The following is a 144,179-nucleotide window of genomic DNA, read 5'->3' on the forward strand; positions in this document are numbered from 1 at the left end:
ACAACTCTCTGTGTACTGAACATAGGATAACAACACTACAACACAACTCTCTCAGTGTACTGAACATAGGATAACAACACTACAACACAACCGTCTCAGTGTACTGAACATAGAACAACAACACTACAACACAACTCTCTCAGTGTACTGAACATAGGATAACAACACTACAACACAACTCTCTCAGTGTACTGAACATAGAATAACAACACTACAACACAACTGTCTCAGTGTACTGAACATAGAATAACAACACTACAACACAACTCTCTCAGTGTACTGAACACAGAATAACAACACTACAACACAATTCTCTCAGTGTACTGAACACAGTATAACAACACTACAACACAACTCTCAGTGTACTGAACACAGAATAACAACACTACAACACAACTCCCTCAGTGTACTTAACACAGAATAACAACACTACAACACAACTCCCTCAGTGTACTGAACATAGAATAACAACACTACAACACAACTCTCTCAGTGTACTGAACATAGAATAACAACAATACAACACAACTCTCTCAGTGTACTGAACACAGAATAACAACACTACAACACAACTCTCAGTGTACTGAACACAGAATAACAACACTACAACACAACTCCCTCAGTGTACTGAACACAGAATAACAACACTACAACACAACTTTCTCAGTGTACTGAACATAGAATAACAACACTACAACACAACTCTCTCGGTGTACTGAACATAGAATAACAACACTACAACACAACTCTCGGTGTACTGAACATAGAATAACAACACTACAACACAACTCCCTCAGTGTACTGAACACAGAATAACAACACTACAACACAACTCTCTGTGTACTGAACATAGAATAACAACACTACAACACAACTCTCTCAGTGTACTGAACATAGACTAACAACACTACAACACAACTCTCTCAGTGTACTGAACACAGAATAACAACACTACAACACAACTCTCTCGGTGTACTGAGCAGAATAACAACACTACAACACAACTCTCTCAGTGTACTGAACATAGAATAACAACACTACAACACAACTCCCGCGGTGTACTGAACATAGAATAACAACACTACAACACAACTATCTCAGTGTACTGAACATAGAATAACAACACTACAACACAACTCTCTCAGTGTACTGAACACAGGATAACAACACTACAACACAACAATCTTCACATATATAGACAAGGACAGACTTATACAGGTGATGAGGTGCAGTGGTACAGAGAATATATCAGAGATGCACAACTGCACAACTCTCTCAGTGTACTGAACATAGAACAACAACACTACAACACAACTCTCTCAGTGTACTGAACATAGAATAACAACACTACAACACAACTCCCTCAGTGTACTGAACACAGAATAACAACACTACAACACAACTCTCTCAGTGTACTGAACATAGAATAACAACACTACAACACAACTCTCTCAGTGTACTGAACATAGAATAACAACACTACAACACAACTCCCTCAGTGTACTGAACACAGAATAACAACACTACAACACAACTCTCTCAGTGTACTGAACATAGAATAACAACACTACAACACAACTCCCTCAGTGTACTGAACATAGAATAACAACACTACAACACAACTCTCTCAGTGTACTGAACATAGAATAACAACACTACAACACAACTCTCTCAGTGTACTGAACATAGACTAACAACACTACAACACAACTCTCTCAGTGTACTGAACACAGAATAACAACACTACAACACAACTCTCTCGGTGTACTGAGCAGAATAACAACACTACAACACAACTCTCTCAGTGTACTGAACATAGAATAACAACACTACAACACAACTCCCTCGGTGTACTGAACATAGAATAACAACACTACAACACAACTATCTCAGTGTACTGAACATAGAATAACAACACTACAACACAACTCTCTCAGTGTACTGAACACAGGATAACAACACTACAACACAACAATCTTCACATATATAGACAAGAACAGACTTATACAGGTGATGAGGTGCAGTGGTACAGAGAATATATCAGAGATGCACAACTGCACAACTCTCTCAGTGTACTGAACATAGAACAACAACACTACAACACAACTCTCTCGGTGTACTTAACATAGAATAACAACACTACAACACAACTCTCTCAGTGTACTGAACATAGAATAACAACACTACAACACAACTCTCTCAGTGTACTGAACATAGAACAACAACACTACAACACAACTCTCTCAGTGTACTGAACATAGAATAACAACACTACAACACAACTCTCTCAGTGTACTGAACATAGAATAACAACACTACACCACAACTCTCTGTGTACTGAACATAGGATAACAACACTACAACACAACTCTCTCAGTGTACTGAACATAGGATAACAACACTACAACACAACCGTCTCAGTGTACTGAACATAGAACAACAACACTACAACACAACTCTCTCAGTGTACTGAACATAGGATAACAACACTACAACACAACTCTCTCAGTGTACTGAACATAGAATAACAACACTACAACACAACTGTCTCAGTGTACTGAACATAGAATAACAACACTACAACACAACTCTCTCAGTGTACTGAACACAGAATAACAACACTACAACACAATTCTCTCAGTGTACTGAACACAGTATAACAACACTACAACACAACTCTCAGTGTACTGAACACAGAATAACAACACTACAACACAACTCCCTCAGTGTACTTAACACAGAATAACAACACTACAACACAACTCCCTCAGTGTACTGAACATAGAATAACAACACTACAACACAACTCTCTCAGTGTACTGAACATAGAATAACAACAATACAACACAACTCTCTCAGTGTACTGAACACAGAATAACAACACTACAACACAACTCTCAGTGTACTGAACACAGAATAACAACACTACAACACAACTCCCTCAGTGTACTGAACACAGAATAACAACACTACAACACAACTTTCTCAGTGTACTGAACATAGAATAACAACACTACAACACAACTCTCTCGGTGTACTGAACATAGAATAACAACACTACAACACAACTCTCGGTGTACTGAACATAGAATAACAACACTACAACACAACTCCCTCAGTGTACTGAACATAGAATAACAACACTACAACACAACTCTCTCAGTGTACTGAACACAGAATAACAACACTACAAAACAACTCTCTCGGTGTACTGAACATAGAATAACAACACTACAACACAACTCTCTCGGTGTACTGAACATAGAATAACAACACTACAACATAACTCTCTCGGTGTACTGAACATAGAATAACAACATTACAACAGAACTCCCATAGTGTACTGAACATAGAATAACAACACTACAACACAACTCTCTCAGTGTACTGAACACAGAATAACAACACCACAAAACAACTCTCTCGGTGTACTGAACATAGAATAACAACACTACAACACAACTCTCTCGGTGTACTGAACATAGAATAACAACACTACAACACAACTCCCTCAGTGTACTGAACATAGAATAACAACACTACAACACAACTCCCTCGGTGTACTGAACATAGAATAACAACACTACAACACAACTCTCTCGGTGTACTGAACATAGAATAACAACACTACAACACAACTCCCTCAGTGTACTTAACATAGAATAACAACACTACAACACAACTGTCTCAGTGTACTGAACATAGAATAACAACACTACAACACAACTCTCTCAGTGTACTGAACATAGACTAACAACACTACAACACAACTCTCTCAGTGTACTGAACATAGAACAACAACACTACAACACAACTCTCTCGGTGTACTGAACATAAAATAACAACACTACAACACAACTCTCTCAGTGTACCTAACATAGAATAACAACACTACAACACAACTCTCTCAGTGTACTGAACATAGAATAACAACACTACAACACAACTCTCTCAGTGTACTGAACATAGGATAACAACACTACAACACAACTGTGTCAGTGTACTGAACATAGAACAACAACACTACAACACAACTCTCTCAGTTTACTGAACATAGGATAACAACACTACAACACAAATCCCTCAGTGTACTGAACACAGAATAGCAACACTACAACACAACTCTCTCAGTGTACTGAACATAGAACAACAACACTACAACACAACTCTCTCAGTGTACTTAACACAGGATAACAACACTACAACACAACAATCTTCACATATATAGACAAGGACAGACTTATACAGGTGATGAGGTGCAGTGGTACAGAGACTATATCAGAGATGCACAACTGCACAACTCTCTCAGTGTACTGAACATAGAACAACAACACTACAACACAACTCTCTCAGTGTACTGAACATAGGATAACAACACTACAACACAACCGTCTCAGTGTACTGAACATAGAACAACAACACTACAACACAACTCTCTCAGTGTACTGAACATAGGATAACAACACTACAACACAACTCTCTCAGTGTACTGAACATAGAATAACAACACTACAACACAACTGTCTCAGTGTACTGAACATAGAATAACAACACTACAACACAACTCTCTCAGTGTACTGAACACAGAATAACAACACTACAACACAATTCTCTCAGTGTACTGAACACAGTATAACAACACTACAACACAACTCTCAGTGTACTGAACACAGAATAACAACACTACAACACAACTCCCTCAGTGTACTTAACACAGAATAACAACACTACAACACAACTCCCTCAGTGTACTGAACATAGAATAACAACACTACAACACAACTCTCTCAGTGTACTGAACATAGAATAACAACAATACAACACAACTCTCTCAGTGTACTGAACACAGAATAACAACACTACAACACAACTCTCAGTGTACTGAACACAGAATAACAACACTACAACACAACTCCCTCAGTGTACTGAACACAGAATAACAACACTACAACACAACTTTCTCAGTGTACTGAACATAGAATAACAACACTACAACACAACTCTCTCGGTGTACTGAACATAGAATAACAACACTACAACACAACTCTCGGTGTACTGAACATAGAATAACAACACTACAACACAACTCCCTCAGTGTACTGAACACAGAATAACAACACTACAACACAACTCTCTGTGTACTGAACATAGAATAACAACACTACAACACAACTCTCTCAGTGTACTGAACATAGACTAACAACACTACAACACAACTCTCTCAGTGTACTGAACACAGAATAACAACACTACAACACAACTCTCTCGGTGTACTGAGCAGAATAACAACACTACAACACAACTCTCTCAGTGTACTGAACATAGAATAACAACACTACAACACAACTCCCGCGGTGTACTGAACATAGAATAACAACACTACAACACAACTATCTCAGTGTACTGAACATAGAATAACAACACTACAACACAACTCTCTCAGTGTACTGAACACAGGATAACAACACTACAACACAACAATCTTCACATATATAGACAAGGACAGACTTATACAGGTGATGAGGTGCAGTGGTACAGAGAATATATCAGAGATGCACAACTGCACAACTCTCTCAGTGTACTGAACATAGAACAACAACACTACAACACAACTCTCTCAGTGTACTGAACATAGAATAACAACACTACAACACAACTCCCTCAGTGTACTGAACACAGAATAACAACACTACAACACAACTCTCTCAGTGTACTGAACATAGAATAACAACACTACAACACAACTCTCTCAGTGTACTGAACATAGAATAACAACACTACAACACAACTCCCTCAGTGTACTGAACACAGAATAACAACACTACAACACAACTCTCTCAGTGTACTGAACATAGAATAACAACACTACAACACAACTCCCTCAGTGTACTGAACATAGAATAACAACACTACAACACAACTCTCTCAGTGTACTGAACATAGAATAACAACACTACAACACAACTCTCTCAGTGTACTGAACATAGACTAACAACACTACAACACAACTCTCTCAGTGTACTGAACACAGAATAACAACACTACAACACAACTCTCTCGGTGTACTGAGCAGAATAACAACACTACAACACAACTCTCTCAGTGTACTGAACATAGAATAACAACACTACAACACAACTCCCTCGGTGTACTGAACATAGAATAACAACACTACAACACAACTATCTCAGTGTACTGAACATAGAATAACAACACTACAACACAACTCTCTCAGTGTACTGAACACAGGATAACAACACTACAACACAACAATCTTCACATATATAGACAAGAACAGACTTATACAGGTGATGAGGTGCAGTGGTACAGAGAATATATCAGAGATGCACAACTGCACAACTCTCTCAGTGTACTGAACATAGAACAACAACACTACAACACAACTCTCTCGGTGTACTTAACATAGAATAACAACACTACAACACAACTCTCTCAGTGTACTGAACATAGAATAACAACACTACAACACAACTCTCTCAGTGTACTGAACATAGAACAACAACACTACAACACAACTCTCTCAGTGTACTGAACATAGAATAACAACACTACAACACAACTCTCTCAGTGTACTGAACATAGAATAACAACACTACACCACAACTCTCTGTGTACTGAACATAGGATAACAACACTACAACACAACTCTCTCAGTGTACTGAACATAGGATAACAACACTACAACACAACCGTCTCAGTGTACTGAACATAGAACAACAACACTACAACACAACTCTCTCAGTGTACTGAACATAGGATAACAACACTACAACACAACTCTCTCAGTGTACTGAACATAGAATAACAACACTACAACACAACTGTCTCAGTGTACTGAACATAGAATAACAACACTACAACACAACTCTCTCAGTGTACTGAACACAGAATAACAACACTACAACACAATTCTCTCAGTGTACTGAACACAGTATAACAACACTACAACACAACTCTCAGTGTACTGAACACAGAATAACAACACTACAACACAACTCCCTCAGTGTACTTAACACAGAATAACAACACTACAACACAACTCCCTCAGTGTACTGAACATAGAATAACAACACTACAACACAACTCTCTCAGTGTACTGAACATAGAATAACAACAATACAACACAACTCTCTCAGTGTACTGAACACAGAATAACAACACTACAACACAACTCTCAGTGTACTGAACACAGAATAACAACACTACAACACAACTCCCTCAGTGTACTGAACACAGAATAACAACACTACAACACAACTTTCTCAGTGTACTGAACATAGAATAACAACACTACAACACAACTCTCTCGGTGTACTGAACATAGAATAACAACACTACAACACAACTCTCGGTGTACTGAACATAGAATAACAACACTACAACACAACTCCCTCAGTGTACTGAACATAGAATAACAACACTACAACACAACTCTCTCAGTGTACTGAACACAGAATAACAACACTACAAAACAACTCTCTCGGTGTACTGAACATAGAATAACAACACTACAACACAACTCTCTCGGTGTACTGAACATAGAATAACAACACTACAACATAACTCTCTCGGTGTACTGAACATAGAATAACAACATTACAACAGAACTCCCATAGTGTACTGAACATAGAATAACAACACTACAACACAACTCTCTCAGTGTACTGAACACAGAATAACAACACCACAAAACAACTCTCTCGGTGTACTGAACATAGAATAACAACACTACAACACAACTCTCTCGGTGTACTGAACATAGAATAACAACACTACAACACAACTCCCTCAGTGTACTGAACATAGAATAACAACACTACAACACAACTCCCTCGGTGTACTGAACATAGAATAACAACACTACAACACAACTCTCTCGGTGTACTGAACATAGAATAACAACACTACAACACAACTCCCTCAGTGTACTTAACATAGAATAACAACACTACAACACAACTGTCTCAGTGTACTGAACATAGAATAACAACACTACAACACAACTCTCTCAGTGTACTGAACATAGACTAACAACACTACAACACAACTCTCTCAGTGTACTGAACATAGAACAACAACACTACAACACAACTCTCTCGGTGTACTGAACATAAAATAACAACACTACAACACAACTCTCTCAGTGTACCTAACATAGAATAACAACACTACAACACAACTCTCTCAGTGTACTGAACATAGAATAACAACACTACAACACAACTCTCTCAGTGTACTGAACATAGGATAACAACACTACAACACAACTGTGTCAGTGTACTGAACATAGAACAACAACACTACAACACAACTCTCTCAGTTTACTGAACATAGGATAACAACACTACAACACAAATCCCTCAGTGTACTGAACACAGAATAGCAACACTACAACACAACTCTCTCAGTGTACTGAACATAGAACAACAACACTACAACACAACTCTCTCAGTGTACTTAACACAGGATAACAACACTACAACACAACAATCTTCACATATATAGACAAGGACAGACTTATACAGGTGATGAGGTGCAGTGGTACAGAGACTATATCAGAGATGCACAACTGCACAACTCTCTCAGTGTACTGAACATAGAACAACAACACTACAACACAACTCTCTCGGTGTACTGAACATAGAATAACAACACTACAACTTAACTCTCTCAGTGTACTGAACATAGAATAACAACACTACAACACAACTCTCTCAGTGTACTGAACATAGGATAACAACACTACAACACAACTCTCTCAGTGTACTGAACATAGAATAACAACACTACAACACAACTGTCTCAGTGTACTGAACATAGAACAACAACACTACAACACAACTCTCTCAGTGTACTGAACATAGGATAACAACACTACAACACAACTCTCTCAGTGTACTGACCATAGAATAACAACACTACAACACAACTCTCTCAGTGTACTGAACATAGGATAACAACACTACAACACAACTCTCTCAGTGTACTGAACATAGAATAACAACACTACAACACAACTGTCTCAGTGTACTGAACATAGGATAACAACACTACAACACAACTCTCTCAGTGTACTGAACATAGGATAACAACACTACAACACAACTCTCTCAGTGTACTGAACATAGAATAACAACACTACAACACAACTCTCTCAGTGTACTGAACACAGGATAACAACACTACAGCACAACAATCTTCACATATATAGACAAGGACAGACTTATACAGGTGATGAGGTGCAGTGGTACAGAGAATATATCAGAGATGCTGAAATACATGTTAGCTGCTTACTGACATACACGCCTGAGGTAGATTTACATGACAGTGTGTACCAGTATATGTACAATGTACAGTACAGTATATACACAATGGACAGTACAGTATGTACAACATGGACAGTACAGTATATACACAATGGACAGTACAGTATGTACAATATGGACAGTACAGTATGTACAACATGGACAGTACAGTATATACACAATGGGCAGTACAGTATGTACAACATGGACAGTACAGTATATACACAATGGACAGTACAGTATGTACAACATGGACAGTACAGTATGTACAACATGGACAGTACAGTATATACACAATGGGCAGTACAGTATGTACAACATGGACAGTACAGTATACACAACAGCTACAGTACAGTATATACAACACCTACAGTACAGTATACACAACACCTACAGTACAGTATACACAACACCTACAGTACAGTATATACAAAATGGTTGATATATTGACAGTGTTAAGTGTTAATTTGAATGACAGCACGCAGTGGTTGTTTTGGGGTACAGTGCTCTGTAGCGCCTACCAGAGGGGAGGAGTTGGAACAGGTTGTGACCAGGGTGTGATGGGTCTGCCGTGATGCTGCCTGCCTGTTTCCTGAGTCTGGAGGTGTATTAAGTCCTGAATGGGGGGCAGGTTGGCGCCAATGATTTTCTATGTAAACCTAACTGTCTGTTGTAGTCTGTCCCTGTTCTGTTTGGTGGCTGATCCAGACCAGACAGTGATGGAGGTGCAGAAGACAGACTGGATTATTGCAGTGTAGACCTGAAGCAGCAGTTCCTGAGGCAGGTTGAACTTCCTGAGCTGGTGGAGAAAGTCCATCCTCTGCTGGGCCTTTCTGATGATGGTGTCTATGTTGGATGCCCACCTTAGCTCCTGGGAGATTATGGAACCCAGAAATCTGTAGGTTTTCACCGTAGACACTGTGCTGTTGAGCATGGTGGGGGGGGGCAGTGCTGGGGGACTCCTCCTGAAGTCCACTGTCCTCTCCACTGTTTGGAGCGTGTTCATCTCCAGCTTGTTATGGCCGCACCAGAGGGCCAGCTGATCAACCTCCCATCCAGATGCAGACTCGTCACCATCCCGGATAAGGCCAGTGATGGTTGTGTCGTCCACAAACTTCAGGAGTTTAACAGACGGGTCACCTGAGGTGCAGTTGTATGTGTAGAGGGAGAAGAGTAGAGGGGAGAGCACACATCCCTGGGGGGCGCCAGTGCTGGTTGTCTGGGTGCTGGATGAGGTTTTCCCAGCCTCACCTGCTGCCTCCTGTCTGTCAGGAAGTGTTTAATCCACTGGCAGATGGGGGCTGGTAGAGGGAGCTGGGTGAGTTTGGAGTGGAGGATATCTGGGACGATGGTGTCGAACGCTGAGCTGAAGTCCACAAACAGGACCCTTGTGTATGTCCCTGGGGAGTTGAGGTGAGGGAAGATGTAGTGCAACACCATGTTGACTGCATCCTCCACTGACCTGATTACTCAGTAGGCGTTATTATGCCGGCCTCCCAAGGTGCAGACAGTCAGAATATTAACAAAAAAAATGCAAAAAACATGAAAAACAGGAGAACAAAATACTCTATACGCAGGTTTGCAAAATATTAGAAAAGGAGTTCCTCAGTAACTCAGATATGTTACAAAACGCTTTACAACAGTAGTACAAGCGTTGTACTAAAGAAAATGAGCTGTTACCTCCTCTGTAACCAAACTAACTGACTCCAGCAGGGCCAAAGGCAGCCATGTGAAACTGGTAGCCCCTCCCAGCAGGCCGGGTAATGCCATTAAAAATACACAGTTTAAAACGAGGACTATCCATCGCTTCATAAACATCCTGCTGAAGCCAAAACAAGTAATCTGCAGCAAAACGAACACTACAATCCAGAAACGCAATTATGCAGGTCATGTGACCAGGAAAGCGTGTGAGAACATCCTGTTTAGCAGAGGAACATGTTACGCCCCTCTTTTGCCAACCGAACTCATTGATGAGACTCGGCGTTGTGATCATGCAACGCACCACAACGAACGGCAGGCCAATAAAACGTTGGTGTGAATGTCGTATGCCTACATGAAAAGAGAAGCACCAAGTGTGCTCTCCCTTGGGTGCTGTACTGAAACAGAGAAGGAAAGAAGACGATGGCGAAGGGGGTGGGGGATGTGTGGTGTGTGTATAGGGGCTGCCCGCTGTCACACCCTCCTCCTCCTCCTCCTCCCGGAGGTTGGCAACATGCGGCAACCTGTCATGGTAATCTGCCACCACACTGGCCTTGCCTGATGGGTGTGGCGTGGTGAAGCTGAAGGGCTGGAGTGAGAGGTACCACTGGGTAAGGCGGCTGTTGTGGTCCTTCATGGAGTTGATTCAGGTGAGAGCTTGGTGGTACGTTTCTAGAATACTCCCATCCAAGCAAGCAGTACTGCAGGCTCCCCAGTGCCCACTTAATAGCCAGGCCTTCTTTTCCCACAGTGCAGTACCTTGCCTCATGTGGCTGCAGCTTCCGGCTTAGGTACAGGATCAAATGGTCTTCTCAAGGGTCTCCTTGGGCCAGGCCTGGACAGGTTCCTCTGCTCTTTGCTGCTCAGTGCTGTGAGCGGGGTTGCAATGGTTGCAAAATGAGGCACAAACCATCTGTACCAGCCATCCAATCACAGGGAGGAGGAGCCTACCTCCTCCTTGGTGCCAGGTCGAGGGCAGTTTTGGATAGCGTCCACCTTATCCACAGGAGCCGTGTGTCATGCTGTGCCCACTCACACTTGGAGAGGCTGAGTATCAACCCATTCTTCTGCGTCCTTCCCAGGACCAGTAATGGCTGGTGGACATGCTGCTGCCATGTGCTGCTGAAGGTTACCACGTCCACGTCCTCGAGGTAAGCTGTGTAGCAGTCGCCACAACCCTGCAGGACTCCGTCCATCGGTCCCTGGAAGGTAGCTGCTGTTCCATGCAGTCCACATGGTATCACGGGCACATGGAGCAATTCAGGGAAAATGTTTTTAATATACTTTTTGATAACAAACATGTTAAAGTAAAACATAGCCTAATGGTGCACTAAACGAACAATTCGATATTTGAAAGGATATGGAATCATTCATTAGTCTTCCAATGCACCGGTGTTCCACAGTGAGCGAGGACTGGATTGATTGATTGATTGAGTGATTGGCACACGTGACGTAGTCTATCATGCCCCTCCCCCCTCGTTGGCTTGCCCCCGAGCACAGCATTGCAGCGGTAGTGTGTGCGTGCGTGTGTGCGTGTGCGTGTGCGTGTAGCGCAGGTGTGTGTGCGTGAGACTGGGAGTCAAGCAGCAGCAGTAGCTAAATAAAGAGGTAAGTGTTGATCCGTGTGAAAATGAGCGGGAACTCGGGTCTGGGATTTTATCAGGAAGTTTGTGAAGGGGCACCGGACCCCCCCCCCCCCCACACGGAAGGTGGCTGACCTCTGCTTAACACAGTTCTGAGCACATCACCTTCCTATTTCCATCAATGGGTCTTGTGCGGAAATTGTGGACAGCTTTAGATTTCTCGGTTTACACATCACAGACACCCTCACACGGTCTCTCAACACCAACTGCCTCCTGAAGAGGGCGCAGCGGGACCGTGTCTCGTGAGGCGTCCCAAGAGTTGTGGTGCGAGTCCCAAGACTCTTCTGGCCTTGTATGGCAGTACTGTGCAGAGTGTGTTGACAGGCTGTATCCCAGTGTGGTGCGGCAGCCTGGCTGCTCAGGGCTGCAGCAGGAACCCCTGCGGTAGAACCACCGCAGCCCCACCCTGAGAACCACAGCCCCCCGCTGCGGGACCCCCCCCCCGCACCCCATGAAGGCCACCGCCGCTGCAGTCCAGACATGCATGGCTGCGTTCATTACAGGCAGGGGACAGGGAACTGGGTTCATGGAGTAGTAAAGGAAAAGCATTCAAATCCGTTTTAACGTTGCACCCCCCTGCTCATGTCCCTGCTCGAGTCCTGTTCTCGCTCCGTTTCCGGAGCATCAAATCACACACCAGCCTCTCAGCAGCGGCTTCCGGCCACCGGCAGTCAGGCTGCTGACAGCTGGCGCAGCCACGTGCGCCTTACGCCCAATTTACCGTGTGCTGTGTACTGCAGAATGCACGGATTCACTGTGTGCATAGCGGGTTTTGGGGGACGGGGTGTCCTTGTGTTTGTGTTTTGGGGGACGGTGGGGGACGGGGTGTCCTTGTGTTTGTGTTTTGGGGGACGGTGGGGGACGGTGGGGGACGGGGTGTCCTTGTGTTTGTGTTTTGGGGGACGGTGGGGCACGGTGGGGGACGGGGTGTCCTTGTGTTTGTGTTTTGGGGGACGGTGGGGGCCGGGGTGTCCTTGTGTTTGTGTTTTGGGGGACGGTGGGGGACGGGGTGTCCTTGTGTTTGTGTTTTGGGGGACGGTGGGGGACGGGGGTGTCCTTGTGTTTGTGTTTTGGGGGACGGTGGGGGACGGGGTGTCCTTGTGTTTGTGTTTTGGGGGACGGTGGGGGACGGGGTGTCCTTGTGTTTGTGTTTTGGGGGACGGTGGGGGACACTGTTGTAAGTGCATGCCAGTAAAGCTGAACTCGAATAAACGCTGTGAGGTAACAGAATGTCCCCCTGTCAAAGCCGACCCTCCCTCCCTCCCTCCCTCCCTCCCTCCCGGCCGTCCCTCCGTCCCTCCGGCCGTCCCTCCGTCCGTGCGTCCGTCAACAGACGGCGCTCATCGTCCGTGTGCTCAGCGCAGAGCCTCCTGGGTGAGAGCGGGGGGGGGGAGCGGGGAGCGGGGGGGGTTGTGTTGCTTTTTAACTTTTCCCCCAAACTTCTCCGCCTTATCGCCTCGTGCGGCTCAGACGAGTTATTTTAAGGCGTGACGCGGCGGTAGTCTCGCGGCAGCGGGTGTAGCGGCTCTTCTACGCCCCGCCCACAAACTCCCCGCTGAACGTTCCGCCTCGAGCTGCGCACAACGCTCAGCGGCGCGCCGAGACGAGACCCGGTCCCTGGACATACACACTTATACCATACGGACAGACACCGTATCGAGAGAGACACCTACAGAGAGACACAGAGACACGATATCGAGAGAGACACCTACAGAAAGTCACCTATCGAGAGAGACACCTACAGAGAGACACCTACAGAGAGACACCTATCGAGAGAGACACCTACAGAGAGAGACAGGGTACCGAGAGAGAGAGAGAGAGAGAGAGAAGAGGAGAGAGAGAGCGAGAGAGAGAGAGAGAGAGAGAGAGAGAGAGAGAGAGAGAGAGAGAGAGAGAGAGACAGGGTACCGAGAAGAGAGAGACAGGGTACCGAGAGAGAGAGAGAGCGAGAGAGACAGGGTACCGAGAGAGAAAGAGAGAGAGAGAGAGACAGGGTACTGAGAGAGAGAGACAGGGGTACCGAGAGAGAGAGAGAGAGAGACAGGGTACCGAGAGAGAGAGACAGGGTACCGAGAGAGAGAGAGAGCGAGAGAGACAGGGTACCGAGAGAGAAAGAGAGAGAGAGAGAGACAGGGTACTGAGAGAGAGAGAGAGAGAGAGAGAGAGAGAGAGAGAGAGAGACAGGGTACTGAGAGAGACAGAGAGAGAGACAGGGTACCGAGAGAGAAAGAGAGAGAGAGAGAGACAGGGTACTGAGAGAGAGAGAGAGAGAGAGAGAGAGAGACAGGGTACTGAGAGAGACAGAGAAGAGGACAGGGTACCGAGAGAGAAAGAGAGAGAGAGAGAGACAGGGTACTGAGAGAGACAGAGAGAGAGACAGGGTACCGAGAGAGAGAGAGAGAGAGAGAGAGAGAGAGAGAGAGAGAGAAGACAGAGAGAGAGAGAGAGAGAGAGAGAGAGAGAGAGAGAGAAGAGACAGGGTACCGAGAGAGACAGAGAGAGAGAGAGACAGGTACCGAGAGAGAGAGAGAGAGAGAGAGAAGAAGAGAGAGAGAGAGAGAGAGAGAGAGAGAGAGAGAGAGAGAGAGAGAGAGACGCGGTATCGGAGGGCTGAGTTCCGTCTTTGCCGTTCTTCCGTCGCCCTGCTTTAAGTCCTCTGTTGTCCGGGTCAGGATGAGCGTGGTCGTCGCCGCAGTGGAGAGTTGTTTTCTGTCCGCCTTACAGCCGAACTCGTCCTGCACCGCCTACGTTGTTCCGTCCCGACGTCCAGATTGGGACGAAGGCGGCGCGGGTCCGGCAGCCAGGTCCGTCTGCGTCTCGCCGAGAAGTCCCTCTCCCTTCCGCGGCTCAACTGCGCCGACCTCGGCTCGACAGGTGAGCGCCTGCTTGTGTCAGCAGTAACGGAGGTTTTAACGAGGGTTTGGCGTGAAGGAAGACAGACAGACGAGGACAGGCAGACAGACAGAGAGAGAGAGACACGCAGACGGGGAAGACATACACGCAGACAGAGACATACACGCAGACAGAGAGAGAGAGACAGGCAGACAGAGAGACAGACAGGCAGACAGACAGAGACAGACATGCAGACAAGAGAGACAGACAGAGAGAGACAGACATGCAGACAGAGAGACAGACAGGCAGACAGACAGAGAGAGACAGAGACACGCAGAGACAGAGACATACACGCAGACGAGAGAGAGAGACAGGCAGACAGAGAGAGAGAGACAGGCAGACAGACAGAGAGACAGACATGCAGACAGAGAGACAGACAGACATGCAGACAGAGAGACAGACTGCAGACAGACAGAGAGAGACAGACATGCAGACAGAGACATACACGCAGACAGAGAGAGAGAGACAGGCAGACAGAGAGAGACAGACAGGCAGACAGACAGAGAGACAGACATGCAGACAGACAGACAGAGAGACAGACAGACATGCAGACAGACAGACAGAGAGACAGACAGACATGCAGACAGAGAGACAGACATGCAGACAGAGAGACAGACAGCAGACAGACAGACAGAGAGAGACAGACATGCAGACAGAGAGACAGACATGCAGACAGAGAGACAGACAGAGAGAGACAGACATGCAGAGAGAGGCAGACAGACAGACAGACAGACAGAGAGAGTCAGACAGAGACAGACAGACATGCAGAGAGGCAGACAGACAGACAGAGAGAGACAGACATGCAGAGAGGCAGACAGACAGACAGAGAGAGACAGACATGCAGAGAGAGGCAGACAGACAGACAGGCAGGGCCAGCACGTCCGAGTCTTAGTGCTGTTTTCCTGTGTTAAAGGACACCAAGTCAAAGCCCCGTTCAGAAAGGAGTTTAAACACAGTGAGGTTGGACTTGTCTGTCCTCAGACACAAATGAAGCGAGTACAGGTCAGCTTCTGGTCAATTCTGCCATTTTGTCAGCCTGGTCCATTTTACTCTGCCTCGCTTCTCTCTAGTGGTTGGGACTTGGAATGCACCGTTTCGGTTTTCCATGTGGGATGCATCCTGTCAGGTTTATTCTCCACATCCTTTTGTTTCTTCTCCAAACCTGTCGGTGCTCAAGAGGCCGGTTTGTGTCAGTCCTCAGAGGACTGACACAAACCGGACGGAGGAGGAACAACTTGTAGCACATAACCTCACCCTCTTTTTCTGCTGCCTAACCGACCGCGGTCATTCCTGTCGTCCAGCAGCTCCTATCATTCCAGAACCCCTGTTGTCAGGACCGAACCAGTCAGTAAAGACTGGCTGTTTCCGTGGCCTGCAGTGGCAGGATTCAGCGGGGTTTATAAAGTCTAATGATCTTAAAGCTAAACATTTAAAAGTCAACAGAAACTCAAATCTTTCAGAATTCTACAAAATAAATGTCATCTGGTTCACCAGATGACAGACGTTATGACAAGACATTTCCCTGTGTTATAACAAGATATGTCCCTGTGTTATAACAAGACATATCCCTGTGTTATAAACAAGACATTTCCCTGTGTTATAACAAGAAATTTCCCTGTGTTTATAACAAGACATTACCCTGTGTTATAACAAGAAATTTCCCTGTGTTTATAACAAGACATATCCCTGTGTTATAACAAGATATTTCCCTGTGTTATAACACGACATATCCTGTGTTATAACAAGACATTTCCCTGTGTTATAACAAGACATTTCCCTGTGTTTATAACAAGACATCACCCTGTGTTATAACAAGACATATCCCTGTGTTATAACAAGACATTTCCTTGTGTTATAACAAGAAATTCCCCTGTGTTTATAACAAGATATTTCCCTGTGTTATAGCAAGACATATCCCTGTGTTATAACAAGATATTTCCCTGTGTTATAACAAGATATTTCCCTGTGTTATAACAAGATATCCCTGTGTTATAACAAGATATTTCCCTGTGTTATAACAAGACATTTCCCTGTGTTTATAACAAGACATCACCCTGTGTTATAACAAGAAATTTCCCTGTGTTTATAACAAGACATTTCCCTGTGTTATAACAAGATATTTCCCTGTGTTATAACAAGACATTTCCCTGTATTTATAACAAGACATTTCCCTGTGTTATAACAAGACATATCCCTGTGTTATAACAAGACATATCCCTGTGTTATAACAAGATATTTCCCTGTGTTATAACAAGATATTTCCCTGTGTTATAACAAGACATTTCCCTGTGTTTATAACAAGACATTTCCCTGTGTTTATAACAAGACATCACCCTGTGTTATAACAAGACATATCCCTGTGTTATAACAAGACATTTCCCTGTGTTATAACAAGAAATTCCCTGTGTTTATAACAAGATATTTCCCTGTGTTATAGCAAGACATATCCCTGTGTTATAACGAGATATTTCCCTGTGTTATAACAAGATATTTCCCTGTGTTATAACAAGATATCCCTGTGTTATAACAAGATATTTCCCTGTGTTATAACAAGACATTTCCCTGTGTTTATAACAAGACATCACCCTGTGTTATAACAAGAAATTTCCCTGTGTTTATAACAAGACATTTCCCTGTGTTATAACAAGATATTTCCCTGTGTTATAACAAGACATTTCCCTGTATTTATAACAAGACATTTCCCTGTGTTATAACAAGACATATCCCTGTGTTATAACAAGACATATCCCTGTGTTATAACAAGATATTTCCCTGTGTTATAACAAGATATTTCCCTGTGTTATAACAAGACATTTCCCTGTGTTTATAACAAGACATTTCCCTGTGTTATAACAAGACATTTCATAAAGCTGCTTCAAAACTCCAGCTGGGGAAACATGGATGTGGAAGCTGCTTGATATGGATTTGGAAACTACTTAATGTAGATTTGGAAATTGCTTGATGTGGATTTGGAAGCTGATTGACGTGGATTTGGAAGCTGCTTGACATGGATGTGGAAGCTGCTTGACATGGATGTGGAAGCTGCTTGACATGGATGTGGAAACTGATTGATGTGGATTTGGAAGCTGCTTATGTGGATTTGGAAGCTGCTTGACGTGGATGTGGAAGCTGCTTGACGTGGATGTGGAAGCTGCTTGACATGGATGTGGAAGCTGATTGATGTGGATTTGGAAGCTGCTTATGTGGATTTGGAAGTTGCTTGATGTGGATTTGGAAGCTGCTTGACGTGGATGTGGAAGCTGCTTGATGTGGAAACAGCTTGACGTGGATTTGGAAGCTGCTTGATGTGGATGTGGAAGCTGCTTGACGTGGATGTGGAAGCTGTTTGATGTGGATGTGGAAGCTGCTTGACGTGGATGTGGAAGCTGCTTGACGTGGATGTGGAACCTGTTTGATGTGGATGTGGAAGCTGCTTGACGTGGATGTGGAAGTTGTTTGATGTGGATGTGGAAGCTGCTTGACGTGGATGTGGAAGCTGCTTGACGTGGATTTGGAAGCTGTTTGACGTGGATGTGGAAGCTACTTGACATGGATGTGGAAGCTGCTTGACGTGGATGTGGAAGCTGCTTGACGTGGATTTGGAACCTGCTTGACGTGGATTTGGAAGCTGCTTGATGTGGATGTGGAAGCTGCTGGACATGGCTGTGGAAGCTGCTTGACGTGGATTTGGAAGCTGCTTGACGTGGATTTGGAAGCTGCTTGACGTGGATGTGGAAGCTGCTTGACGTGGATGTGGAAGCTACTTGACATGGATGTGGAAGCTGTTTGACGTGGATGTAGAAGCTACTTGACATGGATGTGGAAGCTACTTGACATGGATTTGGAAGCTACTTGATGTGGATGTAGAAGCTGCTTGACGTGGATGTGGAAGCTACTTGACATGGATTTGGAAGCTGCTTGACGTGGATTTGGAAGCTGCTTGACATGGATGTTTGGAAGCTGCTTGACGTGGATGTGGAAGCTACTTGACATGGATGTGGAAGCTACTTGACATGGATGTTTGGAAGCTGCTTGACGTGGATGTGGAAGCTACTTGATGTGGATGTAGAAGCTGCTTGACGTGGATGTGGAAGCTGCTTGACGTGGATGTGGAAGCTACTTGACATGGATTTGGAAGCTGCTTGACGTGGATTTGGAAGCTACTTGACATGGATGTTTGGAAGCTATTTGACATGGATGTGGAAGCTGCTTGACGTGGATGTGGAAGCTGCTTGACATGGATGTGGAAGCTACTTGACGTGGATGTGGAAGCTGCTTGACGTGGATGTGGAAGCTGCTTGACGTGGATTTGGAAGCTACTTGATGTGGATGTAGAAGCTGCTTGACGTGGATGTGGAAGCTACTTGACATGGATGTTTGGAAGCTGCTTGACGTGGATGTGGAAGCTGCTTGACGTGGATGTGGAAGCTACTTGACATGGATTTGGAAGCTGCTTGACGTGGATTTGGAAGCTGCTTGACGTGGATTTGGAAGCTGCTTGACATGGATGTTTGGAAGCTGCTTGACGTGGATGTGGAAGCTACTTGACATGGATGTGGAAGCTACTTGACATGGATGTTTGGAAGCTGCTTGACGTGGATGTGGAAGCTACTTGATGTGGATGTAGAAGCTGCTTGACGTGGATGTGGAAGCTGCTTGACGTGGATGTGGAAGCTACTTGACATGGATTTGGAAGCTGCTTGACGTGGATTTGGAAGCTACTTGACATGGATGTTTGGAAGCTACTTGACATGGATGTGGAAGCTGCTTGACGTGGATGTGGAAGCTGCTTGACATGGATGTGGAAGCTACTTGACGTGGATGTGGAAGCTGCTTGACGTGGATGTGGAAGCTGCTTGACGTGGATTTGGAAGCTACTTGATGTGGATGTAGAAGCTGCTTGACGTGGATGTGGAAGCTACTTGACATGGATGTTTGGAAGCTGCTTGACGTGGATGTGGAAGCTGCTTGACGTGGATGTGGAAGCTACTTGACATGGATTTGGAAGCTGCTTGACGTGGATTTGGAAGCTGCTTGACGTGGATTTGGAAGCTGCTTGACATGGATGTTTGGAAGCTGCTTGACGTGGATGTGGAAGCTACTTGACATGGATGTGGAAGCTACTTGACATGGATGTGGAAGCTGCTTGACGTGGATGTAGAAGCTGCTTGATGGATTGACAGGTTCAGTTCTGAAAAGTGCAAGTTTGAGTTTTTTATGAACTCCCAATGTTTCCTCTTTCTGCTTCACGCCAAACATGCGGAGCTGTTAAACCGCCATTTCTCTCTGTTTTTTATGAGTCAGATGAGTTTAGGAGTTTAGATGAGTTTAGGAGGTGTTCCTTATCCGATGTGAGGGTGTAAGGACAGGATGTTGTGTTGCTGTAAAGCCCTCTGAGGCACTTTTGTAATTTGTGATATTGGGCTATACAAATAAAACTGACTTGACTTGGCTTGACTTGACTTTAGTCAGTCTTATCTCTTCTTGGCTGTTCTGTGGCCCGTCTTTCTCCTGAAAACAGGAAAAGGCCTGTCCTCCTTAAACCTCCTCTTCATTCTGACGATAGACAGAAACAGCTGGATCTCACACACATCGATGGAGGAGGTGTGGAAGCTATGTGAACATTTGACAGATGCCACTGGAGGGAGTTCCTCCTCCACATGTGCATCTTAAGGAACCATCTGGCTGACTGTACGTTGAAGACTTAACAGAGACAACATCAACTTAGTCCACAGCCAGTCAGTACAAGGAGCCAACGTCACTTTTACTTTCTGGACTGCAGTGAGCTGTTCAGCCAGCGCCCAGGGCTCACCACCCCGGCTTTCTCGTCCCTTAGTCGGACCTGATGTAACGAAAGCAAAGTGTCTGCTTCCATAGCTAATGTGCACTCGGCCCGGGCGAGGCCCAGGCGGCCGGCCGCTGACGGTGGGTGGACAGATGTGTAAGCTAGCATCACCTCTGCTAACACGTCCGCCCACACGGACGGGTTCCTCTTCTTTACATATCTATTGTTATTAAATATTGAAGTAAAATCTACATACGTTTAGATAGGTAGATTCTCCGGTCTCCTTGAGTAAATTTGTTGCTACAGCCAACACAGGGATCGCCGGTTCGAATCCCTGCGTTATCTCTGGCTTGGTCGGGCATCCCTACAGACACATTTGGCCGTGTCTGCGGGTGGGAAGCCAGATGTGGGTATGTGTCCTGGTCGCTGCACTAGCGCCTCCTCTGGTCAGTCAGGGCGCCTGTTCGGGGGGGAGGGGGAACTGGGGGGAATAGCGTGATCCTCCCATGCGTTACGTCCCCCTGGTGAAACTCCTCACTGTCAGGTGAGGAGTTTCATCTCTATTTTCATATATATATATATATATATATATATATATATATATATATATATATGTATATATGCTCTATATGTATGCTCCATATGCTCACACATGCTACTGACACACTTGCATGTCCTTCAGTGGGACATGGAGGACATGGAGGACATGGCACACAGTAAGAAAAACAACTTTCAGGGGGTATTTTATGTAGTTTCTATGACGGAGGAGATGAAGCTTTTCTGCAGGTGATGGACCTGAGCCTCCGTCCAGACGGGCGTAAAGTGGACAGAGGTGAGGAGAGGGCTGTTTTCAGTGTGATGGGTGTGGTTTGGATGTCTGCCAGGTTGCAGACGGGAAGGCTGATGATTTTGGAGGAAGGGTGTGTGTGATGTGTTGGATATTGAGTTGATGCAATAGAGACACAGATGGAGCAGTACAGCAGCCTCGGTTGAATTATTCTTTTGTGCAGAAGCAACAGAAAGTATTTTGAGTTTACCGATGACACAGTTTTCTGGCAGTTTTCCTGGATGCTTTATTGTCCAAGGTGGGACTTGCGCCATAGTCTCCACAGTCTGCTTGTTGACTGAAGCTGGGTCAGGGCTGTGCAGACTGAACTGCTGTTCAACACTTAGTCTGTGGGACACTGAGCTGCAGGTGCTTGTCTGTGCAGCGTTGTGTGAACCGGAGCGCTGGTCGGCCTGTAATGGAGGTGTTGTCATTAAGGAGGTATTTGGTGGTGGGTGATGCAGTCGTTGGTGTAGAAGATGGATAGGAAAGGAACTGGTGTTGTTGTGGTTGGTGGGGACGGTACGGTGCCCCCTAGGACAGGTTTGTAAAGTGTACTGTGGAGCGTGGTGAGGGGCCAGTCTTACAGAATTCAGCCTGAAGGGTTGGCAGGGGCTGATGCTATTGGGCCAGAAGCTGAAGATATGACATGGATGGACTGGGTTCTTGGATGAAGTTGCCATTATGAAGCCAAAACGTGGTGCTGGGAGGAGCTGGGCCTGATTTGATCCGGTTGTGGCTCAGCGAGAAGATGCTTAGCTCTGAGGTGATACATAAATCAGAGGCTTCTCGTTTTGCAATCAGAAGCCAGAGAAACCCAACCAAGTGTTGGAATGAGACACTGAATTATAGTCATAAATTCTCATGGATGGGTGTATTTGATTAAATATTGATTTCTTTCAGATGGCATCACTTATACTCCTATTCTGAATTTCTTATGGTGTGTGTGTGTGTGTGTGTGTGTGTGTGTGTGTGTGTGTGTGTGTGTGTGTGTGTGTGTGTGTGTGTGTGTGTGTGTGTGTGTGTGTGTGTGTCTTATGATCGATGTCTGCAGAATGAAGGCATGAGATCTACAGGAGCTGTGTGGTGGACAGCTCCAGACAAATCTAGGGGATAGCTCCATAGACACCATCATAAAAATGTCCTAAAGTTCAGAATTACGGACAGGCTTAAGCTGATATGAATAAATATGGACTTCATAGTAACTTGTGCAAATAAAAGGTGTTTCATATCAGGATTCCTTTTCTGCGTTCTACACAGTCTGGTTGCAGCGTTCTGAACAAGCTGAAGATGGACAGATGTGCGATTAGAGATGACAGATGTGTGATTAGAGATGACAGATATGTGATTACAACTGAGTTGAGTTACCGTAAACAAGGAAGCATGAATGCGTCTCAGGTCAGGGAAGGACACTGATGGGTCTGGTGGTGCCCCGTGTTTATCCACTTCTAAATGACGGTCTTCATTGTGTTTCTGGGGTATACTCAAGTTCATTTAAGTCTATTTATACATGTCTTTATCTGACTTTTCAACTGCAGTGTTTCACAGACTGACTGTGCCACATGTATGTCCAGGACCCTCTGAGGGTCCTCTAGTCCTTTCATCCTGTATGTAATTAATTACATTTAATTATTCGTACCATCACTTCAGATGGCTGCAGGTGAAGGCAGACATGCCTGGTGCATTCTTTTGGGTGTCACAAGACATAATTAGCACTGGGGTGTGTACATCCATGCAACCAGAGCGTTCATTTTCTATTTGAATACATTAACAGAAATACACATTTAGTTTTTCTCTTGATGTTGTTGGTTGCTACATAAAGTTAAGGTGGAAATACCCTGACTTACTGACTTTCACTTTCAAACATGTAGACAACCAAAGCCAGACTGTTTGAAAGGTTTATAAAGTTGATGGGAGAAACACACGGTGTGCTGCATGTCAGCGACTCTGCAGAAACACCGCTGTGCAGAAACACTGCTGTGCAGAACACCACTCTGCAGCAACAATACTGTGCGGAAACACCACTCAACAGAAACACTACTCTGCAGAAACACTGCTGTGAAGAAACACCGCTCTGCAGAAACACTGCTGTGCAGAAACACTGCTGTGCAGAACACCGCTCTGCAGCAACACTGCTGAGCGGAAACATCACTTAACAGAAACACTACTCTGCAGAAACTGTGCTGTGCAGAAACACCGCTCAACAGAAACAGCACTCAACAGAAACACCGCTCAACAGAAACACCGCTCAACAGAAACACCGCTCTGCAGAAACACCGCTGTGCAGAAACACTGCTGTGCAGAACACCGTTCTGCAGCAACACTGCTGAGCGGAAACACCACTTAACAGAAACACTACTCTGCAGAAACTGTGCTGTGCAGAAACACCGCTCTGCAGAAACACCGCTCTGCAGAAACAGCACTCAACAGAAACACCGCTCAACAGAAACACCGCTCTGCAGAAACACCGCTGTGCAGAAACACTGCTGTGCAGAACACCACTCTGCAGCAACAATGCTGAGCGGAAACACCACTTAACAGAAACACTACTCTGCAGAAACTGTGCTGTGCAGAAACACCGCTCTGCAGAAACAGCACTCAACAGAAACACCGCTCAACAGAAACACCGCTCTGCAGAAACACCGCTGTGCAGAAACACTGCTGTGCAGAACACCACTCTGCAGCAACAATGCTGTGCGGAAACACCACTCAACAGAAACACTACTCTGCTGAAACACCGCTGTGCAGAAACACCGCTGTGCAGAAATAGCACTCAACAGACACACCGCTCAACAGAAACACCGCTCAACAGAAACACCGCTCTGCAGAAACACCGCTGTGCAGAAACACCGCTGTGCAGAAACACCACTCAACAGAAACACTACTCTGCAGAAACTCTGCTGTGCGGAAACACCGCTCTGCAGAAACTCTGCTGTGCGGAAACACCGCTCTGCAGAAACACTGCTCTGCAGAAACACCGCTCTGCAGAAACACTACTGTGCAGAAACAACGCTCAACAGAAACACCGCCCTGCAGAAGCACTGCTGTGCAGAACACCACTCTGCAGCAACACTGCTGAGCAGAAACACCACTCAACAGAAACACTACTCTGCAGAAACTCTGCTGTGCGGAAACACCGCTCTGCAGAAACACTACTCTGCAGAAACACCGCTCTGCAGAAACACTGCTGTGCAGAAACACTGCTGTTCAGAAACGCCCCTATGCAGAAACACCGCTCTGCAGAAACACCGCTCTGCGGAAACACCGATGTGCAGAAACACTGCTGTGCAGAAACACCGCTGTTCAGAAACGCCGCTCTGCAGAAACACCGCTCTGCAGAAACACTACTCTGCAGAAACACCGCTCTGCAGAAACACTGCTGTGCAGAAACACTGCTGTTCAGAAACGCCGCTCTGCAGAAACACCGCTCTGCGGAAACACCGATGTGCAGAAACACTGCATTGCAGAAACACCGCTGTTCAGAAACGCCGCTCTGCAGAAACACCACTCTGCAGAAACACCGCTCTGCAGAAACACCGATGTGCAGATACACTGCTGTGCAGAAACACCGCTCAACAGAAACACTGCTGTGCAGAAACACCGCTCAACAGAAACTCTGCGGTGCAGAAACACTGCTGTGCAGAAACACCGCTCAACAGAAACACCGCTCTGCAGAAACACTGCTGTGCAGACACAACGCTGTGCCAAAAAACTGCTGTTCGGAAACATCGCTCAACAGAAACACTGCTCTGCAGAAACACTGCTGTGCAGAAACACCGCTGTGCAGAAACACCGCTGTGCAGAAACACTGCTGTGTTGGAACTCATGCGGTGCTGCTGAACAGTTGATGTAGTCGTTTAGAAACAACTTACACATTTAATGAAGAGATCCTATGGTATCCTTAAATCATATATGGATATCTGCATTGGTTGTTTGCAGCCTTTGAAGCGTTTCCTCTCTGGCTCTTTAAAACACATTAATACCAATGAAAAGGAATGATGTAAGCAAATATTCTTATTCTGAATTTCGTGTGTGCGCATGCATGTGCGTGAGAAGAGCAGCTCTCCTCCTCATCCTGCTGCCCGCAGAGCAGATAAGGTGTTGTGATAACGATAATGAACCAAGTCCTCCATACAAACAGTCCTGCCATTAGCCTGCATGGAAGCCACACATAGCTCGAGTCACACACTAAAACACACGCGCGCACACACACACACACACACACATATATATATATATATATACACTACCGTTCAAAAGTTTGGGATCACCCAAACAATTTTGTGTTTTCCATGAAAAGTCACACTTATTCACCACCATATGTTGTGAAATGAATAGAAAATAGTCAAGACATTGACAAGGTTATAAATAATGATTTGTATTTGAAATAAGATTTTTTTTACATCAAACTTTGCTTTCGTCAAAGAATCCTCCATTTGCAGCAATTACAGCATTGCAGACCTTTGGCATTCTAGCTGTTAATTTGTTGAGGTAATCTGGAGAAATTGCACCCCACGCTTCCAGAAGCAGCTCCCACAAGTTGGATTGGTTGGATGGGCACTTCTTGCGTACCATACGGTCAAGCTGCTCCCACAACAGCTCAATGGGGTTCAGATCTGGTGACTGCGCTGGCCACTCCATTACCGATAGAATACCAGCTGCCTGCTTCTGCTCTAAATAGTTCTTGCACAATTTGGAGGTGTGTTTTGGGTCATTGTCCTGTTGTAGGATGAAATTGGCTCCAATCAAGCGCTGTCCACTGGGTATGGCATGGCGTTGCAAAATGGAGTGATAGCCTTCCTTATTCAGAATCCCTTTTACCCTGTACAAATCTCCCACCTTACCAGCACCAAAGCAACCCCAGACCATCACATTACCTCCACCATGCTTAACAGATGGCGTCAGGCATTCTTCCAGCATCTTTTCATTTGTTCTGCGTCTCACAAACGTTCTTCTTTGTGATCCAAACACCTCAAACTTGGATTCATCCATCCACAACACTTTTTTCCAGTCTTCCTCTGTCCAATGTCTGTGTTCTTTTGCCCATCTTAATCTTTTTCTTTTATTGGTCAGTCTCAGATATGGCTTTTTCTTTGCCACTCTGCCCTGAAGCCCAGAATCCCGCAGCCGCCTCTTCACTGTAGATGTTGACACTGGTGTTTTGCGGGTACTATTTAATGAAGATGCCAGTTGGGGACCTGTGAGGCGCCTGTTTCTCAAACTAGAGACTCTAATGTACTTATCTTCTTGCTCAGTTGTGCAACGCGGCCTCCCACTTCTTTTTCTACTCTGGTTAGAGCCTGTTTGTGCTGTCCTCTGAAGGGAGTAGTACACACCGGTGTAGGAAATCTTCAATTTCTTAGCAATTTCTCGCATGGAATAGCCTTCATTTCTAAGAACAAGAATAGACTGTCGAGTTTCAGATGAAAGTTCTCTTTTTCTGGCCATTTTGAGCATTTAATTGACCCCACAAATGTGATGCTCCAGAAACTCAATCTGCTCAAAGGAAGGTTAGTTTTGTAGCTTCTGTAACGAGCTAAACTGTTTTCAGATGTGTGAACATGATTGCACAAGGGTTTTCTAATCATCAATTAGCCTTCTGAGCCAATGAGCAAACACATTGTACCATTAGAACACTGGAGTGATAGTTGCTTGAAATGGGCCTCTATACACCTATGTAGATATTGCACCAAAAACCAGACATTTGCAGCTAGAATAGTCATTTACCACATTAGCAATGTATAGAGTGTATTTCTTTAAAGTTAAGACTAGTTTAAAGTTATCTTCATTGAACAGTACAGTGCTTTTCCTTCAAAAATATGGACATTTCAATGTGATCCCAAACTTTTGAACGGTAGTGTATATGACGTTGTTAAAAGAAACACTCAACGGTAGGGAAAGTTCTCAACAAATAAGGAGCAAAATATTGACAGCTGATGATTGCTTATGGCATGAAATGGGCTTGTACTGTCTCAAAGAATTTACTTGACTCACTGGATTATATATATATATATATATATATATATATATATATATATATATATATATATATATATATATATAGTCTTCATGTTACATGAATGTGTACACACATGCACAGATATTTTCTTTCTTGCTCTCTATCTCGTGTTTTCTCTCTTAGCCACAGATGAAGATGTGTGAACTTAGCCAGCTAATTATTCAGAAATCCCCCGAGTATTCTGGGTCACCACGTCTTGCATCAGTAATAGTAACCATGTGTTTGCTGGTTTGGAAATAAACCAAGGTAACATGATTGAATAGCACTATTTTGAATAACTGGTTCATTTTGCGTTGACAAAGTAAATTGTTTAGAGCACATTCTTCTTGCTTGGCCCAGACTCAAATCCTCCATCTTAAGTAATCAAATGTTTGAGCTCATTAATTACTCTCAACTTAGTGCATCTTGTTTACTTTGCTTATCTCATTTACACTGTGTGTCCTTTGTGTTTTTATGTGGTTGTGTGTTGTGTTGTAGCTGCTGCTCTACACAGTGTTGTTCTGTGTTTTTAAAATGGTTTAGACCTTCTCCTGATCCCCGTGACCGACAATTGTTCTGTTCAGTGTCAGCGCTCAGGCATGCAGCCCAACTTCCCCTCCCTCCCTCTCTTTCCCTCTGCTGCGCCCATTCTCCCTCCTTCCTCCCATTCTGCTGGGCTGCATGATGTATGCAGTCTCTTCCCTCTTTAATCAAACACTTACCTTCCCCCTTCCTGAACTGATACCCCCTAATGCATCATCTGTTCCCAGATACTGTGAAGCACACATCCACATTGTGCACAACATACGTATATGTTCGATCTTACGCCACATCCCAGTCGGGTGTAAGAATATATTCGTACACTTCATTATCACGATTTTCTGTCATTAGCTTTCACGATGTTGTACTGATGTTAAGAAACACTGCATTGACTCTTCAGATGACAGACGTCAGCATCTCCACTTCTCTGTGCAGTTTCCTCTTTGACCACTAGGTGGCAGGTGCCATATTGTGAGAGGACTGAACCACAACACCAGCAGGCGCCAGTGTCGCACTAGCTATGACTCTGATCTGATGCAGATTGACGTGTTCTTGGGGTGCAGGCATGAACCCTGTTGTTTTTGTGCTGGTTTAGTATGATATATTAACATCATATATTTCTTCAGAAATGTTTGCGCAAGTTCCCGTGGGGTGGTAAATGGTAGAAACATGAGATTTTGCCCACTGATTGGAAGTTTTGTGCAAGTGCTGCCCAAGAAATACGTATGACCCCATGGGCCTGATGGGAGTGCTAAAGGTCAAACTTTTGAACTTTGAGAAGTAATAACTCCTACGCCATAAGTGTGATGGACTTGAAACTACAGACGTCCATCTGTCCTCACCTCACAAATGTGCCTCAAAAACCACTAAAGTCCATCTGACTGGATTTTCCGCCATTTTGAATTTTTTTAAAAACAAACGTTAGACATCTCCTAAACTGCAGGTCCGATTGCTACCAAATTCCCTGTGAATCATTACTGAACCAAGCTTATCAAGAGTTGTATAAAGCTTGTTGATATCTTATCTACTTTTCAAGATATGGACCAAGCTTATCAAGAGTTGTATAAAGCTTGTTGATAGCTTATCTACTTTTCAAGATATGGGCCAAGCCTATCAAGAGTTGTATAAAGCTTGTTGATATCTTATCTACTTTTCAAGATATGGACCAAGCCTATCAAGAGTTGTATAAAGCTTGTTGATATCTTATCTACTTTTCAAGATATGGACCAAGCCTATCAAGAGTTGTATAAAGCTTGTTGATATCTTATCTACTTTTCAAGATATGGACCAAGCCTATCAAGAGTTGTATAAAGCTTGTTGACATCTTATCTACTTTTCAAGATATGGACCACGCCTATCAAGAGTTGTATAAAGCTTGTTGACATCTTGTCTACTTTTCAAGATATGGACCAATGATTGTCAAAAGGGTGTGGCTCAGCACATAAAAAGACCAAAGTCAACAACCGTTGGGCCAATCATGAATCATTACAAAAGTTACAGGATATGTCCGCATAAGTACCTGAAACATACCCTAAAAATTCCATCTCGACCACTAGGGGGCTTTACAAATGCAGAAAGGGCGTAGCATATCACAAATCACACTATAAATCAGAAAGTTTGTCCAGTCATGTCAAAACTCGCAGGATTGTTTCATAACAAGTTTGAGGTGGTGCTCCCTCAATAGGGGGCACCACCAGTTCCAAACACATGCATGGCACAAATTTGGCCATAAATCAATGACAGATTCTCCAAACATGGTGGATATCTTTAATTAAGCTTTCAACTTTTGACGGTCTGCATTGGCTTGAACTCGGAACCGGCACTTGGTGCTATATTCTTCATGATATTTTTCTAATATTTCGACAAAGTATTGCAATATATCAAAGTGTTTGTATTTTCATAATATATCACAAGAAGTTGAATCGTGATACTTGTGTCATGATATGAATCGTACCGCCACATTCTTTCTAGTACACAGTCACGATCCTCACTGGAGAACACTCGTCTGCCAAGATACCAGCTGGAGAACACTTGTCTGTCTAGATCCTAGCTGAAGAACAGTCGTCTGCCCAGTTACTAGCTGGAGAACACTCGTCTGCCTAGATCCTAGCTGGAGAACACTCATCTGCCTAGATCCTAGCTGGAGAACACTCATCTGCCTAGATCCTAGCTGGAGAACACTCGTCTGCCTAGATCCTAGCTGGAGAACACTCATCTGCCTAGATCCTAGCTGGAGAACACTCGTCTGCCTAGATCCTAGCTGGAGAACACTCGTCTGCCTAGATCCTAGCTGGAGAACACTCGTCTGCCTAGATCCTAGCTGGAGAACACTCATCTGCCTAGATCCTAGCTGGAGAACACGCGTCTGCCTAGATCCTAGCTGGAGAACACGCGTCTGCCTAGATCCTAGCTGGAGAACACTCGTCTGGAGCTCCACCATTGGCTGTGTGATCAGAAAAATATATACTGAAATGTTTCGGTTTCATGGCTGGCCAACTTGAGTGATTCATAAACCTCTTTGTGCTGTAAATTGTCTTATATATTTCCAATTTTCACTTTTTATGCTATTGTTCAGTTTAAGATATATGGATTACTTGAATGACAGCAACAAAAAAAAGCAATTTATACTGTCATGAAAGAGTGTTGAAAGTGAAGCAGATGTATTAGTTAGTACTTGTTCTGGTTCATTACAAAACACGACACTTTAAAATTCATTGAGAACAGCCTTGTAATTGTCAATCTCAAAAAGAAATAGTCTGCAGACATTTCAAGAGAGAATAGAAGGAAAAGGAGTGAGGCCATGTGGAGGGATAACAGGGTTTGTGCAGGGAGGGGAGACCCAAGCGATCCATGGTGGTGTGGAGGGATAACAGGGTTTGTGCAGGGAGGGAAGACCTAAGCGATCCATGGTGGTGTGGAGGGATAACAGGGTTTGTGCAGGGGGGGGGGGGGACCCAAGCGATCCATGGTGGTGTGGAGGGATAAAGGGTTTGTGCAGGGAGGGAAGACCCAAGCGATCCACGGTGGTGTGGAGGGATAAAGGGTTTGTGCAGGGAGGGGAGACCCAAGCGATCCACGGTGGTGTGGAGGGATAAAGGGTTTGTGCAGGGAGGGGAGAACTAAGCGATCCATGGTGGTGTGGAGGGATAAAGGGTTTGTGCAGGGAGGGGAGACCTAAGCGATCCATGGTGGTGTGGAGGGATAAAGGGTTTGTGCAGGGAGGGGAGAACTGAGCGATCCATGGTGGTGTGGAGGGATAAAGGGTTTGTGCAGGGAGGGGAGAACTGAGCGATCCATGGTGGTGTGGAGGGATAAAGGGTTTGTGCAGGGAGGGGAGACCCAAGCGATCCATGGTGGTGTGGAGGGATAAAGGGTTTGTGCAGGGAGGGGAGAACTAAGCGATCCATGGTGGTGTGGAGGGATAACAGGGTTTGTGCAGGGAGGGGAGAACTAAGTGATCCATGGTGGTGTGGAGGGATAAAGGGTTTGTGCAGGGAGGGGAGAACTAAGCGATCCATGGTGGTGTGGAGGGATAACAGGGTTTGTGCAGGGAGGGGAGAACTAAGCGATCCATGGTGGTGAAACAGAAGTTTTCTGTGAGTTCTGTTCATTCACATTGGGAGTTCAGATTCTTTTAGTTCAGCACAGAGGTTTGACTTGATGGGCAGATGCTGTCTGTGGGTGGAGGGAGGTGAAGGGCAAGGTGTCAGAGGAGAATAAGGGAGGTGGAAGACTGGCTGGCTGTAGGTTTCTGGATGAGTTATCAGGGGAGAGGTTCAGTAGACTGATCAGTGGTTTGTAGAAGTCAAACCAGGAGCACATAAGCCCCAAGGTTCATGTGAGGCTGGACAAATAGAACCTGAGATATTGAACAGGAGAGATGTGAACCCTCATCAATTGAATGTCTTAGTTTAATGTTTTACCACACGGAACAAATGAACAGTTCACGTGGCTGGTAGTTCATGCTCTGAACCTGAGCCAAACCCACAATGTCAAATCCAAAGTTGTCCCAGGTCATCTTTCTATGCTGTCTGGTGTGCCGTGGATCAAGTCTTTATCCAAGATGGGAGGTGTGTTTTCTGTTTTTGCTTTCTGTGTGAGTGTTGGGGTGAGTTTTGGTGTCAGAAGAATCATTATTGGTCTATAAATAAGATAGCACCCGTTTGTTTCCATGTGCTGTTCTAACATTGTACTCCTGCATTTCTGTCTGTCTGTCTCACTTCCTGTCTGTCTGTCTGCCTGTCTGTCTGTCTGTATGTCTGTCTGTCTCACTTCCTGTCTGTCTGTCTCACTTCCTGTCTGTCTGTCTGTCCATCTGTCTCTTTTCTTCAATTAGACTTTGATGCTCCTGTGGGAAAGAACTTTGCCTCCAGCCATGGCTTCAGTTCCAGATCCATGATACACACGCCGAGCCGCGTCATGGCTGTGAGTACAAACTACTCTCATTTTAACCAAGTAAACCATCAAAACTGGTAATTATTCATCAGTATAAACATTTAAGCACCTATTATCATGGGGGGTGCAGCAATTAAGGACCCACATGCAGATGTGGTAATACTATTACTACTACTACTACCACTACTTTCGGCTGCTCCCGTTAGGGGGCGCCACAGCGGATCATCGTTTCCATCTCTTCCTGTCTTCTGCATCTTCCTCTGTCACACCAGCCACCTGCATGTCGTCCCTCACCACATCCATAAACCTCCTCTTTGGCCTTCCTCTTCTCCTCTTCCCTGGCAGCTCCATATTCAGCATCCTTCTCCCAGTATACCCAGCATCTCTCCTCCACACATGTCCAAACCATCTCCATCTTGTCTCTCTTGCTTTGTCTCCAAACCGTCCAACCTGAGCTGTCTCTCTAACATACTCCTTCTTCTTCTAAAATACTGTCCATCTTCGTCACTCCCAATGAAACTCGTAGCATGTTCAACTCTGCCACCTCCAGCTCCACCTCCTGCTCTGCCTCCTGTCTCTTTGTCAGTGCCACCGTCTACAAACCATACAACATACAAACGCAGGCGTGGTAACAGGTGAAATAAAAGGTTTAATGGCAGGATATGGGAGTATCAGGAACACACAAGGACATGACGGTACGCTCTGACAACTAACAAACTACACAGCTAAGCTTAGATATACAGCAACAGCTTTGTGGCAAATGGGTAACTGAGGAAAACCAGACAGGACTCCAGGATTGGGATAGCATCAGAGCAGGGCTAGGAATGAGCTGCAGGAACCAGGGCTGGAGTGGCCGGAAACCAGACCATGGCACATACTATAGTCCAACAGAGGACGTAGTCCCAGACACAGCTCCAGACACTAAACCGTTTTACAAGACACTTTGTGTACCTGAGAGAATGAAATGAATTCATTTTGTAAACTTTGCCTGAAATTGGTTCAATTTGGAGCAAATGTTGAAAAGAAATTCAAAGAGAAGGGTCTTGTGCTGTTTGACAGAATTCCCAGTTTGTTTCACCTTGAATCAGACTGTGTTTCAGACCCTGTTGAATACCTGCATCATGTCTGTGTAGAGCGCTGAGGGGATGATGGCCGGCTCTTCCTCTTACCCACTCTGTCTGTCTCCACATGCAGTTATTTAGATACTGAAAAAAGACAAGTGGTCCAGCGGGAGTCCTCCTGTCAGTCAGAAGGTGTAACCGCCAGACGTTAGGAGGTTTTGTTTCTCAGCTGGTAACCGAGTTCTTTCATATTGTGTGATGCATGGGTGGCTCGCCACAGCTTCTCATCACTTCTTTAGTTTAGCGTGGACACCTGGTTTTGTGCACATGTGTCTCCAGGTTAGTTCTTCTATAACTGCCCCCGTGACATCAATGACAAGTGTAAAGGCCCTCTGGAAAAACGGGAGCCCTGAACTTGTGAGCAAACACGTCTCGGTTAGTTGACAAGTCAGAGGTGGGACGGGGCTTCCCGCACGATAAAGTTTGGAATTATTGAGATGACTCAACTTCCTGTGTCACTAATTCACCCTTAAGGTCTCAGCACCATTTCCACTACATCCTGTAGGTAGCGCTTCACCACCAGCAGCCAACCGTCAGGCTTCTTTGTGGCCAGCTGTGTAACTCGACAGACAGTCAGACCTGTTCTGCTATCTGACAACACGTTCCTGCAGTATTTCACAAGAGCCACGCATGGCCGGGTTAACGGGCTTGTGAGTCTTCTGGAAGCCCCTCAGTCATGAGCTAGGATTAGACACCGCTCAGGAGGTTCTCTCGCCCAGGGAGGGCTCAGTGTTTTAGACCTAGTAGTGGCATGTTTCTCTTCTTCTTTCTTTTAATCATGAAATGTGTCTGACGCAAATCTGTCCGGGTGGTGTGGCGCTCTATTCTGTTGCCTACCAACACAGGGATCGCTGGTTCGAATCCCCGTATTACCTCCGGCTTGGCCGGACGTCCCAACAGACACGATTGGCCGTGTCTGTGGGTGGGAAGCCGGATGTGGGTATGTGTCCTGGTCACTGCACTAGCGCCTCCTCTGGTTGGTCGGGGCGTCTGTTTGGGGAGGAGGAACTGGGGGGAATAGCGTGATCCTCCCACGTGCTACGTCCCCCTGGTGAAACTCCTCACTGTCAGGGGAAAAGAAGCGGCTGGTGACTCCACATGTATGGGAGGAGACATGTGGTAGTCTGCAGCCCTCCCCGGATCAGCAGAGGGGGTGGAGCAGCGGGGTAATTGGCCGGATACAATTGGGGAGAAAAAGGGGAAAAGAAAATCTGTCTTTCAGCTTGCATGCTTTGATCGTTTGCTCATTTTTTTTCTTGCCTTTCACTTTCACCAATCTTCGGGTCTGTTCAGCATTCAGAGACCAAGTCCTCTCACGTGCTCCTCTCACGTGCTCCTCTCACGTGCTCCTCACACGTGCTCCTCACACGTGCTGCTATAACACGTGACAGACCAGGACTCACTCTGTAGTGCCGGCAGCCACACCAGCACGCACCGGGCTCTGCCAAGTGCCCCGCGCTAAGCAGGTGTGGGCTTGGCCAGTACTTGGATGGGAGACCTCCCGGGAAAACCGAGTTGCTGCTGGAAGTGGTGTTGGTGGGCCAGTAGGGGGCAGTCCTTCCTCTGGTCCTAATAAAAAAGAGGGGAAAAAACGACAAATATCTAATCCCAATGCCCCAGTGCAGTGAGGGGGACACTGTGCTGTAGGAGACGCCGTCCTTCAGATGAGACGTTAAACCGAGGTCCTGACCCACTGTGGTCATTAAAGACCCCATGCCCTTATCACAAAGAGTAGGGGGTCCCCGGTGTGCTGGCAAAATCCTCAACCTGGCTCTCTCCGTCTGGCCACCGGATCATCCCCCATGTAAGTCCTCCCTCTCCACCTCAAGCTGATGTGTGGGGAGCGTTCTGGTGCAACATGGCTGCCGTGCATCAGCCAGGTGGTGCTGCACATTGGTGGTGGTTGGGGTGAGTTACCCCCTTCACTGTGATGCACTGTGGGTGTCTAGATAAAGCGCTGTATAAACTGAATTCATTGTTATTATTATTTTTATGATTATTTACACTAGTTACGGTCCCATGGGTCTTTAGTTGGAACTTACCACGTTAAAGTCTTGGTCTGGACTTGGCTACAAGGTTCCTGACCTCTGACCCCCACATATCTCTTCCTAGGTTCCCACAGTACCTATCCACTCCCCCGGGTTCTCCTCTTATTCTAATGTGGAAAAAAGCATGAGCCATGGCTACAGGATGAGCCAACCAGGACCCACCGTGGTCCAGAGGAGCCAAATGCACACCAGAAGCAGACGCTCCAAATCCGTTTCCCACACAGACCAGGAGGAACTTCCGCTGCCTTCTCTGGTGCCCTCAGAGAGTCCCGCCCTCCTCATCCCCGGCCAAGACACCCTGCGGCGGAGCCTGAGTGGGACGTTGGCCAGAGGAGGAGGAGAGTCCAACTGCTTCGAGGAGGACTTTGGTATCCAGCCCACCTACAGAGGTCCTTCCCATCGCACCATCAACCGAATCACCAACCGCCAGCAGCACCACCAGCTGACCTCTGCTTGGGGCCAGGAGGTAGGGCCCGGGGGCAGGGTGGGGCCCATGGCTGGTGGCAGTCTGGGTGGGCAGTGGCAGCACGTGTCAAGGGGCAGTAGTGTGTCAGGGATCGGGCAATACCAAGCGTCCCTAAATCGAGCGGCCTCACTGCGCAGCTTGAGGAGTGTTGGAAAAGGAGTGGATGTGGATGGAGGATCGACACACAGCAACGACCGACTGGGAGGGTGAGAAAAGTAACAGACAGCAAGGCTCTATCACCATTCCCCGTTGGCTGTAGGTCCACGTGTGCGTTAATTTGCATGTGTGTGTGTGTGTGTGAACAGCATGCAGGGTCTGGACATGGTGACAGCAGTGAGATACCTCTCGGAGCTGGATCCAGCCATGCAGGTTATGGGAGCGGCCTATATTCAGCACCAGTGTTACCACAGCAACGAAGCCAAGGACGAGGTAACCTCACCAGCACCTTCTGTGTGTGTGTGTGTGTGTGTGTGTGTGTGTGTGTGTGTGTGTGTGTGTGTGTGTGTGTGTGTGTGTGTGTGTACAGTGGGGTCCAAAAGCCCACGTTCACCACCGAGATGAGTTGGTTTCCATTAAAAACAAACACTAAGTTGTTACTCGTGTGGTGTGTGTCGAGTCATGATGTCATCAGACTGACGTCATCGGTTTTGGTTTGTTTGTTTTTTCAGAATGTTCTGGAAATGAAATGTCCAAATGTTTTTTGTTTGCACACAATTTCCTCTCATTTCCTCAGCGTGTTGTGACACTTGAGTTTTGAAGGAGGTTACATTACATGGTTCAATCCTGATACACTTTATTTTCTCTTATAGTTAATACTGGACAGACAGACAAACAGACAGACAGACAGACAGACAGACAGACATAGATAGATAGATAGATAGATAGATAGATAGATAGATAGATAGATAGATAGATAGATAGATAGATAGATAGATAGATAGATAGATAGATAGATAGATAGATAGATAGATAGATAGATAGATAGATAGATAGATAGATAGATAGATAGATAGATAGATAGATAGGTAGACCTACAGACAGACAGATATATAGACAGACAGACAGACAGACAGACGGACATAGATAGATAGATAGATAGATAGATAGATAGATAGATAGATAGATAGATAGATAGATAGATAGATAGATAGATAGATAGATAGATAGATAGATAGATAGATAGATAGATAGATAGATAGATAGATAGATAGATAGATAGATAGATAGATAGGTAGACCTACAGACAGACAGATATATAGACAGACAGACAGACAGACAGACGGACATAGATAGATAGATAGATAGATAGATAGATAGATAGATAGATAGATAGATAGATAGATAGATAGATAGATAGATAGATAGATAGATAGATAGATAGATAGGTAGACCTACAGACAGACAGATATATAGACAGACAGACAGACGGACATAGATAGATAGATAGATAGATAGATAGATAGATAGATAGATAGATAGATAGATAGATAGATAGATAGATAGATAGATAGATAGATAGGTAGACCTACAGACAGACAGATATATAGACAGACAGACAGACAGACATAGATAGATAGATAGATAGATAGATAGATAGATAGATAGATAGATAGATAGATAGATAGATAGATAGATAGATAGATAGATAGATAGACCTACAGACAGACAGACATAGATAGATAGATAGATAGATAGATAGATAGATAGATAGATAGATAGATAGATAGATAGATAGATAGATAGATAGATAGATAGATAGGTAGACCTACAGACAGACAGACATAGATAGATAGATAGATAGATAGATAGATAGATAGATAGATAGATAGATAGATAGATAGATAGATAGATAGATAGACATAGATAGATAGATAGATAGACATAGATAGATAGATAGATAGATAGATAGATAGATAGATAGATAGATAGATAGATAGATAGATAGGTAGACCTACAGACAGACAGATATATAGACAGACAGACAGACAGACGGACATAGATAGATAGATAGATAGATAGATAGATAGATAGATAGATAGATAGATAGATAGATAGATAGATAGATAGATAGATAGATAGATAGATAGATAGATAGGTAGACCTACAGACAGACAGATATATAGACAGACAGACAGACGGACATAGATAGATAGATAGATAGATAGATAGATAGATAGATAGATAGATAGATAGATAGATAGATAGATAGATAGACAGACAGACAGACGGACATAGATAGATAGATAGATAGATAGATAGATAGATAGATAGATAGATAGATAGATAGATAGATAGATAGATAGATAGATAGATAGATAGATAGATAGATAGATAGATAGATAGACCTACAGACAGACAGACATAGATAGATAGATAGATAGATAGATAGATAGATAGATAGATAGATAGATAGATAGATAGATAGATAGATAGATAGATAGATAGACCTACAGACAGACAGATAGATAGATAGATAGACCTACAGACAGACAGACAGACATAGATAGATAGATAGATAGATAGATAGATAGATAGATAGATAGATAGATAGATAGATAGATAGATAGATAGATAGATAGATAGATATATAGACAGACAGACAGACAGACAGACGGACATAGATAGATAGATAGATAGATAGATAGATAGATAGATAGATAGATAGATAGATAGATAGATAGATAGATAGATAGATAGATAGATAGATAGATAGATAGATAGATAGATAGATAGGTAGGTAGACCTACAGACAGACAGATATATAGACAGACAGACAGACGGACATAGATAGATAGATAGATAGATAGATAGATAGATAGATAGATAGATAGATAGATAGATAGATAGATAGATAGATAGATAGATAGATAGATAGGTAGACCTACAGACAGACAGATATATAGACAGACAGACAGACAGACATAGATAGATAGATAGATAGATAGATAGATAGATAGATAGATAGATAGATAGATAGATAGATAGATAGATAGATAGATAGATAGACCTACAGACAGACAGACATAGATAGATAGATAGATAGATAGATAGATAGATAGATAGATAGATAGATAGATAGATAGATAGATAGATAGATAGATAGATAGATAGATAGGTAGACCTACAGACAGACAGACATAGATAGATAGATAGATAGATAGATAGATAGATAGATAGATAGATAGATAGACATAGATAGATAGATAGATAGATAGATAGATAGATAGATAGATAGATAGATAGATAGATAGATAGATAGATAGATAGATAGATAGATAGATAGATAGATAGGTAGACCTACAGACAGACAGATATATAGACAGACAGACAGACGGACATAGATAGATAGATAGATAGATAGATAGATAGATAGATAGATAGATAGATAGATAGATAGATAGATAGATAGATAGATAGATAGATAGATAGATAGATAGATAGATAGATAGGTAGACCTACAGACAGACAGATATATAGACAGACAGACAGACAGACGGACATAGATAGATAGATAGATAGATAGATAGATAGATAGATAGATAGATAGATAGATAGATAGATAGATAGATAGATAGATAGATAGATAGATAGATAGATAGATAGATAGATAGATAGATAGGTAGACCTACAGACAGACAGATATATAGACAGACAGACAGACGGACATAGATAGATAGATAGATAGATAGATAGATAGATAGATAGATAGATAGATAGATAGATAGATAGATAGATAGATAGATAGATAGATAGATAGATAGATAGATAGATAGATAGACAGACGGACATAGATAGATAGATAGATAGATAGATAGATAGATAGATAGATAGATAGATAGATAGATAGATAGATAGACCTACAGACAGACAGACATAGATAGATAGATAGATAGATAGATAGATAGATAGATAGATAGATAGATAGATAGATAGATAGATAGATAGATAGATAGATAGATAGATAGATAGGTAGACCTACAGACAGACAGATATATAGACAGACAGACGGACATAGATAGATAGATAGATAGATAGATAGATAGATAGATAGATAGATAGATAGATAGATAGATAGATAGATAGATAGATAGGTAGACCTACAGACAGACAGATATATAGACAGACAGACAGACGGACATAGATAGATAGATAGATAGATAGATAGATAGATAGATAGACAGACAGACAGACAGACAGACAGACAGACAGACGGACATAGATAGATAGATAGATAGATAGATAGATAGATAGATAGATAGATAGATAGATAGATAGATAGATAGATAGATAGATAGATAGATAGACCTACAGACAGACAGACATAGATAGATAGATAGATAGATAGATAGATAGATAGATAGATAGATAGATAGATAGATAGATAGATAGATAGATAGATAGATAGACCTACAGACAGACAGATAGATAGATAGATAGACCTACAGACAGACAGACAGACATAGATAGATAGATAGATAGATAGATAGATAGATAGATAGATAGATAGATAGATAGATAGATAGATAGATAGATAGATAGATAGACCTACAGACAGACAGATAGATAGATAGATAGACCTACAGACAGACAGACATAGATAGATAGATAGATAGATAGATAGATAGATAGATAGATAGATAGATAGATAGATAGATAGATAGATAGATAGATAGATAGATAGATAGATAGATAGATAGATAGATAGGTAGACCTACAGACAGACAGATATATAGACAGACAGACAGACGGACATAGATAGATAGATAGATAGATAGATAGATAGATAGATAGATAGATAGATAGATAGATAGACAGACAGACAGACAGACAGACAGACAGACGGACATAGATAGATAGATAGATAGATAGATAGATAGATAGATAGATAGATAGATAGATAGATAGATAGATAGATAGATAGACCTACAGACAGACAGACATAGATAGATAGATAGATAGATAGATAGATAGATAGATAGATAGATAGATAGATAGATAGATAGATAGATAGATAGATAGATAGATAGGTAGACCTACAGACAGACAGATATATAGACAGACAGACGGACATAGATAGATAGATAGATAGATAGATAGATAGATAGATAGATAGATAGATAGATAGATAGATAGATAGATAGATAGATAGATAGATAGATAGATAGATAGGTAGACCTACAGACAGACAGATATATAGACAGACAGACAGACGGACATAGATAGATAGATAGATAGATAGATAGATAGATAGATAGATAGATAGACAGACAGACAGACAGACAGACAGACAGACAGACGGACATAGATAGATAGATAGATAGATAGATAGATAGATAGATAGATAGATAGATAGATAGATAGACCTACAGACAGACAGACATAGATAGATAGATAGATAGATAGATAGATAGATAGATAGATAGATAGATAGATAGATAGATAGATAGATAGATAGATAGATAGATAGATAGATAGACCTACAGACAGACAGATAGATAGATAGATAGACCTACAGACAGACAGACAGACATAGATAGATAGATAGATAGATAGATAGATAGATAGATAGATAGATAGATAGATAGATAGATAGATAGATAGATAGATAGATAGACCTACAGACAGACAGATAGGTAGATAGATAGACCTACAGACAGACAGACATAGATAGATAGATAGATAGATAGATAGATAGATAGATAGATAGATAGATAGATAGATAGATAGATAGATAGATAGATAGATAGATAGATAGATAGATAGATAGATAGATAGATAGATAGATAGATAGATAGGTAGACCTACAGACAGACAGATATATAGACAGACAGACAGACGGACATAGATAGATAGATAGATAGATAGATAGATAGATAGATAGATAGATAGATAGATAGATAGATAGATAGATAGATAGATAGACAGACAGACAGACAGACAGACAGACGGACATAGATAGATAGATAGATAGATAGATAGATAGATAGATAGATAGATAGATAGATAGATAGATAGATAGATAGATAGATAGATAGATAGATAGACCTACAGACAGACAGATATATAGACAGACAGACAGACAGACAGACGGACATAGATAGATAGATAGATAGATAGATAGATAGATAGATAGATAGATAGATAGATAGATAGATAGATAGATAGATAGATAGATAGATAGATAGGTAGACCTACAGACAGACAGATATATAGACAGACAGACAGACGGACATAGATAGATAGATAGATAGATAGATAGATAGATAGATAGATAGATAGACAGACAGACAGACAGACAGACAGACAGACAGACAGACAGACAGACGGACATAGATAGATAGATAGATAGATAGATAGATAGATAGATAGATAGATAGATAGATAGATAGATAGATAGATAGATAGATAGATAGACCTACAGACAGACAGACATAGATAGATAGATAGATAGATAGATAGATAGATAGATAGATAGATAGATAGATAGATAGATAGATAGATAGATAGATAGATAGATAGATAGATAGATAGATAGATAGATAGACCTACAGACAGACAGATAGATAGATAGATAGACCTACAGACAGACAGACAGACATAGATAGATAGATAGATAGATAGATAGATAGATAGATAGATAGATAGATAGATAGATAGATAGATAGATAGATAGATAGATAGATAGATAGATAGACCTACAGACAGACATAGATAGATAGATAGATAGATAGATAGATAGATAGATAGATAGATAGATAGATAGATAGATAGATAGATAGATAGATAGATAGATAGATAGATAGATAGATAGATAGATAGATAGATAGATAGATAGACCTACAGACAGACAGACATAGATAGATAGATAGATAGATAGATCGATAGATAGATAGATAGATAGATAGATAGATAGATAGATAGATAGATAGATAGATAGACCTACAGACAGACAGACGGACAGACGGACATAGATAGATAGATAGATAGATAGATAGATAGATAGATAGATAGATAGATAGATAGATAGATAGATAGATAGATAGATAGATAGATAGATAGATAGATAGATAGACCTACAGACAGACAGACAGACAGACAGATATATAGACGGACGGACAGACGGACGGATGGACGGAGGGACAGACAGACAGACAGACAGACAGACAGACAGACAGACAGACAGACAGACAGACAGACGATTTTATTAATCCCCAGAGGGAAACTAAAATGTCACAGCAGCCAGATACAATAAAGCCCAAATGACACCAGAGAATACTAATGAAAACATGAAGGTCACTGACTGACTGACTGACTCACTGGGTGATCATGTTTGACACGATTGGGCTGCTGCATCAGGTGACCAATGACGTCACTGAAGTTGCACAATTGGCCGGCCGAGTGCAGAGAAGTGTAAGGGAGATTGCGCAGTTAAAAGACCCCAACCAACACTCACCGTGACAACACTCACCCTGACAACACTCACCCTGACAACACTCACGCCCAAGTCGCTCCCCCAGGCTTGCTTCATAGCTTGGGAAGTTAGAGATGAGTTGGAATTTAGGGCTTTATAAAACAAACTAATGTGTTTCTTGGAAACTTGTGAAGACAAGGACCTTTCTATGTGTGAGCTGGCATTAATGGTTGTTCATGTGGTATCTTTAGTGATGAAGTGTCTGATTTGCAAGTGTCTAAAAAAATGCACCTTTCTGTAAGCCATATCGCTGCTGCAGCTACTGAAAGGATAGTAAAGCCTGGCAATAAATCTCCTAGCTTTGTTAGCCCCTGGCTGTACCATGCTTTTAAGCCCCAGTCTAGGCAACCTGGCAGAAAATCCAGGCCATCCAGAATGGGAGTAAGAGGGGATGTTAAATGAGCACGGCCCTCTATAGTACGGATGGACCTCCAGGCTCTGACTGCACTTAAAGTGAGAGGGTTAGAGAGCTCCTTGACAGACTCAAAGTTATTCACAAATGGCAAATTCCATAAAGGGCATTTGGACTGAGAGGATTCAATGTCGAGCCAAATTGAGGCTGGGTCATATTTAAGCCAATCTGCTGTCACCCGGAGATGTGCTGCCAACTGATAGAGTCTCACATGCCCCCATCAGAGCCAGCCATTTGGAGTTTTGCCATCTTCAGTCAGGGCTTCCTTTTGCTCCAGATAAAGGAGCTCAGCCGGCCTTCGAGCGCTTTGATAACCTTATTAGATAACAAAATAGGGATCATTTGCAGTGATTAGAGTAATCTGGGCAGAATGTTAATTTTAATGAGAACAATCCATCCAAGCCAGGAAAGAGGTAAGGGGGCCCAGCAATCTAAACCTGCCTTCATCGGATCCAGAAGAGGAGGGAAATTGGCCTGAAGCATCTGACCATATCAGGAATCAGGAACATTTATTTGTCATTTCATTCCATGCACCTGCGCACATGAAATGAAACGAAATATTGAATATTGTTTCCCCCAGCCCACAGTAGTGCAACACAAAGACAAAAACATCCAAACTACAAGAACACATTTTTCCAAACTACCAAAAAAAAACAACAAAAAAACTATACAAACACATACATATATCCAACATATCAAAAACAAAACAAAACGAAAAATTCACCATCCAAGAGAGCGAATGCCAGGATGACTTTTGGACTGCTGGTCTGCATGGGCTAGCAGTTAGCTTAGCCTGCCCCGCTTCCATGTCCTGTCAGACCGCCCTTGCTGTTTGTGGGTGGTATATACACTCCCAAGTAAACTAAAACAGAGGGTGACCAATGGAAAGGAAAGGGAACTGACAGGCCTGGGACAGATGTTATAGACCCCTGAGGCATGAACTCAGACTTTGCTGAATTAATTTTGTACCCTGAAAAAGGGCCAAATGTTGAAATGGCTTGGACCGGGCAGGGAATATAGGTTTGTAGGGGGTTTCCCCCCTTTTTTTTTCTTGAATTTCACCCGGCCAATTACCCCTCTTCTGAGCCATCTTGGTTGCTGCTCCGTCCCCTCTTGCCAATGCAGGGAGGGCTGCAGACTACCACATGTTCCCTCCAAAAAATGTGGACTCGCCAGCCGCTTCTTTTCACCTAACAGTGAGACGGGAGACGTAGCACGTGGGAAGATCACGCTATTCCTCCCCCCCCGAACAGGTGCCCCGACCGACCAAAGGAGGTGCTAGTGCAGTGGCCAGGCCACGTACCCACATCCGGCTTCCCACCCGCAGACACGACCAATTGTCTCTGTAGGGATTCCCGACCAAGCTGGAGGTTACGAGGGGATTCAATCCAGTGATCCCCGTGGTGGTAGGCAACGGAACAGACCACTACACTACCCGTCACCCCAAGGTTTGTGGTCTTTCCCCCCCCCCCCCCATTTTTCTCCCCAAATGTACTTGGCCAATTATCCCACCCTTCTGAGCTATCCTGGTCACTGCTCCACCTCCTCTGCCGATCCAGGGAGGGCTGCAGACTACCCCTGCCTCCTCCGATACAAGTGGAGTCACCAACCGCTTCTTTTCACCTGACACTGAAGAGATTTGCCAGGGGGACGTAGCACGTGGGAGGATCACGCAATTCCCCCCAGTTCCTCCTCCCCCCGAACAGGTGCCCCGAGCGACCAGAGGAGGTGCTAGTGCAGCAACCAGGACACATACCCACATCCGGCTTCCCACCTGACGCCTGACCAAGCCGGAGGTCACACGGGGATTTGGATTGCCGAACCCCGCGTTGGTGGGCATTGGAATAGATCGCTAATGCCACCCGGATGCCCGAGATTTGTGGTTTTGATGAAAACATCAACACGTCATCTGTGTAAAGAGTAATTTTATGCTCCCTCTCTAACAAGAATACCAGCTATTAGAGCATTCTGCCTTATTGCTTGAGCCAGTGGCTCAATAGCAGCATCGAAGAGCAATGAGCTAAGAGGGTCGCCCTGTCTCTTCCCACAGTGAAGGGGAAAGTTGCTAGATCTCCATACCATAAGTTAGAACTGATGCCGTAGGAGAATTGTAAAGAACCCTGACCCAATTGACAAAGTTGTCGCCGAGGCCAAATTTCTCCAGTGAAAAAACAAATAAGACCACTCGACCCAGTCAAAGGCCTTTTCGGCATCAAGAGAAAGCACAAGGGCAGGGTCCTTGCAGCCCTGGGATAGCTGAATGATGTTAAGGTGCCTTCAAATATTATCATATTATTGTAATTGGGGCATTTAACTGTAGTTTTTTGTGCTTCTGTAGCCTTTGGGAGTCTCAGGTCCAGAAAAATAAATGCATAAGGGCTAGGTCATTGTCAGGTTGTTCCTACTTATATAAATTGGAATAAAATAATGCAAATTCTTTATTAATAGTTTTGGTATCAAATGATCTGACAGCATTGGAGTCTGTAATTGAGACAATAGTTTGAGAGTCTGCCCTCTTTTTATCAAGACGGCAAGATACCTACCGGGTTTTTCCTGGAACTCATGCTCAGAGTCCTGCATCAGCAGAGTATTCAGTGCAGCATGTGGGCCCGTCACGTCCTTGAGTGAGTTTGGGCTTGGGCTAGATATGTAATGTTTCTCCAAGTCAGCTAATCTAGATTCAAAACCTTATGCTGTTCATTCTTTTGACGTCTCTTGGATGCTACAAAAGACATGATCAAGCCTCGGGCTATATACTGCGGCTGTAAGCAGTAGTATAGTAATAGTGGTAGAGTATATAAGCAATATGGCATAATATATGGATGCCTATAACAAAACTATGTGTAGTAGCAACATACCCAGTGTGCATACATGCTAGCCTCCAATGTCCTGTTGTTTTTCCATTTATTTCTTTTTCCCCTCCTTTTTTCATTGTTGTTTGTTTCTTTTTGTGTGTGTGTGTGTGTGTGTGTGTGTGTGTGTGTGTGTGTGTGTGTGTGTGTGTGTGTGTGTGTGTAAGTCTGCAAGTGCTCAAAGTTGCTGTGAACCGGAGTCAAATTCCTCATGTGCAGAGGCACACTCGACCAATACAGTTAATTCTGATTCTGATTGTCCCAACACCAAACTGCTTCTGAAATAAATGTTTCTAAAGAGGCAGTACAACTCAAACCATAGAGATGTTCAATTTCATCCAAAGCAGCCATACCATCTAAAAACCAGACCACGTGTTCCTGAGACAGAACAGCATCCCCATCTAAGAGTCACATCCAGATGGCCTTAAAAACACCATAATAAAACTAAAGTCAGAAGACAATTAGCCTAATGTGAGCTTAATGAAGGGTATCAGTTTCTAAACCACGTCGTTGATCTCGGAACAAGTTGAACAGGTTTGCATGGACCAAAAGATACTGAAATTTCACTGTTGGAGACTGGAAGACATTTTCTTCACAGATGAATAGAAATTTGATGATTTCGGGTATAATGATAGGGCTTCATGTAGGGAGATGGTTAAAGCATCAGTGCATATAAAAGCTACGCATCACGATGGCCCAGTGGTTAGCACTGTTGCCTCACAGCAAGAAGGCCCTGGGTTCGAACCCGAGGCCGTCCCAGGTCTCTTCTGTGTGGAGTTTGCATGTTCTCCCCGTGTCTGTGTGAGTTTCTTCCGGGTGCTCTGGTTTCCTCCCACCATCAAAAAGACATGTATGTTAGGGTTAATACTCCTGCCTGTGCCTCGGAGCAAGGCAGTAGGAAAAAATAACTGGAGTTGGTCCCCGGGTGCTGCATGGCGGCTGCCCACTGCTCCTAGCTATACAGCTAGGATGGCTTAAATGCAGAGTGAATTTCATTGTATGTATGTACAAATGACAAAGTGTCTGTTATTCTGTTCTATTCTATTCTATACAGCCAGAGTGATGACAACATTCAGTTTTGGGGTGTTTCACCTGTTTTAGGTGACTTGTCCAAGATCAAGTACACACTGGTCAAAGAGAAATCCCACTCCATTCTATTCTGTAGGGACATGCCATCAACTGTGGAAGAGGACTCATTTTCCAGCAGGAGCAGGACAATTTAAAGTGCAAGGAAGAAGAGCACAAGGAGTGTTGACTTGTATGACTTTCCCTCAGTCACCAGACCTGAACCTCACTGAATATCAATGGGAACACTTAAAAAGAGAAGAGTCAAGGCGTGCTGTCGCTCTGCAGGAGTGCTGGAGTAATGTAGATTCTGACGTTCTGCACAAACTTGTAAAACCAAGGCCAAACGCGTACAATCTGTAATTGTAAGGCAAATGGTGGACATCATTATTGAGAGATGATGAGCTTCTGTAAATATTTGGAAAATATTTTTCTCCTTTGGTAAAACAATTATGTAATCTTGCTTCAAATACATGAGCTGAATAAAAAGCTTTAGTTTTGATGAGTGATGAAACCAGACAGATCTTGGTTGTGGACTCATGAATACACGGATGTATGTGGGTCTGTGCATGTGTACATACATGTATATGTCTCTGTGTTTTCCTGTAATATTTTTCTTTCACTCCATCTGGGCTGTAGGTGCGTTCTCTGCATGGGGTATCAGCGTTGGTCCTCCTCTTCTCCAGTGAAAATCAGGAGGTCCAGCGTTTTGCCACTGGAGCCACACGCAACCTCATCTATGAGAACGCCGACAACAAGGTCGCACTCATTGGCGCCGGAGGTGTGACGCGACTCGTCAGCATACTGAAGGAACCAGATGAAGAGCTGCACAAGAACATCACAGGTACCATTGTGTCTGAACCCGAGCTTCCTCTGCTGGTCATGAGGAAAGAAATGTAGTTCAAACCTCACAGGGAGGTGTTACTGTACACATCCAGAGATGCTGTTTGAGATTAATGTCCTGGATACAACAACTGAGGGAACTATTTCAGGTGGAGGAAAGAACACACACACACACACACACACACACACACACACACACACACACACACACACACACACACACACACACACACACACACACACACACACACACACACACACACACACACACACACACACACACATTTACAAGCTTGTAATTTGGCCCTTAAACAGTTTTCAATGCCTTGCTAAAGAGCATATTGACAGCGTTTGTTCGAGAGGAGCTTTTGTTGTTCAGATTTATAATTTCGAGCTAAAAAAAACAAACAAAAAAACGGTGGCGTCCGGGTAGCATATCGGGCTATTCCTTTGCCTGTCAACATGGGGATCACCGGTTCAAATCCCCGTGTTGCCTCCGGCTTCGTCAGGCGTCCCTACAGACACAATTGGCTGTGTCTGCAGCCAGATATGGGTATGTGTCCTGGTCACTGCACTAGCGCCTCCTCTGGTCAGTCGGGGGCACCTGTTCAGGGGGAGGGGGAACTGGGGGGATAGCGTGATCCTCCCACGTGCTACGTCCCCCTGGTGAAACTCCTCACTGTCAGGTGAAAAGAAGCGGCTGGTGACTCCACATGTATGGGAGGAGGCATGTGGTAGTCTGCAGCCCTCCCCGGATCAGCAGAGGGGGTGGAGCAGAGACCGGGACGGCTCGGAAGAGTGGGGTAATTGGCTGAATACAGTTGGGGAGAATAAACAAAACAAAACAAAAAACAAAACAAAAAAGTCCTAAAAATTGTCACGTGACGTTCCCTCCATACGCTCCTGTCATCTGTGCTGGGACAGCTGTGATGCTAATGGGTTCAGCAGACTGTGTCAGAAGATTTGTTGCTTTAGTTAACACACCCCGACATTCCCACTTTACTTTAACACACCTCCACACTCCAACTTTACTTTAACACACCTCCACATTCCCACTTTACTTTAACACACCTCCACATTCCCACTTTACTTTAACACACCTCCACATTCCCACCTTACTTTAACACACCTCCACATTCCCACTTTACTTTAACACACCCCAACATTCCCACTTTACTTTAACACACCTCCACATTCCCACTTTACTTTAACACACCTCCACATTCCCACTTTACTTTAACACACCTCCACATTCCCACCTTACTTTAACACACCTCCACATTCCCACTTTACTTTAACACACCTCCACATTCCCACTTTACTTTAACACACCTCCACATTCCCACCTTACTTTAACACACCTCCACATTCCCACTTTACTTTAACACACCCCAAATTTCCCACTTTACTTTAACACACCCCGACATTCCCGCTTTACTTTAACACACCTCCACACTCCCACTTTACTTTAACACACCTCCACACTCCCACTTTACTTTAACACACCCCAGCATTCCCACTTTACTTTAACACACCTCCACATTCCCACTTTACTTTAACACACCTCCACATTCCCACTTTACTTTAACACACCTCCACATTCCCACCTTACTTTAACACACCTCCACATTCCCACTTTACTTTAACACACCCCAACATTCCCACTTTACTTTAACACACCTCCACATTCCCACTTTACTTTAACACACCTCCACATTCCCACTTTACTTTAACACACCTCCACATTCCCACCTTACTTTAACACACCTCCACATTCCCACTTTACTTTAACACACCTCCACATTCCCACTTTACTTTAACACACCTCCACATTCCCACCTTACTTTAACACACCTCCACATTCCCACTTTACTTTAACACACCCCAACATTCCCACTTTACTTTAACACACCCCGACATTCCCACTTTACTTTAACACACCTCCACACTCCAACTTTACTTTAACACACCTCCACACTCCCACTTTACTTTAACACACCCCAACATTCCCACTTTACTTTAACACACCTCTACATTCCCACTTTACTTTAACACACCTCCACATTCCCACTTTACTTTAACACACCTCCACATTCCCACCTTACTTTAACACACCTCCACATTCCCACTTTACTTAAACACACCCCAACATTCCCACTTTACTTTAACACACCTCCACATTCCCACTTTACTTTAACATACCTCCACATTCCCACATTACTTTAACACACCTCCACATTCCCACCTTACTTTAACACACCTCCACATTCCCACTTTACTTTAACACACCCCAAGATTCCCACTTTACTTTAACACACCTCCACATTCCCACTTTACTTTAACACACCTCCACATTCCCACTTTACTTTAACACACCTCCACATTCCCACCTTACTTTAATACACCTCCACATTCCCACTTTACTTTAACACACCTCTACATTCCCACTTTACTTTAACACACCTCCACATTCCCACTTTACTTTAACACACCTCCACATTCCCACTTTACTTTAACACACCTCCACATTCCCACTTTACTTTAACAGACCTCCACACTCCCACTTTACTTTAACACACCTCCACATTCCCACTTTACTTTAACACACCTCCACACTCCCACTTTCCTGCACTGTTGGAACAAGGCTCTTCTGGCTACGTCTGCTGTCGTCTACGTGTTTATGGTACTTTTTCTACTCCTCTTTCTATTTCTCTCTGGAACAGCGCTTGAAAACTGGATTGTTGTCCGGGTCAAACAGAACCAGCATTTAAAAAAAAATGTTTTTTCTGCGTTCCAGTTCCAACATATCTAAACTGGTGCTGGATAATACTGATGGAAAAAAATAAAAATAAAACATGAAATAAGAAATACTAGCACAAGTCTCACTGGGTCATAAAGCAGACAGACAGACAGTAGGCTGAAAACACGTCATTTGTGTGACGCTGTTCATTCTGATGGTAAGACTGATGTTGTAGAAGGTAAAAATAAACGACACACCTTTTAATTCCTTTACATTTGTTATAAACTTATGAAGCCACATGAAAACGTTTCACCTCCAACTACTGAGAATAGACTGTGGGCATTATGGGAGGAAAAGTGTTGGAGGAAGAGACGGCAGTGAGAGCGCACATGGAGAGTCTGTGAAGTAGTACATTACATTGCATAACATTAACAGTACTGTCACTTATCAGTAATAGAGGTTTCCAACCAACCTTGTAGTCCAGAAAAACCACTGATGGTCATGTCTTGATGCTCAATAATCCAGATAAGAAACTCGCACAAGGTTGGGTCAGATCATCTGGACACAACACTTATGGACAGAACGGTTTCACCATCACCTACATGACCTCTTCAGTCTCACCTGACTGCAGGTGTCCCCACCCTTATGAACAATACAGTGGCTGCAGGTGTCCCCACCCTTATGAACAATACAGTGGCTGCAGGTGTCCCCACCCTTATAAACAATACAGTGGCTGCAGGTGTCCCCACCCTTATGAACAATACAGTGGCTGCAGGTGTCCCCACCCTTATAAACAATACAGTGGCTGCAGGTGTCCCCGCCCTTATGAACAATACAGTGGCTGCAGGTGTCCCCACCCTTATAAACAATACAGTGGCTGCAGGTGTCCCCGCCCTTATGAACAATACAGTGGCTGCAGGTGTCCCCACCCTTATAAACAATACAGTGGCTGCAGGTGTCCCCACCCTTATGAACAATACAGTGGCTGCAGGTGTCCCCACCCTTATAAACAATACAGTGGCTGCAGGTGTCCCCACCCTTATGAACAATACAGTGGCTGCAGGTGTCCCCGCCCTTATAAACAATACAGTGGCTGCAGGTGTCCCCACCCTTATAAACAATACAGTGGCTGCAGGTGTCCCCACCCTTATAAACAATACAGTGGCTGCAGGTGTCCCCACCCTTATAAACAATACAGTGGCTGCAGGTGTCCCCGCCCTTATAAACAATACAGTGGCTGCAGGTGTCCCCACCCTTATGAACAATACAGTGGCTGCAGGTGTCCCCGCCCTTATGAACAATACAGTGACTGCAGGTGTCCCCGCCCTTATAAACAATACAGTGGCTGCAGGTGTCCCCGCCCTTATGAACAATACAGTGACTGCAGGTGTCCCCACCCTTATGAACAATACAGTGACTGCAGGTGTCCCCACCCTTATAAACAATACAGTGGCTGGAGGTGTCCCCACCCTTATAAACAATACAGTGGCTGGAGGTGTCCCCACCCTTATAAACAATACAGTGGCTGCAGGTGTCCGACCCTTATAAACAATACAGTGACTGCAGGTGTCCCCACCCTATCTAAACAAGACAGTGACTGCAGGTGTCCCCACCCTATCTAAACAAGACAGTGACTGCAGGTGTCCCCACCCTATCTAAACAAGACAGTGACTGCAGGTGCCCCCACCCTTATAAACAATACAGTGACTGCAGGTGTCCCCACCCTTATAAACAATACAGTGACTGCAGGTGTCCCCACCCTTATAAACAATACAGTGACTGCAGGTGTCCCCACCCTTATAAACAATACAGTGGCTGCAGGTGTCCCCACCCTTATAAACAATACAGTGACTGCAGGTGTCCCCACCCTTATAAACAATACAGTGACTGCAGGTGTCCCCACCCTTATAAACAATACAGTGACTGCAGGTGTCCCCACCCTTATAAACAATACAGTGGCTGCAGGTGTCCCCACCCTTATAAACAATACAGTGACTGCAGGTGTCCCCACCCTTATAAACAATACAGTGACTGCAGGTGTCCCCACCCTATCTAAACAATACAGTGACTGCAGGTGTCCCCACCCTTATAAACAATACAGTGGCTGCAGGTGTCCCCACCCTTATAAACAATACAGTGACTACAGGTGTCCCCACCCTTATAAACAATACAGTGACTGCAGGTGTCCCCACCCTTATAAACAATACAGTGACTGCAGGTGTCCCCACCCTTATAAACAATACAGTGACTGCAGGTGTCCCCACCCTATCTAAACAATACAGTGACTGCAGGTGTCCCCACCCTTATAAACAATACAGTGGCTGCAGGTGTCCCCACCCTTATAAACAATACAGTGACTACAGGTGTCCCCACCCTTATAAACAATACAGTGACTGCAGGTGTCCCCACCCTTATAAACAATACAGTGACTGCAGGTGTCCCCACCCTTATAAACAATACAGTGACTGCAGGTGTCCCCACCCTTATAAACAATACAGTGGCTGCAGGTGTCCCCACCCTTATAAACAATACAGTGACTGCAGGTGTCCCCACCCTTATAAACAATACAGTGACTGCAGGTGTCCCCACCCTTATAAACAATACAGTGACTGCAGGTGTCCCCACCCTTATAAACAATACAGTGACTGCAGGTGTCCCCACCCTTATAAACAATACAGTGACTGCAGGTGTCCCCACCCTTATAAACAATACAGTGACTGCAGGTGTCCCCACCCTATCTAAACAATACAGTGACTGCAGGTGTCCCCACCCTTATAAACAATACAGTGGCTGCAGGTGTCCCCACCCTTATAAACAATACAGTGACTACAGGTGTCCCCACCCTTATAAACAATACAGTGACTGCAGGTGCCCCCACCCTTATAAACAGTACAGTGGCTGCAGGTGTCCCCACCCTTATAAACAGTACAGTGGCTGCAGGTGTCCCCACCCTTATAAACAATACAGTGACTGCAGGTGTCCCCACCCTTATAAACAATACAGTGACTGCAGGTGTCCCCACCCTTATAAACAGTACAGTGGCTGCAGGTGTCCCCACCCTTATAAACAGTACAGTGACTGCAGGTGTCCCCGCCCTTATAAACAATACAGTGGCTGCAGGTGTCCCCACCCTTATGAACAATACAGTGACTGCAGGTGTCCCCGCCCTTATAAACAATACAGTGACTGCAGGTGTCCCCACCCTTATGAACAATACAGTGGCTGCAGGTGTCCCCACCCTTATGAACAATACAGTGACTGCAGGTGTCCCCGCCCTTATAAACAATACAGTGACTGCAGGTGTCCCCACCCTTATGAACAATACAGTGGCTGCAGGTGTCCCCACCCTTATGAACAATACAGTGACTGCAGGTGTCCCCGCCCTTATAAACAATACAGTGACTGCAGGTGTCCCCACCCTTATGAACAATACAGTGACTGCAGGTGTCCCCGCCCTTATAAACAATACAGTGACTGCAGGTGTCCCCACCCTTATGAACAATACAGTGGCTGCAGGTGTCCCCGCCCTTATGAACAATACAGTGGCTGCAGGTGTCCCCACCCTTATGAACAATACAGTGGCTGCAGGTGTCCCCACCCTTATAAACAATACAGTGACTGCAGGTGTCCCCACCCTATCTAAACAAGACAGTGACTGCAGGTGTCCCCACCCTATCTAAACAAGACAGTGACTGCAGGTGTCCCCACCCTATCTAAACAAGACAGTGACTGGAGGTGTCCCCACCCTTATAAACAATACAGTGACTGCAGGTGCCCCCACCCTTATAAACAATACAGTGACTGCAGGTGTCCCCACCCTTATAAACAATACAGTGGCTGCAGGTGTCCCCACCCTATCTAAACAAGACAGTGGCTGCAGGTGTCCCCACCCTATCTAAACAATACAGTGGCTGCAGGTGTCCCACTCTTATAAACAATACAGTGGCTGCAGGTGTCCCCACCCTTATAAACAGTACAGTGGCTGCAGGTGTCCCCACCCTTATAAACAATACAGTGACTGCAGGTGTCCCCACCCTTATAAACAATACAGTGACTGCAGGTGTCCCCACCCTTATAAACAATACAGTGACTGCAGGTGTCCCCACCCTTATAAACAATACAGTGACTGCAGGTGTCCCCACCCTTATAAACAATACAGTGGCTGCAGGTGTCCCCACCCTTATAAACAATACAGTGGCTGCAGGTGTCTCACCCTTATAAACAATACAGTGACTGCAGGTGTCCCCACCCTTATATACAATACAGTGACTGCAGGTGTCCCCACCGTTATAGACAATACAGTGGGACAAAGATGCAAACCAACGACCAGTTTCACATGTAAATATGGGCTTGACCATTAACTAGTTACAAATTTTCATTTCATTTCACATTTATTGACAACACCTGGGTTAAAATCTAATCTCAGGATGTAGCACGTTTCACCATCCACATTAACTCTGTGGACACCACATCAAGTTCATAAGGGAGGATGTGGAACATGACAGGGTAGCCTTCTTACACTGGGAAATTACAGTTGCTGATGGAGGAGATTTGATTGTTGATGTTTACTGTGAACCAACACATACTGATCAGTACTTAAGGTTTTATTCTCATCATCCACTGGAGCACAAACTAGGAGTCATCAGGATGCTGGACCACCGAGCTGACAACGTCCCCACTGACACAGCGGCCGGGGAAGAGGAGAAACCCCACATTAAACAGGTCCTGGTTAAGTGTGGTTATGCTAACCTGGGCGTTTGTCAAAGCAGGTAGACACCCAAACAGTGCACCAGCCAATCAAAGAGAGTCATGTCAGTTTTATTCGTGTAGCCCAATATCACAAGTTACAGATGTGTCTCAGGGGGCTTTACAGCAACACAAGATCCTGTCCTTAGACCCTCTCATCGGATAAGGAACACCTCCCTAAAAACCTTTAACAGGGAGGAAACCAGGAAGAAACCTCAGGGAGAGCGGCAGGGGAGGATCTCTCCCCCAAGACACACAACATGATTGCATGAGGATGGTGTGTATACTCGGCAGTCTTGAGCAAGTGAGGACCTCTGTGTCAGGGATCTTGTCATCCCACGTTATGCCAAGAAGTTTTCTCAGGCATGTGGTGTGAAAGTGGTTTAGTGTTTTTGCATGGCGTTTGTAAACTGTCCGTGTTTCGCAGCCGTAAAGCAGTGTAGTGAGAACTATGGCCCGATACACTTGAATTTTTGTCTCCTGGGGGATGCCTCCCCGGTTCCACACATTCTTGTGGAGTCTGCCAAAAGCAGTACTTGCTTTAGCAAGCCGTGCGGTCACCGCTTCATCAGTGGTGACATATCTGGAGAGAGAACTGCCCAGGTAAGTGAATTTGTCAGCTGCATTTAATCGATGCCCATTTATGGTGATGTTGGGTACATTGTATGGCTTGCCTGGAGCTGGCTGATGAAGTACTTCAGTCTTTTTTATATTGATGGTGAAGCCGAAGTTGTTGCAAGCCTCTGAGAACTTATTGATATCATGGAATTATAACATATATGAAGAATATGATGAGGAGGATGCTAAGCAGTGTTCAGATGCCGCCGGAACAGCCCAAGACCCGAGCCATGTGACCACTATCACCATGTAAAAAAAAATTATATACATACATACATACATACATACATACATACATACATACATACATACATACATACATACATACATACATACATACATACATATATATATATATATATATTAGTAACACATCTGAGTGAGAGAATGGTATAACATTAAAACAGGATAACAAAATTATATGGATTTATAAGCTATATAAAAAGAAAATGTGATGAGGGGGGTGTCAAGCAGTGTCCAGGTGGCGATCACCATGGAGACCTAGGAGGACAGACTGCATGTGCACACAAGGGAGGCTCACATCACACCATTCACACAGACAGGAGAAAAGAAAGGAGAAGACATCATTCAGAGAGAGAGAGAGAGAGAATAGACGTGAGAGAAGAGAACAGTTTGCAATAGACAGTAATCTATGCTCTATAACCTATACTCTATAATCTATACTCTATACTCTATAACCTATGCTCTATAACCTATACTCTATAATCTATAACCTATACTCTATAATCTATACTCTATAACCTATACTCTATAATCTATACTCTATACTCTATAACCTATACTCTATACTCTATAACCTATACTCTATAATCTATACTCTATAACCTATATTCTATACTCTATAACCTATATTCTATAACCTATACTCTATAATCTATACTCTATAACCTATATATAATCTATACTCTATACTCTATAACCTACACTCTATAACCTATACTCTATAACCTATACTCTATAACCTATAACCTATACTCTAAAATCTATACTCTATAACCTATATATAATCTATACTCTATACTCTATAACCTATACTCTATAAACTATACTCTATAACCTATACTCTCGTCGGCAGAACAGTGCTTGGTAAATTCATCGTTAAGGACATCAGACATATGGGGTAAGATGGGGCAAGCCCATTTAGGATTTTACTATAAGTCAGCAGAAGCACCTTGTATTCTGATCTAACATGGATAGGAAGCCAATGAAGGGAGGCAAGAATTGGTGTAATATGGTCACATTTCCTAGTTTTAGTTAGGATTCTAGCAGCAGCAGCATTCTGAACCATCTGAAGACTTCTAGTACTAGAATGTGGCAGACCTGAGAACAGAACATTACAGTAATCAAGTCTGGATGAAACAAATGCATGTATTAGAGTCTCTGCATCAGCCATGGACAGGAGAGACTGAATTTTAGCTATGTTACGTAAGTGAAAAAGGGCAGTCTTGGTGATTTCTTTAATGTGCTTATCAAAGGAAAGGCTGGGATCAAACGTAACACCAAGATTTTTGGCTGCCACACTTTGTGAAACCACAGAGTTGTCGATTGTTATCGTTACTTGATCACATTGGTGTCTGTGTCTAGCAGGGCCAATGACCAGCATCTCGGTTTTATCTGGATTTAAAAGCAGAAAACATTTAACAGCAGCCAAGCGGGCCTCTAAATTAAGGGAGGAGAAGGACAACAGCTTTCTAAGTGTAAACCAGTGGTGAAGTGTTGGAAAAGTTGAGATGCGTATTTTTCAAACACCGTGTCTCAGTTGCTTTCAAACCCCAAAACACACCGTGCCAGAAGTTGGTCCAGCCCAAAGATCAGGTCCCCCGGCACAAACAGAGCAATATAGTGTAGCTGTTAAGTGCCAGGAGGATTGTCGTGACTTGTACATCTGGGAAACCAAACAGACGCTGGCCAAGAGGATGACACATCACAGGAGAGCTAACACGTCAGACCACGACTCCACAGTCTACACCATCTACAGACCAGTGGCCACTCGTTCAGGGATGAGGATGTGCACATCCTTGATAGGGAGGAACGCTGGTTCGAACGGGGAGTCAAAGAGGCCGTCTATGTGAAGAGGGAATGACCATACCTGAACCGAGGGGGGGGGGGGGGGGGGGCTAAGAGTACATCTGTCACCATCTTACAATGCTGTGATTGCAACCATTCTGCAATCCTCTGTGAATAGTACACATGGCCATTGTAACTCTACTTAATGGTCATGCCCATATTTGCATATGAAACTGGTGGTTGGTTTGGGTCGTTATGCCACTGTATTGTTTATAAGGGTGGGGTTACCTGCAGTCAGGTGAGACCAAAGAGGTCACTTAGATGATGATGAAACGTATCTGTCACTAAACGTGTCCAGATGAACTGACTCAACCTTCTTTGATAATGATCATGTTTTCATTTTACTTCCTCATTGTTAATCAACTCATTAATTTCCTATTTTCATTTTGGTTTCTCAAACCATTTTGAAGCCTCTGATCTGGACTGAGATAATAATAATAATAATAATAATAAAAATCAATCTTATGTAGCACTTTTATACAGGCTAGTTTCCTTTGTGAGCAGGGTTATCACCTGGAAAACCTGGAAATTTAGACTAGTTTTCCAGTTTTGGAAAATACCTGGAAAATGATCGTTGATCAGATGTCCTTGAAATGTTATTAATGTCATGGAAAATTGTAAATTTAGGGTATTTTACCCACTGAGATGACATATTTTAGTGTGGTTTTTATCTAAGTTGTGGTATTTGTCTCCATATGTTTGTGTGTTGAGATGTGACATAAGTATATGATGTCTGGCAAGGATGTTCAGTCACACAGTCCATTCAGAGACTGTGGAGACTACCAATGCTAGTTAAGACTGAATAATATAACTTTCTGTTAGCAATGTCTAGCATGATATCCAAGAGGAAGTCATGGAAAATGAGCCAGTAAAAAGAGTGTAAACCTTGCTGCAGGCATCCTGTGGAATCTGTCATCCAGAGACAACCTGAAGGAAAAACTCTCCAGGGAGGTTTTGTCAGAGCTGACGGAGAAAGTCCTGGTTCCTTTGTGCAGAGACTCCATCCAGCTGAGTCTGTCTGAGAAAGACATCTTCAACAACACCACAGGCTGTCTCAGGTAGAAATCACCCCCAAACCTTTAGCACTTTACTGGCCTCATGACTGTTTACACAGTTATCATCCAAAGACAAATGTCATCGTGAATCAGTTCTGCTACCGAAGGAATTGTAATATGTATAGATTCAAAAAACACAGGACGTGATGTTAAACATTCCTTTGTCCCAGTCGGTGGTGAGCACTTACATGAGATTTGCCTTGATATTGAGAGTGGCTCATGATTGACATGTATGGGTTCTCACGTGGGCACCCTCTAACCTCAATGTTTCATAGATTAGCCCAATACATCTCCCGAGGGTTCAACGGTGGATTCTGGCATCTCATAATCACCCCCCCCCTTCTGTCTTCCTGGTCTCTTGAGGTTATGTTGATGTTGTCAGAGCCCAGCAAGGCTCCTTCTGCTTGAGCCATAGCCAGTGGCTGGTTCTTTCAGCTGCCTCTGACACTGATGTGATGCTGTGCCGCAGAGCATGACCGTTGATTCCTAGCTCTTTCAACAGTCTGGTGATGGAAGAAGCTACAGAGCCTCTACATCCTATCCTACTTCTGTTGGAAAGACTTTGGTTATCCAGCCACATTGTTTCGTATCAGCTGCCTTTTCTGTGTAGTGTAGCTTCCTCCACTCATAGACTTCCTCCACAGTCTTCCCATGGGACTGTGAGTTCTATGATGTAGATTGTCTGTAGTGAAGGCAATGGGAGTACCAAGTCTGGCCTAAGGCTGGTAGAAGTAATCGTGTGGAAAGATTAGTCCCAGTCACAGGCCATGCATAGGTTTCCTGGTTCTGGTTTGGTGGAAGGATTTTTGGGCCTTTTCTGTCCTTCTCCAACGAATGTTGTTGCATGGGACCAATTCTTTGCCCCCCCTTTGCCTGGGTAGATGAAGAGTATGCATCCCCAAAATACATCAGCACTCAGCTTATGGGATCTAAATAGAGAAGAGTTTTAAAAAACCTCATCTGAAGATTTTTATTTTATGAAAGATGTAATGCTGGAATCATCTGAAACATCTAGTTGTAAGGGTTGTACCCAACAAACTCATTTCACTGTTCAACATTTAAGGCAGCTCAGAGAAAGCCCATTTTTCCTTTCGTTAATCTATGCTAGATGAATTTTAAAAGCTTTCCCCACATTTTATACCTAATTGTTGATACTTCATCTTGTCCTGTTATCTGTTTAATTACATGTGTGGGTAATGTAACCGCTAGACAACTTCGTATTTGCAAAAGGTACGTATTCTTTATTAATGATTGCATATGAACATAACTCACTCCATGGAGGTAAGTAATCTTAAGAGGGAGAGGCTCAAGCTTGCCCCCCAATCAGATTCAGTAATGGTTTGGTATAGCCCCCCAATCAGAACCCAATCTCTCTCTTGGAAAAGCTTCTGTGTTCTCACCATTCCATCTCACCACTGCTGTCTGGCCAATATATAGACCTTGAAGTAGTGCAACAAGGTGTCCAGGGAAACCCATTTCCAGCATGATGTTAAAGAGCTGTGTGTGGCTTACTCAGTCCACTACCAGAAGGTATGTTTTGCCTTTCAGGGTGAATAGATCCGTCCCCAGCTTTTGCCAGGGTCTCTCTGGGAGATCTGTTGGGCTCTGTGTGGTTTGTACGCTCTTTGATGCATGTTCTGCAGTTCAGTACAAGTTCTTTAAGCTGTTGGCTCAATCCAGGCCACCACACACTTTGCCGTGCACATGCCCGGCATTTCACCGCACCTTGGTGACCCTCTTGCAGCTCTGCGAGAACGTCATTTCTTAAAGCAGAGGGAACGACCATCTGGTTCCTTTCAGCGGGAGACCATAGTGAACTGTGAGGAAAGCACGCTCTTCCCAGTAGAGCTTTTCAGGGCCAGTGCAGCAATTGAACTGTGGCCATCCATCGTGACACGTCCTCATGATGCTAGAGCCCGCGCTGTCTGCTTTGAGATGTTCTCTCAGACAATCCAGGGAAGACGTGCTCGCTGGGAGATGCTCTATGATGCCGTCCACATAGGTGTTCATACTCTCCATCAGCTCGTCGTCTGTGTTTGCTGCTGCTTTCTGCAGCGGCGTGCGTGACAGAGTGTCCGCTGTCCACATTGCATATGAACGTAACTCACTCCATGGAGGTAAGTAATAAACGAGCACGAGGCTCAAGCTCACCCCAGGATTCACTGCATGGACTAAACCATTACTGAATCTGATGGGGGAGAGTGGGGGGGGGGGGATACAGATTATACCACACATCTGTTAAGAACTGAAATAACAATGAGCCAGGGAAGTGCTACCCTCCTGTCTGTGTATATTGATTGATTACAAGACTATCACATTCAGAGTGTGTTTTATACAGCACTTTTCTTCTAACTGCCAGAACTTCCCTACATCTGGCCTCTAAGTCTGACTGTGCTGTGTGTGTGTGTGTGCGTGTGTGCGTGTGTGCGTGTGTGTGTGTGTGCGTGTGTGTGTGTGTGTGTGTGTGTGTGTGCGTGTGTGTGCATGTGTGCACACTTCATTTTCATTCAGGAATCTGAGTTCAGTGAACGAGAGAACTCGTCAGAAGATGAGAGAGATGAGAAGCCTTGTGGATTCTCTGGTATTCTACATCCAGAATGCTCTGCAGGAAGACAGGATGGACAACAAGGTAATCCTATCCTCTAACTGTCACTTCCTACACACTGACATTTACTTTCTTTGTTCAGGGAATCAGAGACTCTTTAGGTTTCTGTATATCATCTGTATATGTGTGTGGGGCGTGAAAAACTTCTGCTCATCATTCAGTACTGATATGGTAACTCCACATGAACTGTCTTTCTGCTGGTTCCAATGTGATTCCACCACTTTTCGAAGAACTAATCCTTCCCCAGGAAACTTGCTCTAGAAAAGCTCTCAAATTCAGTTTGAGCAACTAAACAGGTCGATTTCCTCGTTACTGTAAACTTGCTTATTAAATAAAGCTGTTTTTTGAAGGGGGGGGGTTTCCCCCTTTTTCTCCCCAATTGTACTTGGCCAATTACCCCACTCTTCCAAGCCCTCCCGGTCTCTGCTCAAGCCCCTCTGCTGATCCGGGGAAGGCTGCAGACTACCACATGCCTCCTTCCATACATGTGGAGTCGCCAGCCGCTTCTCTTCGCCTGACAGTGAGGAGTTTCACCAGCGGGACGTAACGCGTGGGAGGATCACGCTGTTTCTCTCTGCTTTGTCTCTTTTTTCTTTCATTCCACTCTTCTCTTGTTCGTCATGCAGGGCATAGAAAATACTGTGTGTATACTGAGGAACCTCTCCTACCAGCTGTACATAGAGCTGCCACTCTCAGCCCAGCGGCATCTGGCAAGTCCGTCCAGATCGTCAGACGACAGAGAAAACCAGGTTATCGGCTGTTTCCCCATGCAGAGCAAAAAGAGCAAAGAGGTAAAATCAGCAGAGGAAATTAATAAAATCAACTGGTTTGTTTATTGTGCATTTTCTGTGCAAATAAATACAGATATAATGACAAAGATAAATGTACATGCAGCTCAGATGTCTATATGCATACTTGAACAGATATATGTACATACACGTATATCTGTCACGTAATCGGGGCAGGCTAGGCTAACTGCTAGCCCATGCAGACCAGTGGTTCCGACCGTCATCCTGACTGGTGTTTGTTCCCTTGGACAGTGATTGTTTTTTTTTTGGTTTGGATATAGTATGTGTTAGCGTGGATATGTGTGTTCTTGTAGTTCTTGAATGTGTTTTTGTCTGTGTGTTGTACTGCTGTGGGTTGGGGGAAGCGGCATTTCGTTTTACTTCATGTGCGCACGTACATGAGGTGAAATGACAAAGTATTCCTGATACACAAGTTACATATTGTGAAGTATGAGTGGATGACAGTCTCATCTCTCATCATCAGCCACTTCTCCGGGGTCGGGTCACGGTGGCAACAAGCTAAGTAAGGCACCCCAGACGCCCTTCTCCCCAGCAACGCCCTCCAACTCCTCCTGAAGGATCCCAAGGTGTTCCCAGGCCAGATAGGACATGTAGTCCCTCCAACGAGTTCTTGGTCTACCCTGGGGTCTCCTCCCAGTTGTACATGCCCAGAAAACCTCCAAAGGAAGGCGTCCAGGAGGCATCCTGATCAGATGCCTGAACCACCTCAACTGGCTCCTTTCAATGCGAAGGAGCAGCGGCTCTACTCTGAGCTCCCTCCGGATGTCCGAGCTCCTCACCCTATCTCTAAGGCTGAGCCCAGACACCCTACAGAGGAAACTCATTTCAGACGCTTGTATCCGCCATCTCATCCTTTCGGTCACTACCCAAAGCTCATGACCATAGGTGAGGGTTGGAATGAAGATTGACTGGTAAATTGAGAGCTTTGCCTTCCGGCTCAACTCCCTCTTCACCACAACGGTCCGGTACAACGTCCACATTACTGCTGATGCTGCACCAATCCACCTGTCAATCTCCCGCTCCATCCTACCCTCACTCCTGAACAAGACCCCGAGATACTTGAACTCCTTCACTTGAGGCAACAACTCATCCCCAACCCGGAGGGAGCAATCCACCATTTTCCAGTAGAGAACCATGGCCTCAGACTTGGAGGTGCTGACTCTCATCCCAGCCATTTCACACTCAGCTTTAAACCACCCAAGTGCGCACTGGAGATCATGTTTTGATGAAGCCAACAAAACCACATCATCTGCGAACAGCAATGATGCAATTCCGAAGTTCCCAAAACGGACACACTCCTCACCTTGGCTGCTCCTTGAGATCCTGTCCATGAATATCACAAACAGAACTGGAGACAAAGGACAACCTTGATGGAGTCCAACACCCACTGAAAACGTGTTTGACTTTATGCCAAGAATACAGACACTGCTCTCACTTTTGTTATACAAGGACCGGATGGCTTGTAGCAACTTCCCAGTACCCCATACTCCTGCACTACCCCCCACAGAGTGCCCCGGGATACACGGTCGTTAGCCTTCTCCAAGTCCACAAAACACATGCAGACTGGCTGATCAAACTCCCATGCCTCCCTCAGCAGTTCCGCAAGGGTAAAGAGTTGGTCCGTTGTTCCACAGCCAGGACGGAATCCACATTGTTCCTCCTTGATCCGAGGTTCGACAATCAGTCGGAGCCTCCTTTCCAGCACACTAGAGTAGACTTTCCCAGGGAGGCTAGGTAGTGTGATGCCCCGATAATTAGAGCACACTCTGCAGTCTCATTTTTTAAATATGAGAACCACCATCCCAGTCTGCCACTCCACAGGTACTGTCCCCGACCTCCACGCAACACTGAATAGATGTGTCAACCAAGACAGCCCAACAATGTCCAGGGCCTTCAGCATCTCAGGGCGAATCTCACCCACACCCGGCGCCTTGCCACCGAGGAGCTTCTTAACTACCTCAGAGACCTCTGCCAGGGATATGGGTGGGGCTTCCCCGAGTCTTCAGACTGTACCTCCTCCACTGAGGACATGTTAGCGGGGTTCAGGAGCTCCTCAAAGTGTTCTTTCCACCACCTGGCAATATCCCCAGTCTGGGTCAGCAGTTCCCCTCCCCGGCTGAACACATCCTGAGTCAAGTCCTGCTTCCTCTTCCTGAGTCATCGCATGGTTTGCCAGAACTTTCTTGAGGTCAATCGAAAGTCCTCCTCCATAGCCTCACCGAACTCCTCCCACACCCGGGATTTTGCCTCCGTGACCGCCAAAGCCGCAGCCCTTGTGGCCTCCCAGTACCTGTCTGCTGCTTCAGACCCTGGGCCAACCAAGCATGAAAGGCCTACTTCTTCAGCCCAACAGCTTCCTTCACTGCCGGTGTCCACCAGCAGGTTGCCACCTCGACAGGCACTGATGATCTTATGACGACAGCTCCTACCTGCCGCATTTGAAATAGAGGCTTTTGAACATGGCCCACTCAGATTCCATGTCCCCAGCCTCCCTCGGGATACATGAGAACTTCTTCCAGAGGTGGGAATTGAAGACCTCATGGACAGGGGACTCTGGCAGATGTTCCCAGTTTACCCTCACTGCACTTTTGGGTTTGCCAGGTCTTTCTGGCGGCCCTCCTACCATCTGATCCAATTCACCACCAGGTGGTGATCAGTTGACAGCTCTGCTCCTCTCTTCCCCTGAGTGTCCAAAACATACAGCTGTAGATCTGATGGTACGACCACAAAGTCTGTCATCGATCTTCGGCCAAAGGTGTTCTGGTATCAAGTACACTTATGAACTACCTTATGTTCGAACATGGTGTTTGTTATGGCCAATCCATGACTCGCACAGAAGTTCAATAACAAGGCACCGCTTGGGTTCAGATTGGGGAGGCCGTTCCTCCCAATGATGCCCCTCCAGGTTAATCCATCATTGCCCACGTGAGCATTGAGGTCCCACAGCAGAACTATAGAATCCCTAGGTTGGAACCCTCTCCAGGACACCACCCAGAGACTCCAAGAAGGCCGGATACTCCAAAGTGCTATTCGGTGCATAAGCACACACAACAGTCAGAGCTTCCCCCAGTGACTCGCAGTCGTAGAGAGGTGATCATCTCATTCCCCAGGGAGAACTCCAACACGGTGGTGCTCAACCGAGGACTTTTGAGGATCCCCACACCCGCCTGGCGCCTGTCACCTTGGCCAACTCCGGAAAAGTAAAGAGTCCAGCCCCTCTCCAGGAATTTGGTACCAGAGCCTGCTATGTGTGGAGGTGAGCCCAACTATATCTAGTTGGTACCGCTCCATCTCCCGCACCAGCTCAGGCTCCATTCCTGCCAGACAGGTGACATTCCATGTCCCGAGGACCAATCTGAAATGCCACAAGGCGGCACACCCCAGTCCCCACCTTTGCCTGCCACCCAGCCTGCATTACACCCTACCCCAATGCTCATCCCCGCGGGGGGTGGGTCCACGGGATGGTGGCTCCATGTTGTTTTTTTGGGAATGGGCCCGACCGGGTCCCATGGGCCAAGGCCCACACACCAGACGCTTGCCAGCAAGCTCCCTTCCCAGGTCTGGTTCCGGGTTGACAATGTCAGTTTTAATAACAAAAGACAAAATGATGAAGAGAAGGACAGAAACAAAAGAAAAACAGACAAAACGAACAGCAGAGATATGGTTGATGGACGAAAGGAAAAAGGAAACTGCATGGAAAAGTACATTTGTAGGAGTGTGTTGTTTGGAGGGAAGTGTGCATGTGTGTGTGTGTGTGTGTGTGTGTGTGTGTGTGTGTGTGTGTGTGTGTGTGTGTGTGTGTGTGTGTGTGTGTGTGTGTGTGTGTGTGTGTGTGTGTGTGTGTGTAGAGTCCAGCAGTGGTCCAATTTCTAAAATGAAGCCAGTGAATAGAATTATGTCATAACTGTGTGATGGAAAAACTATGAAAATAAGACCCAGGTTTTAAAAGACTGCATGATCCTTTAACACCACGTTGCGTGTCCCTGCAGGTAGAGAAACCGTAGCGCTGCTTTCAGCTCCACGGGGAGAATCAGTTTTCATTTCAGCTGAGTGGCGGTGGATTAGCTTTCACCCCCCTCACCATCAGCCAATGATGTTGAATGGAAACTAACAGAAGACCTTCTGCTTCTTGTATGTCCTCATAAAGCCTTCTGTGGAAAGGACAAAACTCGTGACATTTTTCCTGTGCAGTCTCCCCTGTTCTTCCTTGTGTTTTAAGTGTTTTTGTCACATCATTGTTTTCTTTGTCTTCTCTCTTTCTTTCCATCTTCCTCTCTCTTCTTCTTTTTGCAGAAGCATAACCAGGAGCTGTCCATGTTCTCCAAAGCATCCCACCAGCCGCATGGCGCCGAGTGGCTTTGCCATCCTCAGCTTGTGGTTCTGTACAAGGCGATGCTGCAAAACAGCCACAGCAGCTCCGTCACCCGCGAGGCTTCATTAGGAGCCCTGCAGAACATCACGGTGGGGGAGGCGAGGGTAGGTATCCATGTACAGACACACACACTGGGATGTGAGAGTAGCTATGCATGTACATACACACACTGGAATTACATTTTAGAAAAATTACATTTAAGATTATGCAATTTGGGGCATCCGGGTAGTGTAGCGGTCTACTCCGTTGCCTACCAGCACAGGGATCGCTGGTTCGAATCCTCGTATTACCTTCAGCTTGGTCGGGCATCCCTACAGACACAATCGGCCGTGTCTGCGAGTGGGAAGTCGGATGTGGGTATGTGTCCTGGTCGCTGCACTGGTACCTCCTCTGGTCAGTCGGGGCACCTGTTCAGGGGAACGGGGGGGGGGCGGATAGTGTGATCCTCCCACACACTACGTCCCCCTGGTGAAACTCATCACTGTCAGGTGAAAAGAAGCGGCTGGTGACTCCACGTGTATCAGAGGAGGCCTGCAGTAGTCTGCAGACCTCCTCGGATCAGCAGAGGGGGTGGGGCAGCGACCGGGACGGCTAAGAAGAGTGGGATAATTGGCCGGGTACAATTGGGGAGAAAAAAGGGGGGGGGATCCTCCCAAAAAAAAGAATATAAAGTTTGTTCATTTGTTCCAAAATGTCCTGAACCGTCTGATTTAACGTTGACTTCTCAGCCCGTCTTGCAGAAAAGGCCAGTTCTGCCCTGTTTCCACGAGTGGCAGACAAGCCTCTTTATCTCAGTGACGGTGAATGGTACAAATATGGTGAACATCTTGTGTTCAAGCACACTTCACCACTGTGAGTAGTCAGTCACACCAGTCCGACATGTTTTCAGATGCTAGCAGATGTCGCCGCCTTGCTGGGGCTGAGAGACATCAGTCCTGGTGATGGTCTCAACATTTCTCTTCATACGTGGATTCTGCATCACTGGATGCTGTGACAAACCCATTTCACTACCAACACGCTGCAAGAAGGGGAGTCGTGGGCCAAATAGTCAAGCAAACAACCGATTTCTGTTTCAAAAGATCTTGGACAAGATGGTTTCAATCACACATTTAGCTTAAACTAGTGCCAGTCACATTTTCTGCTCACAGAAAACCGGAATGACGCCCCGCTTCTCAGCAGCAGTCAGTGTGTCATGTAGTGTGAACACGGTTTAATTTCGCCCCCAGAAGAGACGGGTGGGAAGGTGTATTCTTCGTAATCTGTTGTTTTGTTCGTCATTTAGAACAGGTTTATGAGGAGTAAAAGTGGCACGCCCTTTAAAGGACAAATTCCACTTTCAGTCTTTCTGTCCCTTCTTTTTCAACTGCTGCCTCATGCCTCCCTGACTGTCCTCTGTAGTCAGAGATCAGGGATGTCCTCTGTAGTCAGAGATCAGGGATGTCCTCTGTAGTCAGAGATCAGGGATGTCCTCTGTAGTCAGGGATCAGGGATGTCCTCTGTAGTCAGAGATCAGGGATGTCCTCTGTAGTCAGAGATCAGGGATGTCCTCTGTAGTCAGAGATCAGGGATGTCCTCTGTAGTCAGAGATCAGGGATGTCCTCTGTAGTCAGAGATCAGGGATGTCCTCTGTAATCAGGGATCAGGGATGTCCTCTGTAGTCAGAGATCAGGGATGTCCTCTGTAATCAGGGATCAGGGATGTCCTCTGTAATCAGGGATCAGGGATGTCCTCTGTAGTCAGAGATCAGGGATGTCCTCTGTAGTCAGAGATCAGGGATGTCCTCTGTAGTCAGAGATCAGGGATGTCCTCTGTAATCAGGGATCAGGGATGTCCTCTGTAGTCAGAGATCAGGGATGCCCTCTGTAGTCAGGGATCAGGGATGCCCTCTGTAGTCAGGGATCAGGGATGCCCTCTGTAGTCAGGGATCAGGGATGCCCTCTGTAGTCAGGGCTCAGGGATGCCCTCTGTAGTCAGGGATCAGGGATGCCCTCTGTAGTCAGGGATCAGGGATGCCCTCTGTAGTCAGGGATCAGGGATGTCCTCTGTAGTCAGAGATCAGGGATGCCCTCTGTAGTCAGAGATCAGGGATGTCCTCTGTAGTCAGGGATCAGGGATTTCCTCTGTAATCAGGGATCAGGGATGTCCTCTGTAGTCAGAGATCAGGGATGCCCTCTGTAGTCAGGGATCAGGGATGCCCTCTGTAGTCAGGGATCAGGGATGCCCTCTGTAGTCAGGGATCAGGGAAGTCCTCTGTAGTCAGGGCTCAGGGATGCCCTCTGTAGTCAGGGATCAGGGATGCCCTCTGTAGTCAGGGATCAGGGATGCCCTCTGTAGTCAGGGATCAGGGATGCCCTCTGTAGTCAGGGATCAGGGATGCCCTCTGTAGTCAGGGATCAGGGATGCCCTCTGTAGTCAGAGATCAGGGATGTCCTCTGTAGTCAGGGATCAGGGATGCCCTCTGTAGTCAGGGATCAGGGATGCCCTCTGTAGTCAGGGATCAGGGATGCCCTCTGTAGTCAGGGATCAGGGATGTCCTCTGTATTCAGGGATCAGGGATGTCCTCTGTAGTCAGGGATCAGGGATGTCCTCTGTATTCAGGGATCAGGGATGCCCTCTGTAGTCAGGGATCAGGGATGTCCTCTGTATTCAGGGATCAGGGATGCCCTCTGTAGTCAGGGATCAGGGATGCCCTCTGTAGTCAGAGATCAGGGATGTCCTCTGTAGTCAGGGATCAGGGATGCCCTCTGTAGTCAGGGATCAGGGATGTCCTCTGTAGTCAGGGATCAGGGATGTCCTCTGTATTCAGGGATCAGGGATGTCCTCTGTAGTCAGGGATCAGGGATCAGTACACTTTTTTTGTCATTTCACTTCATGCACTTGCGTACATGAAATAAAATGACACATCGTTTCCCCCAGCCTACAACAGTGCAACACAAAGACAAAAACACATCCCAAAACTACAAGAACACAAATACCCACACTAACACACATACCCACACTAACACACATACCCAAACTAACACACACACCCACACTAACACACATATCCACACTAACACACACACCCACACTAACACACATACCCACACTAACAAACACACCCACACTAACACACCCACCCACACTAACACACATACCCACACTAACACACATACCCAAACTAACACACATACCCACACTAACACACATACCCACACTAACACACATACCCACACTAACACACATACCCACACTCCAAACTCAACAAACAATCACTGTCCAAGGGAATGAACACCAGCCAGGCTGACTGTCGGAACCACCGGTCTGCGTGGGCTAGCAGTTAGCTTAGCCCGCCCCGCTCTCCTAGCCGATCCAGTGCCAGCTCTCCCGCCACCAAAGGAAGACAAAACTTAGACGTGGACAAAGAGACTGCATGGACGGTACTGGGTGAGGCCGCCACAAACGCAAATTTGCACAGCCCTCTTCCCCCACCGGAAGTGGAATCTAGTCCATCCTCCATTCAGATAGGTTTTATTTTCCTTCATGCAGCTCTCCCTTGTTCCACCCATCCATTGTCTTAGCCGCTTATGCTGCTCTCAGGGTCGCGGGGATGCTGGAGCCTATCCCGGCCGTCACTGGGTGGCAGGCGGGGCTATTTGATTAAAATCACACAGCTGTAACTTCAATATATGAATTTGTGTGGCGAATAAAGGAGGACCTGGGCATGAGTAAAGGAGGCAGAGGGAACTAGTAGTCTTTCTGTTAGGACAACCAACCACACCTGCTCTTCTGGCATTAGTACCAAAGCAAAATGGGCTGAATAAACTGTATGTCCAGTGGCCTTCCGCTCCAAAACGACTGAACACTGAAAGCTTTTGCTGAAATCCCAAAATGAGGGAAACCAGCCTGCAGCAAAGTAATCTCTTGGGAAAAGCCCTGCTTCACCTGCAGCCCCTTCCGGGTGCAGCAGCAGCAGCGTCGAGTGCAGACCGGTGCTAAAATGATGCCGTTGCATGGCAAGGGTAAATACCAGCAGCTCAGATTAACTGCCACTACTGCCAGCTCACGTCCCTGTCTTGTCCGCCACAAGACGAGAGCAGGGGACATCTGAAGCACTTCAGTGTCCCCAGACCTTCCCCGCCCCATCAGCCCCAACGAGGGCAGCATGGAGAAATGCTTCCTTAGCTCCTCTCATTTCACGAATCAAGAACAAGTTATTGTCATTTCTGTTATGTGCTTGAGTACACAAAAGAAAGGACATTTTGTTTCACCTAGCGCACAGCAGTGCAACACAAAAGATAAAAACATATGCAAATTACCGAAAACGACACCACCAAAAACATACAAAAACAGAGATAAAACACACACACAAACACATGCACACACACACACACACACACACACACACACACACACACACACACACACACACACACACACACACACACACAGTTAACAACACAGTCCACCCAGTGCAACACAGCCCAAAAACTCCACTGTCCAGAGCAAACACCAGCCAGGAGGACTGTCGGAACTGCTGGTCTGCATGGGCTAGCAGTTAGCTTAGCCTGCCCCACTTCCACATCCTGTCAGACCGCCCTCGGTGCGTCCCCTTCGGGTGCAGCTCCAGGCAGGGCTGTGGTCCTTGAGCCCACAGGATGCAGCAGACCAGGCTGCCAGGCCGCTGCTAGGTTCACCACCAGGCCGCTGCTAGGCTGCTGCCAGGCTGCTGCTAGGCCACCACCAGGCCGCTGCCAGGCTGCTGACAGGCTGCTGCCAGGCTGCTGCCAGGCTGCTGCTAGGCTGCTGCTAGGCCGCTGCCAGGCCACTGCCAGGCCGCTGCTATGCTGCTGCTAGGCCGCTGCCAGGCCACTGCTAGGCTGCTGCTAGGCTGCTGCTAGGCCACCACCAGGCCGCTGCTAGGCTGCTGCCAGGCCTCTGATATGCTGCTGCTAGGCCGCTGCCAGGCCACTGCTAGGCTTCTGCCAGGCTGCTGCTAGGCCACCACCAGGCCGCTGCTAGGCTTCTGCCAGGCCACTGCTATGCTGCTGCTAGGCCGCTGCCAGGCTGCTGCCAGGCCACCGCTAGGCTGCTGCTAGGCTGCTGCTAGGCCACCGCTAGGCTGCTGCTAGGCTGCTGCTAGGCCACTGTTAGGCTGCTGCCAGGCCACCGCTAGGCTGCTGCCAGGCCACCGCTAGGCTGCTGCCAGGCCAGTGCTAGGCTGCTGCCAGGCCGCTGCCAGGCTGCTGCCAGGCCACTGCTAGGCTGCTGCCAGGCTGCTGCCAGGCCGCTGCCAGGCCACCGCTAGGCTGCTGCCAGGCTGCTGCCAGGCCGCTGCTAGGCTGCTGCCAGGCCACTGCCAGGCCACTGCTAGGCCACTGCTAGGCTGCTGCCAGGCCACTGCTAGGCTGCTGCTAGGCTGCTGCTAGGCTGCTGCCAGGCCACTGCTAGGCTGCTGCCAGGCCGCCACCAGGCCGCTGCCAGGTCACTGCTAGGCTGTTGCCAGGCTGCTGCCAGGCCGCTGCTAGGCTGCTGCCAGGCCACCGCTAGGCTGCTGCCAGGCCACCGCTAGGCTGCTGCCAGGCCAGTGCTAGGCTGCTGCCAGGCCGCTGCCAGGCCGCTGCCAGGCCACTGCTAGGCTGCTGCCAGGCTGCTGCCAGGCCGCTGCTAGGCTGCTGCCAGGCCACTGCCAGGCCACTGCCAGGCCACTGCTAGGCTGCTGCCAGGCCACTGCTAGGCTGCTGCTAGGCTGCTGCCAGGCCACTGCTAGGCTGCTGCTAGGCTGCTGCCAGGCCGCTGCCAGGCCACCGCTAGGCTGCTGCCAGGCTGCTGCCAGGCCGCTGCTAGGCTGCTGCCAGGCCACTGCCAGGCCACTGCTAGGCCACTGCTAGGCTGCTGCCAGGCCACTGCTAGGCTGCTGCTAGGCTGCTGCTAGGCTGCTGCCAGGCCACTGCTAGGCTGCTGCCAGGCCGCCACCAGGCCGCTGCCAGGTCACTGCTAGGCTGTTGCCAGGCTGCTGCCAGGCTGCTGCCAGACCGCCTCAGTGTTTCCTGTTGGGCACAGCTCCGAGCTGTGGGTATCTGCCAATATTCAGACTGAAGGGCCAGTTCATTACCTCTCCATTATTCAGTCTGAACGTGTCTGCCTGTGAGCTGCTTTCTGTGTCTTTTTAAGGGGAGGATTTGATTTTCCTAAACCAGTCACTAGTAACTGACGCATCCCGCCGCCATGAGATCATTTCAGTCAACACAAACCGAGTTAGCGTGAACAAGTTTGCCAAGAATGTCCGTTTATGCTGATTAAAACGTGTTGTTTATGCACAGACAAATTGTTGGTCAAGACCATAACAACAAATTCAAGACGTATTTCAGGCTCAGTGCCAAAGTAAAACCATTATGCAAACAGTTCTGAGATATCGGAGTAATTTTCCCAAGTAGAGCGGGTGTGTATTTCGGGAGGATTTGTGTCAGATGTTACAGAACATTCCTCAGGATTGAAGGAACTGTAGTTATTCTGAAAACATGACAAGCCACCCAGCAAACACAAGAAAAACATCTTGACACAAACGAGACGAACACACACACAGACTGCGACCTTTCCAACTTAAGTACCACCCACAAAGACCCTGATTGGCTCGGTAGTTTCTCCAACCGTGCACAAGATATTGATGAAGGCAACACCAGACCTGAGTCCCGGGACAATGCATGAAACGTGGCAGGACGAGTGACAGTAAGTGGAGAATAGCCACTCAGCGTTCTAGAACCAGGCCAGCACCCAGGAGACGGGTGAACCTTCCAGTCACATAGCTGATGAAGAGTCCCATGATGTGCTGAAGGTCAAACAGCACAGCCGACAGCGCCCACGCTGCTCTGACTGCTGCACTACACAGCTAAACGCCACACACTGGACCAGAGGACGGAGGTGGCTAGGTAGCATCTCCGCAGACCTGCTGGCTCAGGTCCACAGACAGACAGCTGCTGTTAAACAGCCGCGCTGATGACAGCTCCTCCACTTCGGACGGCTTTCTGAGGAACCACGTGTGGGAGTGGGAGTAATCTAGGGAGGGGAGGCAGGAATTTCAAGGATAAGTTAACCTTCTTTTTTCTACCCAGACACACTTTTCCAGTGTCTATATCAAGGAGCCCAATGGAATCAAGTCTTGGATAGTTTTGTGCCATCTTTTACAGTACTTTAAATGCATGTACATTGTGTTTTAGCTAATTGTCCAAATAAAATTAAATGGTAACACTTTATATTTGGGTACACATATTCACAATTAATCAGCTACTTATTAAGTGTTACCAGTTAAACTAATGACACTACTTAGGCGTGCCGGGTCACTTTTCAGCTAACATATTGTAGAGTGCCCCGATATTAAAGAACACACAGAACTTAACAACCGAACGCTGTCTTTATTCTCGGCTGCTGTCGGCCACAGACACGCCGCACAGACCGCCATTATCTGGACGACTCACAGGTCGTCTCCCTCTGCACAAGTCCCATCCCCTAACGTTTGACCTGGCAGCAGTGCACCACCCCCTGGAATGGCAAAACACCTCCCAACCAACTATGTACAACTACCACTCATACCCCCATGGTGAACATGAACACGCTACAGTATTTTGCAATATGTTCCTATTCTGTGAACTGTTGAGCCATGACATTGGTAAGAGACAGTACTGGCCCTAGCCTTACCAGAAGAACTATTTTAAAAGCCAGAAGAAAAAGTCATGGAGCTGAATGTAATAACAACAAATCAAATGGGATATGAATTTCTTACACCATATGTGTACTGAAAGGATTGTGAGAAAGAATAAGATGAAATATTAACACAAAGTTCAGCCAAGTAGACATCTTTGTGTTTATGATATACCTTGATTTTTAATTTTATCTTGATACAACCTTATTTGACATTTGTCTGTCCCCTTTCCCTTTTCTCAGTGGGCATCAGTGTTGAGTTTTGTGATTTTGGAGCAAGAGCAGATGCTGCCCATACTGTTGGAGCTGCTGGACACAAACAGTGAGATGGAACTGAGACCGCTCACCGGACTGCTTCGCAACCTGGCACGACACTCTCACAATAGGGAGCATATGGGTGAGCCTGAGATCGTAAATAAGAACTGTCATGAACTGGCGTGGGAGAAGCTCACTGGAATTTGACTCTGCTGAGAAGACAAATATTCATGCAGTTACACAGTAGAGTACAAATATACACAAATAGGGCATGGCATACCCATAACTTAGGTGTGATGTAGCCATAGCGGAATAGTGTGTCACTAAGAACCGCTAAACAGTTTCACTTAGTAAGGGGAAAGGTGAAGGATTCCAAAGCAGGTTAAAGATGCAGTGCAGCAGGAATAAGCTCCTCTCCAGCTGACTGACACTGACAAAACAAACCAAACACCAGGACGGCTGTTGGCGCAACATAAGGCTTGAAGCACCTTGGTAAACAAGGAGCCTGGTGTTACCCATTTAGCTAGCCAACACATGTTTGTGGCGATAAACTACAGTCTGCTTCTGAGAGAGTGGCTAGTCCAGAATACCGTCAGGTTGTCTATCTGCATTTCTTTCTGTCTCCTAGAGCAGAAGGGGGCAGGTGCTAGTGACAGCACTTAAACGATTTAAGATCATGATTCTTCTTCCAGGCCTCTCCAGATCAGAGAAAACCCTGTGGAGCAGGCATTTTATGGCATCATCCACCATTGTGTGGACCTGCTGTTCACACTAGGCAGCATGGGAAGATAGATAAGGGACACTTAAACACACTGAGTACGTTAAGAGGAAGGTACAAACAAGTTTGGATTATTTCAGACATCCATCACAGATGGAAGTACTACATGCCTTTTCCTCCCTAAAACAAAGTTAATCAAAGATTGAAGTTGTTAAATTAGAAACTGTGTGTATTCCTAAAATCGTTTGTTTGAAATCTAACCAAGTAAAATACCGATCCCCTTTTCTTCTTCTTTGCAGCCAAAAGTGGAGTACAGGTGTTAGTGTCCAAGCTTCCCAGTGATGGCTTGCAGAAAGACCCATCCAGCGAGGTGGTTGTCAATATCTGTGGAGCTTTAAACTACCTGGTCTCCAGCAGCTCGCTGGCGGCTCGGGACATCTGTTACTTCAACGGCCTTCCCAAACTGGTGGGCATCAAAACTTCTCATGACAACAGGTGAGCTGACCTTTCACCCATGACACAATCTTGACCTATAATCCCTTACTTTCAAAGTAAGAACTGAGCATGTCTATTATCATAGCTAGACCAGATGTTGACGCCAGAATTAAAGAAGGAGCTGATTAGATTTCAAGTAATGCCAGTGTCAACATACAGACGGGTGACAAATTAAAGGAAACAACAACATGAAGTGTCTTCGTAAGGTGTTGGACCACCACGAGCCTCCAGAACAGCTTCATTGCGCCTTGTCATAGATTCTACAAGTCTCTGAACACTACTGGAGGGATGGACACCATTCTTCCAGAAGATATTCCCCCATTTGGTGTTTTGATGATGGTGGTGGAGCGTGCTGTCTAACACGTCGGTCAGAAATCTGCCATAGGTGTTGAGTTGGGTGGAGATCTGGTGGCTGTGAAGGCCATAGCATATGATTTACATCATGTTCATCCTTATCAAACCATTCAGTGACCCCCCTCGTGTCCTGTGGATGGGGGCATTGTCATCCTAGAAGAGACCCCTCCCTTCAGGGAAGAAATGTCTCATCATAGGATGAAGGTGACCACTCAGAATAACTTGGTATTGATTTGCAGTGACCCTTCCCTCTAAGGGGACAAGTGGACCCAAACCAAGCCAGGAAAATGCCCCCCACAGCATAAGAGAGCCCTGGTCCCCCCTCACTGTAGGGCTCCAACATTCAGGTCTTCTTTAATTTTCACCCATCTGTATGTCATTCAAGTCAAACTAAAGCCCAGATACTGAACAGCGTTAAGTGGCATGTCATTGTTCTCCATAATTCATTACTTTAGTATTAATTACATTACACAAAAATGTTTTGTTACCACTTTCCTGCCAATCCCCACATAGCTGTTTTGTAATGCTTATCCATTTAAGTCCAATGTATTATCCTGGTGTATTTCATATTCTGATTTTGAAGAGAACGATTTTGCAAAACTCCTTTAGCCTAAACAGACTACTAATCAAGTAGGTGTGAGAAATGCCAGTGATGTATTATGGTGTTTATGTCCTCTGTTTATCCATATGTTTGGTCAACATTTGTGAGTTTCCTGACTACTGACCATTATCCAGCCTGAAATAAAATTGGCACGGTGGCCCAGTTGTTAGCACTGTCGCCTCACCGCAAGAAGGTCTTGGGTTCGAACCCTGGGGTTGTCCAGCCTTGGGGGTCATCCCAGGTCATCGTCTGTGTGGAGTTTGCATGTTCTCCCCGTGTGGTGGGTTTTCTCTGAGTGCTCTGGTTTCCCCCACCATCAAAAAGACATGCATGTTAGGGTTAATACTCCTGTCTGGGCCCCTGACCGAGGCATGGCAAGACCAACTGGAGTTGGTCCCCGGGCACTGCACGGTGGCTGCCCACTGCTCCTAGCTACACAGCTAGGATGGATTACATGCAGAGAAAGAATTGCCCCACAGGGATTAATAAAGCAGTAAAATAAATCAAATCAATTTTATTTGTATAGCCCAATATCACAAATTACAAATGTGCCTCAGTGGGCTTAACAGCAACACAACATCCTGTCCTTAGACCCTCTCATCGGATAAGGAACAACTCCCTAAAACCCCTTTAACAGGGAGAAACAATAGGAAGAAACCTCAGGGAGAGCAACAGAGGAGGATCTCTCTCCCAAGACGGACAGCGTGCAATGGATGTTGTGTTCACGCAATTTACATAATACAACATTGAAAGAAGATAACAGAATTATGATGGACATAAAATGTATGAAGAACATGAAGCACAGGATGCCAAGCAGCGTCCACATGCCAACAGAGCAGTCCAGGACCCAAGCCACGCGACCAGCATCATCATGTAATAAAAGAGAAACTTAGGTGAGGAGAGGAAGGGCAAGCAACATCCAAATGACGGCCACCATCACCATGGAGACCTGGGAGGAGAACCGACTGCACATGCACGCAAGAGAGACTCACATGACACCATTCAAACACAGAAAAAGAGAAAGGAGGAGATGTCATTCAGAGAGAGAGAGAAAAGACAAAATAAATAAACAACTTGAGTCTGACTGATCTGACGACACTTTAAGTGTTTAACATGTAATTATTCAAGTACTTGGTTTTGATTTGAATCTGGTCACTTTTATTTGTATCATTTGTAAGTGTCTTTCTGTCTGGGTCTAGTTACGGAGCTGTGAAAGCTGCCAAGGCTTCATCCACGGTCCTCTGCAACATGTTCCAGTACAACAAGCTGCACAAGGACTACAAACAGGTGAGCAGCACACCAGCACCACTTTTCCATGATCATCTGAATCCTTATTTCATCATTTAATTTTAATCACTACATCACCAAATATTTTATAATTTGTAATTTTGGGTTTCATTTGGCCATGTTAACCATAGAAAAAAAAACTTTTTACATTGCTATGACGGCAATACCCAGCTTTACTTTTGGTGTCTGAAACTGGTAAACCTGATTAATGTTGCTTCTCTGAAACAAAGCTTTTAATGTTTCTTTTATATTTTCTTTCTCCCATTTGTGAGAGAAATAAGAACTGGTGCTGTAAAACATAATATCCCTTCATATAAAACACATTGCATTACAATCATTTAGCTGATGCTTTTATCCAAAGCGACTTACAATAAGAGCATCATTTAACGTAGGAGATCAGGAGAACTACTAGTCATCAGAGGTCATAAGTGCATCTAAACAAGCATCTAAGAGCAAAACCAGTGCTAAGGTAAAAGGGCAAGAAAGAGGTCTTTTTCTTTTTAATGAGTGAATACAATAAGTGCTAAGAACAAGTAACAGGGTAGTAGTTCTTGAAGAGGGGAGTTCTCAACCTGTGTTGAAAGATGGGCAGTGACTCCACTGTCCTGACATCAGTGGGGAGTTCAGTCCACCACTGTGGGGCCAGGACAGAACAGAGCCGGGACCGGGTCGATCGGCAGCAGGGGCCTCTGAGCAACGGGGCAACCAGGCGTCCCGAGGCAGCAGAGCGAAGTGGCCGGGCGGGGGTGTAGGGCTTGACCATGGCCTGGAGCTAGGAAGGAGCTGCTCCTTTCACTGCCCTGTAGGTCAGCACCAGAGTCTTAAACTGGATGGGAGCAGCTACTGGGAGCCAGTGAAGGGACATGAGAAGGGCAGTTGTGTGGGAGAACTTAGGGTGGTTGAATGCCAGACAACCTGCAGCTTTCTGAACAAGCTCCAGAGGTCTGATAACCGACGCCGGGGCGCCAGCAAGGAGGGAGTTGCCTAGTCCAGCCAGGAGATGACCAGAGCCTTGATGAGCACCTGTGCCATCTCGTTGGTGAGGAATGGGCGAATCCTCCTGATGTTATAGGGGAGAAATCTGTAGGAGAGAGCAACCGATGCAACGTTTGCAGCAAGTGACAGTTGGTCGAACACCTGTAGTCAGTCTGTGAGGCTCGGACACAGATCCCCTCCATGTCACCTGGTAGGAGCGACCCGTCAGGTAGGATGCAAACATTGAGAGTGCAGAGCCTGTGACACCCAGCCCCTCGAGGGTAGAGCGGAGGATCTGGAGGTTCACTGTGTCGAACACAGCTAACAGGTCCAGCAGTATCAGGACAGAGGAGAGAGAGTTTGCTCTCGCAGAGTTCAGCGATTCTGTCACTGCAAGGAGGGCCACCTCTGTCGAGTGACCCACCCTGAACCCAGACTGGTTGGGGTCCAGGAGGTTGTTCTGGTGGAGGTACAAAGAAAGTTGGTTAAAGACAGCACGTTCAAGAGTTTTGGATAGAAAGGGTAGAAGGGAAACCGGTCTGTAGTTTTTGACATCAGAGGGGTTAAGTGATGGTTTCTTGAGAAGGGGGGTGACTCTAGCAGTCTTGAAGGCAGATGGAAAGCATCCTGCCTGGAGGGAGGTGTTGATGAGGTGGGTTAGATAGGGAAGGAGTTCAGGTGCTATAGACTGAAGAAGAGGGGAGGGGATCGGGTCAAGGTAGCATGTGGTGGGGTGACGATTGAGGACCTCATCGGGGGAGAGGGGAGCGAGGTGGGATAGGGTGGGATGTGGAGAGGTGAGGGAGGGTGCAGAGGGTGGGATAGTGCAAGCAGCACTAACCGGGTGGTGAGAAAAGGAGGATCTGATGTTGTTTACCTTCTTGTCAAAGAAGTTAGCGAAGTCATCAGGGAGAAGGGAGGAAGTAGGAGGAGGGGGTGGGGGTTGGAGAAGTTCAGAGAAGGTTTCAAAGAGTTTCTTAGGATTATAGGCAGAGGATAGGATTTTAGGGCGATAGAAGGCAGCTTTAGCAGCAGAAAGGGAGGAGGAGAAAGTGGAAAGAAGAGATTGGAAGTTGAGAAGGTCCTCTGGGAGTTTGCCTTTTCTCCATTTGCGCTCTGCCACTCTCAGGCTCCGTCTGTCAGTACGTACTGAGTCGGACAGCCTAGGAGCAGGTGGAGTTGGGCATGCAGGCCTGGAGGTGAGGGGACAGAGATTGTCCAGAGAAGAGGAGAGGGTAGAGAGAAGAAGATCAGTAGCAGTGTCAGGGGGTAGGAGAGAGAAAGGTTCAGGTGTAGGGAGGATAGAGGTAACAGAGGAAGAAAGATCAGTGGTGGAGAGAGAAAGGAGGTGTCTACGGGTGGAAACCATGTAGGTAGGGGGAGGGGCTGAGGGGGTGAAGAGAGGGAGAGAGAGTAGGACATGAAATAGTGGTCAGAGAGCTGGAGGGGAGTAACAGAGAGATGGGAAATAGGACAGTGTCTAGTAAAGATAAGGTCCAGCTGGTTGTCGGCCTTGTGGGTAGGAGGAGAGGGTGAGAGGTGAAGGTCAAAGGAGGAGAGGAAAGAGAGAAGAGGATCTAGCTTGTCAGTGTGGATGTTGAAGTCACCGAGAGGATAAGTGCAGAGTCATCAACAGGGAAGTCCGAGACAAGTGTGTCAAGCTCCTCCAGAAACTCACCAAGGTGGCCTGGTGGGCGATACACAACCATGATGGTGAGTTTAACTGGATAAGAGACAGTAACAGCATGGAATTCAAAAGAGGGAAAATTGTGGAATGGAAACAAGAGAGTATTTCCATTTTGGGGAGATTAGCAGGCCAGTACCACCACCCGCCTCCCAGCTCTGGGAGTGTGAGAAAAAGAGTACACATCAGACAGAGCTGCAGGTGTGGTAGTGTTTTCTGGCATGATCCAGGTCTCAGTTAGAGCAAGAAAGTTGAGGGAGAGCAAGGATGCGTAGCCTGAGATAAACTCAGCTTTCGGCACTGCAGACTGGCAACTCCAGAGCCCTCCTGTCACCACTTACTCACTGTGAGTGGAGAGAGTGGGACAGATGAGATTGTTAGGGTCACAGTGCCTAGGAGAAACCCAACATCTATGCCAGCCACAGGAAGAGGAAAGGACAGGAATGCGAAGGAAACACGTAGTCTATACTAGGTACACAAAATACAGATGACTGACCAGATCTAAAAAGAACAGTCCTTGCTTGACGAAGTCTTGGCTTGAAAACGTCGCGCTTGCCTTTACTCACTCTAGCCTTCGTTCAACCTAGACCTGTTTGCCCTCAGCTTGTTTGCCTGACGATCCTCCAAGTAGCAGCAGTAATTTAAAGAACACTGATTGCTAATAGTCTGCCAGGAGTGCAGGCCACACCCTCGCCACTTAACACCCAGTTGGCCGAAGAGCTAAAATTAAAGTAGGCCTATTGCCCAGAAACTGGTCACTTATGTAAAACTCTATCAAACCTCACACAAAACTATTAAAACTGCAAACAGCAAGTTACCAAGGAGTATATTTATAAGCTAAAAGGATAACTAAGTCAAAACAGCTAGACAACAAGAAATATTTAAGGGCACACTAGGTGAAAAACAGCTACAGCTAGAATAAGATCCCACTAGGAACCAGCAGCAGATCTATAGAGAAAAGGACTAATACTCAAGCAGCTGGAATAAGACTAGTAATAATAATAATAAAATCAATCTGATATAGCGCTTTTCTAACACTCAAAGTCACTTTACAATAAACGGGGTGAAACAAGACGACAAATAAACATAACACAGACATACAGGGGTGGATGGGAAGGGGGCTACGAGAGGGAGAAGCGGCAGCCACACATGACGCCAGCAGTACTCTCCCACTTGGACAAATAGAAAAGGGAAAGAAAGACCAACATCATAAATCACATAAATCACAGACGAGGTCTGAAGAGGTGAGTCCCGACCGATGACCTGAATGTGGGCAGCCCGCAGCAGTGTCCGATGCGCTTGGGGAGGGAGCTGAGGGAGGGGGAAGGTCGAGCACTCGGTCCCCAGCCTGCCCCAGACCAGGGGTGGACGAGAGGACGGGGGGGGGGGGGGGGGCACTAGAAGGCAATGGAGAAAAGGTGTGTCTTGAGACGGGATTGGAAGAGTGGGAGGGATTCTGAGTCTCTAATGATTTGGGGAGGTGAGTTCCAGAGCCTGGGAGCTGCCCTGGAGAAGGCTCAGTCATCAAAGCCGTGGAGGTTGGACCTGGGGGTGGAGAGAAGGGAGGCTGAGGTGGATCTGAGGGACCGAGAGGGTTGGTAGGGGGAGTGGAGGTCGGTGAGGTATGGGGGAGCCAGTTTGTTAAGAGCTTTATAAGCAAGAACCAGGAGTTTGTAATTGAGCCGGTGGGAGATGGGTAGCCAGTGGAGGTCTTTTAGGACTGGGGTGATGTGGTGCCAGGATTTGGTGAAAGTTAAAAGTCTATTCTATTCTATTCTATTCTATTTTGTTCTGTTCTGTTCTGTTCTATTCTGTAGAGGGTGATGAGAAACACAATAAACAGGTCCGCCATTAATTGTCATTGGGAGTGGTGACGTGTGTCCGTTCCCCACAATGTGATTGGTTGATGCCTTTATTTGCGGTGCGAAAGCTCAGAAAACCGACGTCGTAACAAAACAAAACAAAAAACTGTTTTTCATTGCGTCTTATTCCTGTTCTGCGTGAACGTACCCATGACAAAAACAATATATTAATGTGTGAATTAATCGCACAAAATAAATAAATAAATAAATAAACACCTCCGATGTGTAAAGGCCTTAACAAAGTAAAGATCCTATACATTCACTGAACGAAGATAATGAAAATAAAATGCACATTTCTCACTAAAAATGTTATCAAAACGCATTGGTAACACGTTATAATAACTACTCGTTATAAAGCATTAGTTAAGTATTAGTAACTACTGACTTCATCATTGGTAAAGTATTTGTAAAGCATTTGTAAAACAAGACATGCACCAGTGTTTAGTGTGTTAACAGATGTTTTATAAGTACTTATTAATATTGCAGTTCATGATTACTTCATGCACAGATGTACATGTAAATAGTGTATTAATCATGTACTTACACTTTCTACAGGATCTTACGATCCTTTAGACTGTTGTGAGTCTCAAGGTGCTGCTGGCTTTTCAGTCTCATGTGTAAAGGCTTTGTAAGGCCTAGACAGTCCTCACTTTACATGAGCTCATACAAAATACTTACCTAACAACTAGTAACTACCTGAATTACTCATGAACTGCAGTATTAATAAATTAATTAATACTGGTGCATGTCTTGCTTTACAAATGATGAAGTCAGTAGTTACTAATACTGAACTAATGCTTCACTTGTGTAGTTATTATAAAGTGGTACCAAAAAGGATTTAGGGAGGAATATAGGGAGACACTGATACAAACTTTGGGAGAATGTTCATTTTTACTGACTGGATTCTACCAGTTAATGGTAGTGGAAAATTCTGCATCTATTGAAATCAAATTTCATTTGATTTAGCAGTGGGGTGAAATTTGCTGTGTAAAGAGAGGAGAGGGAGCAAGTAAATTTAAAACCAAGATATTTAAAACCTGAGTAGGATAAGTGTGCAATGCACAGACGAGAAGGTACTGAGTTGCAAAAATATGCAGGGGGCAAAATGGGTGCAGGATAAGCGCTGTGCAGGGCCAAAGTGATTAAGTATTGATGGACCGTATGGCCTGGGGGGAGAAGCTCCTTCTCAGCTTCCAGTCTTGGCCATGATGGAGCAGAGATGCTTGCCAGAGGGCAGCCACTGAAACAGTTTGTGGTTGGGGTGGTGTGAGTCCTTAATGATTCAGTTTGCCCTGGATCTGCACCAACAGGTGTAGATGTTAGGGCAGTGCAGTCCTGGTGATGCGTTCAGCGCACCGAATCACTCTGTGCAGGGCTTTCCTATCACGAGAGCGGCAATTTCCGTACCAGGCAGTAATGCTACCAGAGAGCACGGTGTACTGTGGTGTAGTAGAAGGGTTTCTGCAGCACTGTGGAGGTCTTGAATTTCCTCAGCCGCTGAGGTGACACAAGTGTTGCCTTGCCTTCTTCACCAGGGTGGTGATGTGAGCAGACCAAGTCAGGTCCTCAGAGATGTGAATTCCAAGGTAGCTGTAGCTGGTTTCCTTCTCCACTGGGGTCCCGTAGATCCTGATTGGTATGTGGTGGATACTCTGCTTCTCCTTCCTGAAGTCTACCACCACCTCCTTGGTCTTGAAGACATTCACGTCCAAGTTGTTGTCCTTACACCATGATGACAGCACCTTTTGCTTTGTTCAAATATTGCTGAAATATTGATTTGGCAGTATAACTATTTCTAACTCTCCATCCATCCTTCCATCCATCCATTATCCAAACCGCTTATCCTGCTCTCAGGGTCGTGGGGATGCTGAAGCCTATTCCAGCAGTCACTGGGCAGCAGGCGGGGAATTTCTATTTCTAACTCTCCTGTCCCCTGATCAGGGTTAGCATCCAAACCCAAGAAGAATTCCTCTCATAACTGAAGCGGAGCTCCAGTTTCCTCCTACACCCTTACAGCTGCTTTTGTCATGTTTTTTCTGTCATTGGCCTTGAGTAACCTGCCGTCCTTTTTTTCTTTTTTTTTTGTCAAAATAAAGGAAGAACATGGTGTGTCCTCACCCACGTCCTCATTCACCAAAGAGAGTGACTTCACAAAACTGAATTCAACCGCCACAAACCCAGAGGGTGTTATAATTAAAATTTTGACCCCTAAGAACCAAATTCTTCATTCAGTTTGTGTTTTTTTCTTTAACATAAAGCAGGAAGTGGCGTCAGGCAGTTGTAAATGTGGGGGGAAGTGTGTGGAACATGATTTTGAAATGTAAATGGAGGAGAGAATGTGTGGGTGTTGGCAGAGATACTGTTTTGTTAACCTATTGTCTCCACCAGATGGTTTTCTCCTCTCCATCTGCAAACATCTGTTTTCTTTTCTTCTCTTCTTATTCTGCTCCTGGCTGTAACCCTTTACTACACAAGAAGGCCTGACTGGCTTCTGGGTCCAGCTCTTCCTGGAATATCCTATCTGATATGGCCTTAGTTCAACCTTTTACAGAGAAAACCTGTCAGATCCAGTGGTGGCTGGCCAATAGAGGGGGCTGGGTCGCTGCCCCCTTCAACCATCAACAGATGAAAATCTACTTAAACATGTTAAACATAGTTTAGGTGTATAATGCAAATAATGATAATAATAATAATAAATCCAGGGCACATTAGCACATTGCTCCACCCAAAAAACCCAAATACCCAAAAACGCAGCAAGAAACACAAGATAAACAGATCAAACAAAATAGAAAAACAAATAAATAAGTGGGTAGAATAAATCGATCTGAGTAGAACAGCACATTGTAATGAAATGTGCTGTTCCGGGTTTGAACTGGGCTGTTGCAGTAATATGGTTGTCTCAGGGCTGGGCGCTAGTAGTAAAGTAGCAGGTCAGCAGCTTGTTGTTGTGTTGGTGGGCCTGAAGCGCTGTCCGGATGGGAGGGGTTGAAATATACGGATGGCAGGATGGGAGGATGTTAGGACTATAGGATGGAGTGAGTCACCGGTGTTTGTGTTTGCTCGCTTCCTGGCCCTGGTGGTAAAAAGGTAGTGGAGCGGGGCAAATTGCAGTCAACGATTTCCTCTGCTGAATCTTTAGCCAGGCAAACTCAATAACCAGGTTTAACCTGATATCTAGACAACTTGCAGACAACACAACTAAACACTCAGCAACAACTTTTATTTGCAAATGACTGATGTTGTGTGTTTATACCTTTATCCATAACTGTTCTTAATCATCTGAAGAACTGTGAGGGAGGATTCTAGTCCTCATTAATATTCATGAGATTACCTTTGAGTGACAAGTACAAACAAGAGCTCGTGGAGAAGGTGGACATATTGTGATGATTTGATCTGAGTGGCTGCATGTAAATGAGTGTCTGATGACATCACATGTATCAGAACAATGTCTGGACCGTGTATGGTCACAGTTCACAGTTGAGGACAGTTTGTTAGCGGGATAGCCAGTGGTAGTGTCAGTGGTAGTGTCTGTAGTCAGTGGTAGTGTCTGTAGTCAGTGGTAGTGTCTGTAGTCAGCGGTAGGGTCTATAGTCAGCGGTAGTGTCAGTGGTAGTGTCTATAGTCAGTGGTAGTGCCAGTAATAGTGTCTATAGTCAGTGGTAGTGTCAGTGGTAGTGTCTGTAGTCAGCGGTAGGGTCTATAGTCAGCGGTAGTGTCAGTGGTAGTGCCAGTAATAGTGTCTATAGTCAAGGTAAGGGTTGGGTTAGGGTTAAGTTAGGGTTGGGTTAGGTTAGAGTTGGGTTAGGGTTAGGGTTAAGTTAGGGTTAGGTTAGGTAAGGGTTGGGTTAGGTTATGGTTAGGTTGGGTTGGGGTTAAGTAAGGGTTAGGTTGGGTTGGGTTGGGTTAGGGTTAAGTTAGGGTTGGGTTAGGTTAGGTTAGAGTTAGGTTATGGTTAGGGTAAGGGTTAGGGTTAGGGTTAGGTTATGGTTAGGTTGGGTTGGGGTTGAGTAAGGGTTAGGTTAGGTTAGAGTTAGGTTATGGTTAGGGTAAGGGTTAGGTTGGGTTAGGGTTAGGTTGGGTTATGTTAGGGTTAAGTTAGGGTTGGGTTAGGTTAGGTTAGAGTTAGGTTATGGTTAGGGTAAGGGTTAGGGTTAGGGTTAGGTTATGGTTAGGTTGGGTTGGGGTTGAGTAAGGGTTAGGTTAGGTTAGGTTAGAGTTAGGTTATGGTTAGGGTAAGGGTTAGGTTAGGGTTAGGGTTAGGTTATGGTTGGGTTGGGGTTGAGTAAGGGTTAGGTTAGGTTAGAGTTAGGTTATGGTTAGGGTAAGGGTTAGGTTAGGCCCTAACCTAACCCTTACCCTAACCATAACCTAACCCTAACCGTTAGGGTTAGGGTTAGGTTATGGTTAGGTTGGGTTGGGGTTCAGTAAGGGTTAGGTTAGGTTAGAGTAAGGGTTAGGTTGGGTTGGGTTAGGGTTAAGTTAGGGTTAGGTTAGGGTAAGGGTTGGGTTAAGTTAGGGTTAGGTTGGGTTAGGTTAGGGTAGGGTTAAGTTAGGGTTGGGTTAGGTTAGGTTAGGGTTAGGTTTAGGTTATGGTTAGGTTAGGGTTATGGTTAGGTTATGGTTAGTTAGGATTAGGGTTAGGGTTAGCTGTAGAATTAGCTGTAAAAACTACCAGTTTTTACTAGGAAATTACTAGATAATTTCCATCTCCCTAAAACAGTGTTGAATGAAAGGAAAATAAAAAATACTCCGAAACCCTCCATAATAACCTCACGCGGTCAGCAGGAGGGACTTGTGAGCGCAGGAAATACATTTCCGTTTGCCTGCACTGTGACCGCGTCCGCTTCTGTTTGCCAGTAGTTTGGGTGCAGTACACTCTCTACTGGTATTTCATTTAATTACACAGTATAAGAGCTCCGTGGGAACGATAGAGAAATGAAACATACTGTAGCGATTCGGGGGGCAGCCCGGCCGGACCGTCACAGCTGGGATGCGAACTCGTGTGTTCCGCACCGCAGGCAACGTCGCTAACCACTCGACTAAAGGGTCCGACCTGTTAGCTAAGGGCTACCGAGCCTATTCATCCGTGATCGTTACAATACATTGTCGGTTAATTGGTTAATACATTTTTAATCGGTTAAATTCTTCATGGCAATTAACTGACTAACGGTTAACCATTAACAGCCCTGGTGTCTGGAATGTGGACTCATGGATCACAAATGTTCATCTGCAAGGTTCTGTGGTGGTCCCAGTAATGCGTGTTGTAAAGTGTACAGAAGTAGCATGTCATGTGACATGGTTAAGCTGCGTTCCAGTGAAACAAAAGGTTATAAATGCAAAAACAATACTTTGCACTCACATCTTGGGATGTTTGATTTGAAAGAAAACTTAATCCGTCAACCCTCCTCCTCTTTCACCTCTTTCTGTCTGCGGATGTCTCTCGTTCTTCTGACACTCACTCTGTACTGAAAGGCAAATTCACAAAGAATGGTTGTGGTTGCTGATAGCACCATGAACCAAATGCACATCACTTGCAACCACTATCAGCCACGTCTCAACCACCATCTGCCCCGTCTCAACCACCATCTGCCCCGTCTCAACCACCATCTGCCCCGTCTCAACCACCATCTTCGCCATCTCAACCACTATCAACCCCGTCTCAACCACTATCTGCCCAATCTCAACCACCATCTGCCCCATCTCAACCACTATCTGCCCCGTCTCAACTACTATCTGCCCCGTCTCAACCACCATCTGCCCCGTCTCAGCCACCATCTTCCCCATCTCAACCACTATCTGCCCCGTCTCAACCACCATCTGCCCCATCTCAACCACTATCTGCCCCGTCTCAACCACTATCTGCCCCGTCTCAACCACCATCCTCTCCATCTCAACCACCATCTGCCCCATCTCAACCACTATCAGCCCCATCTCAACCACTATCTGCCCCGTCTCAACCACCATCTACCCCATCTCAACCACCATCTGCCCCATCTCAACCACCATCTGCCCCGTCTCAAACACCATCTGCCCCATCTCAACCACTATCTGCCCCGTCTCAACCACTATCTGCCCCAACTCCCTGAGGACGGGGATCAGTTTCACTCCCCAACTCCCTGAAGACGGGGATCAGTTTCACTCCCCAACTCCCTGAGGACAGGAATCAGTTTCACTCCCCAACTCCCTGAGGACAGGAATCAGTTTCACTCCCCAGCTCCCTGAGGACAGGAATCAGTTTCACTCCCCAACTCCCTGAGGACGGGAATCAGTTTCACTCCCCAACTCCCTGAGGACGGGAATCAGTTTCACTCCCCAGCTCCCTGAGGACGGGAATCAGTTTCACTCCCCAGCTCCCTGAGGACGGGAATCAGTTTCACTCCCCAACTCCCTGAGGACGGGAATCAGTTTCATTCCCCAGCTCCCTGAGGACGGGAATCAGTTTCACTCCCCAACTCCCTGAGGACGGGAATCAGTTTCACTCCCCAGCTCCCTGAGGACGGGAATCAGTTTCACTCCCCCAACTCCCTGAGGACGGGAATCAGTTTCACTCCCCCAACTCCCTGAGGACGGGAATCAGTTTCACTCCCCAACTCCCTGAGGATGGGAATCAGTTTCACTCCCCAGCTCCCTGAGGACGGGAATCAGTTTCACTCCCCAACTCCCTGAGGATGGGAATCAGTTTCACTCCCCAACTCCCTGAGGACGGGAATCAGTTTCACTCCCCCAACTCCCTGAGGACGGGAATCAGTTTCACTCCCCCAACTCCCTGAGGACGGGAATCAGTTTCACTCCCCAACTCCCTGAGGACGGGAATCAGTTTCACTCCCCCAACTCCCTGAGGAGACAGGAATCAGTTTCACTCCCCAACTCCCTGAGGACAGGAATCAGTTTCACTCCCCCAACTCACTGAGGACGGGAATCAGTTTCACTCACCAACTCCCTGAGGACGGGAATCACTTTCACTCCCCAACTCCCTGAGGACGGGAATCAGTTTCACTCCCCCAACTCCCTGAGGACGGGAATCACTTTCACTCCCCAACTCCCTGAGGACAGGAATCACTTTCACTCCCCAACTCCCTGAGGACAGGAATTAGTTTCACTCCCCAACTCCCTGAGGACAGGAATCACTTTCACTCCCCAACTCCCTGAGGACAGGAATTAGTTTCACTCCCCAACTCCCTGAGGACAGGAATTAGTTTCACTCCCCAACTCCCTGAGGACAGGAATTAGTTTCACTCCAGCTGTGTGTGACTGTTAGCGCTGCTGTTTGTGACATGGACTTTGTCTTTGCAATAAGGGTCATTTGCATAGAAAGGGGCCAATTTTGCACCAAATAGCCCCAGAGCATGAGACGCTATTCCTTGAGAGCAGGATAAGTGGCTTGGATAATGGATGGATGGATAATGGATGGATGATGGATGAATGGATAATGGATGAATGGGTAATGGATGCATGATGAATGGGTAATGGATGGATGGATAATGGATGGATGGATAATGGATGGATGATGGATGAATGGATAATGGATGAATGGGTAATGGATGCATGATGAATGGATGGATGGATGGATAATGGATGGATGGATAATGGAGTAATGGGTAATGGATGCATGATGAATGGGTAATGGATGGATGGATAATGGACTCTAAGTCAGTCAGGGCCACTGGCGTTTGCGGGCTGGCACAGCCAAAAAAAAGTGAAAAGCTGAGAGAAGCTGAACTCGGGGGAGCTCTTAAAAAACAAAAAACTAAACTGATATTTTACCTTTTATACCCGCATTCTTTTCTCAGTAGAAAGAGACCAAATGAACGAAGTAAAAACCCTAACCCTGTTAGAAAATATTGGTCAAACTTTAAATGTAGCTGTATCAGTGCTGTGGCTCAAGTGGATGCTGCCACCACACCAGCACCACACCAGCACCATGCCAGCACCATGCCAGCACCAAACCACCACACCAGCACCCGACCAACAACACACCAGCACAAAGCCACCACCACACCAGCACCATGCCAGCACCAAACCACCACACCAGCGCCAAGCCATCTCCAAACCCCACGCCACCACCACACCAGCACCATGCCAGCACCAAACCACCACACCAGTACCACATAAGCTCCAAACCCCACGCCATCACCACACCCACACCAAACCAACACACCAGCACAAAGCCAGCATCACACCCCACGCCATCACCACACCAGCACCAAACCATCAACACACCAACACCAAACCACCACACCAGCACCAAACCAACAACACACCAGCACAAAGCCACCACCACACCAGCACCATGCCAGCACCAAACCACCACACCAACACAAAGCCACCATCACACCAGCACAAAGCCAGCACCACACCAGTACCAAACCATCACACCAGTACCACATCAGCTCCAAACCCCACGCCATCACCACACCCGCACCAAACCAACACACCAGCACAAAGCCAGCACCACACCCCACACCATCACCACACCAGCACCAAACCATCAGCACACCAGCACAAAGCCAGCACCACACCAGCACCAAGGCAGCACCACACCAGCACCAAGGCAGCACCAAACCACCACAGCAGCAACAAACCCCACACCAGCACCATGCCAGCACCAAACCACCATACCAGCACCAAACCAACAACACACCAGCACAAAGCCAGCACCACACCAGCACAAAGTCAGCACCACACCAGCACCACGTCAGGTCCACACCAGCACCAAACCACCACACCAGCACCAAGGTAGCATCAAACCACCACACCAGCAACAAACCCCACACCAGCACCATGCCAGCACCAAACCACCACACCAGCACCACACCAGCACCAAGGTAGCATCAAACCACCACACCAGCAACAAACCCCACACCAGCACCATTCCAGCACCATGCCAGCACCAAACCACCATACCAGCACCAAACCAACAACACACCAGCACAAAGCCAGCACCACACCAGCACAAAGCCAGCACCACACCAGCACCACGTCAGGTCCACACCAGCACCAAACCACCACACCAGCACCAAGGTAGCATCAAACCACCACACCAGCAACAAACCCCACACCAGCACCATGCCAGCACCAAACCACCACACCAGCACCACACCAGCACCAAGGTAGCATCAAACCACCACACCAGCAACAAACCCCACACCAGCACCAAGGTAGCATCAAACCACCACACCAGCACCAAACCAACAACACACCAGCACAAAGCCAGCACCACACCAGCACCACACCAGCACCAAGGTAGCATCAAACCACCACACCAGCAACAAACCCCACACCAGCACCATGCCAGCACCAAACCACCACACCAGCACCAAACCAACAACACACCAGCACAAAGCCAGCACCACACCAGTACCAAACCACCACACCAGCACCAAATCACTCCACCAGCACCAAGCCAGCGAGACATTCACCTAGACACAGATGTCTGTTGTTTCTTCTTATTGCTCCTCTATCTTCTGGCTTTTTCTTTCCAGTGTACTTTGTCTGCTAATCTAAATCTGCCCTTATGTAACCTCCTGCAATTACCCGTCTAAACCTCTTTTCTATTTGTGCTGCTGCTCTCTTACGATTTTGTGTCCTTTTTGGGGTTTTTAGGGTGGGAGGGGGCGGAGAGGAAGTTGGGTGAGGGGGGGGGCATTGAGTAGAGTTGTAAAGTGTTTCCTGCTGCCGGCGCCCTCAGGCTGTGGGTAAAACCAGTGAAATGCCGAGAATCCGACAGGAGGATTGTGGGATTGTTTGTTTGCTGTCTTGCTGCTTTGGAAAGAATAAAGCCACAGAGAGGCTGCATGAGTCCATGTCACACTGAGCCTGCCTGCGTCCCGCCCACTCATGTCCTAAACCTGTACCGAGTCTCCATACAGTATTCACCCAGTCACATCAAATATATGTACACAGATTTGTTACAGTCCCTGTGGACCAAACGCCAAAATGTCAACACTGAATAAGAGATTTAGAAGTCTTGAGAATTTTATGATTATTAAAACCTAAATATCATCGAACCATATTCACTCCTTTGTGTAAATAACAGAAGTTGGCACAGATATTTTCAGGTTTCTCAAGAGGTCATACTTAATTCATGACATGTCCATGTGTGTTCAGCCACATGACGTCACAGCTGAGTCAGCGGACCAGAACAGTCCTGTTGACATGAAGACCAGGGAACAGATCCAGGACTTTTCACACGAAGCTGTATATGAATGTATGTTGTATATGTTGTGGCATGAATGTTCTAAAAATGTTAGCAACATTTTGAACCTTCCTGGGAGCGCCGTCAAGTTCATGGTAGCAAACCAAGAAACTGAAGGAGACTCAGCAGAGCTGCACATCTCTGGATGAAATGGCAGAAACTGTAGTCTGGATCATCTTACGGTTTGATGTGCTCTGAGGGTAAAAACCATTATGTTTGGTAGAAACCAAACCCAACCCAACACCCTGTTAACACCATCCCACCGCTCAGCACGGAGACAGCATCATGCTTCACACCTGCATTTCAGTAGAAGGACTGGAAAGCTGATTGCCATCAGGGGCGAAGTGGATGAAGCCAAATACAGGTTGAGGAGGACCTTTGTAAGCCTGCAAGAGACCTGCATTTAGGACAAAGATTCACGTGCCATTAGAACAATGTGCCAGAGCACACAGCAAAAATTGAGGAATGGATTCAAAAAGGAAAATATTCTGGAATGATTCAGGCAAAGACATAAATCCCAGATGGCGGCACGAATTCACATTTGCAGAAGCCTCACCCAGTACCGTCCACGCAGGGTCTTTGTCCACGTCTGCGTCTAATTTTTTGTCTTCATTTGTTGGCTGGGAGAGCTGGCGCTGTATCGGCTGGGAGAGCTTGGTCTGCTTCGTCTGGTTGCCACAGGCACCACGGCCCCTGCCTGAAGCTGCACCCGAGGAGGAAACACGGACGGCGGTGCAGACCAGTGGTTCTGGCAGTCATCCTGTCTGGTGTTTGCTCCCTTGGACAGTGATTTATTTTTACTTTTTTTGGGTTGGATATAGTATGTGTTAGTGTGGGCATGTGTGTTCTTGTAGTTCTTGAGTGTGTTTTCTCTGTACTGTTGTGTGCTGGGGGAAACGGCATTTCGTTTCACTTCATGTGTGCAAGTACTTGAGGTGAAATGACAACTAAAGTGTTCCTGATTCCTGGCTTGCTTCTGTACTGCCTCTGGACTGCCTCTGTACTGCCTCTGGACTGCCTCTGGACTGCCTCTGGACTGCCTCTGTACTGCCTCTGGACTGCCTCTGTACTGCCTCTGGACTGCCTCTGGACTGCATCTGTACTGCCTCTGTACTGCCTCTGGACTGCCTCTGGACTGCCTCTGTACTGCCTCTGGACTGCCTCTGTACTGCCTCTGGACTGCCTCTGTACTGCCTCTGGACTGCCTCTGGACTGCCTCTGTACTGCCTCTGTACTGCCTCTGGACTGCCTCTGGACTGCCTCTGTACTGCCTCTGGACTGCCTCTGGACTGCCTCTGTACTGCCTCTGGACTGCCTCTGGACTGCCTCTGTACAGGAATGTGCGGTCTCTGCTCAGGGCTCGACCTGCTACCTTCAGGACAGGTGACATGCTGGCCTACAAAAATGCCCAGAGGGACTTGAAAAAGGGCATTAGAGAGGCTAAACACAGGTACAAGCAGCGCATTGAGGGGCACTTCACACATAACAACTCCCGGAGCATGTGGAGAGGTATTAAAAACATAACGGATTACAAAAGCAGCACCCCACACATCACCCGTGACAGCACACTCCCCGACATGCTTAACCAGTTCTTTGCACCCTTTGAAACGCAGCTCAGTGGAGTGAGGGCCCAAATCACCCTGCCCAAGGAGGAGCATGCACTCCTCTGTACTACATGTAGTGTGTATGAACCTCTGTACTACATGTAGTGTGTATGAACCTCTGTACTACATGTAGTGGGTATGAACCTCAGTACTACATGTAGTGGGTATGAACCTCAGTACTACATGTAGTGGGTATGAACCTCTGTACTACATCTAGTGTGTATGAACCTCTGTACTACATCTAGTGTGTATGAACCTCTGTACTACATCTAGTGTGTATGAACCTCTGTACTACATGTAGTGTGTATGAACCTCTGTACTACATCTAGTGTGTATGAACCTCAGTACTACATGTAGTGTGTATGAACCTCTGTACTACATCTAGTGTGTATGAGCCTCTGTACTACATCTAGTGTGTATGAACCTCTGTACTACATCTAGTGTGTATGAACCTCAGTACTACATGTAGTGTGTATGAACCTCTGTACTACATGTAGTGTGTATGAACCTCTGTACTACATGTAGTGTGTATGAACCTCAGTACTACATCTAGTGTGTATGAACCTCAGTACTACATGTAGTGTGTATGAACCTCTGTACTACATCTAGTGTGTATGAACCTCTGTACTACATCTAGTGTGTATGAACCTCAGTACTACATGTAGTGTGTATGAACCTCTGTACTACATCTAGTGTGTATGAACCTCTGTACTACATGTAGTGTGTATGAACCTCAGTACTACATCTAGTGTGTATGAACCTCTGTACTACATGGTGTGTGTATGAACCTCAGTACTACATGTAGTGTGTATGAACCTCTGTACTACATGTAGTGTGTATGAACCTCAGTACTACATCTAGTGTGTATGAACCTCTGTACTACATCTAGTGTGTATGAACCTCAGTACTACATCTAGTGTGTATGAACCTCTGTACTACATGTAGTGTGTATGAACCTCAGTACTACATCTAGTGTGTATGAACCTCTGTACTACATCTAGTGTGTATGAACCTCTGTACTACATCTAGTGTGTATGAACCTCTGTTCTACATGTAGTGTGTATGAACCTCTGTACTACATCTAGTGTGTATGAACCTCTGTACTACATCTAGTGTGTATGAACCTCTGTACTACATCTAGTGTGTATGAACCTCCGTACTACATCTAGTGTGTATGAACCTCAGTTCTACATGTAGTGTGTATGAACCTCTGTACTACATCTAGTGTGTATGAACCTCTGTTCTACATGTAGTGTGTATATGAACTCAGTACTACATGGTGTGGGTATGAACCTCAGTACTACATGGTGTGTGTATGAACTCAGTACTACATGGTGTGTGTATGAACCTCAGTACTACATGGTGTGTGTATGAACGTCAGTACTACATGGTGTGTGTATGAACTCAGTACTACATGGTGTGTGTATGACCCTCAGTACTACATGGTGTGTGTATGAACCTCAGTACTACATGGTGTGTGTATGAACTCAGTACTACATGGTGTGTGTATGAACCTCAGTACTACATGGTGTGTGTATGAACTCAGTACTACATGGTGTGTGTATGAACCTCAGTACTACATGGTGTGTGTATGAACCTCAGTACTACATGGTGTGTGTATGAACCTCAGTACTACATGGTGTGTGTATGAACTCAGTACTACATGGTGTGTGTATGAACTCAGTACTACATGGTGTGTGTATGAACCTCAGTACTACATGGTGTGTGTATGAACCTCAGTACTACATGGTGTGTGTATGAACTCAGTACTACATGGTGTGTGTATGAACCTCAGTACTACATGGTGTGTGTATGAACCTCAGTACTACATGGTGTGTGTATGAACCTCAGTACTACATGGTGTGTGTAATGAATGAAAGGTCACGTGTTTAACTTGACCTACTCACGGGTGTACGTGCAGTGCGTGTGACGTATACAGGAAGTGAGAAGCGCATGTGATGAAGGTTGTATGTCGGATGAACGCTAGTAAAAGCTACACAGTTAAGAACCTACGAAGTCGGCTCGTTCTTGAATTATTCTTATGTCAGTAAGACAAGGCGTCTACGGACATTACAGTGTGTGTATGAACCTCAGTACTACATGTAGTGTGTATGAACCTCTGTACTACATGTAGTGTGTATGAACCTCAGTACTACATGTAGTGTGTATGAACCTCTGTACTACATGGTGTGTGTATGAACCTCTGTACTACATGGTGTGTGTATGAACCTCTGTACTACATGTAGTGTGTATGAACCTCAGTACTACATGTAGTGGGTATGAACCTCAGTACTACATGTAGTGGGTATGAACCTCTGTACTACATCTAGTGTGTATGAACCTCTGTACTACATGTAGTGTGTATGAACCTCAGTACTACATGTAGTGTGTATGAACCTCTGTACTACATCTAGTGTGTATGAGCCTCTGTACTACATCTAGTGTGTATGAACCTCTGTACTACATCTAGTGTGTATGAACCTCTGTACTACATCTAGTGTGTATGAACCTCAGTACTACATGTAGTGTGTATGAACCTCTGTACTACATGTAGTGTGTATGAACCTCTGTACTACATGTAGTGTGTATGAACCTCAGTACTACATCTAGTGTGTATGAACCTCAGTACTACATGTAGTGTGTATGAACCTCTGTACTACATCTAGTGTGTATGAACCTCTGTACTACATCTAGTGTGTATGAACCTCAGTACTACATGTAGTGTGTATGAACCTCTGTACTACATGTAGTGTGTATGAACCTCAGTACTACATCTAGTGTGTATGAACCTCTGTACTACATCTAGTGTGTATGAACCTCTGTACTACATCTAGTGTGTATGAACCTCTGTTCTACATGTAGTGTGTATGAACCTCTGTACTACATCTAGTGTGTATGAACCTCTGTACTACATCTAGTGTGTATGAACCTCTGTACTACATCTAGTGTGTATGAACCTCCGTACTACATCTAGTGTGTATGAACCTCAGTTCTACATGTAGTGTGTATGAACCTCTGTACTACATCTAGTGTGTATGAACCTCTGTTCTACATGTAGTGTGTATATGAACTCAGTACTACATGGTGTGGGTATGAACCTCAGTACTACATGGTGTGTGTATGAACTCAGTACTACATGGTGTGTGTATGAACCTCAGTACTACATGGTGTGTGTATGAACGTCAGTACTACATGGTGTGTGTATGAACTCAGTACTACATGGTGTGTGTATGAACTCAGTACTACATGGTGTGTGTATGAACTCAGTACTACATGGTGTGTGTATGAACCTCAGTACTACATGGTGTGTGTATGAACCTCAGTACTACATGGTGTGTGTATGAACTCAGTACTACATGGTGTGTGTATGAACCTCAGTACTACATGGTGTGTGTATGAACCTCAGTACTACATGGTGTGTGTATGAACCTCAGTACTACATGGTGTGTGTAATGAATGAAAGGTCACGTGTTTAACTTGACCTACTCACGGGTGTACGTGCAGTGCGTGTGACGTATACAGGAAGTGAGAAGCGCATGTTATGAAGGTTGTATGTCGGATGAACGCTAGTAAAAGCTACACAGTTAAGAACCTACGAAGTCGGCTCGTTCTTGAATTATTCTTATGTCAGTAAGACAAGGCGTCTACGGACATTACAGTGTGTGTATGAACCTCAGTACTACATGGTGTGGGTATGAACCTCAGTACTACATGTAGTGTGTATGAACCTCTGTACTACATGTAGTGTGTATGAACCTCAGTACTACATGTAGTGTGTATGAACCTCTGTACTACATGGTGTGTGTATGAATCTCTGTACTACATGGTGTGTGTATGAACCTCTGTACTACATGTAGTGTGTATGAACCTCTGTACTACATGTAGTGTGTATGAACCTCTGTACTACATGTAGTGTGTATGAACCTCTGTACTACATGTAGTGTGTATGAACCTCTGTACTACATGGTGTGTGTATGAACCTCAGTACTACATGTAGTGTGTATGATCCTCAGTACTACATGTAGTGTGTATGAACCTCTGTACTACATGGTGTGTGTATGAACTCAGTACTACATGTAGTGTGTATGAACCTCAGTACTACATGGTGTGTGTATGAACTCAGTACTACATGGTGTGTGTATGAACTCAGTACTACATGGTGTGTGTATGAACTCAGTACTACATGGTGTGTGTATGAACCTCAGTACTACATGGTGTGTGTATGAACCTCAGTACTACATGGTGTGTGTATGAACTCAGTACTACATGGTGTGTGTATGAACCTCAGTACTACATGGTGTGTGTATGAACCTCAGTACTACATGGTGTGTGTATGAACCTCAGTACTACATGGTGTGTGTAATGAATGAAAGGTCACGTGTTTAACTTGACCTACTCACGGGTGTACGTGCAGTGCGTGTGACGTATACAGGAAGTGAGAAGCGCATGTTATGAAGGTTGTATGTCGGATGAACGCTAGTAAAAGCTACACAGTTAAGAACCTACGAAGTCGGCTCGTTCTTGAATTATTCTTATGTCAGTAAGACAAGGCGTCTACGGACATTACAGTGTGTGTATGAACCTCAGTACTACATGGTGTGGGTATGAACCTCAGTACTACATGTAGTGTGTATGAACCTCTGTACTACATGTAGTGTGTATGAACCTCAGTACTACATGTAGTGTGTATGAACCTCTGTACTACATGGTGTGTGTATGAATCTCTGTACTACATGGTGTGTGTATGAACCTCTGTACTACATGTAGTGTGTATGAACCTCTGTACTACATGTAGTGTGTATGAACCTCTGTACTACATGTAGTGTGTATGAACCTCTGTACTACATGTAGTGTGTATGAACCTCTGTACTACATGGTGTGTGTATGAACCTCAGTACTACATGTAGTGTGTATGAACCTCAGTACTACATGTAGTGTGTATGAACCTCTGTACTACATGGTGTGTGTATGAACTCAGTACTACATGTAGTGTGTATGAACCTCAGTACTACATGTAGTGTGTATGAACCTCAGTACTACATGTAGTGTGTATGAACCTCAGTACTACATGTAGTGTGTATGAACCTCAGTACTACATGTAGTGTGTATGAACCTCAGTACTACATGTAGTGTGTATGAACCTCTGTACTACATGGTGTGTGTATGAACCTCAGTACTACATGGTGTGTGTATGAACCTCAGTACTACATGGTGTGTGTATGAACCTCAGTACTACATGGTGTGTGTATGAACCTCAGTACTACATGGTGTGTGTATGAACCTCAGTACTACATGGTGTGGGTATGAACCTCTGTACTACATGGTGTGTGTATGAACCTCAGTACTACATGGTGTGTGTATGAACTCAGTACTACATGGTGTGTGTATGAACCTCAGTACTACATGGTGTGTGTATGAAACTCAGTACTACATGGTGTGTGTATGAAACTCAGTACTACATGGTGTGTGTATGAACCTCAGTACTACATGGTGTGGGTATGAACCTCTGTACTACATGGTGTGTGTATGAACTCAGTACTACATGTAGTGTGTATGGTTGTGTGTACTGGTTTCTCTGCCGGGCTTATAGTCGCTCAGTTGTGTTCCTCTTCTGTTTTGCAGAAAGGATTTTCCAGAAGAGACTTCATGGATTCCAGCATCTAGATCACAGCAGGCTTCCAGATGGAAAAGTCACCTGCTGGATGAGGAATAACTAACTACATGTTGGACCTGAATCCAGGCTGCACGGGGATCAGAGGGAGGGGAAAACCAACCATGAAGAGGAAGTGGTTTAGTGGTGGTTTGTGGTGTTCTGTCCCTCGTGGCCTGACCCATATCTGATGACGTAATCAAACAGTAATGAAGTGAATCTGAAGCAGGTGTTTGTTTATCTTTGTTCTGACGAAATGTACTTTACACACGCCCTCCGACCCTAAAACACCTGCTGTGTGTGCACTGCAGGGGTCGCTATACTGACTGTGTGACTGTCTTTACCGGTGCCCTGAAGTGGAATTGTATTAACAGGTGCTTTTTATTTTTTGTCTTTTTTTTGTGAGGGGGGAATTTGCCCTTTTTTCTCCCCAATTGTACCCGGCCAATTACCCCACTCTTCCCAGCCGTCCCGGTCTCTGCTCCACCCCCTCTGCTGGTCCAGGAGGGCTGCAGACTACCACATGCATCCTCCCATACATGTGGAGTCACCAGCCGCTTCTTTACACCTGACAGTGAGGAGTTTCACCAGGGGGACGTAGCGCGTGGGAGGATCACGCTATCCCCCCCAGTTCCCCCTCCCCCTGAACAGGTGCCCCAACCGACCAGAGGAGGCGCTAGTGCAGCGACAGGGACACATACCCACACCCGGCTTCCCACCCGCACAGAGGACCACTTGTGTCTGTAGGGACGCCCGACCAAGCCGGAGGCAACACGGGGCTTCTTTTATCGGTTACTGGTTTATGTCTTGATGAAGCCTGTTCACTGCCTTTCACCACACTGAGACAGCAGGAGAACAGGAGGTCTCGACAGGCCTCATGAAGCACGTGTCTGGGCTGTGGTGGCAGGAAGCCAAACCAGGTGTGGGGTTGGAAAGAGGAGACGTGTTATGATAAGACAGCAATGCCCTGCATCGTCCTGTAGCACTGTTTATCATGTAGTGTAGCTTCTCTCATTTAACTTTTCTCATCAGCTAATAAGACGTGTTGACTACAAGGGACAACATCAGCGCATTTGTGGTTGAGCTGTGCAGGACGCACCGTGAGTCTGACACAGCTGAAGGTGCAGCTCCCATACCCGCGGCCCACTGGCTCTGGGATGGAATCATGTTACTTATCATAGTGGTGTATGAAGGACTCCCTCTGCTGTTTGATCCTGTTTGTATTAGCTGAAACTATAAATAAAGTTGTGCCAAAACGTTCTGGAGCCTGAATCACCACTCTGCTCACGCTGACACACAGAGATAGCGAGGAAAAGCCACTGGGGTGAATGTGAGTTGTGAACGCGGACATCCTTCCCCTCCAAGTTTAACGTTTTTTTAATCCTTTGCTGATTTTCAGTAACACTGGACATATAATATTGGGGAATGCGCCCCCTGGTGGCTAGAACCACATGTTGCGTCTACATGATTGGTATGCTACGTGCGTTTACATTACATTACATTCCAGTCATTTAGCCGACGCTTTTATCCAAAGCGACTTACAATAAGTGCATCATTTAACGTAGGAGATCATGAGAACTGCTAGTCATCAGATGTCATAAGTGCATCTAAACAAGCATCTAAGAGCAAAACCAGTGCTGAAGTAAAAGTGCAAGAAAGAGTTGTTTTTTTTTAAATGGGTGAATACAATAAGTGCTAAGAACAAGTAACAGGGTAGTAGTTCTTGAAGAGGTGAGTTTTCAACCTGCGCCGAAAGATGGAAAGGGACTCCGCTGTCCTGACATCAGTGGAGAGTTCATTCCACCACTGTGGGGCCAGGACAGAACCAGGCGTCCCGAGGCAGCAGAGCCAAGTGGTCGGGTGGGGGTGTAGGGCTTGACCATGGCCTGGAGATAGGAAGGAGCTGTTCCTGTCACTGCCCTGTAGGCTAACACCAGAGTCTTAAACTGGATGCGAGCAGCTACTGGGAGCCAGTGTAGGGACATGAGAAGGGGAGATGTGTGGGAGAACTTAGGGCACTTGAACACCAGACGAGCTGCAGCTTTCTGAACAAGCTCCAGAGGTCTGATGGCCGACGCCGGGGCGCCAGCAAGGAGGGAGTTGCCGTAGTCCAGCCAGGAGATGACCAGAGCCTGGATGAGCACCTGTCTCGTCGGTGAGGAATGGGAGAGTCCTCCTGATGTTATAGGGGAGAAATCTGCAGGAGCGAGCAACCGATGCAACATTTTCAGCAAACGACAGTTGGTCGTCCAGGATCACACCCAGATTCCTCACAGTCCGAGCTGGCGTCACCACGGTGTTGTCAATGGTGATGGCTATGTCTCGGTGGGGACAACCTTTCCCCGGGAGGAACATCAGCTCTGTCTTGTCCAGATTGAGCTTCAGGTGGTGTGTCGCCATTCACTTCGAGATGTCGGTCAAGCACGCAGCAATGTGTGTCTCTACTTGTGTGTCAGTGGGAGGAAAGGACAAGATCAGCTGGGTGTCATCGGCATAACAATGGTAAGAGAAGTCATGCGAGCGAATACAGAACCCAGGGATGTCGTGTACAGGGAGAAAAGGAGGACCCAGAGCCGAACCTTGTGGAACGCTTGTAGTCATACGAGGCTCGGACACAGATCCCCTCCATGTCACCTGGTAGGAGCGACCCATCAGGTAGGATGCAAACATTGAGAGTGCAGAGCCTGTGAAACCCAGCCCCTCGAGGGTAGAGAGGAGGATCTGGTGGTTCACTGTGTCGAACGCAGCTGACAGGTCCAGGAGTATCAGGACAGAGGAGAGAGAGTTTGCTCTCGCAGAGTTCAGCGATTCTGTCACTGCAAAGAGGGCCACCTCTGTCGAGTGACCCACCCCGAACCCAGACTGGTTGGGATCAAGGAGGTTGTTCTGGTGGAGGTACAAAGAAAGTTGGTTAAAGACAGTACGTTCAAAAGTTTTGGATAGAAAGGGTAGAACGGAAACCGGTCTGTAGTTTTTGACATCAGAGGGGTTAAGTGATGGTTTCTTGAGAAGGGGGGTGACTCTAGCAGTCTTGAAGGCAGATAGAAAGCATCCTGCCTGGAGGGAGGTGTTGATGAGGTGGGTTAGATAGGGAGGAGTTCAGGTGCTATAGACTGAAGAAGAGGGGAGGGGACCGGGTCAAGGGAGCATGTGGTGGGGCGATTGGATGTGATGAGGTTTAGAACCTCGTCGGGGGAGAGGGGAGCGAGGTGGGATAGGGTGGGATGTGGAGAGGTGAGGGAGGGTGCAGAGGGTGGGATAGTGCAAGCAGCACTAACCGGGTGGTGAGAAAAGGAGGATCTGATGTCGTTTACCTTCTTGTCAAAGAAGTTAGCGAAGTCATCAGGGAGAAGGGAGGAAGTAGGAGGAGGAGGTGGGGGTTGGAGAAGTTCAGAGAAGGTTTCAAAGAGTTTCTTAGGATTAGAGGCAGAGGATAGGATTTTAGGGCGATAGAAGGCAGCTTTAGCAGCAGAAAGGGAGGAGGAGAAAGTGGAAAGAAGAGATTGGAAGTTGAGAAGGTCCTCTGGGAGTTTGCCTTTTCTCCATTTGCGCTCTGCCATTCTCAGGCTCCGTCTGTCAGTACGTACTGAGTCGGACAGCCAAGGGGCAGGTGGAGTTTGGCGTGCAGGCCTGGAGGTGAGGGGACAGAGATTGTCCAGAGAAGAGGAGAGGGTAGAGAGAAGAAGATCAGTAGCAGTGTCAGGGGGTAGGAGAGAGAAAGATTCAGGTGTAGGGAGGATAGAGGTCACAGAGGAAGAAAGATCAGTGGCAGAGAGAGTGGAGGTGTCTACGGGTGGAAACCATGTGGGTAGGGGGAGGGGCTGAGGGGATGAAGAGAGGGAGAGAGATTAGGACATGAAATAGTGGTCAGAGAGCTGGAGGGGAGTAACAGGGAGATTGGAAATAGGACAGTGTCTAGTAAAGATAAGGTCCAGCTAGTTGCTGGCCTTGTGGGTAGGAGGAGAGGGTGAGAGGTGAGGGTCAAAGGAGGAGAGGAAAGAGAGAAGAGGATCTAGCTTGTCAGTGTGGATGTTGACGTCACCGAGAAGGATTAGTGCAGAGTCATCAACAGGGAAGTGCGAGACAAGTGTGTCAAGCTCCTCCAGAAACCCACCAAGGGGGCCTGGTGGGCGGTACACAACCACGATGGTGAGTTTGACTGGATAAGAGACAGTAACAGCATGCAATTCAAAAGAGGGTGGAGAAAATTGTGGAATGGAAACAAGAGAGTATTTCCATTTTGGGGAGATTAGCAGGCCAGTACCACCACCCGCCTCCCAGCTCTGGGAATGTGAGAAAAAGAATACACATCTGACAGAGCTGTGGGTGTGGTGGTGTTTTCTGGCATGATCCAGGTCTCAGTTAGAGCAAGAAAGTTGAGGGAGAGCAAGGATGCCTAGCCTGAGATAAACTCAGCTTTCGGCACCGCAGACTGGCAATTCCAGAGCCCTCCCATAACCACTTGCTCAACGTGAGTGGAGAGAGTGGGATAGAGGAGATTGGTATAGTCACAGTGCCTAGGAGTGACCCAACTTCTATGCCAGCCACGGGAAGAGGAAAGGAATGCGAAGGAAATACATGGTCTATACTAGGTAGACAAGATACAGATGACCGACACACTAGGTGAAAAACATCTACAGCTAGATGTCTGTGAATGTTCTCATTCATCCAGGTCTTGGTTATCCAAAGGAATTGAATCGAGTGCAACTGAACTTGGTATATATTCCATATATACCTTGGTATATATACCAAGTCCAGTTGCACATGATTCAATTCCTTTGGACCTACAGCTAGAATAAGTAAATAAGACAAGTAAGTAAATAGAATAAGACAGCTACAACTAGAATAAGATCCCACTAGGAACCAGCAGCAGATGTATAGAGAAAAGGACTAATACTCAAGCAGCTGGAATAAGACTAATAGCAACTTTTTAAGCAAGAAAGATGATACTTAATCTATTCTAGACGAACCAGCAATTCAGAATCACTTCTGTATTGGATGACACAACAATTATCCGTGATAAACTGGCCGAAGAAGGAGCAGCACAGTAGACAGCAAGACACTTGCTGTCTACTGTGCTGGGCTCTCCAAGAGCACCCCCTCAACAATGTCAACTGCTCTCTGATACCATCACAATGTTTGGACTGGGTCATGAGGCCTCTCAATATTATTCTAAAATATTTTGACAGGCTACTACACTTCCAACAGCATGAAGGACTAACCGGGAGAAAGACTTAAATATTTTGTTTAATGAGTTAGAATGGAAAAGGATATGCCAAATTCAGAGAAAGTTGTCAAGGGATATAAAAACCAGACTCATACAATTTAAAACCCTCAATCGCTTTTATTGGACACCATCCAGACTACGTATGTTAGTGGGATAATTTGGAAGGGCTAGTTTGTCTTAGGCAGAGACTAAACAGCATGGTGTGTCGGTCAGAACACAGGAACGAAGAGGAGACGTGCACTTCGTTTGTGTGAACTGTATTGAAATCCAGCATAAATCATAGCGAGTTCTTCCGTCAGTGACTCAAAGAACAAGCTGGATCGCAACAAAGGACAAACGAGGACAAATTCACTATACACGCAGACACGAGAATTGCAGGGGAAACTACATGTACTGTGTACTTATAACATGAACACCGTCTCAACGTGTGCTAGGCAAGGCCTCTAGCTTCAAAACTACACCTAAACCCAGGCTGCGTCACCCACAGCAGGAGAATCCGGCCAGAGTCTTAAAGGCGCAGGCACCTATAAATGTCGGAGCCTTTTTTACAACATCAGTTAGGCCTTAAGAACAATGCAGACTGCTGGAAATGTCAGAATTCAGAGGGTACATTACTCCATGCTCTCTGGCAATGCCCTAAGATCCAGGTCTTTAGGAAATAAGTCCACAATTGTATAAAGGAGATCACTAGCAATGACTTTGAATTCTCTCCCAGGTCATATGTGTTGGGTGGCCCATTAGCTGTGAAATGCAGAACTGATCCAAACTGCCATAATGGTGGGTAGACAGACCTTATTGAGTGGATGGAAAAAGACAGAAGCTCCCTCTTGGCGGGAGTGGTTCATAGAACTTGGAAAAGTGGCCTCATGTGAACAACTTTTCTATAGGAAGACTGACAGATGGGACGATTATATGTTGAAATGGGTAAAATACCAGATCTGTATCTCTAAGGGATAAACAATGCTGCACTCAATATCTGTTTACTTTTAATATCTTGTATTATCCTAAACGCCTTTGGTATGTTTCTTATATTATTTTTGTCTACATTTTTTTTTGGTTTTTTGGGACCCCCCCCCTCCCTTTTTCTCCCCAGTTGTACTCGTTCAATCAGGCCCTGTTCTTGCACCACTTTGGTGTTCTTTCTTGTATTTTTGGTGGTTGGCATATTGACGAGTAGCTTGGTTGAATCTCTGCGAAGTGACTGAGCACCCAATGATTATAGTAGACCCCACCCAACAAGGTTGACTGACGAACAGCTGTTTTTAAATCAAAATGCATTGGAATAGATATTATGGTTTGGTTTTCAAATATTATAAATGAGTTTCATTATCTCAACATAATGAAAGTAGCTGATTAACAGATGAGAAACCAGGTCTAAAACAAGGAGAGATAAATAATTATATGGAAATACAGAAATAAAATACTGTACAAATAATGGCTTCTGTAGAAACATTTTTTTTCTGACTAGAAAACCTCAACTATGAACAAAAATTCACATTAACACAAAAATTCCTAGGGTTGACTTTGTCTGCACACCAAGGGGACTAGTCAGGCGGCTTAGGACCAGATTTGAGAAGGATGGGGACACGCCGGACAAAAGCACCAAATTTTTTCCACACGCTCTCCATCGCCATAGCTTTCAATTTTTGATGGGAGCCACTTCATCAAGATGGCGGCCGCCATGTAAAATCTTTAAGTGCCAATATCTCAGCTTCCAAGCCACTTAGAAGGTCAATCTTGGTGTCAAAATATAAATTTTCTGGGTCAACGACCACCCACATCAACTCTTTCGCAGGTCTCCAAGTGTTTCATGATGTGGGGAACAAAGACAAAACTGGCCTATTCATGGAATGTGGTAATATTGGTAGGGGACAGGAAGTGCACCACGGCAGCTCCGTTTGACATCAAAAGTACCGGGAGGTTCCTCTTGTGTCTTCTGTGTTAGAACATTTAGCAGATCTGACTTCTTTCCCAGCCGTAGTTTCCCTCTGTCAGATAGAGAGGGAGGGTATGGATGGTTTTCATGCTTAAAGAAGGTGCTCAGGTCCCCCTCTCTGTGTGGCATGGCTATATATAATCGGGAGAAGAATGCCACATCGTCCTTCAACATTGAGATCTGCCCTGCCTGCTTGGTCTTCGTCTTGGGTGTTGGGCATCTGAAGAGCGGCAGCAAGTTCTTTTTGATGGGCTCATGAATGGAGTGAGAGCCGTCCATGATCACAGTCTTATGGTACTTGTTGTACTGACCTCTGCCCACTGATTCCACTGTGCGGACTGTGTTAACCACAGACTCGTCAATCACATTTCGCGTGTCCAGCGTTAGTAGCTCGGGGGTATCATCTAGGAACGGATTGCTCATCCCACTGATGGTGTGCACCAGAGCTAGGGCTTGCTCACTGAATGTCTTCTGTGTAGACATTCCTTCTTCATGGTGATGTTGTTTATTGCCTTCTTCTAAGATATACTCCTGCTCAAACTCTTTTAGGAGTCGTGCTTGTTCAGGCCCTGCGATCATCCACTTCTTGAATGCTGAGGGATTCTCGGTGAGTCCCACTGCACCCCCAGAACCCTTCACCAGACCGTTATTCTGCTCATGAGCCTGGTCTATCGGTATGCTTGAGAATCTGTTTGTGGTCTTGGGAACAACCCAGTGGCCATGTTCTTTAAATTCCTTGTGAATGGACGTTGGCAAGCTTTCCATGTCACGAATGTGGACAGGAATCCATCGGGCATAGTTCTGGTGATCAAGGACAAAGAACCATGGAACGAGAGCCTTCAGTGACTCCACATAGAGGGGGAAATCCTGTTCTCTGTGGGCCCGCACAAATATCAGACCCAGAATTTCCATGTTGAGGATGGTATCCCAGTACTGGAATGTTGGACTCTTGGTGATCATATCTTGTCTCCAAGCTTCTTTGGTCTTCTCATCATGTGGTCCCGCAGTCAGCATGTCCAAGAAGCTACTCTATCAATTCTGCAGTAGTTGCATGCAGACAGGTGGAGCAAAACCAAGTGTAGGCTACAATTGGAGGGGGGTTCACACACTTTTTGCTTTTGCTTTTTCTGAAAGAAATAACTTGAATATAAATGGGAAATAACAAGAGACAGCTCTGTCAAAGTTCATAAACAATCGCACCAACTGGACTAGCATCACTGTAAGCTGTGGTCATGTTCCCCCCACTGAATGTGTCGTTACACACGTGCTTAATAATAATTTCCTATATAAGAGTAAATGGCTAACTTTACTTACCTTATTGTCTACTGGAATGCTCACGCTGTGTGTTACAAAAATATGTTGTGTACAATGTACATAATTGTGTAGATATATTGCCAGAATGAACTAAATTACCTAATATCAGAAAAAATAGTCACCTATTGATATTCTCAATAGCTTTAATACATTTGTTGACCCAGAAAATGTATAGTTTGACATCAGGATTGACCTTCTAAGTGGCTTGGAAGCTGAGATATTGGCACTTCTGGATTTTACTTGGCGGCCCGCCATCTTGATGAAGTGGCTCCCATCAAAAATTGAAAGCTATGGCGATGGAGAGCATGTGGAAAAAATGTGGTGCTTTTGTCCGCCGTGTCCCCATCATTTTGCTAAGCCGCCTGACTAGACATCTTGAATCAAGGTCCACATTGTCTTTTACTGCAGTAAAGAAATAACATGGAAATGAAGACATGAGTCATCAGGACAGAATGGAGGTCAAACTTTATTCCTGGTGTTCCTGAAGGACATTGTGGGGCCCTGTTGACTTGAAAGGGAAATGTGAAGTGAAAGAATGTGATGGCCCAATGAGCATCAAGTGGTTCTAGTGTGGCCTGTTCAGACTCTTTAGATTAAAAATAAAAAATGGAATAAAATCCGCTGATTGTTGAGAACAAAACAGCAGACGTCCCATCTACTGAAGGAAAGATGGTGGATGACAACTGACAGGGGATGTTTCTGACTGACAGTGGATGGATGAAACTAATTGATGACCCATTGATGATGAAAACTACCCAGGGGTGAAGAAGACGGTTGGTGGAGTGATTCGGAGTTTAGACTAGATTCACACCAGTCTATTATTCTCCGACAGAATGTAAACCAGTTTGTCTGTCCAGTCTTGGTAACAAGAGAATGGACACTGATTCCAAAGTCCACCACAGGAGGTCCTCAAGAGATGCTAGACGTCCGTTGATTTATTGTAGCGCTTCATCTCACTGAGGAAATAGAAAATACACACACACACACACACACACACACACACACACACACACACACACACACACACACACACACACACACAATAAATCCCCGTATCACCGCCAGGTGGTGCGAGTCTTCCTGAAGCTCGGGTCCTCTACCAGAGGCCCAGGAGTTTAAGGGTTCAGCGCAGCATCTTAGCTGTTGCTAGGACCAGTCTTCTGGACAGAGACCTCAGATGTTGCTCTTGGAACCTGCTGGAGCCACTCTCCTAGTTTGGGGAGAGTGTGGTGGTCGACAAGGAACAGAAGACCGCAGTAGTGACCGATGTAACAGTCCCAAGTGACAGAAAAATCAGGAAGAAAGGCTCATGAGAAGCCAGAGAAACACCAAGGGCTGAAGGCAGAATGAAATCCACAGTAGTCCCAGTGGTAATAGGAGCAGTAGGGGCTGTGACCCCCAAATTGGGAAAGTGGCTCCAGCAGATTCCAGGAACAACAACTTCTGAGGACTCTGTCCAGAAGAGTGTGGTCCTAGGATCAGCTAAGATACTGCACAACACCTTCAAACTCCCAACCAAACTGACACAAGGTTTTTTTCTTCTTCTCCCCAATTGTACTTGGCCAATCTTCCCACTCTTCCCAGCCGTCCCGGTCTCTGCTCCACCCCCTCTGCTGATCTGGGGAGGGCTGCACACTACCACATACCTCCTCCCATACATGTGGAGTCACCAGCCACTTCTTTTCACCTGACTGTGAGGAGTTTCATCAGGAGGATGTAGCACGTGGGAGGATCACGCTATTCCCCCCAGTTCCCCCTCCCTCTGAACAGTCACTCTGGCTGACCAGAGGAGGCGCTAGTGCAGCGACCAGGACACATACCCACATCCGGCTTCCCACCCGCAGACACGGCCAATTGGGTCTGTAGGGACGCCCGACCAAGCCGGAGGTAACACGGGGGATTCGAACTGGCGATCCCCATGTTGATAGGCAACGGAACAGACCGCTACGCCACCCGGACGCCCTGACACAAGTTTGAATAAAAAAGCAATGGCTGACATGAGTGAGTGCACGAGTATGATGTACAGGAGGCAGTAAAGAGGCCCCTGTATGACAGAATCTACACGATCCTTCGTAACCCTTCTTATAATTACAATTAGGGACTTTACATGTGCATTAGAAAAGGTATTGTAAGTACACAACTCTCGACAAAATGTACTCACTAGAGTGCAGCAGCAAGTAAGAATGAAAGGGACAGTAACGCTGTGATAAAGAATGACTTGGTGACTCTGAAGTGACGGCTGCTGAATGAGGAACTTAATGTAGGGACATCAGATGATAAAGCCTGAAGACTGAGTCAAACCTTTTCTTTAATCACAACTTTAACTCTCTGTTTTGTTAAGTGAGTTATCCAGCTACTGCAAGTATTTCAAATGTTACTCAATAACTCTGGTGGTAGTAGTAACTCATAACACTAACCACCTCCAACAGAGCTAATGTAATATTACCATGTTATTATAGTATTATACCTTCACTTCATCTCCCAGCTCAAACGATTTCCATGAGGAGAAGTCACATTAGCTACTCAGTATTACAGGTGGACTTCAAATACTTCTGGCTGATATGTTAATGCGCTATGGGAGAGGGGTCTGTCTCTAAAGATGAACGTGTTGGAATCAAATGAACTTTTATCCTGCAGGCTGAACAGAAAAGTGTTTTTCACCACTAACCAAAGTTCCTCCTTCAGTCTGCTGAGTTTCTCCTGCAGCCGCTGGTTCTTCACCCGCATGGGGCTGTTAGGCACAAACCAGGCTGCTATGAACTTACACACCACCACCACATGCTGCGGAGACACACACACACAGACACACACACACACACAGAGAGACAGACAGGCAGACAGATCACTTATGTGACTCTTTCCATGCATATTTCATGGACTTTTATGAACGAAAGTTCGTCACCAGTCAGTGACATGAAGAAGCTTTGCAGTTTCCCCCCACAAAGTGTTGAGACGCTCACTGAGTCGTTCAGAGTCCACCTGACAGCTGCCTAGGAAGGAAAGGCCATCATGCGCTGTACCCCAAAACAACCAGATATAAAATAACAATACAGAGCGCTGTACCCCAAAACAACCATAATACAGAGCACTGTACCCCAAAAGAACCAGATATAATATAATAATACAGAGCGCTGTACCCCAAAACAACCAGATATAAAATAATAATACAGAACGCTGTACCCCAAAAGAACCAGATATAAAATAATAATACAGAGCGCCGTACCCCAAAACAACCAGATATAAAATAATAATACAGAGCGCTGTACCCCAAAAGAACCAGATATAAAATAATAATACAGAGCGCTGTACCCCAAAACAACCAGATATAAAATAATAATACAGAGCCCTGTACCCCAAAAGAACCAGATATAAAATAATACAGAGCCCTGTACCCCAAAAGAACCAGATATAAAATAATAATACAGAGCACTGTACCCCAAAACAACCAGATATAAAATAATAATACAGAGCACTGCACCCCAAAAGAACCAGATATAAAATAATAATAGAGCACTGCACCCCAAAACAACCAGATATAAAATAATAATACAGAGCACTGTACCCCAAAGCAACAGATATAAAATAATAATACAGAGCACTGCACCCCAAAACAACCAGATATAAAATAATAATACAGAGCACTGCACCCCAAAACAACCAGTTATAAAATAATAATACAGAGCACTGTTCCCCAAAACAACCAGATATAAAATAACAATACAGAGCACTGTACCCGAAAACAACCAGATATAAAATAATAATACAGAGCACTGCACCCCAAAACAACCAGATATAAAATAATAATACAGAGCACTGTACCCCAAAACAACCAGATATAAAATGATAATACAGAGCACTGTACCCCAAAACAACCAGATATAAAATAATAATACAGAGCACTGCACCCCAAAACAACCAGATATAAAATAATAACACAGAGCACTGTACCCCAAAACAACCAGATATAAAATAATAATACAGAGCACTGTACCCCAAAACAACCAGATATAAAATAATAATACAGAGCACTGCACCCCAAAACTCAGAATTTATCCTCTAGGAGTCATTGTCAGAGCTATAGATGACAACGACAACGACTCCTAGAGGATAAATTCTGAGTCTCATCACCAGCCAGTCAGACTAGCTTGGTCTAGTCAGAAAGGCACGAACTGAGGAAGCCTCTTGGATGAGAAGCGAAACGTCTTCACGGATATATACCAAGTCCAGTTGCACTTGATTCAACTCTTTTGGATAACCATGACCTGGATGAATGAGAACATTCACAGACTTACCAGAGACTGAGACAGAAGCCCTCACTCACCAAATGCACGGTTCTCATATTTCCTTATGGTTCACATACACCACTGCCTGCCCTAGGAAAATTCACCTCACTGGTCAAATCCAAATCGCGCTTCACAAATGCAACATTCCATGTGCTGCAAGGAAGTAATGGCTGTCTACTGGGCTATGACACTGCCAGTCAACTGGGACTAATCAAAATCACCAATGCTCTTCACACATCTCCACAACAGCCAGAGCAGCCCACAAGAACTTCAACCCAGACAGAAGTGAGGGCAGTGGATGATCTCCTCACTAAGTATGCTGACCTCTTTCAGGAGATAGGAAAACTGAATGACTTTCAAGTCAAGTTGCACATAAAGAAATGTCCCTGCCATCACACGACCTCACAGAAGAGTACATTTTCATGTAAGGAAGTGAATTGAGGCTGAACTGCAATGTCTAGAGTACGTTGACATCATCGAAAAGGTGGATGGTCCCACTCCCTGGGTCTCTTCAATTGTTCCTGTTCCAAAACCAAAAGACCCGGAAGCAGTGTGCATTTGTGTGGACATGAGGATACCAAATCGGGCCATCAAACGAGAACGACATCTCACACCTACAGTAGATGATGTGATACAATCACTCAATGGAGCCAGGTTCTTCTCAAAGCTAAATTTGAACAGTGGGTATCATCAGCTAGAACTAGAGCCGTCCCCTCGATATATCACAACATTCTCCACCCATGTAGGGCTGTGACGTTACAAAAGACTGAGCTTTGGAGTTTCATCGGCTGCAGAGGTGTTCCAAAATGCCATTCAACAAACCCTGGATGGCATCCCAGGAGTAATCAACCTAAGTGATGACATCTTAGTGTTTGGGAAAACAAGAGCTGCCCATGACCAAGCTCTTGGAGAAATGTTTAAGCGACTGAGGGAGAAGAACCTAACTCTGAACAAGGCCAAGTGCTCATACGCACAAACCACTCTGGACTTCTTCGGATACACATTCTCAGATGGAGGATTCTCTCCGGATCCCAAGAAGGTTCAAGCACTTCACAACGCTGCTGCTCTGACTAATGCCAGTGAGGTCCGCAGTCTTCTGGGCATGGCAAATTACAGTGTCTGTTTCATCGAGGATTTTACAACAATAACCTAACCTCTGAGAGAACTTACAAAAACTGTTCATTAGACCTGGGTGGAAAAGCACCGGAGGTCTCTCGATGAGATGAAACTAAGTCTAACAAGTGACGCTGTGATGACCTACTTTGACCCACACAGACTAACTGAACTGATAGTTGACGCAAGTCCAGTAGGTCTTGTGGCTGTGTCTGCACAAAGGAATGGCCCAAATGAACCAGCTAGAGTGAGTAATGCAAGAAGAGCGCTGTCCCCCATTGCACAAAAATACTCACAAACAGAATGGGAAGCACTTGCGATCGTGTGGGGCTGTGAACATTTCCACATATACCTTTACAGAGCACCCTTTACACTTATCAGTGATCACAAACCGTTGGAATGGATTTTCAACAACCCTAAATCCAAGCCACCTGCTCGTATAGAACGCTGGAGTCTATGTCTGCAGCCTTACAACAACACAGTCCGCTACAAGTCTGGTAAGGACAACCCGGCAGACTATATGTCACTGCACAATTATCACTTATCTCAGACAATGACAGACAAGTGGAAGAATATGTCAACTTTGTTACAGCAAATGCTGTCCCCAAGGCAATGACTCTGAGTGAAATTCAAGAGGTGACCAAAACTGACCCCACCCTGTGCGAAGTCATCCGACTCATCAAAGAAGGCTCATGGGAGTCACTGTCCGAAAAACAAGGTGTTGCTGATGGAGTGGATTTTGCTGCTCTAATGTCATTCAAGAAAATCAAAGATGAACTAACTGTGACCGCTACGGATGGATGACACCGTGCTACGAGGCACGAGGATCGTTGTCCCTCATTCGTTACAAATCAGGGCTTTGTCACTGGCACACGAAGGCCATCAGGGGGTGGTCAAAACTAAGAGGTTGATCAGAAAGAAAGTCTAGTTCCCTGACATTGACAGACAAGTAGAAACCATGTTAGCTGGCTGCATCCCATGCCAGGCTGTATCCCATGCCAGGCTGTTGTGCCTAATCACACCCAAGAACCTCACCGCATGTCTGAGCTACCATTGTCACCATGGGAAAAAGTTGATGTGGACTTCTGTGGCCCATTCCCTTCTGGTGATTACCTTTTGGTGGTCATAGATGAATAATTCAGGCATCCAGAGGTAGAGATTTTGCAGTCCACGTCAGCCAGAGCCACGATCCCTAAACTCAACGAAATATTCTCTACACTGGGAATTCCATTGGAGGTCGAAACTGACAACGGCCCACCCTTCCAAAGCTCGGAATATTCAGACTTCGCTACATACTTGGGTTTCAGGCATAGGAAGATAAATCCGATGTGGCCTTAGGCCAATGCTGAGAGTGAACACATCATGCGTACCCTTGAAAAGATCATATGTGCTGCCCACGTTGAAGGTCGCCCATGGAAACAGACTCTGTACGCATTCCTCCCCAACAATCGTGCTACGCCTCACTGCTCAACTGGAATGGCAACTGCAGATGTGCTGTTCGGGAGGCCCCTCAGAATCAAGCTGCCTGAATCTCCTTTACTTCTCAGTCTCGGGCTGATGCAAAGCTACGACAAGCAGATGCAGTGGCAAAGAACAGGATGAAACACAATGCTGACAGGATGAACCATGCTGCTCCTTTGGCTGTGAAAGTAGTCCTGTGTCGTCAAAAGAAGGAGGGGGAGCTATGCTCTGCTTACAATCCCCGCCCATACAGAGTCATCGCCATGAAAGGCTCCATGGTGACAGCCAAACACAGTGACCATGTCATCACCAGAAACTCATCCCACTTCAAGATCCTCCCGGTGGCTGAAAATCACCACTCTCAGCAATGTGGTTTGAAAGGCATGGACTGGACTGAAATCCACCCTGAACAAATCCCAGAGCCCTTAGCCCCTAACCCCCCTGGGCCAGAGTCACCTGTTCAGAGATACCCAGTCAGGGTAAACAGAAGACCCCTGTCATACCTCACTGACTTTAAAGTGAACTGATTAAAAGGTACAGTGCAAGAGAAAGTTTGCGTTGGACTGGTTAATAATTATTGTTAAAAAAATGTAAGGAAAGGAGGGTTGTAATGGCCATGCTTTGTAACATGTTCAGTAATGTTTCTGGTGTTAGTTTTAATGTTTATTCTGATCACAAGGGGGCGCTCTAGGTTAAGTGGAAAGCCCGGAAGCAGCGGAGTGAGAGAGATCTGTTAGTATGCCATGGCTAGCAGATACACTAGCAGATGTACCGTTGTCATTATGCAAATGTTTCACTAAAGATTCCAAAATGCAGCTTCATGGTATTTGAGTTTTTATTTCAAAACTTTACATCATTTACCTCCCGTAATGTTTCTTATAATGTAAGAAACAAAGCACAGCTGGAAGGGCAGCTGTATGTTATACCGTTATCCTCAACCAGGAAGTGACCCATATTCAATCATTTAACCGGTAACCTTCTTTCTTCTTCTTCTTTCAGTTTGTTCCGTTTCTCAGGGGTCGCCACAGCAGATTTTGTAGTTTCCATCGGTACCCTGTGAGGGCACAGCACCAATGGTGGCCGTTGTTAACCCGGGCCTCGACCGATTCAGTATGGTCTCGTCAATCTGCATACTGATTTGGCAAAGTTTCACGTCGGATGCCCTCCCTGACACCACCACTAACCCTACGGGTGGGGCACAGGTAAAGTGCTGGATGCCATCCCAGTATTCATGGACTTGCACCCATGCCTGTCGCCTAATTTGACCCGTAACCTTATATTGTTCTAACCGAGCATATTTCCGCCCGCTGCGGGATTCGATCTGGCATTGTACTGCACCACGAGGTGACATCGCTAACCGCTCGACCAAAGGGGGCCGACCCACCGGTGAGCAGCCAGTGAGTCTTTTAGTAGGTTTCAGTAGTCACCCTCTCCTGGAAGCGCGCCCTCGCGCTTTGTTATTCCTGTGCTCTGAAGAGACTCCCAGGACACGCTTCCAGACACTACAGGATCCAACCGCTGCCACCAATGTAACCGAGCATATTTCCGCCCGCTGTGGGATTCGATCCATGGTTGTACTGCATCATGAGGCGACATCCCTAACCGCTCGACTAAAGGAGGCGACCTCCTGGCGAGCGGCCAGTGAGTCTTTTAGTAGGTTACAGTGTCAGATTAGCTACTCTGCTAATCTGTTTTACAACTTACAGTTTAGTTTTTCCCCACATTGAAAGGAACTTGGAGACATGTGAATGCTTCTTGTTGGTGACTCCATTTAATTTACTTAATGTAGGGTAAAAAAGGACCAGACAAAAATATACTGTATTGAACATTCAATTTAAGGTAATTTAAGGCTTTTAGGCTTTTCAACAGCTGCCGTCACCACGACAACCACGGACACACTCGGCTGAAAGTCACCAGCACACAGTCACAAGTTAAACTGAAACACCTCTAAAAAAAGTCTCGTCACTGCATCTCAGCTCAGACAGGCTACTGGGGTTTAGTCCAATCAGACTGCGGCTCATTTGTAAACAGCGTCTCAAAGCCACTCAAGGACTCTGTTATTTCATCTACCCTCAGGTTGGTCCCGCCTACATTAGTTAACCCTGAAATGGTTGTATTTGAGACCTTTTTGACAAGAATTGATCGTTTTTTATTGGGTTAAAAAAAATCTCCCACGATTAATCGACTGCTTGACTACTTTTCAGAAGTAGTTGATGACTATTAAGATGCAGCAGTAGTGAATGCCCTATGGTAGAGTACCTTGCCTCACGCTGTGTTTGTATGTGGTCCTTAACTAAGCTGAGCAAAGTCAATAAAAACCATTCAAATTTCATCCGGCCTTATGTTTCCATCTCAACTTACCACAGTATAGAAATACACAATGGTTGCATCCCCATAACGGTCAACTAATATGTGATTTAGCTCATCAAGGCTATTACTAAATCTGTTCATTTGAAAGTACAGCATACCTTATCGTCTACAAATATGCTATATGGACAAAAGTATTGGGACACACTTCTTAATCACTGAATTCAGGTGTTTCATTCAGACCAATTGCCACGGGTGTATAAAATCCAGCGTTGTACTGTCATACGATGCAACCTTTACAAGAAGTCAGTTGGTGAAATTTCTCCCCTGCTGGATATTCCACGGTCAACTGTAAGTGGTATTATTGAAAAGTGGAAGCGTTTAGGAACAACAGCAACTCGGTCATGAAGTAGCAGACCACGTAAAGTCACACAGCGGGGTCAACGAGTGCTGAGGTGCATAGTGCGTAAAAGTCGCCAACGCTCTGTTGACTCAATAACTGCAGAGTTCCAGACTTCCTCTGGCATTAACATCAGCACAAAAACTGTGCACCAGGAGCTTCATGGAATGGGTTTTCATGGCCCAGCAGCTGCATGCAAGCCTTACATCACCAAGCACAATGCCAAGTGTTGGGTGGAGTGGTGTAAAGCACGCTGCCACTGGACTCTGGAGCAGTGGAAACGTGTTCTGTGGAGTGACGAATCACGCTTCTCTGTCTGGCAGTCTGATGGACCGGTCTGGGTTTGGCGGATGCCAGGAGAACGTTACCTGCCTGACTGCATTGTGCCAACTGTAAAGTTTGGTGGAGGAGGGATAATGGTATGGGGTTGTTTTTCAGGGGTTGGGCTTGGCTCCTTACTCTCAGTGAAGGGAAATCTTAATGCTTCAGCATACCAAGATATTTTGGACAATTCTACGTTTCCAAATTTGTGGGAACAGTTTGGGGAGGCCCTTTTCTGTTCCAGCATGATGGTGCCCCAGTGCACAAAGCAAGGTCCATTAAGACATGGTCTGGTGAGTTTGGTGTGGAAGAACTTGACTGGCCCGCACAGAGCCCTGACCTCAACCCCCATCGAACACCTTTGAGATGAACTAGAATGGAGATTGCGAGCCAGGTCTTCTCATCCAACATCAGTGCCTGACCTCACAAATACTCTTCTGGCTGAATGGGCAAATATTCCCATAGACACACTCCAAAATCTTGTGGAAAGCCTTCCCAGAAGAGTGGAAGCTGTTATAGCTGCAGGGGGGGACCAGCTCCATATTAATGCCTATGGATTTAGAATGAGATGCCATAAAAGCTCCTGTAGGTGTAATGGCCAGGTGTCCCAATACTTTTGTCCATATAGTGTACATTAAACTAATCAATGCAAGTGAGGAGGAATGGTCTGCTACATCTGTACTTACCTCGAACAGAATGATGAAGGCAAACCGCACGGCCAGAATGAGCCAGAACTGAGAAGTCAAACTGTAGTCTTCAGAGCTCCTGTAGTCCTTATAGCTGTAAACACACACACACACACACACACACACACACACACACACACACACACACACACACACACACTCATTCATTCCTAGGGACAATTTAGTACAGCTGATTCATCTGACCTACATGTCTTTGGACTGTGGGAGGAAACCGGAGCCCCCGGAGGAAACCCACGCAGACACGGGGAGAACATGCAAACTCCACACAGAGGACGACCCGGGACGACCCACCAAGGTTGGACTACCCCGGGGCTCGAACCCAGGACCTTCGTGCTGTGAGGTGATCATGCTAACAACTGCGCCACCGTACCGCCCCAACTCAAATACCATAAAGATAGATATTCAACCCTCTGAAAAACACTTCAGCATCAACTGTAAAGCTGGAGATGGCGTACATCTGGGATTTCATTACAACGTGGGCTTTGAGATGAACAAAGTCTCAACGTTATTTGTACAACCAATGTATACCAACTGTTTGCTGTTCCGTCTTTCTTTCCCTTCACTTCTGAGCGGTGCAACCTGAGATTTCCTGGCAGTCTTTATTGTTACTGTGATTTGTCACGTTGACTCACAGCTTGCTGTCAGAGCAGTATTATTATTATTATTATTATTATCATCATTATATTATTATTATTATTATCATCATTATTATATTATTATTATCATTATTATAATTGTTATGTTATTATTATTATTATTATTATTATCATCGTTAGTAATGTCAACATCACCATTGTTAATATCATTATTATTGTTAGTATTATCATTATTGTTATTGTTATCATTATTATTGTCATCATCATCATCATTATTATTGTCATTATTGTCATGATACAAATGTCCTTTAACTTCATGCCATAACCAGCACAATAAGCGGGCGGGCCAATTCCTTGGGCCTAGGGTTAGAATGAGGTAGAAGTCTATGTGATGGATGGTGCCTTTCTTAGGATATGAGATGTTCCAAGTAGTGCCATCCTCTGTAGTTCTTGTATTCTGATGTTACCCGGGATCCGTTGGGTGTATTTCCCCCTCCCTTTGTTTACAAGTCCCAGGGCTCCTATCACTACTGGTACTGTTGTGGTTTTTACAAGTCCCAGGGCTCCTAGCACTACTGGTACTGTTGTGGTTTTTACAAGTCCCAGGGCTCCTATCACTACTGGTACTGTTGTGGTTTTTACAAGTCCCAGGGCTCCTATCACTAATGGTACTGTTGTGGTTTTTACAAGTCCCAGGGCTCCTAGCACTACTGGTACTGTTGTGGTTTTTACAAGTCCCAGGGCTCCTATCACTACTGGTACTGTTGTGGTTTTTACAAGTCCCAGGGCTCCTATCACTACTGGTACTGTTGTGGTTTTTACAAGTCCCAGGGCTCCTATCACGAATGGTACTGTTGTGGTTTTTACAAGTCCCAGGGCTCCTATCACTACTGGTACTGTTGTGGTTTTTACAAGTCCCAGGGCTCCTAGCACTACTGGAACTGTTGTGGTTTTTACAAGTCCCAGGGCTCCTATCACTACTGGTACTGTTGTGGTTTTTACAAGTCCCAGGGCTCCTATCACTACTGGTACTGTTGTGGTTTTTACAAGTCCCAGGGCTCCTATCACGAATGGTACTGTTGTGGTTTTTACAAGTCCCAGGGCTCCTATCACTACTGGTACTGTTGTGGTTTTTACAAGTCCCAGGGCTCCTAGCACTACTGGAACTGTTGTGGTTTTTACAAGTCCCAGGGCTCCTAGCACTACTGGTACTGTTGTGGTTTTTACAAGTCCCAAGGCTCCTATCACTACTGGTACTGTTGTGGTTTTTACAAGTCCCAGGGCTCCTAGCACTACTGGTACTGTTGTGGTTTTTACAAGTACCATGGCTCCTAGCACTACTGGTTCTGTTGTGGTTTTTACAAGTCCCAGGGCTCCTATCACTACTGGTACTGTTGTGGTTTTTACAAGTCCCAGGGCTCCTATCACTACTGGTGTTGTTGTGGTTTTTACAAGTCTTAGGGCTCCTATCACTGCTGGTACTGTTGTGGTTTTTACAAGTCCCAGGGCTCCTATCACTACTGGTGTTGTTGTGGTTTTTACAAGTCCCAGGGCTCCTATCACTACTGGTACTGTTGTGGTTTTCATTCCCCACATTCGTTCAGTCTGGATTTCAAGGTCTTTATATTTGTACAGTTTTTCAGTTACTTTTACTGAGGTGCTCCTTTCAGTCGGGATGGACATGTCGATGAGAGGGCAGCTTTTTTCTTTTTTGTTCTTGATGATGATGTCTGGTCTGTTGGCCTTCATCTCATGATCTGTCTGTACTGGCATGTCCCATGAGATTGTGATGTCGTCTTTTTCTGTTACTGTTTGGGGCCCGTGCTCGTACCATTTTTCTTTTGTGTTGGTGTTGAATTCTTTGCAGATGTTCCAGTGCAGGTATGTGGCGGCCTTGTTGTGTCTTTGTAGGTATTCAGTTTTGGTCAGCTCAGGGCACCCTGCCACCATATGGCCAATGGTTTTCTGGAATTGACCACATATCCTGCACGCTGGGTCTGTGCCATCTTGGAGGATTTTGCTCCAGTAGTAACTGGTCTTGGTGGCCTGGTCTTGGGCAGCGATGATAAAGCCCTCTGTTTGGGATTTCAGCCCAGCTGTTTTGAGCCATTGGTTGGTCATATGTTGGTCTACATCTTTCTCATCTTCTCTTTTTGGGTATTGCATTTGTTTCCCTTCCCATTTTTGTTTCATTTGTTCTTGGGCGTGACATGCATTGAGTTGGGATTTTGTTACCATTCGTATTCTTCGGCAGTACTCCTTTCTGAACTTTCATTTTGGCATGTTGTATCCCGTCTCCTTCGTTCACTCCCAGGTATTTGTATGTGCCTTCTTGTTCTAGGTCTTGGATGTTGGTGTCTAGGTCAATTTGGATGTTTTCGGTGGTGGTAAGTTTTCCTTTTTTGAATGTCACTTTGGCACGTTTGTCTAGTCCGAACTCCATTTGGATGTCGTCACTGAAGCCTTGTACGATGGTCAAAAGGCCAGTTTGTTCTTGGTCATTCTTGGTAAAGGTTTTCAGGTCATCCATGTAGACTAGATGGTTAATAGTGCATGAACCTGTAGTATAACCATAGCTGGTGTTGTTCAGGAGGGAGGATAGTGGAGTAAGAGCTATGCAAAAGAGGAGAGGAGAAAGCAAGTCGCCTTGAAATATGCCGCTATTGATGTTGCTCTGCCTTGAATGTAGCGTCCCATCTGTGTATTTTAGAACAAGGGTTTTTTTCCACTGGTCCATATTTGCTGTTAGGAACTGGATAGGGATTGGTGATATTTTGGAGATGTCAAGACATTTTAGTACCGAGTCATGGGGTACAGAGTCGAACGCCTTCTTATAGTCTATCCAGGCTGTTGTCAGATTTTTCTTCCTCGTTTTTACTTCCTTAATGATGGCCTTGTTTATTAAAAGCTGGTCTTTGCAGCCATAGCTCCCTTTTCAACACTCTTTTTGTTCTATGGGAGTTATGTTGTTTTCTTCCAGGTGTTTGTAAACTCTCCCGGTGATGATGGATGTTAAGATCTTGTAGGTTGTAGGGAGACATGTGATGGGACGATAGTTTTTGGTGTCTTCTGTTTTGGAAAGTAGGTAGGTGGTACCAGCTGTGAGCCATTTGGGGCAGGTTTCTGGGTTGCTGATGCATCTATTGTAGGCGTTTGTCAGAGCTTGGTGTAAAGATGGTAAGTTCTTGATCCAGAAGTTCGCTATCCCGTCAATACCAGGGGCTTTCCAGTTAATGGACTTCTGTATTGCTGTTTTTGTTTCTTCTAAGGTTATTTATGGCCATTCTTACTGGTTGGTTTGGATGTTCTCTGTTTCTATTTGGCCGATCCATTCAGCGTTTTCTTTTTTTTTGTAATTCTTTTGTTTTTCCCAGATGTTGCTCCAGAAGTTCTCTACCTCAACAATTTTAGGGGGTTCTTTGACCTCAACAGAACTTTTCGCTAGTTCTCTATAGAATTTCTTCGCGTTTTCTTTGTAAGTTTTGTTCTGGTGGAAGAACCAAACTTCTGGTGGAAGAACCAAACTCTTCTACCATGGTGCGAATGGGAGGAGAAATGGGGTAGGGGTAATTCTGAAGGAAGAGTATGTCAAGAGCGTGCTGGATGTGAAGAGAGTGTCAGACAGAGTGATGAGTATGAAGCTGGAAATTGAAGGTGTATTGCTGAATATTATCAGCGCATATGCCCCGCAAGTTGGGTGTGAGATGGAAGAGAAAGAACAATTCTGGAGTGAGTTGGACGACGTGGTGGAGAGGGTACCCAAGGAGGAGAGAGTGGTGATTGGAGCGGACTTCAATGGACATGTTGGTGAAGGGAACAGAGCTGATGAGGAGGTGATGGGTAGATATGGTGTGAAGGAGAGAAATGTGGAAGGACAGATGGTGGTGGATTTTACGAAAAGGATGGAAATGGCTGTGGTGAATACATATTTCAAGAAAAGGGAGGAACACAGGGTGACGTACAAAAGTGGAGGAAAGTGCACACAGGTGGACTATATCTTATGTAGGAGGCGCCATCTAAAAGGGATTGGAGACTGCAAGGTGGTGACAGGGGAGAGCGTAGCTAGGCAGCACCGGATGGTGGTCTGTAGGATGACTTTGGAGACCAAGAAGAGAAAGTGAGTGAAGACACAGCCGAAGATCAAATGGTGGAAGTTGAAGAAGGAAGACTGTTGTGTGGAGTTCAGGGAGGAGGTGAGAAAGGAACTGGGTGCTAGTGAAGAGTTGCCGGATGGCTGGGCAACCACTGCAGAAATGGTGAGGGAGACAGCTAGGAAGGTACTTGGTGTGTCATCAGCACAGAGGAAGGAAGACAAGGAAACTTGGTGGTGGAATGAGGAAGTACAGCAAAGTATACAGAGGAAGAGGTTGGCAAAGAAGAAGTGGGAGAGTCAGAGAGATGAAGAAAGTAGACAGGAGTACAAGGAGACGCAGCGTAAAAGGAAAAGGCGTATGGTGAGTTGTATGACAGGTTAGGCACTAAGGAAGGAGGACTTGTACCGATTGGCTAGACAGAGGGACTGAGCTGTAAAGGATGTGCAGCAAGTTATGGCGATCAAGGATAGAGATGGAAATGTGCTGACAAGCGAGGAGAGTGTGCTGAGAAGGTGGAAGAAGTACTTTGAGGGGCTGATGAATGAAGAAAATGAGAGAGAAGGTTGGATGATGTGGGGATAGTGAATCAGGAAGCGCGGTGGATTAGCAAGGAGGAAGTGAGAGCAGCTATGAAGAGGATGAAGAGTGGAAAGGCAGTTGGTCCTGATGACATACCTGTGGAGGCATGGAGATGTTTAGGAGAGATGGTAGTGGAGTTTTTTTTTATTTCTAGTTTTTCCCCTTATCCCACCCGATTAACCCAGTGGCATATGGCCGGAACTCTTGTGGAATAACTCCCCTGGCTCACGTTTCCACAGGAAGGAGATAGTCGTACCACCAGCTTCCTTCAAACTCGTGTCGGCTGCTCTCGCTATTTTACACGCCGAAGCCTCCTCGCATGGATTGCATCACCTTCAGGCCACGAAGGAGGCGTACGGAGAATGCTTAAAGTTGCTTGGCTGCAGGCCAGAAGGGTCGCTGGAGAACGACGAGTCCCTGAACACTACACCGATCTACACCCACTATCCCTCGGGTAAGGGTGGCCTAATGAATGCCTGACCCCGTGGACGCTCTGGCCGTGACCGATTATGGCGAGCCTGGGATACGAAACTCCCAGCCACATGACGAGCGGGTTGCCAGAACGGTGGTTTATTCCGCTCGGCCACCAGAGCGGCTGGCAGTGGAGTTTTTAACTAGATTGTTTAACACAATGTTGGAAAGTGAGAGGATGCCTGAGGAGTGGAGAAGAAGCACACTGGTACCGATTTTCAAGAACAAGGGTGATGTGCAGAACTGTAACAACTACAGAGGTATAAAGTTGATCAGCCACAGCATGAAGATTTGGGAAAGAGTAATAGAAGCTAGGTTAAGAGGAGAGGTGATGATCAGCAGCAGCAGTATGGTTTCATGCCATGAAAGAGCACCACAGATGTGATGTTTGCTTTGAGAATGTTGATGGAGAAGTATGGAGAAGGCCAGAAGGAGTTACACTGTGTCTTTGTAGATTTAGAGAAAGCATACGACAGGGTGCTGAGAGAGGAGGTGTGATATTGTATGAGGAAGTCGGGAGTTGCAGAGAAGTATGTAGGAGTGGTGCAGGATATGTATGAGGGCAGTGTGACAGTGGTGAGGTGTGCGGTTGGAATGACAGATGGGTTCAAGGTGGAGGTGGGACTACATCAAGGATCGGCTCTGAGTCCTTTCTTGTTTGCAATGGTGATGGACAGGTTGACGGACAAGATCAGGCAGGAGTCTCCATGGATGATGATGTTCGCGGATGACATTGTGATCTGTAGTGAGAGTAGGGTGCAGGTGGAGGAGAGCCTGGAGAGGTGGAGGTATGCACTGGAGAGAAGAGGAACGAAAGTCAGTAGGAGCAAGATGGAATACATATGTGTGAACGAGAGGGAGGACAGTGGAATGGTGAGGATGCAAGGAGTGGAGGTGACGAAGGCGTATGAGTTTAAATACTTGAGGTCAACTGTCCAAAGTAACGGGGAGTGCAGAAGAAAGGTGAAGAAGAGAGTGCAGGCAGGGTGGAGTGGGTGGAGAAGAGTGTCAGGAGTGATGTGTGACAGAAGGGTACCAGCAAGAGTTAAAGGGAAGGTTTACAAGATGGTAGTGAGACCAGCTATGTTGTATGGTTTGGAGACAGTGGCCCTGATGAAAAGACAGGAGGAGGTGGCAGAGATGAAGATGATAAGATTTTCATTGGGAGTGATGAAGAAGGACAGGATTAGGAAGGAGTATATTAGAGGGACAGCTCAGGTTGGACGGTTTGGAGACAAGGCAAGAGAGACAAGATGGAGATGGTTTGGACATGTGTGGAGGGGAGATGCTGGGTATACTGGGAGAAGGATGCTGAATATGGAGCTGCCAGGGAAGAGGAGAAGAGGAAGGCCAAAGAGGAGGTTTATGGATGTGGTGAGGGAGGACATGCAGGTGGCTGGTGTGACAGAGGAAGATGCAGAGGACAGGAAGAGATGGAAACGGATTATCAGCTGTGACGCCCCCTAACGGGAGCAGCCGAAAGTAGTAGTAGTAGTAGTAGTTCTGGTGGAAGAACTTTTGTCTCTTATCGAACCTTTTCACTTGTTGGGCTTTTGCTTGTAGTTGTTGTTTCTATTTGTCAATGGCTGTTAGTATTTGCTCTTTCTGTTTGATGTTGTGTTTCCTGATTAGTGCTCTTTTTCGTTTTTCTTTGACTGGTTTCTCGTTTTTAATCTCATTTAGTGGAGATATGTCTCCCCTAATTTTGCGTATTTTACTTTCAGTTTCCTTTTTCCATTTTGGTTGGTTATCTTTTCTTGGTCTGCTCTTCCTCTTGTGTTTGATGCCCAGGGATTCAGTGATGGCAGAGGCAGTTATATAGACAAGGTGGTTAATGTCTGCGAGGGACAGCACTTCCGGGAGTTGGTCTTTTATCTGGTTGATGGCTTTGTTTGCTGTTTCTATGGCTGATTTTGAGTGCTGATCACTTCTTGTCTTTGGAATTGGTGGTCTCTGGCCTATTAGGGGTTTATTTGGCTATTTCATATTTCCTATGGATGCTTTCTTTCATGCACTCACTTTCTCATCTTGTTCATCTTTGTTCGGTGGTTCTTGGTCACCTGGCTTATCAGTTCTCTCATTTTCATGATTCTTATCTTCATTTTGCTCCTCTGGATCTGCGTTTGTATCCCTCTCATCAGGTTTTACATTCTCATCTCTCTGCTTTACCCCTGCTTGGATGGCTTGCAGCTCCATTTTATTATTATTATTATTATTATATCATTATCATTATGACCTGACAAGCACCTATGCCCGTATATCTTTCTATGCATATGTATGAATGGTCTTCTATTGACCAGTTAAAGTAAAACTAACACTTTCTACACATTCTGCATATCTGTACAGAAATTGTATATTTTCTTGCATCCACCTTACCTGTACTTATAACGTCGTCATATTGAATGGCTTTTGTCATGTTCTTTGCTCTCACTATGTTTTACTGTGGTCATTTTGTGAATTTACTGTGAAGTTTTCTCCATCTGTTCTCTTTTTCTTCTTTTTACTGTGGAACCCGTTTTGCTCTTTTTTGTGCTTTATGCTGTAATTGCTGCACCAAACCAGTTTACTTTGCCAGATCATGTACTTTAATGATGCATGTCATGTGGTTTAGCGAGACTTGATGTCCATGAAGGTAAACTGGAGGACCGACCTGCACTGTGTGACATTAAAGTTGATCTCTATGAACAGCTGAGTGGGCAGGAAGTCCCGTTGAACCGCCGGGTCCATCATGGACGCCGTGGACAGCGTGTTGTTTATGTATCCCTGCATACAACTGGAACCAAACAGAAACATCCACATATTAACAACAACAACAACAACAACAACTTAGTTTTGTGTAGCGCCTTTCAAAGAACCTAAGGATGTTTTACACTAGATTAGAACAAAAAAAAAAGATTAAAGCAAAAGACTAAAAGACTACAGACCATAGGCCTCAGTAAAAAGGTAAGTTTTCAGTAGTCTTTTGAAATTGTCCAAAGAGGCAGCGTTGCACATCTCTGGCTGGGGGCTGCCACACTAACGGCTCTGTCCCCAAAAGTCCACAGGCTGGTTTGGGGGAAGGAAAGCTGGCCCATGTCTGCAGACTGCAGATTCGAGGGTGGAGTATAGTGTTGAGGAGGTCTGGTAGGTACTGGGGGTATGGGCATGGAGGGATTTATAGGTGAGGAGGAGGATTTATAAGGAATGCGGGACTTGACCGGGAGCCAGTGAATGTGGACAAGGGTGGGAGTGATGTGTTGCCAGGGCTTGGTGCAGGTGAGCACCCTGGCAGCGGAATTCTGCACATACAAGCCTGTCTAGGGCTTTGCTAGGTACCCCACACAGGACTCATGTAATAATCCAGATGGGAGGTGATGAAGGCATAGATGAGGGTCTCTGCCACGGAGTCTGAGAGTAATGGCCGAAGTCTGGAGATGTTTTTGAGGTGAAAGAAAGGAGATTTGGTGACAGATTTGATGTGTGACTGGAATGAGAGGGTGGAGTCCAGAATGACACCATGGTTATGGACTTCTGGGGACTGGCAGATGGAGCAGCCATCCACATAACAAGACAAGAATCTACAACACAGCTTACAAATCTGTTGATATCCAAATATAAAAGGAATAGTTCAGAATTTTTTTCAATTTTTTTTTTCCATGCATGCTTTTGGAATCCCCTTTCCTTTTCCAGTGCGGCTTTCCAATTAGTATATCCTGTCTTGGTGAAGACCATGTCTCTGTCAGTCAAACCAGCAAACTGAAAATAGGGGAAGCAGAAGCATGCATCTAATTTGGCTGAGTTCCAACCACGGCAGTGATCAGTACCAGCTCAGATTAAACGAACGAGACGTCCGACTAAACATTAATTTAGGGGGAATACTTTTAGTATTGGTTGGGATGGTGCAATATTATTCAGATCACTTAGATGATTTTCAGCAGCAGGAACTACACCGCTAACTGCACTATGTCGGTGCAAGTGGGCAGGGAAAATGTAACGTTACTGCTTGAAATGCCCCCTTTATCCAAAGGCACTGGTCCCAAAGACAGAGTTTGAGCTAACAGCGGCTGTAGCTAAATTGCTGCTAGCAAGCTTTGATTTGGCTACCAAAAATCGTTGCATGGCTGTGCATGGCTGTGTATGGCGTGAAGTCTAGCATGTAATCTATGTAACCAGGTAGGCTTATTTATACTGAGTACTGATACATGTTAGCAAACTGTTAAATACTGTTCTAGTGTGTTTTCTAGCTAACAGTAACACTAGCTAGCTAGCTATTTATCTAGTTAAACTAAACTACCACCAGCAAAGATCCTTATTCAACACAACTCTACGCCAAGAATAAGCTATACAGTACAAATGAGCTAGTATTCCTCCTCACAGCCAAGTACAAATGCTCTGCAGAATAATATCAGAGGTAAGGCATCTCCATTGTTTATTCTGTCCAACCAGCAAATCGGAAATCAAGACATTGTGATGGGGACTGGCAGAGTAAAAAGGCACAGAATAAAGTTGACAAATTAGGTGGGCAAAGCAGGAATCTGGGTGGGCATTTCCCACACCTACCCACTTCGAGATCCATCCTCGCAACTACAGTTCAATGGAGGGCAAATGCACAATCCTTGTTCAGTGCAGAAATAAACACTTGACAGTTCAGAAAACGCTAACATGATGCTACAACAGCCTGTCACACTGAATTACAGTGTCATTTTATGAATTTACAATGGTTTTTAAGGTTGTTTGCTAAGGTGCTACTTCCCAAAACACAGCCTACAAGGGTTACTTGCAGGAAGTGCTCCACCACGACACAGTAAAGCAAACACCAGGAGAGAATTGGGAACAAACCAAGGTACATTTAGAAGATGTCCACTGTAGTTCAGTATGATGCCTGCTGTAGTATCATGTTAGTGGAACCCACCCATAAAATAGCGGTTTAGTTTCAAATGTGTCACCACTATACAAAGAGACACACAAACATTGCAGACAATTACTTGACAGCACTCATGCATATTCTATATAAGGAAATCTCCTGGACGTTGGCGCCCCCTAGCTCTCATTGACAGTGTGTGTGCGCACTTGTCGTTCAGAAAACCTTTGATGGGAGACGGTTTGCAGAGTGCGATTGTTGGAGAGAAAGATACTGTCTGCTGCACTTCGGTGTTGTGGTTTCACAAGCCAACACCTGTCTGAAATATCCTTTTGTGAAATAGCACGTGTGGGTCATGTGACCTGCGCTGGAGAACGGGACGTGAAATGTGCATGGGACTGCCGTGACGTGAGGACGTCCATATTGGTCTTGCACCTTCTCGGATGGGACGTCCCAGAACACATTTCTCAGTCAGATCTCTCCAAGCACTAGCGCCTGGGACTTCCTTGGGACACGCCGCGTTATTATTTTGAGTGTTGTGCACAACCAACAATTTTTTTGGACTTTTGCTGCAGCTAGGTATTTAAGAGTGGCCATCTCATTTAGAACTAGGCCTACACTGAATGTAACTGTTCACCCTATGATTTATGCAAATTGATTGACAAACAAAAAATCTCATCTCTATTAATAATAACTGTGTTATAAAACCTTGTGTCTGTGTCTGACTTGAACTAAATACCCCACAGCCTACAAGTAAGGCAATAAGCTTTATGTATATTTCATGACTATTATGATCCCAGAGCCTGTAGAATAATTTCAGCAGTGATACTTGGTTACATTAGGATGACAGATTGCTGTAGCATCATGTTGTTAGCCGTGTCTGAACTGTGTGGTGTTTGTTTTTACACTGAAGGAGGATGTGGACTTGCCCTCCATTGAACTGTAGATGACAAGTTGGCGCTGTGTCTAGTACGGAGAAAAGTATGGATGATGGTGAAAATGAAACCTATGGACTACATTAACACTAAGGATAAAATAGACCTCAAAACATACAAACGATCTCTTTACAGCATCAGCTTTGTGCTGAGACATGTGACTCTGTGGTTTTCTATGTCATTACTAACTCGGTCTGATGGTCTCCACTGGCACAGGGTCCATATCGATAGCGGTAGACGAGGCGAGGAATGAAGTCAGAGGAAATTCCAATCACCAAGCCGTTGGCAATCACGGCCAGCACACCGATGGCCTCCAAAATCTTGGTCCATATGCCTGGAGGAGGACCATAGCCATGACACAGTACAACATCTGTCCACATGCTAACCCGAACCTCTCAAATACATGGACACACATACAACACACATTACACACCATGACACAGTACAACATCTGTCCACATGCTAACCCGAACCTCTCAAATACATGGACACACATACAACACACATTACACACCATGACACAGTACAACATCTGTCCACATGCTAACCTGAACCTCTCAAATACATGGACACATATACAACACACATTACACACCATGACACAGTACAACATCTGTCCACATGCTAACCCGAACCTCTCAAATACATGGACACACATACAACACACATTACACACCATGACACAGTACAACATCTGTCCACATGCTAACCTGAACCTCTCAAATACATGGACACACATACAACACACATTACACACCATGACACAGTACAACATCTGTCCACATGCTAACCCGAACCTCTCAAATACATGGACACACATACAACACACATTACACACCATGACACAGTACAACATCTGTCCACATGCTAACCCGAACCTCTCAAATACATGGACACACATACAACAGACATTACACACCATGACACAGTACAACATCTGTCCACATGCTAACCCGAACCTCTCAAATACATGGACACACATACAACAGACATTACACACCATGACACAGTACAACATCTGTCCACATGCTAACCCGAACCTCTCAAATACATGGACACACATACAACACACATTACACACCATGACACAGTACAACATCTGTCCACATGCTAACCCGAACCTCTCAAATACATGGACACACATACAACACACATTACACACCATGACACAGTACAACATCTGTCCACATGCTAACCTGAACCTCTCAAATACATGGACACACATACAACACACATTACACACCATGACACAGTACAACATCTGTCCACATGCTAACCTGAACCTCTCAAATACATGGACACATATACAACACACATTACACACCATGACACAGTACAACATCTGTCCACATGCTAACCCGAACCTCTCAAATACATGGACACACATACAACACACATTACACACCATGACACAGTACAACATCTGTCCACATGCTAACCTGAACCTCTCAAATACATGGACACACATACAACACACATTACACACCATGACACAGTACAACATCTGTCCACATGCTAACCTGAACCTCTCAAATACATGGACACACATACAACACACATTACACACCATGACACAGTACAACATCTGTCCACATGCTAACCCGAACCTCTCAAATACATGGACACACATACAACACACATTACACACCATGACACAGTACAACATCTGTCCACATGCTAACCCGAACCTCTCAAATACATGGACACACATACAACACACATTACACACCATGACACAGTACAACATCTGTCCACATGCTAACCTGAACCTCTCAAATACATGGACACATATACAACACACATTACACACCATGACACAGTACAACATCTGTCCACATGCTAACCCGAACCTCTCAAATACATGGACACACATACAACACACATTACACACCATGACACAGTACAACATCTGTCCACATGCTAACCTGAACCTCTCAAATACATGGACACACATACAACACACATTACACACCATGACACAGTACAACATCTGTCCACATGCTAACCTGAACCTCTCAAATACATGGACACACATACAACAGACATTACACACCATGACACAGTACAACATCTGTCCACATGCTAACCCGAACCTCTCAAATACATGGACACACATACAACACACATTACACACCATGACACAGTACAACATCTGTCCACATGCTAACCCGAACCTCTCAAATACATGGACACACATACAACAGACATTACACACCATGACACAGTACAACATCTGTCCACATGCTAACCTGAACCTCTCAAATACATGGACACACATACAACACACATTACACACCATGACACAGTACAACATCTGTCCACATGCTAACCCGAACCTCTCAAATACATGGACACACATACAACACACATTACACACCATGACACAGTACAACATCTGTCCACATGCTAACCTGAACCTCTCAAATACATGGACACATATACAACACACATTACACACCATGACACAGTACAACATCTGTCCACATGCTAACCCGAACCTCTCAAATACATGGACACACATACAACACACATTACACACCATGACACAGTACAACATCTGTCCACATGCTAACCTGAACCTCTCAAATACATGGACACACATACAACACACATTACACACCATGACACAGTACAACATCTGTCCACATGCTAACCTGAACCTCTCAAATACATGGACACACATACAACACACATTACACACCATGACACAGTACAACATCTGTCCACATGCTAACCCGAACCTCTCAAATACATGGACACACATACAACACACATTACACACCATGACACAGTACAACATCTGTCCACATGCTAACCTGAACCTCTCAAATACATGGACACATATACAACACACATTACACACCATGACACAGTACAACATCTGTCCACATGCTAACCCGAACCTCTCAAATACATGGACACACATACAACACACATTACACACCATGACACAGTACAACATCTGTCCACATGCTAACCTGAACCTCTCAAATACATGGACACACATACAACACACATTACACACCATGACACAGTACAACATCTGTCCACATGCTAACCTGAACCTCTCAAATACATGGACACACATACAACAGACATTACACACCATGACACAGTACAACATCTGTCCACATGCTAACCCGAACCTCTCAAATACATGGACACACATACAACACACATTACACACCATGACACAGTACAACATCTGTCCACATGCTAACCTGAACCTCTCAAATACATGGACACACATACAACACACATTACACACCATGACACAGTACAACATCTGTCCACATGCTAACCTGAACCTCTCAAATACATGGACACACATACAACACACATTACACACCAATGTCATTGGTTTTCTGGGGGACCAGGCGCCGTTCCAAGCTGACCATTTTGATGGCATCCAGGCGGATCTCAAAGATGTTGTTGAGGAGGGCCAGCAACGGGGCCAGCGGGAACGCCGCCACAAAGATGGTGGTGAAACTAAACTGGACCACTAGAGGAGAAGGGGAACGAGGGTGGGATGGTTAGATGGGAAGAATGAGAGTTGGGATGGCGGGAGGAGTTGAAACAAAGAGTGGAGGAGAGACGGAACAGAAGATAAAGGAAATGGTGGTGAAAACAGGAGACGGTCAGTACTTTTACAGAGGAAGTGCTGATGTGACCTACCCATCTCCAGAAACTCATTGAAGAGGCTGAAAGCATTGATGTCAGCCAGGTGGTAATTGCGCAGCCAGTCGTGGAGTTTACAGATGTCACATGGCTCCAGGCTGCTGTTCTCATCACGACACATCTTCCTGTAGCAGTGACCACACTTCCTCTGGAGTTTCTTGGTGGCGTTCCTCCGGAAACATCGCTTCAGCCAGCTAGAAACAGAGGAAATACGTGGATATATATGTGGCAAGCAGCAGGAGTTTATTCCCATTACTGGTTACGGGATTAAAAAGAAAAAAAATCACATTAGTTGTGATAATTTCACTCACTAGCTTCATTTTGTAGACTTTGGACACAGGACCATTGCTGGACTCAGCTTTGTAACGGTGTCTTATGGGACAAGTGAACAAGAGTCTTAAACATGTCCTTTAAACAACAAAGCCCCCTAGTGTCTCAGTCAGACTGTGTCCATGACTGTCCATCATCTATGAATTCTCTAAGGTGCTGGCTGGCGAGTTTATGGCTGTTACTAGTACCTACGGTAAGTATAGGCTGCTACTTCCTGCAGGGTGAACCAGGAAGTAGCTCAGCAACGTCATCCACCACCTGATCATATCGAACATCTCCAGCCGTGGAAAGACGTGTACGGCAGAGGCGGGGAGAGGGCCAGTTTTTCTAAAAAGGCATCACTGGGGCACCCTGGTGGCTCACCTGGTAGAGTGGTACCACATAAGGCCGAGTCCTTCAAATCCAGCCCAGGCCCTTCGCTGCAGGTCATCCCCTCTCTCTCCTCTGCCTTTCCTGTCTCTCTACTGTCACCATTGAAATAAAATGCCGAAAAAATAATCTTACAAAAAAAAGAAAGGCATCACATCTGGCAATAGCATAGTTTTTATGGGGGTTTTTCTATCCAAGTTGCATTGTGTCACGCAAACGTGTGTGTTTGTGGGGGGGGGGGTTGTTAAAACCTCAGTGCCATTTTTACCAGAGAACCCTGAACCGCAGTGAATTTTATTAAAATGTATTTCTGATTTTTCCCTTTTTTCTCCCAATTTAGTGGCCAATCGATCCCTTTTTTTTTTTTAGCTCACCAACCCTCGTACTGAACGCGATCGCCAACTGCATCTCTCCGGCCGGCAGTCTGGAAGGAGACCCCCCCCCCCCACCCACACACACACACACCCAGAGACGCATTCATGTGACGAACACAAGCCGACTCCGCCCCCTCCCAAGACAGCGCTGCCCATTACTGCTGCTTCATCGAGTCCGGCCATAGCCGGATCTGACGAGACCGGGGCGCGAACCCCGGTCCCCAGTGGGCACCTGCATCGACACCAAGCCGACGCCTAGACCGCTGCACCACCGCTGCACCACCGCTACACCACCGCTACACCACCGCTGCACCACCGCTACACCACCGCTGCACCACCGCTACACCACCGCTGCACCACCGCTGCACCACCGCTACACCACCGCTACACCAAACAGCAGAGAATTTGAACGTGTTTTACAAGGTGAATAACACAGGCGTCCTACCATGGTTACACACATAAAGCACACGTCTAGCCTACAACCTTCATGGACCACTGAACATACTTGTAAAGTGACCAACCACATTCATATCACAGGCGCAATATTGTCATAACCTGTGTCGTGCATCGTGTCACATCAAGTCGAATGTGAACATTTTGGTTTTAAGATAAAAAACAAGCACTTGATACAGAACTGACATGCGGCCTGCTAGTTTAAAATCACAAACTCCCGCGCCAGAGCCTGCAAGAGACACACCATACATGTGGAGGGGCCCTGCCTGGTGCCTTGTAACAACCCAGTCTCAAACCTCCTTGGCCTGGCACGGCGCCCTGCCTGGTGCCTTGTAACAAGCCAGTCTCAAACCTCCTTGGCCTGGCACGGTGCCCTGCCTGGTGCCTTGTAACAAGCCAGTCTCAAACCTCCTTGGCCTGGCACGGTGCCCTGCCTGGTGCCTTGTAACAAGCCAGTCTCAAACCTCCTTGGCCTGGCACGGTGCCCTGTCTGGTGCCTTGTAACAAGCCAGTCTCAAACCTCCTTGGCCTGGCACGGTGCCCTGCCTGGTGCCTTGTAACAACCCAGTCTCAAACCTCCTTGGCCTGGCACGGTGCCCTGTCTGGTGCCTTGTAACAAGCCAGTCTCAAACCTCCTTGGCCAGGCACGGCGCCCTGCCTGGTGCCTTGTAACAAGCCAGTCTCAAACCTCCTTGGCCTGGCACGGTGCCCTGCCTGGTGCCTTGTAACAAGCCAGTCTCAAACCTCCTTGGCCTGGCACGGCGCCCTGCCTGGTGCCTTGTAACAAGCCAGTCTCAAACCTCCTTGGCCAGGCACGGTGCCCTGCCTGGCACTGTGTAACAACCCAGTCTCAAACCTCCTTGGCCTGGCACGGCGCCCTGCCTGGTGCCTTGTAACAAGCCAGTCTCAAACCTCCTTGGCCTGGCACGGCGCCCTGCCTGGTGCCTTGTAACAAGCCAGTCTCAAACCTCCTTGGCCTGGCGCGGTGCCCTGCCTGGTGCCTTGTAACAAGCCAGTCTCAAACCTCCTTGGCCTGGTGCGGTGCCCTGCCTGGTGCCTTGTAACAAGCCAGTCTCAAACCTCCTTGGCCTGGTGCGGTGCCCTGCCTGGTGCCTTGTAACAAGCCAGTCTCAAACCTCCTTGGCCAGGCACGGTGCCCTGCCTGGTGCCTTGTAACAAGCCAGTCTCAAACCTCCTTGGCCTGGCACGGCGCCCTGCCTGGCGCTGTGTAACAAGCCAGTCTCAAACCTCCTTGGCCTGGCACGGTGCCCTGCCTGGTGCCTTGTAACAAGCCAGTCTCAAACCTCCTTGGCCTGGCACGGCGCCCTGCCTGGTGCCTTGTAACAAGCCAGTCTCAAACCTCCTTGGCCTGGCGCGGTGCCCTGCCTGGTGCCTTGTAACAAGCCAGTCTCAAACCTCCTTGGCCAGGCACGGTGCCCTGCCTGGCACTGTGTAACAAGCCAGTCTCAAACCTCCTTGGCCTGGCACGGCGCCCTGCCTGGTGCCTTGTAACAAGCCAGTCTCAAACCTCCTTGGCCTGGTGCGGTGCCCTGCCTGGTGCCTTGTAACAAGCCAGTCTCAAACCTCCTTGGCCTGGCACGGCGCCCTGCCTGGTGCCTTGTAACAAGCCAGTCTCAAACCTCCTTGGCCTGGTGCGGTGCCCTGCCTGGTGCCTTGTAACAAGCCAGTCTCAAACCTCCTTGGCCTGGCACGGCGCCCTGCCTGGTGCCTTGTAACAAGCCATTCTCAAACCTCCTTGGCCTGGCACGGCGCCCTGCCTGGTGCCTTGTAACAAGCCAGTCTCAAACCTCCTTGGCCTGGCACGGCGCCCTGCCTGGTGCCTTGTAACAAGCCAGTCTCAAACCTCCTTGGCCTGGCACGGCGCCCTGCCTGGCGCTGTGTAACAACCCAGTCTCAAACCTCCTTGGCCTGGCACGGCGCCCTGCCTGGTGCCTTGTAACAAGCCATTCTCAAACCTCCTTGGCCTGGCACGGTGCCCTGCCTGGCGCTGTGTAACAAGCCAGTCTCAAACCTCCTTGGCCTGGCACGGCGCCCTGCCTGGTGCCTTGTAACAAGCCAGTCTCAAACCTCCTTGGCCTGGCACGGCGCCCTGACTGGTGCCTTGTAACAAGCCAGTCTCAAACCTCCTTGGCCTGGCACGGCGCCCTGCCTGGTGCCTTGTAACAAGCCAGTCTCAAACCTCCTTGGCCTGGTGCGGTGCCCTGCCTGGTGCCTTGTAACAAGCCAGTCTCAAACCTCCTTGGCCTGGTGCGGTGCCCTGCCTGGTGCCTTGTAACAAGCCAGTCTCAAACCTCCTTGGCCTGGTGCGGTGCCCTGCCTGGTGCCTTGTAACAAGCCAGTCTCAAACCTCCTTGGCCTGGCACGGCGCCCTGCCTGGTGCCTTGTAACAAGCCAGTCTCAAACCTCCTTGGCCTGGTGCGGTGCCCTGCCTGGTGCCTTGTAACAAGCCAGTCTCAAACCTCCTTGGCCTGGCACGGCGCCCTGCCTGGCACTGTGTAACAAGCCAGTCTCAAACCTCCTTGGCCTGGTGCGGCAGCCCTTCCCTTGTCTGGTAGCCTGAATCAGCACATATAGGAGACGCAGCAGCAGCAGCCCAAGCTGAGAAACCAGTCAGACTGTTGGGTAATTCTCCAAATCCCCCAGCCTGAAGGAAGCCCAGGGATAACTCTAAGGTCTCTTGGGACCAGAGAGGTCGGTCGAAACCCCCCCCCCCCATTTCCACTACTGGACATTTCAGATAACTTTTAACTTTAATTTTGGTTTCACTTCCAAATATGTGGTCTAGATAATTGGGTTAAAGTGGACTTGTCTGACACTTGTGTTCAGTTTTCCCATAAGACACCATTGTAAAGCTGAGTCCAGAGGTGGTCCCATGTCCAAAATCTACAAAATGAAGCTGGTGAGTAAAATGATAAGTCATATTGATGGAAATATATAAACTATATAAAATTCTGGATTATCCTTTCACATGCTCTGACCTGGACTTTAAACTTGTCATTTACTTATTGAGGCTTGATGGTCAGGGGCAGGCTGACCATCAGGCTGACCATCAAGCGCACCCATCAGGCTGACCATCAAGCAGACCATCAAGCGGCCCACTATGCTGACCATCAAGCCCACAGTCGGGTTGATCATCAAGCCGACCATCAGGCTGCCCATCAGGCAGACCATCAAGCTGGGCATCATGCGGGCCATCAAGCAGACCATCAGGCGGACCATCGGGCTGACCATCAAGTGGACCGTCGGGCGGACCATCAGCCTGACCATCAAGCAGACCATCGGGCGGACCATCAGGCTGCCCATCAAGCCGACCATCAGGCTGACCATCAGGCAGACCATCAAGCTGGGCATCATGCGGGCCATCAAGCAGACCATCGGGCGGACCATCAAGTGAACCGTGGGGCGGACCATCAAGTGGACCGTGGGGCGGACCATCAGCCTGACCATCAAGCGGACCATCAGGCTGACCATCAGGGTAATGGACATTTTCCCTGTGGGTGCTTGACAATTGGGTCGATACAACACAAAACATTAAAATAAAGATAAAAACAAAGTGGAAAATCGACTGGTATGTACCTAAACTTGACTAGCCCATAGGGCTGCGGCCTACTGGCCACATGGGGGTGGGGTGGAGGTGCCTACATCTGACAGGCTATGCTCTCCTCCCCAACAGTTGTACGTCTCCATAACTCCCCTTCCCAGTTAATTTTGCTCCACATGGGTCTGTCCCGCACCTTTCCATGCCTGTTGCCAGTCAGACTCACCAACTAATTCACTCCACATCGCTGAAACTGAAAACGAATAACAAACAAGGCAAAGAACATAAAGGTGGCGTTGAAAGGCTGAGGGAAAAGACATTGAAATCTCTCCAAGTAGATGCAGCAATTTGTTTGCCACTGCCACCACCAGTGGAGACAGCAGTCTCATGGATGGCCCCAGCACGGGTGGACTCAGGGGTCATGTTTGAAAAAATGCCTCAGAAGTGCCCTCTTGCATGCTCCTATGGTAGACAAAACACGATGAGCTGCCCTCTAGGGTGCATGTCCAGTGTATAAAGTGTGGTAAGTGCCCTCTAGGGTGCTCTTCCAGTTGACAAAGGTGCCTTAAAGTCAACAATGTGGACACAACTTCCCCTATGCTGACCAAGCTCCTAAAACGTAGGCCACATTGCCAGTGACAACCACTTCAGGAGAGCAGCCATGCTCTAAACTGAAGCTAATGAAGACCCAGCTCAGGAAGAGATGTGGGGAAGGCAGGTGCTCAGATCTACGGCTATCCAGTGACAGGGACATCCCAGCTGACCCAGGCGAGGTCACTGATATATACAAACACATGACCAAAAGAATTCTACCCTGATTGCTCCACTCTGGCTAAGCTCCTCTATATATAACCTACAGCTCGCTCGCACTGACGTCATCACACGTGTCTTTATGAGACAAATGTAAATAGTTCCCCTTGTGTTTTAATACAGAGGTGCAGTACTTCTACCCACATCATGAAACCATTTTCATCTTAACCAGGGTTTTAAGGGTTTCACCATAAACGCATCATGTCTTTCTGCATGCTGGTGCCCCACCACATACACCTGGTGCCCTTGTTATTTTTTTGCCCCTGCCCCTCCAACAGCCCGAGGCCGCCACTGGGCCCAAGTACCAGCGGTGAACGACATGGTAGTGAGCCCAGCAGTGACACCAGACACGAGGCCCAGGGCAGAGCAGTAGATCCAGAGCAGCAGATCCAGAGCCACCACAGCCCCCAGAGCAGCTGTGAAGCAGTAAGACGGAGGACGACGGGGACTAACCACGATGACTAGCGGGACTACGGTGTTGGTATAGTTTATTCCATGTGTCTAGCCTGGCTCCGGCAAGAACACGTGAGTGTGTGGCTCTGGATGTTAGTGCATCAGTGATCTAGAAAATAAAATCACAGATGCGTGGTTTGTAAAGCCACTAGGTCTGCAAGTTCCATGTACACTATAGCACACGTTTCAGTCCAAGGCTCAAGTGAGAGCATTAACTTACTTGAGGAAAGCTACACAGTTGTTTATAGGTGTGGAAATTATTTTGTTGGCTCATTATTTTGTGATTTACTTGCGTAAAAATTCCACAGAATGCAGGAATAAAGACCCCCCTAACTAATGCTTTGTCAGTGGAGTGGGGTGGCCAGGGTCAAAGTCCGGGATCCGGCCCCGTTGATGGTTTGAATGAATCTAAAGAGAGAATCTAGAGACTGAGCATTCTACGCACGGCACGGTGAACTCAAAGATGTTGTTCAGCGTCTGTTTCAGCAACATGATGATCGCCATCTGGATGAAGAGGTCTGTCAGACAGCCGCTGGGGTGACACTTGGACACGGCAAATGTGAAGAGAAGAGAGGAAATAAGGAGTTATTTCATGTCTTGTCAAGCTCTACACACAGCTGCCAGCGACAACAAGACATGCAGTTTTCAGGGGTGGACTGACTGAGGAACACTGGGCAGGCTGATAGCTGGGATTCTGTACTGAATCCCAGGGCTGACGCAACCACAATGAGTATTTCCCAGTCGCCAGAGAGCTGGCACCAGCCTCTGGACCACTGCTGCAAGGAAAAGGAAGACTGGCGTGATGGAAATATAGAATACCTTTGCTGAATTTATCTTCCACAACAAAACTGCATTAACCATTCAAACAAACATCTGCGGGGCGTCCAGGTCGTGTAGCGGCCCACTCCGCTGGCCATGGAGTAGACCGCTAAACGACCCATGGCCCAATAATCACTTCAGTATGAAACTTTCATTTTGAAATACTTTGAATGTTTGTTTCTGCCTGCTTTTGGCTTTGAGGTGTTACCAAGAACCTTGAATCCAGTTCACCATGTAGAACCACATCTTCCTAAGTACTCACTTCTTCCAGTCTCCACCCCGCGATGCGCACGTAGTTTCCCGGATGCCCGTTTATCCTGGGGAAGAGGAGGGACTGTCTTTGACAAATATTAAAGCCACATCCACAGACAAGCAACTTGAACAAAAACGCTGTATTTATGTTTTGTCCATATTACCAAACGTGCTCTTGTGGGATTTATCCACTGCAAATGACAGGTCGTGACATGTGCTATGACATGTCCTATGACATGTCCTATGACATGTGCTATGACATGTGCTATGACATGTGCTATGACATGTGCTATGACATGTCCTATGACATGTGCTATGACATGTGCTATGACATGTACTACACCCCGGTCACAGACCACACAAGTCACCAGCTCTGTTCAGACAGCCAGGCGACGTGTGGGAGGAGCCTGCACACAGATGTCTCCAGATGTTGACTGCAGCAGCTGGAGCAGCTCGCTCTTCATCCAGTAGTCTTGAGTGGCGTTTCTAAACAGCCAACCGTAAAGATGACTGGTTGTACTGGTAGTACACCAGTATAGAGCCAGCACAACCATGGCTGTATACCGGTTGTACTGGTAGTACACCAGTATAGAGCCAGCACAACCATGGCTGTATACCGGTTGTACTGGTTGTACACCAGTATAGAGCCAGCACAACCATGGCTGTATACCGGTTGTACTGGTTGTACACCAGTATAGAGCCAGCACAACCATGGCTGTATACCGGT

The 144,179-nt window shown here is 45.9% G+C and overlaps 2 protein-coding genes across 2 annotated transcripts in view; one reads left to right on the forward strand and one right to left on the reverse strand.

Annotated features, from left to right (window-relative positions):
* The first annotated feature begins 15,030 nt into the window (after window positions 1-15,030).
* Window positions 15,031-103,031, forward strand: LOC130111789 (plakophilin-3-like). The gene is given in 15 exon segments (XM_056279070.1): window positions 15,031-15,053; window positions 15,251-15,443; window positions 15,446-15,541; window positions 33,045-33,133; window positions 36,337-36,944; window positions 37,044-37,167; window positions 49,178-49,382; window positions 60,469-60,631; window positions 63,140-63,257; window positions 63,860-64,024; window positions 68,336-68,518; window positions 76,335-76,488; window positions 77,364-77,559; window positions 79,714-79,801; window positions 101,744-103,031. Coding segments are annotated over 14 exon segments (2,334 nt in total). The 5' UTR covers window positions 15,031-15,053; window positions 15,251-15,340; the 3' UTR covers window positions 101,786-103,031.
* Window positions 103,032-110,700: 7,669 nt separating this feature from the next.
* Window positions 110,701-144,179, reverse strand: part of ano9b (anoctamin 9b) — a 97,380-nt gene continuing 63,901 nt past the window's right edge. The window contains exons 16-24 of the mRNA XM_056279069.1: window positions 143,463-143,517; window positions 142,827-142,924; window positions 136,031-136,227; window positions 135,705-135,857; window positions 132,545-132,689; window positions 129,231-129,353; window positions 120,820-120,913; window positions 112,917-113,029; window positions 110,701-111,204 (exon numbers count right to left, since the gene is read on the reverse strand). Of these exons, the coding sequence (XP_056135044.1) occupies window positions 111,168-111,204; window positions 112,917-113,029; window positions 120,820-120,913; window positions 129,231-129,353; window positions 132,545-132,689; window positions 135,705-135,857; window positions 136,031-136,227; window positions 142,827-142,924; window positions 143,463-143,517 (1,015 nt within the window). The 3' untranslated portion in view covers window positions 110,701-111,167. The remainder of the gene's footprint in view (window positions 111,205-112,916; window positions 113,030-120,819; window positions 120,914-129,230; window positions 129,354-132,544; window positions 132,690-135,704; window positions 135,858-136,030; window positions 136,228-142,826; window positions 142,925-143,462; window positions 143,518-144,179) is intronic.

This window comes from Lampris incognitus, chromosome 4, assembly GCF_029633865.1.
Source record: "Lampris incognitus isolate fLamInc1 chromosome 4, fLamInc1.hap2, whole genome shotgun sequence".
Lineage (NCBI taxonomy): Eukaryota > Metazoa > Chordata > Actinopteri > Lampriformes > Lampridae > Lampris > Lampris incognitus.